This window comes from Maniola jurtina, chromosome 9, assembly GCF_905333055.1.
Source record: "Maniola jurtina chromosome 9, ilManJurt1.1, whole genome shotgun sequence".
NCBI lineage: Eukaryota > Metazoa > Arthropoda > Insecta > Lepidoptera > Nymphalidae > Maniola > Maniola jurtina.
In genome coordinates, this window is record NC_060037.1 from 7,196,521 (window position 1) to 7,303,685 (window position 107,165).

The 107,165-nt window shown below is 36.5% G+C and overlaps 3 protein-coding genes and 2 long non-coding RNA genes across 7 annotated transcripts; 2 read left to right on the top strand and 3 right to left on the bottom strand.

The window, feature by feature from the left end:
* Window positions 1-13,074: 13,074 nt before the first annotated feature.
* Window positions 13,075-101,889, top strand: LOC123867944 (BAI1-associated protein 3). 3 transcript variants are annotated; one of them, XM_045910269.1, is made up of 25 exons: window positions 13,075-13,261; window positions 24,355-24,687; window positions 32,362-32,566; window positions 44,688-44,880; window positions 46,863-47,082; window positions 54,001-54,226; window positions 55,422-55,600; window positions 57,312-57,490; window positions 61,465-61,703; window positions 63,028-63,240; window positions 63,894-63,977; window positions 72,228-72,392; window positions 73,024-73,075; window positions 73,993-74,089; window positions 75,416-75,548; window positions 78,502-78,584; window positions 79,532-79,595; window positions 88,394-88,554; window positions 92,607-92,697; window positions 95,523-95,685; window positions 98,025-98,250; window positions 98,652-98,817; window positions 100,317-100,476; window positions 100,726-100,960; window positions 101,787-101,889. In XM_045910269.1, the coding sequence occupies exons 2-25, from the start codon at window positions 24,534-24,536 to the stop codon at window positions 101,879-101,881; spliced, it is 3,783 nt and encodes a 1,260-aa protein (XP_045766225.1). In that variant the 5' UTR covers window positions 13,075-13,261; window positions 24,355-24,533; the 3' UTR covers window positions 101,882-101,889. The 3 variants fall into 3 exon arrangements, with proteins under 3 accessions (XP_045766225.1, XP_045766226.1, XP_045766227.1); XM_045910270.1 differs by having other exon boundaries at window positions 57,312-57,475; XM_045910271.1 differs by lacking the exons at window positions 13,075-13,261; window positions 24,355-24,687 and having other exon boundaries at window positions 32,340-32,566.
* On the top strand, window positions 25,886-26,640 carry LOC123867976. Its single transcript, XM_045910312.1, has one exon. It carries the CDS (start codon window positions 25,912-25,914, stop codon window positions 26,512-26,514), a length of 603 nt encoding a protein of 200 aa, XP_045766268.1. The 5' UTR covers window positions 25,886-25,911; the 3' UTR covers window positions 26,515-26,640.
* Window positions 30,094-31,071, bottom strand: LOC123867977. Its single transcript, XM_045910313.1, has one exon. The coding sequence runs from the start codon at window positions 30,822-30,824 to the stop codon at window positions 30,222-30,224; it is 603 nt and encodes a 200-aa protein (XP_045766269.1). The 5' UTR covers window positions 30,825-31,071; the 3' UTR covers window positions 30,094-30,221.
* LOC123868004 lies at window positions 58,071-76,460 on the bottom strand. The gene is made up of 3 exons (XR_006796547.1): window positions 76,442-76,460; window positions 72,021-72,023; window positions 58,071-58,185 (listed from the first exon to the last, which is right to left on the bottom strand). It is a non-coding gene; the product is annotated as an uncharacterized LOC123868004 (long non-coding RNA).
* Window positions 96,110-106,842, bottom strand: LOC123868006. Its single transcript, XR_006796549.1, has 3 exons — window positions 106,588-106,842; window positions 100,978-100,993; window positions 96,110-96,121 (listed from the first exon to the last, which is right to left on the bottom strand). It is a non-coding gene; the product is annotated as an uncharacterized LOC123868006 (long non-coding RNA).
* Between the last annotated feature and the right edge of the window lie 323 nt (window positions 106,843-107,165).

Consider the following 107,165-nt stretch of genomic DNA (forward strand, 5'->3'; position numbering starts at 1 on the left):
ACGGAGTTCCACAAACAAGGGTTTAAAGATCGAGGACGCTAATCGTATTACAGTGAAATTGATCTGATTTAGTGCAAGAAGCGAAGTAAACTCGTTTCTTGAATCTATCTAACACATCTATCTTACTTTTAAAAACGCACAAAACTCTGAAAACTTAGAGGATCGAACCCCCGAACTCTCGAAAAGAAGGCCGACGTTTAAATAGCACTAGGCTATCACGGCTTAGCCAGTTTTTAACCCCCGACCCAAAAAGAGGGGTGTTATAAGTTTGACGTGTGTATCTGTGTATCTGTGTATCTGTCTGTGGCCTCGTAGCGCCTAAACGAATGAACCGATTTTATTTAAACAATTAAAATATATCACTTGTTTTAACGGTGAAAAAATGACATTAAGAAATCTGAATGCCTCTCCATAATGTTCTCAAACGTGTGAAGTCTGCTAATCCACACTGGACTACTGGACACGTGGCAAACAATGGTGAAAAATTCTGAGGGTAGACCCCCGTGCTCAGTAGTGCACTGAAGTTGGGTTGATCATGATGATGGTGATGATTGCACATCTTGTAAGATATGTACTGCATTGCTCATAAACAAATTGTAGGCGAATTTTTTGCGCTACTGTGCAAAAGTGGCAAATGCTTTTATGCTTAACTAGAGGATGCCCGCGACATCGTCCGCGTGGATTTAGGTTTTTAAAGATCCCGTGGGAACTGTTTGATTTTCCGGGATAAAAAGTTGAATATGCCAATTACAGGGATGCAAGCTACCTCGGTACCGAATTTCATACAAATCGGTTAAGCGGATGGGTTTTTGGGAATCCCGTGGGAACTCTGATTTTCCGGAATAAAAAGTAGCCTATGTCCGTCCCCGGGATATAAGCTAACCCTGTACCAAATTTCGTCAGAATTGGTTAACCTGTTGGGCCGTGAAAAGGTAGCAGACAGACAGACGCATTTATAATATTAGTATGGATTACGCAAGCCGACTAGTTTACCCAACAAATAAGAAAGAGTGCCGTGTTTTTTTTTTAATCCTTTATTTATAGGCTTTTACAAGAGTGCCGTGTTAGAGATTAAAATTTTATAATTTACCTACTGTCTACAGTAACGCAAAACAAGTAGTCCAATAAAGTTGCTACCTGACGTTTTGTACAGGTCATAAACTAACGATTAAATACGCAAGCCACCTGTTTTTGTGCAACGCGCAATCATACGCCTCCGAGAATTCAGATTGGTCATTGGACCACGTGTTTTACGCGCACTGTTACTGTGCTGTTATACCATCGATGGCTATTAGGTACTAAGTAGTTCACAAGTGTAAATTAAAAATTTATAACACCCCCGACAAGTGAAGATTACAGTAACTAGAAAAGCGCTGATAACTCTCAGACGGCTGATCCGATTTTCTTGGATTATAGCTAAGAACACTCTCGATCAAGCCACCTTTCAAACAAAAAAAAAACTAAATTAAAATCGGTTCATAAGTTTAGGAGCTACGATGCCACAGACAGATACACAGATACATACGTCAAACTTATAACACCCCTCTTTTTGGGTCGGGGGTTAAAAATGCAAATAATACCAGCTGTTGCAGTTGTGGCACACTAAAATATGATTGCCGAACAAACGAATAAACCTAATATAAATATGATTTCTCTGTTAGTGAACTCTGTATTTTTTTAGAGAAATAAATTCTTCTTTAACTTGAAACCTAAAATGTGACTGTGACAAACTATGTTGCTAAACAAAAATTAGCAAATTTTCTATTTTCCTGATGACTAGTAGGTATATTAAGGTAAGTAAGAGTTCTTTTTGAATGTTACATTTTCAACTATTAGTTCGAACAAAGGAAAAACTAAGAGTTAATAGAGTTCCTCAGATGGGTTTAAAGATCAAAGTGCGTTAATCGGATTAGGTACTATAATGAAATGGATCTCGTTTAGTGCAGTAAAATAAACTTGTATTAACGTTGCCTTAAATTCTTTTTGTTATTTCGTGTCAAAAAGTAGGTACATAAACCTTAAGAGGGTTACGGGCTCAGATTTATTATTAACTAGCTGATGCCCGCGACTTCGTTCGCGTGGATGTAGGTTTTTTAAAATTCCCGTAGGAACGCTTTGATTTTCCGGGATAAAAAGTAGCGTATGTACTAATCCAGAGTATAATTTATCTCCATTCTAAATTTCAGCCCAATCCGCCCAGTAGTTTTTGCGTGAAGGAGTAACAAACATACACACACACACACACACACACACATACAAACTTTCTCCTTTATAATATTAGTGTGATGGGAGTTTAAACAGTTTCTTTTAATTCGCGGATAATTAATTGATTCAGCGGACAGTTCCTTAAGCTCAGGATTCAGAGGTAATTCTATCTGATATTTATTTTTATATTATAGAAAAAGACCTTTAATTGGTTAAATAAGAAATATGTATATCAATAGTAGTACTACCACGTACTACTTCAAAAACAGTTTAAAGGTATGGAAATAAATTATGTGATGCGACGACTGTAAATGACTGACCGTGATTATGTTATCGTGAAATATAATTTACTTTTTATATGAAAAATCATTTCCATTTCGTTATCGAGCAGCCATGCTTTATTATATTATAGCGACCACTCAGCGCAGGAAGAGTGACATATTTGGCTTAAGAGAGTTACCCTATATCCTTTGAACCCAACAAAAGCCATATCCGTGATGGTTACCAAATTTTTTGTGAATGCGAGCTTTATAAACTTAATAAGCTCATTTATTTTTGAGTGCAGCATAGAAACCAAAGACATGAGACTAAAAAGTCATGCTCGGCATTTATAATATTGATGTTATTATTGTTGTAGTTTCGCATTGCATCGCGTCGCACCGCACCGCTAACTAAAGCTAAACAAACTATTATGCATAAAAATGAATAAAAATCTGTTTTAGAATGTACAAGTAAAGCCCCTTGATATTATGATACCCCACTTGGTATAGTTATTTACTCGTATCTTTGAAAATTGAAACACATTTTAATTTTTTTTTTGTGATGTAACCACAGTTTTCGGTTCTTTCCCTTTACTTGTGCTATGAGTATAAGACTTACCTACCTGCCAAATTTTATGATTCTAGGTCAACGGGAAGTACCCCATAGGTTTTCTTGATAAACACGACAGACGGATAGATAGACAGGCGGACAGACGGACAGATAGACAGACGGAGGTCCGGAACACTAATAAGTCCAAAATTCAGCAATTAGGCGCACATATTTAGAGTCTGGTCCGTAGGATTCTTCACATCTGGCAACTGACGACCGTGCGAAGTCGCGTCGCGAGTCTTCATCACGCGATGTGTGGCTTTGGAATATTACTCGTACACTAACTACCCATCTATCATAATTTTTCTCCCGTTTCACTCTTTTTAGTAACATTTTAAAAATATCTCGTCTCTTTTTATTTCAATACGAAAATAGATTAAATTAGCATTGGCTCTATCGAGGCAAATACCGTCGGATCATTTTCTCTCTTTGACTGCCCACGTAGCGATATTATAATTCGGTAAAGGTCTTCATGGAATTAGTCTTTCTTTGATAAAAAATATTGTTATTATATTTAAAGAATTCGTATAAAGTATCTACTTACCTACTTAATTATGACATTTTTAAATAATTTTCATGTTCATTGTTTTTTGAAGCAAAAAGTCCAACTAAAAAGGTACTTATGGCTCAGTACATAGGATGCGCCGTGCGCCGTGTATTTGGTTCTTATGCGTTCCATTTTTCTTTCGACATTAGTGGTCAGAAACTGTTCTTGGTTGTCTAGGTGGATACAAAGCTTGCGACGCACAGAAGGGTTTGAGCTTAGATTAAGGACTAATCCTTAAAAGCTGAGACACACCAAACGCGTATGCAGCACGTAAGCGTAGACGTAGCGCGTACCATGAGGTTGTAATGTATGGAACTATGAGATAAGGCATACCGCTTGCGTGACGTGAACGTTCGCGTAGACGTAATGCGTGCTGTCATGTCTATGGATTCACGTGCGTCACTACGCGCGTGGTCACGTGTACGTGCTTGGTGTGAATCGGCTCTTAATCTAAGGGTTAAAATACAAACTCGGGTAACTTTTAGTTAGGTATGTACTTAATGTATTTTTAAAGCTAGTTTGATCATAGGTAATTGCGGTATTACTAAACCATATTAGACGGATACATTAAAATTAAATTGTAATAGACTCATGTCGTCACATAGCTGTGCTCGAATCGGGTAGCGAACTACAAGACTTTGTCTTACTTTTAAAATTAAAGATAATTAACATTACATAAAAACAAAGTACGAGAAAATTTAATATTAAACCTGAGACATAGCTTATTATAATAGTTGAAAACGATTCAAAACACCATAACTTAATGATGTCTTTGGAAAACAAATAAAAGTTTATGACTAAACATAGTAAAAATGTGACTATTGTGAGACTTCTAGCGTACCTGCGTATTTTGTCCATAAGTACGTTAAATAGCACGGATAGGTACAAAGCTGTTCCTAAAAATATTAGCGGCCATCTGAATACAAGACAAATGACAAAATATGCTGTCCATTCATTAAGTAGCTTTGTCACTATAACTGCTGTCCATATCACACTTATGGGTGCCGGCAACAACCACGCACAACACAACACACTGTACAAATTAAATTTACTTATCTTCACTATCACTATGATTAAACTATCGTACATATGTTTAATGAAAAAACAGACTAGAATGACAATCACAAAGTCGATGTATATCTGAAAGCTCGTTAATATCGTTTTCGTGATCGGCGACGAATCAATAATCGATTTTTCTTTCATAAATTCAATTAAGAATATCACTCTCTTTACAAAGCGGGCAAGACTTAATTGCATTAACATTTGATTTCTGTAATTATTTCTCCATCGGGAAATCTTCAGAGCTGCGACTATTGATAGCAGTAACTCCGTAGCTGTCATAACAATTTCAAATATAATGAACGCTTCAAAGACTCTTGAAAATTGTGCTTCATTGTAATTTGATGCGCTTGAAGAAGAGTTGTAAAAGTCTTCTGCAACTTTTGTAACATTGTATGCTTCCGATGAATTTGAATTATATAGTTCAGTAGCAAATTTCACAACAGCACTCGTATCATTATCGTTTAAAATTTCCATTTTACTAACATTTGGTGTCACAGTACGTTTATGAATGGCCAATACACTTGAGAATTCGTTTGAAGCACTGATAAGATGGTGACAGTCTGACTCGGAACGCTAGTGTCTGTGTACTGTTCACCTTGTTGTGAAACAGGAAATTAATACTTTACAAGTATTATTCACCCGATTCCTCTTATTAGAATTTGTGGTTTAAGAACGTCATAATGTTGATCATTAAAAACCCACGGTGATAAAGGTAACAGGTAATATACCTAAACGTTTCAGCTATATTGTCATTAACAACAAACACGTCAGTGTGTCAGCTAAGTTCAAGACAAAAATTCTTGTAAGAACGGCGATTGGAGATTATGTTTTCCCGTCTCTTAGAAGAGTTACTGCATCCATAGGTACAGTAATTTTAGGTAACTATCGTAACTCTGGATAGTATAATTTAGATAGTTTTTATTGGGATTAGATTGTATAAATTACTGTAAATACCTAGTTATATTTAACAAATTTGTTAAATAGGGGAACCTTCGGGAAAATACTAACCAAACAAAGAATATCTACTGCGTCGGTAATTACGACTATGTAGTTACGTATAAGTAATGAGTAAATATTCGTAGGAGTCATACTGACACCAAAACTATTGTTTTGATATAACAAGAAGTAGAATAAATAATGAATAGTACATACGCAGTAAACTTGTAAATTATGGTTGACTGAAATCCGTCGTGGATTCGAGTTTCACAAAATGACCAAACTTTACAAACTTATTAAAGCTTCGTCGGATTGGAAAACGGATACAAAACATTGGTGGTCAACATGGCTGTATATTTTTTACATCATAAAAGTAATAAGTAGAAATCTTCGAATATAAACTAATTATTTATTATTATTCAAATCAAAATGAGAAAGGTAATATATCGATATTTTAAAAGGCATAAAAGCTGTGTCTCAAAATAAAGTATTCAACAACATACTGTACTCAATAGGTACTCTATCTTCTTCAGGACATTCATCAACCTACTCTAAGAGCAGTACAATAGTACTGATGCATGTCGACCTTTGTTTGTAGATCGATCAATACATTTAAAATATAGGTCAAGCTCATGTCACGGGCGAACCCAGGTAACTTGCTCCTGTAAAATATCAATCGTTTACTTTCAAAGCTTTCACAGAAAACTATGTACATAATTCTATGTTACTAAGCCCAAACTACGTTAAACCCTAGGATTTTACAGTATAACCTAGGATTTATCAAGCCCTAATGGTCTAATAATGGTAATGTCCAACTGGTCTGTGATAATAATCGTTAACTTTTAACTTATACTGGCATTCACGCGGTACTCTTTCCTCTTTTATTTTCCGGGACCAAAAGTAGTAGTCTTACTAGTAACGTGTCCTTACCCGGGATGCAGGCTATTTTTGTACCAAATTTCATAAAAATCAGTCAATCGGATGGGCCGTGCAAAGCTAGCAGACAGGCAGACACCCTTCCGTATTTATAATATTAGTATGGATTACTATGGATAAGGATTACTTAAATGGAGAGGAAAGGGGAATATTAGTCATTTAACATGGCTATTTGCATTAAAGCTGAAAAAAAATTGTAACCACACCTTTCTTTACGGAACGACGCGTAATTCGAGGATAATAGTTTAATGTGGACTATAGGGAAATTCTGAATCCCAAAGCAAACAGGAAAGTTGTTTGCTCGAACGTTTTTTTATTTTTACAATATTATTTCAACATTTTTTGGATATACCTGCCTGCGTTATTGGAGGAAAACGAAGGATAGTTACCTATATCACATTTTTTGAGATTTGTGTTTCATATTATACCTACGTATATAATATACTTTTTATGCATCATATAAAAACTACAATTTCACGTGAGCGAAATCAAGAGAAAAATCTAGCAAGATAATAAACCAGATCGTTGAATCTAAACTCTAATACCAAAGCAGTGGTATCAATATTACAATTTATTAGATTTACGTCGCATCGGTAGTTCACTTTGGCATCGTCTGGTTACGGTTAGTCAGTCGACAGGAAGCGATGCCACGACGGTTAACGAAGCGGTGGTCATCACTAGATACACTCATTTCCGGTCGATGCGATCGATAAATAATTACTGTACCGTAATACTTGTATAAGGGTGGTTTTAGACTTGTTTTTCTGCACTTATTATGCTCAGTTTGGTATAAGCACTACCTTCCGCGCTTGAATAAATCTAACGTGCTCATTCCAACATGGATTCCAATGAAGAAACGGCTCGCGTGTGTACGAGCTTACTGCAGTTTACGCTCTTTGAAGACGCAGATGTGACAAAAGAGCGATTACACTCGCGTGCAAAAATGTGTTGATCATTGATTCTCTAAGCTGAATTAATTTCAAACTAGCCAATGCCCGCGACTTCGCCCGCGTGGATTTAGTTTTTTCGAAATCCCGTGGGTACTCTTTGATTTTCTGGAATAAAAAGTAGCATATGTGCTAATCCAGGATATCATCTATCTCCATTTCAAATTTCAGCTAAGTCCGTCCAGTAGTTTTTGCGCGAAGGAGTAACAAGACACACATACACACATAAACACATACACACAAACTTTCGCCTTTATATAATATTAATGTGAAAAAATCCTGAACCCGCAGAATTTGAGACGCACCGTAATAATTGAGAGTGCTATTTGCAAAAATCTATGGAGCGTACAGAAGTTGTGAGGCGTGGAGAGGATTTAGGAGGCCAACCCGATATTTAATATTATACAACTTTCGAGTGAGGATAGGAGTGGGATATATGAAACATTCATATTTATACTAAATTGATACCTACGTACACTAAATATTATTTATAACCTATTGGTTAAACTACTATTAAACCTCAAGTTTCTTACTTTCTTTTAGCTTAGGATGAGCAAAGATTTCAACGTAAGTTTACAAATAGGTATACCTCCATCATAAACAAGTCAAACAAGTTAATCTATCAAAGTTCTATTCTAAGTCGAAAAGGAAATCCCTACTTTACCGTCCGGTCCCAAGATGAGTGTGTTGGATCGAGCATTGTTTATTACAAATCTCCCTTTTGCCACCTTTTGCCTTCCATCCTCCATGTTGACTGTTGACTATCGATAGCGTGAACTGTGTTATCGACCTCTCTAGCCCCTGTCGTATATGGCCATTACAAGTTTCGGCCGTTTGGGACTAAAAGGTTCGGTTGAGTTATTTTTTACAGCAAAATCGTATCAAAAACTGAGTTTATGCTTCTGTAGTTTATTTTTTATGATTCATTCAGAGAGTGAAAATTTTAGGTGCTGTAACAACAATTTTAGGTGGAAACAAATCCTTAGTATCGCATTGTTGGTTTATCGCATAATATGTTTAAGCTGTAACATACGCACTTCACTCGCGTCAACACGTGCAATACACGCACCACACTCGTGCAACACACGTGCACCACAAGCGTAACACTCGTGCAACACACTAATCACACACGCATCACACATGCGTAACACACAACTCACGCGCAGAACCATCCACGCGCCATACACGCGTAACACACGCGCCACACACGAGCAACAACATACGCACCGCACTCCCGCAACACACGTGTCACATTTGCGCAACACACGTGCCACATTCTCGCAACACAGGCGCTACATACGAGTAACACACGCACCACATACGCGTAACACACGCACCACACACGCGCAACACACGCACCACAAACGCGCTACACAAGCGCAAAACTCGTACATTATACGCGCAACACTCACGCAACACACGCGCTACTCACGCACCACACAGCTAAACATGCGCCCCACGCGCCACCCACACGCAGCACACGCGACTTACACAAAGTAAAAATACTCATTGTATTTTATGCTAAGTATTGTCCCTGCAAATCGTAACTGTCACGTGACAGTTAAGTAGGTTTAGTTCTAATGCATTATACATTTTTTAATTTCTATATCCGGAAAACTCGAAGAATCTGAAATAATTCAATTTTTCGCATAAAACACGAACATGTACGATGTTCAAAACATGTTTACGACTTTCCGCGTTATCACTCGGCGAGATAAAATACCTATGTTATTATTCAATATTGGGCTTTATCGCCAACTTGTAATAAAGCTTAACGAGTTTTAGTTAAAGGACGTGAGTGTTTATAGCTCTCCGTCGGTGACTCTATTGACGTCAATAGTATGAATGCTTCGCACTTAACAATTTGAGTTTATTACATGGATTCCCCTGCTCTGGTTTTACGTACCTAAGTACGTAACTAATTTCTTCTTCATGTAGGTACATGAAGAAGAAATTAGTCACCAAAGGCACATAATGCACGACAGCAAAGTGGATGATGTACAGAAGTATAACTCCACAAAGACGTTTAAATAAATAGACTCCTGTAACTACACAATAAAGTGCAATTCAGCTCGCACAGCGTTGCGGCTTAAAATTTAATGTAGGTACACCTGTACATATTTCTATTGCTTAAACTCTTATTTCTCTCTCTTTCTTTTATAAGAGACAAGTTACGCGTGACCCTAGGAATAAACTTAGCTTATTACTAAGCAGAACTGTGGAATATCGCCGTCAAAGGGCGGGCACCGTAGGTATAATATATGTTTCGCGGGTCACGTGGTGAAATAAACCCGGCCTGAAAGAATGTATTAGCACAGTATAAAGAGAAACACCGTTATGCGAAGCCTTTGATTTCGTGGTGAACGACCACGACGATCCTTCAACATAAGGCCCTAACTACGTAGGCCAATTCGGGTTGCCTCTTCGTCCCGCACGATTGCTCTGTCTAGGCGGCTTCGTCGAACTTCTGTATGTCTGTAAAGGCACAGCCTTAATTTCACCCACGAGACTACAAATTCTATAATTATTTTTATAATGCTGACAATATTAAAGCGCAGGCAACCTTAGCTGCAATGTTCTGTTTTACTTTCTTTTGTCAAAAACTTAAAAACTTAATCAAAAAATATTAGAATACACCTATTTTTACAAAGCAAAATGTTTTTCCACTGTTATACCACCAAAAGGATATATGTATCACGGCTGATACAGTACCAAATATCATATCCTAATTGTGTGGTGTTGGCGAGTACCCGCGAACGCGTATGCGATTGAAAGACAATCAAATGAATTGTATGAACCACATCACATCACACTTGTGAACATCTTGTTAGTTGCAGCTACGTTGTACTTTTCTCGTTAACAGTTGAAGACAGTCTGATCAACATTAATTAATTAAGGTTGACGCCGAGTTCTCACTTCTTAACAGTGGCAAGATATAAAGTTATTGATCAATTAACAGCTCTTAATTAATCAATGTGTACCTACTAATGATCTTTTAAGAAAGTACAGCTACACAAATTGCTTTGCTACCGATTTTTTATTTGATTTGAGTAGGTATGGCTGAGACGTCAGCCTTCTATTCGAAGGGTCGGGGTTTGATCCGGGCGGGCACGTATTCTAACTTTTCGGAGTTATGTGGATTTAAGCAATTTAATATCACTTGCTTTAATGATGAAGGAAAACATCGTGAGGAAACCTGCATGCCTGAAAGTTCTCCATGATGTTTTCACAGGTGTGTGAGGTCTACTAATCCACACTTGACCAGCGTGGTGGACCCAAACCCTTCTCATTTCAGTAAGCTGGTGATGATGGTTGCCTACCTACTCGTTCTCAAATCAAACCAAAAATCGCTTACTCATCTAAATAGGTACCTAGGTACCTAGTAATTACTTAGACAAGTACGCGTTTTCCGCGCTAAGTTGGTCTGACAGGCGGGTCGCGAGAAATCAATAGATTCTTCGTAAAGTTTTTACACCCTACTTTATATACCGTTTGTTGTATCTTAGTAGCTCGCTTGAGTATGAGATACGTGAGCTGTCGTATAAACAGGCAATATATGGAACTTGCTGAAAAAACAAATGTTTTGGAACATCTTGTTCTGAATATCTTTACAACATAAAGATGTATTATGTATAAAATAAGTATCTATTAAGTCACCTCAAAGAATTATTGAATAGTGACGATTACAGTCTCATTAAAAAACTGCGTATTTATATTAGGTACAAAGGACCCTTTTTAATTGAAACCCGCTGTAATGGTAAGTAAACGATGTTGCAAGAGATTCGCACCAATAACACATACCTATAAAGAGGCCTTTTATCCTAACAACTTGAAATTAATAGTAAGTAGGTACCTAGAAGTTTTTTATCTTGGCGAACGAGAATGGCGAACTTTTCTAATCACTCTTTAAATGGCCACCCATTTAGGAACAAATTACTCAAAGAACTCGAGTAGCTGAAAGTAACGTTTAAAGACCATCTGTTCGGGTAATAACAAACATTACGGACAGTTTCAATTTATATAATTATTGGGTAGGTAGGTGTCTACCTTTATTGACACCAAGTAGTTGTTAGCCTGAAGAGTGACAGAATTTTTGGAAGAGCCTAGGTATGATAGAGCCTAGAGCATATAGACCTATGAGAAAGATGTAGCAGATTATAACTTGATGAACTACTTATAAGTTGATGAAAAACTTGTACTAACTGACTGACTGATTTAGCACACCCTACGCCATTGGGGTCCCAAGGTGCAGGAATGGCGACGTCGCACCGGAAAGCGCAGCCTTGGAAGACTCCTCACTAGGTGGACGAACGAAATCAGGCGAGTCTCAGGGAGTCACTGGATTCTGGAGGCGCAGAACGTGGCGTATGGAAGTCCCTCCAAGAGGCCTATGCCCAGCGCCTATTGGTTGTTGTTGATGATGATGATGACCCTAAGCCGCTCTAGTTAGAAATTGACATTGACGGTACCAGGTTCCTTTTATGAAGCAGGTGCCCACTAAGAAAGGATTCTTGGGAATTCCACCCCTAAGGGATTAGATAGAGAGTGAAAGGGTCCGACGGGTCCGCTAGTAATATTATGACTGCGAATTTCTAAAGTTCCATTTCTTTCATTTCAGTGACTTTTCAGTGATGCCTACATTTTCAAGCAAATGAACAGAAAACTATAATTTCATACCTAATAGTAATTCTTTCTTTATTTTATTATATAAAAAGAATAAATCAGAGAAATATAATGTACTTACCAACCTATTTGAATAACGGTCTTAGTTCGTCAAAGTTCCAGCACACTGCAACATGACTTCAACATGCAACTTGCATCTTGAAACATTGACATGCCTTTGGTAAGTTAAATACGTACTCACTCGTTTAAGTCCATGTAAACATGAATATTATATTTCGTTGAAGTGAGCAATATGTAGAGTTACATTCAAATGGACCTCTAAATTAAGTAGTTGGCGTTATATAAACTGTACCGATTTTTTTTTATAAATTCGAACTCCAAAACAAATATAATCTACTACACTACAAGCACAGTAGCTACAAGCGCAACTTAACATAATATTGTTAACATCTTATAAATATACCTATGTAGATATAAGTATTGTATATTTAAAAAATCTTCACAAATACCGGTAAATATAAGTTTTCAGCCTGAATTATGAAATATAATATAGCCTACTAAATGATGCCTTTGACCTCGTGGATTTAAGTTTTAAAACATCCTGTGGAAATTCTTAGGTTTTACGGAATTAAACGCTGCCTATGCTGCAAGCTATCTCTTTACCAAACATGTAAACCTGCTTAACGGATAGGCTGAGAAAAGCTAGCAGATAGATAGATACACTTTCGCATTTATAATATTATATATATAGTAAGTATACATATAATAGGTATATGGAAGTATGGATATTAGTATGGATTTCTAGTAGTATATCTTCTAAAACACTAACGCTCGATCGTGATTAAGCGTGGGATCACCTGTCGCGTACATGATCAACAGGAAGAGATCCGGGCGAGGTTGGAAGGGACACGCAGTTCGCGGGGAAGGCAGTCGCCGCCCAACCGCCCTAGCGCTAGCCGTCCCGCGCCCTGCGTCACGCGCGTCCCGACTACCGCGCTGATAACACACCTTTATCATTCCTATATCATTTTCATAATAAAATATACCAATTAAGATGATGTGAATGCTTTATCGGCTTGCAAGTCGCGTAACGTGAAGAGACGCCGCGCCGCGCCGTCATCTTGCCCGGGGCGAGGTAAGTTTTCAAAATATATTTAAATATATTCTGGAATGGCAGTGGATTGGAATTTCTTAGCGACACTTTTTAAATTGGTTTTGCAATATCTTTATTGCTTCATTTTTTATACAATCAGCTTATTTTCGCGATGAAAATGATACTCGGGTCTCGTAGACACGCAAGGCTGTTTGTTTACTTGAAGATAAAAACGGTTGCTTCTATCAATGTGCAACGTTCACACGCAAATTATCTATTGAACAACAGCTAATCAATAAAAACTAATTAAATAGATAGATGATAAAATATTAATAGATCTAGGTTTGTAAGTAACGAATCACTGAATATAATACATATATGAGCCTTATAAATAAATAAATAAATGATCACTTATTTGCAAGAAAGTTGGTATACCTGGTATAACAAATGATACAGGATACATACTGACGTGTCTGACGTGCTCTCCTTATTAAATACATACTATATTTTAGTAACGCTCCTATCAAATAAAAAGATTTTTAAACGCTTTATTTGTAAACAAGATGATGCCGGAGACTTCGCCCGCGTGGATATAGGTTTTTTGAAAATCCCGCGATAACAAATGATCAGTTTTCGGCCATTTCTGTGACCATTATTTATTTATTGAAACATATTTACTGTTAAAAAAATTACAAAGAGTAAGAATAAAGGATACACTTAAAAACAAAGGGCGATCTTACCACTAAAGTAATCTCTTCCAGGTAACCATCACACTTCACATCACACTATCACACTAATATTATAAAGGAGAAAGTTTGTATGTGTGTGTGTGTGTGTGTGTGTATGTTTGTTACTCCTTCATGCAAAAACTACTGGACGGATTGGGCTGAAATTTAGAAAGGAGATAGATTATACCCTGGATTAACACATAGGCTGCTTTTTATCCCGGAAAATCAAAGAGTTCCCACGGGAATTTTAAAAAATCTACATCCATGCGAACGAAGTCGCGGGCATCAGCTAGTAGACCATAAGGTAACCCATAATATAAAATTTCTTTATATTATACTTAGTGCATTTAAATAACAAATACTGAAAACAACGATTTATACAATAGATTGTAAGCTGTGATCAAAACAAACGAACATTTTTTGGTTTTTCTTTCACGGTTTATTGCGATTCAATGAATTTAAAAAAATCATAAAGTTGATAGGTACTTTATGTCAAGTAGCTTTGAAATCGTTTGAGTAGTTCAAGCCTAAAGAATACATAAGTTTTGACATTATATTTTGTATTATTTATTACGGATAGCCTAGCGATAAAGGATGGACCATCGAAGGATAGAAGATCTCCCGTTGGTCCCTCCTCGCACCCTTTTCACACCCCAAAGCTCGCTCGCCTCTCTTAGCTTTTCACAAATAGTCCTGGAATATATCAACATACTTCTCATGAATTCTCATTCAATAGCATAACATTCTATCAAACAGAAAATTTCATAGCATTTATTTGCCTATTGTTGCAAAATATCTAAAATTTTTCATTTCAGAAAATCATTTGAGATATTGGACAAAAATTAAATTTGTTTTCTAGTAAGTAGTACGGATACATTTTTCCGTAATTTGGAATAAATGTCCATCTTCGGAAAATTCCAATATTTGTGCCAAACATTATGGGTCAGCCGAAAAAAGAGAACAGAAAACTGCACGTCACAATAGATTTTATATAGATGACGTCACATTACAACAGGAAATAAAACAATTACCTAGGGGTATTCAGGTATCCACAGTATAGCATATTACTGCTACTTGTGATTTGATTTGCAGTGTGAAAACCTTTTATTGTTGTTTTCCCTGTAGGTAGGTATGTAGTAACTACATATTTAGGGTTCCGGACCTCAAAAGGAAAAACGGAACCCTTATAGGATCACTTTGTTGTCTGTCTGTCTGTCCGTCCGTCCGTCCGTCGTGTCTGTCAAGAATGTCTGTTGACCTAGAATCATGAAATTTGGCAGGTAGGTAGGTCTTATAGCACAAGTAAAGGAATAAATCTGTAAACCCTGAATTTGGGGTTACATCACAGAAAAAAAAATGTGTTTTAATTTTCAAAGATAACTATACCAAATGGGGTATCATATGAAAGAACTTTACTTGTACATTCTAAAACAGATTTTTATATATTTTTAAGCATAATAGTTTTTGATTTATCGTGCAAAATGTCGGAAAAATACCCGAGTATGGAACCCTCGGTGCGCGAGTTGACTCACACTTGGCCGGTTTTTTGGTACATAATTAATAATAAATCCATACTAATATTTGTTTGCATTTAGTATGGCCTGTCTGTCTGCTAGCTGTTCACGGCTCATCCGTTTGACCGATTTTGACGATACAGAGATAGCTTGCATCTCGGGGAAGGATATGCATAGGCAACTACTTTTTATCCCGGAAAATAAGAAATACCTTGTATCCCGGAGAGGAGACTAATAAGGCTACTTTTATCCCAGAAAATCGAGATTTCCAACATCTAGTAAATAAATAAGTACAGTACTCACTGTGACATAATAGCATATTATGATAACATTATGAGTTTAAGTATGTTTGGGCGCAGTCGTAAGGTTCCGTGCGTTCAGCCGAAATTAATATGGATTAGCTCTCCGTTTGTGACATTCGGTATTGACCAATGACCACACACCTATGTATATTGGTGTCGTGATTGCTTCGGCGTACATGTTAAGCCATGGGTATGCCTAGGCTATTATCAAATGAAATTACAGGGTGGTACGCTAGTGGTTCGTGATAGACAGTTTGCACGAGAGAATATTACTATTGTGCCAAATACGCAACGTTGATTTAATTGGATAACCGAATTATGTATTGAAATTGTTATTGTGAGCATACAATTGCCTAGACAACTCCAATTACAACAATACAGGACCTAAACAGAGTTCACGACCTAAACAATGATAGTACAACTGGTATAAATCAGTCGCTTTTTTGAGCTGTCGTTTCTAATGTTGCCGCAATGATCGCCTACTTCTTCTTAAGAGGCCTCTTAAGAAATTTTCGGCGATGATTAATTTTGTCCATTCAATCATTTAAAATAATATAAATGCGAAAGGGTTTGGTGGTTTGTACGTCAATCACGCTGCAACGAAGTAACGGATCGACGTGATTTTGTTGCCTAGTGGGCGACATAGGCCTTTTCTTTTCCTCGTGTATTAATTTCTTGCTCACAAAGCAATTGCTGAGGATATCAGCTATACAAATCTATTAAAGCTTTAGTTTCCTAGAATAAGGGCGCCTGTAGCGGCTCCTAGCACATTAAATGACGCCACTAAAACTTCGTCGAAAAAAACATGTCTTATATCCAAAATAAACCTTTAATAACATTGTTAAATTAAAGTAAAAAAATTCTGAGAGCATATTTAAAAAAACAAATTATTCCCGTATTCGCGCTTAAATTTTTTATGATATCTAATTAAAAATAAGTTGTGACCTCTCACCGGTATCCTAGAAAACTAGAGAATATATTAACAGTAACATTTCAGGCAATGATCCTTTTAAAAGTCCTAAAGGTAGGTGCGGTACAATTCAGCATCAAAAGCTTTGGATTTTATACCTACCATAAAGTACCCATCGATTCTCACTCAATGTGACAATTTAAGCTTCCTGACACGTTTAATGGCCCAAACTTTATCAAAATCTTATTGGCATTAACTAGACCCCCTCGAAAACGTGACTCCGTCAGAAAAGGGTTGCCAATTACCATATATTTTAAAACTTTACTCTTGCATAAAAAGTTTATTACGTAACGTTCAACATGGCTCGGCACAGCTTTGAATTTCTGCTGTTACTGACAACTTGTCAGTTTTTAAAGTCACGTCGAGACAGTAAAATTCTGGTTTAGCGTAAAATATTCTTCTTGAAAAATAATGTAACTTGTGTAACATATAATAATAAATTATAAGAAAAGCGTAACTGAATGATTTCTGTACCTATACAATTATTATATTTATTAAATAAATCTTTTTTAATGGGTTCAAATCGATAAACAACGTATTGTTATCGGTATAGATAAAGACTAAAATACTTTATAGTAAATTTTCATCACCTGTGGCATTGTGCAATGAGCCTACTGAGTGGATTTGAACACTACTTTGCAATATCTAATACCTTATCATGTAGGATAGTTTTATCTCGAAAAAATAAAATAGAATTATTGTAAGATATGGAATTAAAAAAACTTATTATTTAAAACTTAAAATTATTATACTTATGTAAAACTTAAAATTATGGAATTAAATGGCTAGTCAGACTCGCGCACCGAGGGTCCCGTACTCGGGTAATTTTTCCGACATTTTGCACAATAAATCAAAAACTATTATGTATAAAAATGAATAAAAATCTGTTTTAGAATATACAGGTAAAGCCCTTTCATATGATACCCCATTTGATATAGTTATCTTACTTTGAAAATGGAAACACATTTAATTTTTTTTTAATGATGTTACCACAAATTCACGGTTATCGGATTTATTCCTTTACTTGTGCTATAAGACCTACCTACCTGCCAAATTTCATGATTCTAAGTCAGCGGGAAGTACCCTATAGGTTTTCTTGACAGACACGACGGACGGACGGACGGACAGACAGACAGACAGACAACAAAGTGATCCTATAAGGGTTCTGTTTTTCCTTTTAAGGTACAGAACCCTAAAAATATTGATATTGCTCCATCTCGAATGGTGGTACAGTAATAGCGTTTCATTGTCCACGTTTACAAGTTTACAGTTTCCGTCGTCGTCTTTGTCGGTATTCATACCGCTTTAACCATTAACAAGATATGTATTAAAGTTCAAAACTAAAACCTGACTACTCCTCTTAGTAAATGCTGAAATATATAGAAATACTAGCCGATGCCCGCGACTTCGCCCGCGTGGATTTAGGTTTTTCGAAATCCTGTGGGAACTCTTTGATTTTCCGGGATAAAAAGTAGCTTATGTGCTAATCCAGGATATTATCTATCTCCATTCCAAATTCACACACACACACACACACACACACACACACACACACACACACACACACACACACAAACTTTCGCCTTTATAATATTAGTGTGATTATTTTCTTGTCGCTTGGTTTATTTTAATATTGTACTTTGTATATTTATGAACTTTGTCTTTCATTTGACTTCCCACTCGATCCAATAGTAAATAAAAACATCCGAGACCACGCCTTTTTTTTGGATGTAACATCCACCATATTAATGTTATGCTTATAAAATGTAGCATTTATCACCTAGGCCATAATAAAAAAAAGCTTGACACCTTATTCATCAAAATCTGCTTAGTAGTTTAGACGTTGCGGTGGAACATAGACAAGCACAAACTTACATGCCTACATACATACATAGATTGCTAAAATAACGTAAATCATAATGCTTCCTTTTAACTTTTTGCATAAATCCTTGTTCAAAACATTAGGTCATTCATCTTTAAGTGCTGATAAATAAATCATAATAATCGCCTCATACATACAATTAGCAAAATGTTCGTACGTCGTCGGAATTTATTATTACCAGATAAAGTTAGGCACGATAACGTTCAATATAAGTTATAAAACGATAGCAAAAGCTAATAAGTAATGATAGCTAATAACTAGAAAGCATATTTTCAGGGCTAAGTACCTATGTGTAATCTGGACGCAAATGTACTCAAGCCTGTATGTTTCCATCACCTAATATGTTTACCTATTGAACATCACGGGGCGGCAGACAGACAATTACGATGGGTTTGCTGAGCTTGACCAATTAGGAAAACTGGTCCAATAAGTACTTACAGGCTGTAAACACAAACGTATATTAAACGAACATACCGTTTGTAAACAAAATGGACTCCCTTTTTAACCCCCGACCCAAAAAGAGGGGTGTTATAAGTTTGACGTATGTATCTGTGTATGTGTCTGTGGCATCATAGCTCCTAAACCAATGAACCGATTTTAGTTTAGTTTTTTGTTTGAAAGGTGGCTTGATCGAGAGTTTTCCTAGCTATAATCCAACAAAATCGGAAAGTTATCAGCTCTTTTCTAGGTACTGTAACCTTCACTTGTCGGGGGTATTATAAATTTTTAATTTACACTTGTACAAAATGCCGTAATATTTTTTACACGACTGTCCAAAAAAGGAGTAAGTATAATATTTTCAGAGTTCATGTATACTATGTGAGTTTCTTTATTCCACCATAACTCCTAAATGCTTGAATAGGTTTTGATGTATGGGATGATTTGGATATTGTGTTAGAATACATCGATGGTTAGAACCCTAACATCATCCCGAGTGAATCTATCTGGCTATATTTTTTTGAAACAAATCAATAAGGCGGCCGGTACCATTCTTAAATATTAAAAATCATGTTAAAACATAAGAACGCTAGAAAAAAGAAGACAGGTGATAGTGCTAAAGACTACTGATAAGATACCACCAAAAAAATGAAAATGAAATTTAAAAATCCCTTATTTTTTAAAGTCCGCAATGTATTGCAAATAAAACATCTGATTAGGCTAGAGGTCAACGAACGTTGCGTTTAAAGCATAGTCAGTGCCGCGGAGTCAATTCTGTGTCGCATCGTAGGTGTGACATTGGTGCCGAATTTTGCACGCTATTCATTGCGGGTTTGAAAAATACTAAATCACCAAGACTACAAGTACCTATAAGGCAAATGGCAATTAGTATTGGATTGTATGTAGGTAAGTAGGTAATGATAATAATAATAGCGCTAAGGTTTCGCTAGCATAAGTATGTTATTATTTAGCAAATTCGCCGAGCGGAAACGGACGTTTCAACTAATTCTGCATAGTACATAAAAGGAAAACTGACTGACTGACGTATCAAATATTAGCTCAACCTATTGGGTCTAGAAGCTCAAGATTTTGCCTGTAGATTTTCTTGTCTCACGGGATCTTTAGAGAACATAATTTAACCATCTGGAATGGCTGGAGAAATATCTAAAAAGATAACAAAAAATAAAACATACAACATACCTTTACCTACAATAAAAGTTGGTAGGTAAGCTGCTTAATTAAAGCACGCAATTAATTTTCAAGCGGGAATGTCCTTTCATTTTAAGGGTTTCCGGGTCTCCTTTTGTGAGTCTATATCTACATCTACAATCTACATATACATCTACATTATATATAAACAAATGAATATTTTAAAATATAATGTAGGTATGTAGGTATATAAATATAAATACCCTTTTATCTGATGATGTTAGAGGATTTTTCTTTGACAGGAGTTTAGGAGAATTACATGCATGCATGTGTACAATGCATTCTCCACGGAATGCGTCAGACATTATCTCTTTTCAGGGGTTGAGCTTATCAGCTTATACCATAGCTATATGTACTCGTATGTGGAGAGTAAGTATAAATTTTTGGCTAGTTTTTTTTACGAGAACTTCTTTTTGTAAACTTTTATGATTTTTTAAACAAATTGCGTGGCCAAATACCATATAATTGCCGCATGCTTGCATTGAAAATACGCGATTTATCATTTTAAAGAACTGATTAAAATTTTAAAAATTGTCTTGTAGTTGTTGATGGATTCGTAAACTAAAAAATAGGTGGTAGGTGAACAATATGAAAAAAATCATATATTTACCAAGTCCGAGTGGAAAGCCTTAATTGAATGGAATGCTTTAGTCTTTGTCACAAATTTTATGTTTTTAATCATAGTAAAAGAAAATTTCTTGAATTTACACAATGAATTTTCTTGATTGACGCTACGGTATTGAATATATGTTGTTATATAAGTTATAAAATTCTGTATAGTTGACCCACTCTGACTTTGCACGGGCAGCCTACTCCTCCACGCAAAACTACTGGATGGATTTGGCTGAAATTTAGAATGGAAACGCTTATACCCTGACTAAATATTCTACATTTTATCCCGGAAAATCAAAGAGTTCCCACGGGATTAAAAACCTACATCCACGCGGACGAAGTCCCGGGTATCATCTATTTTAATATAAAGATATTATTGGATGTCTTTTGCTTGTGTACCTACCTACGAGTATAACGCTAGCTGAGTACAAAAAAATTGTAAAAATTTTTCAGTCGCTAACAAAGATATCGTCCGCGAAGGGCGATTTTTAACCCCTGACCCAAAAAGAGGGATGTTACAAGTTTGACGTGTGTATCTATGTATCTGTCTGTGGCATCGTAGCTCCTAAACTAATGAACCGATTTTGATTTAGTTTTTTTGTTTGAAAGGCGGCTTGATCGAGAGTGTTCTTAGCTATAATCCAAGAAAATCGGGTCAGCCGTTCGAAAGTTATTAGCTCTTTTCTAGTTATTGTAACCTTCACTTGTCGGGGGTGTTATAAATTTTTAATTTACACTTGTTTATTTTTTACACCGGCACAGCCGCAAAAACGTCACGATACAGTAGCGACAAATGCGTCGGCCACGATTCTGGCAAAGCCATTGTAGAAGTAAACAATGTCTCAATTTGCAGAAAATAACTAAGGGCAAATCCATTAAGCCTTACGCCTGTGTTCCCGGTTAATCTTGGCTTCTCACGCTTACAATATTGGGAGATGGACGGACGGACAAGGCGGTTTGATTAGCCTGGCTTTGTTGATATACCCTTGCCCTTATGAACCTAGGTTAGGTTATATTAAAATATAGGCACGATTCCTCCTTAATACCATTGATGTTATACCAACTACTGAGTTCACTTTAACTAATTGCTCAAAGCATAGACATTACATACCCAAAAATATTTAATTAATTTTTATCATCACATCACATCACACTAATATTATAAAGGCGAAAGTTTGTATGTGTGTGTGTGTATGTGTGTGTGTGTGTGTGTGTATGTTTGTTATTCCTTCACGCTAAAACTACTGGACGGATTGGGCTGAAATTTAGAATGGAGATAGATTATACTCTGGATTAGCACATAGGCTACTTTTTATCCCGGAAAATCAAAGAGTTCCCACGGGATTTTTAAAAAACTACATCCACGCGAAATAAGTCGCGGCCATCAGCTAGTTATTTATAAAGCTCATAAACCCGTGGCAAGATCAAAATGTAATAAGTACCTATTAACAAAATCTTTATCTTTGTCCCAAGAAAGAAACGCATTAAAAGAATGAGTCTGTACCTATACCCATAAATATAAAAGGAAAAGCTGGCAGACTGACTGATCTAACAACGTACAGCTCAAACTACTGGACGGATAGAGCTGAAATTTAGCGGGCAGGCAGTTGTTACGACTTCGACATCCGCTAAGAAAGGATTTTTGAAAATTTAATCCCTAAAGGGGTAAAAAAAGGGGTTGAAATTTGTGTAGTCCACGCGGATGAAGTCGCGGGCTTATGCTAGTTCTCTAATAAGTTAAGAGGGGTCTCTACGTCACTCGCTTCATACAAACGTAGTTCCAATTTCATTTGAATATTAAGCAACCAAAGTTCATGAAATTTTGCAGACATATTCTAGAAACTAATATCTATGTCTGTGGTTTTCCAGATTTCTGTTAAAATATTCAATTTCAAAGTTACGCGGTCTTAAAAATTCACATACAAATCTTTGAGCCCCTGTAAGTTTAAACTACATATATTTTTAGAAAAATCTAAAACACCACAGACACAGATATTAGTTTCTAGAATATGTCTGCAAAATTTCATGGACTTTGGTTTCTTAATATTCAAATGAAATTGGAACTACGATTGTATGAAGCGAGTGACGGAGAGAGCTCTGTTAATAACCATAACTTGAGTAGTAGTATGTAGTAGGTAATCCATCACTTTCCTCGCGGTCCGTCTTTTTATACAACTCTTCACTGCTGTTCCTAAGTACCTATATAGTTAGTTCATTTATCACAATCACAGTCAACTTGTTTGTGTCAAATTCAGCTTCCAATCATAGCAAACTGACGTCCGAAATTAGTAAATAATCAATCCTATCTTTAATCTGTCGATAGATCGATAGCATCGTTGTTATTGGTCAAAAATTGTATTACATTTTTTTAACAAAAAAAAAACAACGTCGCTAAGTACTAACTTATCGATAACGGATCGATATAAAAAATTAGACTTTATACTTTGACGTAAGATTTTTTACACCTTTATTACCTGTTATATCCCAAAGCCACCATGATCCAAACTTTATAGTCACTGATCGTTCATCCTTATATTGGGAAACTTTCAGCTTTTAAAATAAAGGTCTGACTCACGCTGGCTCTTAGACCATAAGTTCAGTTATTGTGGACGTCTATCGGTTGACTATTACGAGTATGATGATGATGAAGCATTTTATATTTTGAACGAATTGTAACTGACTCGGTCGTTCAATACCGCATGTATTGAACAGGATCAGGTCAGAATCGACTGGACCAGCTTCTACTCTATATCAATTGTCTTTTTTCATCAGAAAACAAAATAAGCGCGTCCTTTCAAAATATTCTTAGATTTATTTTTGTAACAGCTGCCCACGCAAAGAGCGCGTATACTCGTAACTTAATTGACATTTCGTTTTTATAAGGACTGATTACTGTGAGCCTGTGACCTTCGCAGCCGTTGTGACAATAATAAAACAAATGGAATAAGTTTTTGTCCTTACTGTTGTCGAGTAAATATCAGCCACTGGTTCAGGTACCTATCATTTTTACTTTAGAAAAAACGTAAAGAGCAAATCAATCAAGGATGTTGTTATTTGAAAATCTAGTGAACTTATCATGCTGCCGTCAACCATGGATTTAGATTTCTAAAAATCATATAGGAGCTCTTTGATTTTCCGGGATAAGTGCCTATGTGAGTCTTTGGGATGTTTCTGTACTATCATCTATTTCGAGGAGGCCTCAACTTTGTCCACGTGGATTTACGTTTTTAAAAATAATCCCTGAGTCGTACAAGAAATAACACTTTACTGTACTTTCTAAGTAGGTACCTGCCAAATTTCATGATTATAGGTCAATGGAAAGTATATCCTATAGGTTTATTTGATTCCCTTGATGGGGCTTGATAGTCAGACAGACAACGTAGTGATCCTATAAGGGTTTCTTTTTCTCTGGAGACAGGGAACCCTAAAAATAAGCCTCAACTCAACAACAACCAATAATATATTTTCATTTTGTTTCAGATATAATTGCCGAACACATCAAAAACGTTTAAAGAAACATTGAAATGTGTTTTATATTTATATTTTTTTCCAATTTTCGTGGCTAAAAATATACTTGTGCGTTTCTGAACTTCCTTCTCCTTGTGTTGAGGCGTAAAGTTAATAATTGTGACAAATGTGCGAAGTGTAGTAGAAGAAAGATGAGCTTTTTTACGTCATTGGGGCAGTATGTGGCTGGGATGGCTGACAGCGTGGCCGGGCTGGCGTTGTCGCCTCGCCGCGTTCCACCACCTCGCCATCGCTCTGCTGACGAGTCCCAGCAGCAGCCGCAGCCTTCCACAGCTACTATGAGAGGTAATGAACTAAGAACAGCTTTTGTATGTCATTCGGGCAGAATGTGGCTGGGCTGACCGACAGCATGGTCTGATTGGCGCTATTGCTGCGCCTCGCTACGTCGCCATCGCTCTGCTGAAAAGTCTCACAGCAACCGCAGCTTTTCACAGCAAGTTTGAGAGGTAATTAAAAAATTAGGTGTGATGACTTTTCTGCTTTCTGGTGAGCATTGTGTCTTTTATTTATGAATTAGCAACTTCTACATCAACTGAGACCTATACTGACTGGTCTGGTGGTTACATTGTCAGGTAAATCATCTCTTACATCTGATAACAATCATTACATTCGAAGAGTTGAAATAGTTCTAAACCTCTTTTAGGTTTTATCGGTGAGATAGTGGAACTTCCAAAACATGTAGGAACTTACTCATTTTAGATCGAAAGCCCAGATACCAATTTTCATGCAAAAAAATTCAATAAATTGAAGAACGACGGATTTTCATACAAACTTTGATTCACTGTTTAACCTCCTTGGAGGTGTTATTATCAAAAGCCGTGCAAAACGGATTTTTTACTTTTTAATCGAAAGCTAAAATACCAAGTTTCATTTACATAACTTGAAAAATGAGAGACTTTCATACAAACTCTCATCATTTGTTTAACACCTGAGGGGTAGAATTTCCAAAGATCCGTTTTTAGTGGGTGCCTACGTCGTTTAAAAAGGAATCTACTGTAAAAATGTCGTTTCTAACCACAACGGCTAAGGCTGTGCGTTGATAGATCAGTCAGTCAGTCAGTCAGGGCCAGTCGTTTTGTATGGATAACAATTTTTTGACAGTGTGACAAGATCATTAAAAGTATTTACCTATACATATTCCTAATCATTATTCATACTAAATATGTATAAAATAAGAAGTTGAAATACCTAACCAATAATCCTATAATATCATATCCTCACTTTATTGTAATGGCATTTAATTTGGGATCTTATCTAACTTATAAGTAAGTTCTAGGTACCAACTGCTGCTGATTATTATCGCTTTTTATTCACATCGGCGGGCGGGGGCAGGAACAATAATGACACTAAGAGCTTCCCCGTGGCCTTGCCAGTGTAAATATCAGCGACTTTCTTACACCGGTTATGAAGCTAGATCGCTCCTATTAGTCTCGAGCTAACTAGGTATATATACAAGGGCTTACTACATGTTGGCATCAGTTGTTTGATATCCGAATAACAGAGACCAAGATGTTCAAGTTTGTAGTGTTGTGTGCTTTCCTCGCTGCGGCGTCAGCTACCCCCGGAGCGGTGCTCACATCGCTGCCATACGCCGCGCCAGCAGTGGTTCCCGCGCCGGCGCTCTACTCCAGCTACCCTAGCAGCTACTACAGCTACTCACCATCCGTCGTGTCTGCTGCTGCTTTGCCTTACTCCGCACCTTTCGGATACCCTCATCTCATCAAGAAACGCTCTCTTGCTCCTCTAGCTGTAAGCAGCTACATCGCACCTTCCGCATACTTGGGATCTGCTCCTCTGGTCAACTCCTGGACTGGTGCCTACTCGCCTTACGCTGGAACCTACGCCAGTCCCCTGGCCACCACTTACTCGTCACCCCTGTACACCACCGCACATCTGATCAAGAAGAGGTCCGCACCGCTCATCGTGCCTTCAACTTACCTGGCATCTACCCCCTACGCTACTGCTCCCTATGCCGCTGCTCCCCTCGTGGCTTCAACCTACGGCGCCGTTGGCCCCTACGTGTCGACTCCCTACTACTCTGCCGGCCCTCTTGCCTACACGAACTTCATCAAGAAGCGATCTGCTCCTCTGGACGTCCCATCGGAGGAATAATTCATCTGATATGACAGACAATATCTAAACTTCAACAATGAAACCGCAGCGTAGCTTTAATGCGATTCTAAAAGATTTTACAACAACTACTGTACATTGTTGAATAAAAATTTGTAAATTTTGTAATTCCATTTTCTTTTATTTCACACAAGCTGATGCCCACGACTTCATCAGCGTGGATTTAAGTTTTTAAAAATCCTGTGGGAACTTTTTGAAAGGACTTATAGGACTTAAAGGACTTATAGGGCCCTATAACTGTTTCTAAAATTTAAACTAAGGGGTATCTCTGTACCTTTCGTCAAGATCGTCAGACATGTAGATATACTCGTTGGTAGGTAGTAGGTACTATCATATTATGTGTGGTTAAATAGGGATAAACAGTTGTTCCGAACGGTTCCCCACAGGCTGGATCAATCCCCTTGAGTTTAGCCTGTGCTTAAGTTTTGAAATATTTTGAATTAAAAAAAAAATACGATTCTTTACGTTGCGTAAAAAAACGTTAATTAATGAATTATATGTTGATTGTTCTTAGCAGACTTATAATTTGATAGCACCCGCAACTTCATCCTTGTGGATGAAGTTGCGGGTGGGACGGATGGACGAAAGCTATCAGATACACAGACAGCCACACACTTTCGCATTTATAATATTAGTTAGTACCTACGTATTATTTAGTATTTAGTACATGAAAACCTACAATACTATTTTGTTATACCTAATTATCCCTCGACCCAAAAAGAGGGGTGTTATAAGTTTGACGTGTGTATCTGTGTATCTGTCTGTGGCATCGTAGCTCCTAAACTAATAAACCGATTTTAATTTAGTTTTTTTGTTTGAAAGGTGGCTTGGTCGAGAGTGTTCTTAGCTATAATCCAAGAAAATCGGTTTAGCCGTTTGAAAGTTATCAGCTCTTTTCTATAACAATATTCTATGACAAATAGTGCAACGGATGGGGGTCGAACCGCCGACCTTTCGGAATTCAGTCTGCTCCTCAACCTATTTTATAATTATTTAGAGCTATTTTGAAACTATTTTGAATTTGAATTTTGAATTTGAAAATTTATTTTGAAAATTTTAATTGGAGGAAACATTTATTTTATCGATATACTAGCTAATACGCGAGGTGCAATAATTGATCCCGAAAAACAATACGATTCGTTCGGGATAGGGAATGAAAATTTTTGTCAATTTTTCCTACAGATACAAAATAACAGTTACTTTTTGTGGCGATTCTAAGCGCCCCACTAAGCGTACTGAGAATTTGTGGTGTCTTCTATACTAATATTATAAGTGCGAAAGTGTCTGTCTGTCTGTCTACTACCTTTTCACGGCCCAACAGTTTAACTAATTCTGACGAAATTTGGTACGGATATAGGCTTCTTTTTATCCCGGAAAATCAAAGAGTTTCCACGGATTCCTAAGGACCCGTCCGCTTACCCGATTTGTATGAAATTTGGGACCGAGTTAGCTTACGTCCCTGTAATTGACATGGGGATCATTTTATCCCGGAAAATCAAACAGTTCCCACGGGATCTTTAAAAATCTAAATCCACGCGGACGAAGTCGCGGGCATCCTCTAGTAACTAATATTTGATTCCGAATACGCTCACACAATACTGCTGTTATAGGCGGCAAAATGACGATTATCAAGTTGTTTCAAAAACAGGGTCGGCAATAGCGTGCTAGAGCATAGCAGGTTAGGCAGCTTTGCTTTGTCCTAGATTTTTCATTCATAATTTTATTGCAGACAGTGCATTTATGAAATGTCTGCTATTTATTTTGGGTAAACGATCAAAGTTCTGGTTCAGAGAAGAATAAGATAAGTAGTATGCGCCATTATCAAACTTCAGCCACCCCTTATGAACTCCAATACCACTCACGTATTGGATTGTTCAGCCAGAGTAAAGTGTCTTGCGGGATACCATCTTGTCGTCCACACGCACGCATACTAGTTCGTGCAGGTAAGCTCACAGGTAGACGGAGCGTGTTGCCGTAGACCTGTAATAATTCATGGAAGTACTCTAACCTAAGGTATAGTGTTCAGCAAACAACTTGAGCATAGATGTGATTGGCTGGCATATGGCGGGAGCACGCGATTAGTTGATCAGTCGGCGCGAGTGCACGCGATTGGTTAATACGTCGACTTTCGCTTCCCGAGTTTCGCTTCCTAGAGTTTAAGAAAAACTTTTATTCTTATAATTTCACTACTAACGTGAAACTAGTCTTAGCTTTGATAGACCTTTTTCAATTGGTGGAAAAACTGGCGATTCAATTAAATAGGATTCTAATCAGCCTTTGGAATAAAAAACATTGTAAGTTTGATTTTCTATCTATATAATATGATTTATTTAAATGTATGTACAATTTAAGTACTTCTCTAGCGACCAAAATTAATAAAAAATAATCAATCTGTAATCCGTTGGTAAGTTAGCTAGCAATTGTTATTTGTCAAAAGTTGCAATGATGTTTTTAACAAATAACAACGTTGCTAAGTAACTTACTTGTAATCGATAGATTACAGAGAGATTGATTATTATTATTAACTTTGTCCGTACTCCGTAGGTACTATAACAAAGCAACGGCAACGCATTTTGGAAGCGATAAGTACTTATGTGGTACGCGGTATGTAAGGCGTTAATCATTTCGTGCGAATGCAGTAGTGTGCTAAAGGCATAACTACACAATACTCTTTGATACTTTCAGTAGATAGTATCTACAATATGAAATTTAGAACAAAACGAAGGTATAATTTAAGGAAATAGGTATTCTTACCTCACTTCTTCTTCGCTTCGCTTCTCAATATATTTACACTAATATAATTTTTGTTCGACAAAACATTCTTAGTTAAAAAATCGGTGAAATCCACGACAGGCAAACTAAAAACCTTAATAGGCTCGCAACTCCTACGGTCCGTCTCAGGAAAGTGGAAAAGTAATTTGTGGGAATGAGTGTCATATTTTATTTATAATAAAATTCCACAGTCAATTTTAGACTTGCCTTTACACAAGTTTAAAAAATGTATTAAAAGTATGCTCCTGAAAAAGCTTATTATATAATCGAAGATTATGTAAATGACAATAAAGCTTGGATTTAACTCGCTCCGGCAATACACGGCGCTGCAATTGCTTGTATACAGTATGGCATATTATTGTTTATTGAATACTTGAAAAGAGCAACCGCCGAGTTTCTTGCTGGTTCTTCTCGGTAGGAACGGCATTCCAAACCAGTGGTAGATTATTTTGACGATTCAAAAGCACTTGTAAAAGTTTAATTGAATAAAAATTCTTTAAATTTGTATTTGAATAAAATACTAAAAAAAAATGAAATGGCGGCTTACAAAATTTTATTAGGTTTTGAGGCAGCCTTTTTCAAAACTGGAAGGCATATTTTTTATGAAAAAAGTAATTGAAATCTGTTCCCACATAAACCTACCATTGAACTGATTTTGTATCCTAGAGACGGACAGGTTTCTTTGATCCTGGAAAATCAGAAAGATCCCATGGGGTTTTTTAACGTAAATGTAAATCCACGCTGATGAAGTCGTGGGCATCAGCTTGTGTGAAATAAAAGAAAACGGAATTACAAAATTTACAAATTTTATTTCAACAATGCACAGTTAAGTTGTTGTAAAATCTTTCAGAATCGCATTAAAGCTACGCTGCGGTTTCATTGTTGAAGTTTCGATATTGTCTGATATATCAGATGAATTATTCCTCCGAGGGGACGTCCAGAGGAGCAGACCGCTTCTTGATGAAGTTCGTGTAGGCAAGAGGACCGGCAGAGTAGTAGGGAGTCGACACGTAGGGGCCAACGGCGCCGTAGGTTGAAGCCACGAGGGGAGCAGCGGCATAGGGAGCAGTAGCGTAGGGGGTAGATGCCAGGTAAGTTGAAGGCACGATGAGCGGTGCGGACCTCTTCTTGATCAGATGTGCGGTGGTGTACAGGGGTGACGAGTAAGTGGTGGCCAGGGGACTGGCGTAGGTTCCAGCGTAAGGCGAGTAGGCACCAGTCCAGGAGTTGACCAGAGGAGCAGATCCCAAGTATGCGGAAGGTGCGATGTAGCTGCTTACAGCTAGAGGAGCAAGAGAGCGTTTCTTGATGAGATGAGGGTATCCGAAAGGTGCGGAGTAAGGCAAAGCAGCAGCAGACACGACGGATGGTGAGTAGCTGTAGTAGCTGCTAGGGTAGCTGGAGTAGAGCGCCGGCGCGGGAACCACTGCTGGCGCGGCGTATGGCAGCGATGTGAGCACCGCTCCGGGGGTAGCTGACGCCGCAGCGAGGAAAGCACACAACACTACAAACTTGAACATCTTGGTTTTCAGATGGGGACCGACTGATGATAGAACAAACTAGGTATCGTATTTATAGAAAACAATCAAGAAAGCTATGGATAATCTCGTTCGCTAAACCGGTAATTTAAAGGTTATTCAGGATGCTGATATTTAATTTTCACAAGGTCGCCAAGATGTCTGGACCAGAAGGAACATCGAGAGTTAATCATGTCTTTGATTTTTTATTTGGTCGATATATTTAGTAGGCAAGTAATTAATATGATATGAAGTATTTATTTTTTAAGTAAGCAACATGTATGAAGACGATTTCCATAGTATGATGGTTGATGTAGAACCATAACATTCTTAACGTTACTGTAACTTGGATTAATATTAGAGTGAAAAATATTTTTTTTTAGTTTGATTAAATATCCATACTACTCGTAACATTGTAAATGTAAAGTGTGTCTATCTGTCTGTCTGTGAGCTTTACGGCTAATACATTTAACCGATTTTGACGAAATTCGGTACAGAAATAGCTTTCTAGATAGATCTGGGACACGTAATTTTAGGCTACTTTTTATCCCTTTGCTTTATTTAAAACCAAATAGTTGGTTCCCGGAGATTTTAAAAAAGCTTAAATCCACGCGGACGAAAGCGCGGATATCATCTCGTTAGTAATATAATAATCTCTTTACACAGTTTTATACAGAAAAAAAAAAAAACTAGTACAATGAACCTAAAACTAAAAGCCTTAAAAAATATATTATTAAAAGGAGTCCCTTTATGCAAGGTTCCGAAGATACTGGCAGCATTCCCCCTTTGAATATCTAGATTAATTCTTTGTCCGAGGTAGCTGCCAGCTCTTCGGTCTCCTGTGATGTCGACTTACCTTTTTTGATAATCTCTACGAGTTTACTTTTTTACAGTAGATATGATCTATAATTTTAAGTTTCTTAATACATAGTTATTATAAAGTCCCCGTGGCGCTGAGTTCGTGTTTGTTCAGGCTAATCCCAGGCCGCTTGGTCGACGGCGCTTAGAACCTGTAAAACAATGTATAGTGGAATAGTTCCTCTCTAACTATGTGTGTGAAGCAGGAACGGGTCACTAGTTAGAGTTTTTAAGGTTCCGTACCTTAAAAGGAAACCCGGAAGCCTTATAGGATCACTTTGTTTTCTGTCTGTCTGTCTGTCCGTCCGTCCGTCGTTGTGTCTGTCAAGAAAACCTATTGGGTACTTCCCGTTGATCAAGAATCATGAAATTTGGCAGGTAGGTAAGTCTTATAGCGCAAGTAAAGGAATAAATCTGAAAACCATGAATTTATGGTTACATTAAAAAAAATTAAAATGTGTTCCAATTTTCAAAGTTAACTATACCAAATGGGGTATCATATGAAAGGGCTTTACCTGTACATTCTAAAACAGATTTTTATTTATTTTTATGCATAATAGTTTTTGATTTATCGTGCAAAATGGAAAAAATATCCGAGTACGGAACCCTCAGTGGGCGAGTCTGACTCGCACTTGGGCGGTTTTTTTTTAAAAGTACATATTATAAGGTATTTGTATTACAGGATTTCCCCGCGTGCTGCCTACTGAGGGTGCTTCCGCCCTTAACGCTCGTCGACGCACCCTGGACTGCCTTGCCCCTGCGGCTACGCCACGTCGCGGCGGCTCCTTACGAGTGCCAAGACAGCCGCAACTACAAGAAAAGCCGACTATGGCGTTTTGCAAAAGGCGCCTGTCTTGGCCAGAAGTTGATAACTCTGTGAATTCCGGGTAAGTTAAAAATATCCGGCTACAAGCGTAAATTAAAAATTTATAACACCCCCGACAAGTGAAGGTTAGAGTAACTAGAAAAGAGCTGTTAACTTTCAAACGGCTGAACCGATTTCCTTGGATTATAGCTAAGAACACTCTCGTTTAAGCCACCTTTGAAAAAAAACTAAATTAAAATCGGTTCATTAATTTAGGAGCTACAATGGCACAGACAGATACATAGATACACACGTCAAACTTATAACACCCCTCTTTTTGGGTCAGGGGTTAAAAAACAACTGAATCACAGTGTAAATTGTAATGCAAATACACACAATATAAGTAGGTAGATACGCTCATAAATATTTGAACACGCTCCAGAGAGATCCCTGAAGTTTAAAGACCATCAAGACAAATAATGGTATCGGGGAAATCACAGCCCCTTGAGGCTGGAAGGAAGCATTTTGCCGTGTTCTGACGAGAATTTTAAATCATTGGAAGTCCCAACCATTATTATTTTGTTTTTATCTATGTAACAAGTGTAAATTAATAATTTATAACACCGGGGACAAGTGAAGGTCACAGTAATAACTAGAAAAGAGCTGATAACTTTCAAACGGCTGAACCAATTTTCTTGGATTATAGCTAAGAACACTCTCGATTAAGCCACCTTTCAAACAAAAAATAAATAAATTAAGATCGGTTCATTAGTTTAGGAGCTACGATGCCACAGCCAGATACACAGATACACAGATACACACGTCAAACTTATAACACCCCTCTTTTTGGGTCGGGGGTTAAAAAATCATACAGTTCTTACGGGATTTTTGAAAACCTTAAGGCTCAGCTTGTAGGTATATAAATCGTTTACAGGGTTTCAAACAATATACATTTGTCATTCAATTAACTGTAATCCTTATGTTTTACACAATGTAACGAAAATCGTTATTGTCGTAGCTAAAAACAACGTTCGAGTGGCAATAAAGCGAATATTTAATTTGGGTAATGGGTGTCCATGAACAAAATGAAATGCGTAACAGCAGGAGGTCTGTACTCTGTAGCTAGATGACTCAATTTATCAGCGGGGGATTCCAATTGGGTACAATATTTGATTAAAACTTCCAATGGGGATGATGCCTAGATCAAAAATAAATTATTTCTTAGTAATTATGAAAAAGACTGACTTCTAAAATTCCTAAAATCCACATTCGCTGCTAGTTTTTAGTTTGCTAACCATTTTAACTAATAACTCAAAATTTAAAAATCTCCCGACACAAAAACCTCTATAAGAAAACTAGAAAAGAGCTGATAACTTTCAAACGGCTGAACCGATTTTCTTCGATTATAGCTCTCTCGATCAAGCCACCTTTCAAACAAAAAAAAAACTAAATTAAAATCGGTTCATTCGTTTAGGGCTACGATGCCACATACAGATACACAGATACACTCGTCAACTTGTAACACCCCTCTTTTTGGGTCGGGGGTTAAAAAGTACGTTAAATTTCGTCAAATGTTATGACGTCACAATATCTGTGTATTTCATACTAGCTCCCATACTAAGCGAGCGTTTTGACGTTTAATAAAAAGTCACTGATTTGACTTGTAGTCATCATCCCTATTAAATGTAGTTTATTTTGGAAATGCTCACCTTCTTTAGATTATTTTTAAGGATGTGTTAAATGACTAATTTAGTGAACATGGATTCCGCACCCTCGGCTAGGTGGAGCGATAGCAAACTGAAAAATGGCTTCGATTGGATGCGAAAGCCCAAGGATAGGCAATGTTGGCGCTATGTACCTACAACAGTGGATACGTATTGGCTGTTGATGATGATGATGAAAGTTGTGATTTTGACTTCTCAAGTCTCAACAAATGTCGCGAATATCAGACAGTCTTTTAGTATATGAAAGCAAAATAAAGCCAATTTTTTATCGAAAATATAATAAAATGCGGAACAGTTAAATTCGTTTACAGCTTTTGTTTTTGCCTTCTATTGCGAAAAAGGCATTTGAATTCAGCGAGCGCTCAAAGTTTGTGAAAGCCTGCGTCGACGCTTCAATTATTAGATAAGGTCTTGGACAGACTGGCTTCGCTGTAAAAATGCGAGGTCGGAGTCTGTACTTTATTCTGTACTAGCTTGTGCCTGTGGCGTCGTCCGCGTGGACTACACAAATTTCAAATTCCTATTTTACCACCTTAGAGGTTGTTTTTTCAAAAAAAAATCTTTTTTACCGGATATCTACCTCATAATAGCAATCTGCATGCCCAGACAGATCCGTCCAGTAGTTTGGACTGTCGTTGATATCATTCAGTCAGAATCAGTCAGTTAGCTTTTCTTTTTTAACCCCCGACCCAAAAAGAGGGGTGTAATAAGTTTGACGTGTGTATCTGTGTATCTGTCAGTGGCATCGTAGCGCCTAAACGAATGAACCGATTTAAGTTTAGTTTTTTTTTTGTTTGAAAGGTGGCTTGATCGAGAGTGTTCTTAGCTATCATCCAAGACAATCGGTTCAGCCGTTTGAAAGTTATCAGCTTTTTTCTAGTTACTGTAATCTTCATTTGTCGGGGGTGTTATAAATTTTTAATTTACACTTGTATACAGGGTGGTCAAAAAGTCGTGGATCTAACCTCTCTTTCGCACTAATCATCCTTTCTATTTGCGTTGTTGGAATAAGGAAGAATGATTAGTGTGAAAGAGAGGCATAGTTTCGTTATCCTTTTGTTTCCTAGAAAAGATGAACTACTTGCAAGACGGGCGCTCTGGGTAGTTCTGGCACGTGGTGGTAGTGAAGTGTTTCTGTTCTTTTCACTAAGTGTGAGAAGCTCAGTGATGTTTTTAGCATTCCAACGTACAAAAAACTAGCAGTTTAACTAGCAGCATGATAATCTTCAATTTTTTTTTGAATTAAACTAATCTACTGAAATTTGCACCTTGATATGAAAGAACGATTATAATACCAGAATTACGAAACAAAGAGTAATGTGTTATACCTCATTTGAATTGGCATTAAATCAGCAAGTTTTTCTGATACAGGGTCACTTTTCCGTAGTACATTTTTTTTTCACAGTGCGCTTTTAAAGTGACATTTAATTTTTGGTAACGCTTTAAAAGTTTTGGGAAAAAATTAATTGCTCTTGTAATTTGGTAGCCAGAGCCTCAATAGAAGGTTTGTAGTGCTGATACATTATCTAGTAATGACACAACATCGTTTGTTTTATTGTTTTTTATCACATTTTTTTTAAATTAGTCTAATTGTAAGAGAATTTGGTATTTTGTTAAAAAACCCAAAAATATTCATAACTCTTAGGGCAATTTAAATAAGGCCATGCTGTAGAATTTTTTTTTGCTGGAAATGACCTCCTCTATCTCCCTATTGCGTTTGATCCACGACTTTTTGACCACCCTGTATATTTAGACTATGATATAATCAACTGCAATTTGTGATATAATCCATACGTAATATTATAAATGCGAAAGTGTGTCTGTCTGTCTGCTACCTTTTAACGGCCCAACAGTTTAACAGATTCTGACGAAATTTGGTACAGGGTTAGCCTATATCCCGGGAACGGACATAGTCTACTTTTTATCCCGGAAAATCAAAGAGTTCCCACGGGATGCCTAAAAACCTAAATCCACGCGGACGAAGTCGCGGGCATTCTCTAGTTAATAAACATTGTTGTATGAAGTTCTGTGATCGTAAGGAATCCTGCATACCTGAGAGTTCTCCATAATGTTTTTAAGAGGGCTCTCTCCGTCACTCGCTTCATACAATCGTATTTCCAATTTCATTTGAATATTAAGCAACCAAAGTCCATGAAATTTTGCAGACATATTCTAGAAACTAATATCTATGTCTGTGGTTTTCCAGATTTCTTTTAAAATATTCGGTTTCAAAGTTACGCGGTCTTAAAAAATATCATACAAATCTTTGAGCCCCTGTAATTTTAAAACTACATATTTTTAGAAAAATCTAAAACACCACAGACACAGATATTAGTTTTTAGAATATGTGTGCAAAATTTCATGGACTTTGGTTGCTTAATATTCAAATGAAATTGGAACTACGATTGTATGAAACGAGTGACGGAGAGAGCCCTGTTAAAGGTGTGTGAAGTCTGCCAAGCCGCACTTGGCCAGCGTGGTAGAGACTATGGGCAAGCCCTTCTCATTTTGAGAAGAGACTCGTGCTCAGCCATCGATGGATTGATGATGATATTGATGATACGAGTATATCCAGAAAAGCGACCATAAAAGCCGGACTGTTTGCTTTTACCCTAATTTAATTTCTATACAGAATGTGTGTCCTGTCGATAACACACTTTGTGATTGCTTCATATCCCTAACGGGAACAATTAGGGCGGTCGCTACAGGCGTATATCTTTCTCGGAAGAAACTCAATTATTACACCCTTGGTACCTCAATACAGTTTATTTATTCATTTAGGTAGCCTCTAAAGCGGTACGTCGTCGGTTAGCTAACGATATTATTGGGTTAGAGTTGAGCTTTAGTTTAAAGGTTGCGCTATTTACGTCATATGCAAGTTTAACATGGGTAATGCATTTATGCCACTACTAGTTGATCCGCGCGACTTCGTTTGCGTGGATATCTAGGTTTATAAAATCCTGAGGGAATTCATTGATTTTACAGGATAAAAAGTAGCATATGTGTTAATCCAGGGTATAATCTAACTCGATTCTAAATTTCAGACAAATCCGTCAAGTAGTTTTTGCGTGAAAGAGTAACAAATATACACATATACAGACAAACTTTCGCCTTTATAATATTAGTGTTATGGAAGTATGGATTCTGTGGTATGGTGCTCGTGCGTACGTCATAATGTGAGGAGAGCCGTGCAAGGTCGTGCAACAGGTCGTTTCACGACCTACTTATGTATCATGTAAACTATAAAGGCTTGGACAAACACAACGCGTGATAGCGATGCAGGACGGCAGCAGCCTGCAGAACTTGAAATTGCATTGTTACATACAAATAGAAAGACGAGCAAATATGGCGAGTCCTTTCTGAATGTACCTACGCGTGACTTTATATAAATTAAAGGATGGAAAAGACCACTACCAATATTATTAGACTGTTTAGAGATAAGCATTTTTAAATGTAGGTACTTAGCTTAAGTTATTAAAACTGTAAATACAATTTTGGTACATGAAAAGTAAATATAAATATATATTATATGTGTATTATTATATTAACAAGTAGTCCAATCTGAACACGAGGCATAATACTCGTATGTCTCTGTATTGTGTGTATAGAACAACAGATCGTAGCCGGGCTTACGTACTCGTACCTATTAAATCCTTAGTCCATCACCTGTGCAAATTTATATACTACAACTTCAGATTGGACTACTGTTTTGCTATAATAATAATATCGTACCTGCTGTACAGTGTACCTACCCCATTTTTGAATGTGGAATGTGGATCTTAGAAAACCTCCATCCAAATCGGACCATCCATTTAAACGCTTCGACGACGGGACGTCACATATCGATTACAGTCATACAGACAGACAGGCACACTGTATTAGTTAGGGCGTATCTACGAGTTTTTAAATATACCTACTTAGTCATTGTTACAAAATAAATAAACACCTGTTATTTTCTTTTTTACTTCAATGGAACTTGTTCATTTCAGCTAAAAAATACACAAAAACCTTTTATCTGACTTTGCCTTGTACACGTCTTTCGAGGAAAATGACACGCGTTATTCATTTCTCTTCTCTACCTTTTACGCCTGAATAAAAAGCTACCTACTTTTGTTCAGATCCCCAAGTACCTACACTGACTTCTACTAATACAATTAGCAATTAGTACTCTGAACTTGAGATTGCCGGCCTATTTTTTTTTTGATGCAACTTGATTTTTGCTATTTTGCCGCTGATAGCAGCAGTGAGCGTCATCTGAGCATGCCCTTAACTAAATGTTACTGATGAGATATCTATCAATGTAGTGTTAACACGAAGACTATTTGACACAAAGTACCAATTTCAACTCCCGAACGCTCGGTGGCACAAAAAATAACTATGATTTTGTATGGCTCACCATTTCCAGCGTAAACAATGATCATGTCTATTTCAATGCTTTCCTTTACGTTCACGAAAACTTTTCCTTTCAACCCCAAGCCACGTCGAGAAAAATTATCATCATAAACAGAATGACTGACGTGGGAAAATGTACGACGCTCTTCAACTATTGTTTTTCTTCTTTAAAAGGGACCTATTGCTCTGGATTTCAAGTGTTTTCTCAAAAAGAATTTCAAGTTTCTGCGCGTTGATAGGTCAGTCAGAGATAGTCTTTTTTAAACGCGTAGATAAGGGATAGGACTAGTAGTATATTGCTCAAATGCTTTGTATCGAGGTCGTATATTTATCGATAGATTAAGTCATATCGTGCCCAGCACTACCGGTGGATGCCACTGGAGTGCTGTGCATTGATAGATCAGTCAGTCACTCGACCGAGTGACTGACCAGTCAGGATAAATCATTTTATGTATAGATAGAAGATATTTGTATTAAAGTAGTATGTATATTTTATCGATGGATACACAACACTATCATATATAAAGCTTATCAAAGGGTAACATAAACAGAAGAACCAATTAAGCGTGAAGGACAGGTGCGGTGTATTTGAGCATCCATCATGCGTGATGTGAGCCACTGGGATGGGGTAGGCTGTGTGTACAGATAATGTAGTATCTATAATTGGAACATTTTTTTTAAATCAGTCAAGTGCGAGATGTACTAGCACACGTAGGGTTCCGTAGGTAACTATCAATTATACAACTACCTAGCTAAAATAACTAGGGTACAAGAAACACCACTTTTAATGTTTATAATTTTCATGGCAGACATTTTATTACAAAGTATTTGTTGTTACAGCGGCAATAGAAAGACATATTCTGAAAATTTCAACTCTCTACCTATAACGGTTGACGAGATACAGCCCACTGACAGACAGACGGATGGACAGCGGAGGCTTAGAAATAGGGTCCCGTTCGGTTACGGAACCCTAACAAGACTGAAATCGTGACAAAATTTTATTTTTTACAATTTCTGAACTAAAGTCTAAATGTAATGTAAAAAATCGCTTTCATAATGCGCCCTTTACAAAAAGATAGCACAAGAATTAGACCTGTCAATTTAGTTTAGTTTACAGATCGTGTATACTGTATAGGTAATACGTACAACAGAATCCTAAAGAAAACTAAAACGCAAAGCTAAGCCCATCTTTCATGACATTCAGACAGTACTATTTCATATAAATGAAATTTTAAATTCGAGTCAAAATTGACAGGGAATTGAAGACCAAAAAAATAAGGCTCCAATTCACATTGGTTCAATGTACTATAGGCGGCAAGTGCTGGACCATGCGAAACACAGTAAAAAGTTCCTTGATGTGGAAGCGCCGCGGCGTTTGCAAATTAAACCAAAGTCCTTTGATGTTCGCATGAGAACCCACAAAAGAGTGCTAACGAATATTTAATGTACCTACTTTATGTTCGACCAGTGCATTGGCCGAGTTCATTGGTTCAATGTGTGCTAGGCTCTTTAAGGTCAAGCTTTGTGCCTTTCGTTGAATCGGTCCAGTAATTGAGGCATAAAGAAGTTACAAACAGGCGCACTTTTGAATTTATAATATTTTATAGAAATATGGATGGTAACTCGATTGTATGTAAGAGAATAGCAAAATAATTTCATATGACTCGCCCGAAGGACAGACGGGACGTTCTGCTTGGATATCGATCATCTACGTCATAATACATAAATATGATAGGGTTACTGATGAGTCGTCGTCGTGCAATGCATAGTAGCACATACTATGTAGGTACACAGATATGATATGAAATCTGTGAATGAATATTTACTATGCATTACATAGTTTTTTTTTCTCCTAGCAACCCCCTGATAGGTATCTATGCATACTTTGAAAATTGATGATAGGTACCCGCTTTCTTCTTTATGTCATCGCTCCATCGTCGTACACTACGCTTCCCAGTATGCGGTTTCCAATCCAGAACTCGTCTGCCCCATAGGCCATCAGTTCTGCTAGAGAGATGGCCTGCCCACTGCCACTTCAGCTAGATAATCCTTTGAGCTAAATCGGTCGCTTTTGTTCTGCTGCGAATTTTCATTCCGGATTTTATTCCATGTTTTACGACACTTTCCCACTCCATACGTCATTGCATGTAGGGCATACTCACAAAAGACTGCTGTCGACGATTCGAAGACTTGACTCTATATCCATAATTCCATATTCCATAATAATATTCCTCACGGGATCTTTAAATCCATGCGGACGAAGTCGCGGGCATCCTCTAGTACTGAAATAATTTCAAAAAGCTTTTTCTTATTCAATAAATAGCTCTATATTTAACATGTTCTTAAATCCTACCTCTTCAGATAGTTTTCAATATTTATTTTTCATTGCCACTGCCCGATAATCCTATAAGAGCTATCCATATTTGTTTGTAGAAACGGAAAACAACTAACAAATAGGTAACATGTTTGTGTAGGGAACAAAGAACTTTGGCACGGTACTTTGGCATTTTAGCTACATAAAGGACAATAATTATTATTTATTCTCAATGTGAACAGGAACCTAGTCATGAGACTCTGATAGGTAGGTAATTAATGGATCAAAAAAGGAACAAAACTCTAGCAACTTATAATATGTAGGTGCTCTAAAGTTTTTGTAACACTAGTATAGCAAATGTCAGGCAAGCGTTGCAATGCGTCTTTGTCATTGACTTATGATAGTAGGTCTTTTTATAAACAACTTTCGGGCCACCTCTTGTACATTGATACTACTTGTGGGAACCCTTCCCGTAAGTTCCAACTACAACTGTACAAAGTTTTAACTCAATCGAATGAGTGGTATAAGAATGCATACAGGTCAAACAAAGAAACATTAGTTTTTAGGGTTCCGTTTTTACTTTTGAGGTACGGAACCCTAAAAACTAATGTTCCGTACCTCAAATGGAAAAACGGAACCCTTATCGGATTACTTCGTTGTCTGTCTGTCTATCTGTCCGTGTCTGTCAAGAAAACCTATAGGGTACTTCCCGTTGGCCTAGAATCATGAAATTTGGTTGGAAAGTAGGTCTTATAGCACGAGTAAAGGAATAAATCCGAAAACTGTGAATTTGTGGTTACATCACAGAATAAAAAATTAGAATGTGTTTCTATTTTTAAAATAAGATAACTATACTAAGTGGGGTATGAAGTAAAAGAGCTTTACCTGTATATTCTACAAGTGTAAATTAAAAATTTATAACACCCCCGACGATCCAAAGTATCTGAGTTTTCCAAAACATCATTTTCAAATAAATAATTATGTATTTAGGCAACGTCCATCTTGACAGCTTGACATTTGTCTATTGACATAATATTATGAACCTAACGGTTATCTAACCTTCTTTTCTACAAGAAAACTAGAAAAGAGCTGATAACTCTTAAACGGCTGAACCAATTTTTTTAGATTATAGCTAAGAACATTCTCGATCAAGCCACCTTTCAAACAAAAAAAACTAAATTAAAATCGGTTCATTCGTTTAGGCGCTACGATGCCACAGACAGATACACAGATACACAGACACACAGATACACACGTCAAACTTATAACACCCCTCTTTTTGGGTCGGGGGTTAAAAACAGATTTTTATTTATTTTTAGGCATAATATTTTTTGATAGAATGGTATAACTAACTTATTCTTGTCGACGTGATGTTTATTTCAGTTCATGTTTAAGCTGATTAGAAATGAATACAAACTTAAATGAGATTTAAACGAATTTAAGTACTTAAGTGTATTAATGATTTGCGGTCAGCTCATTGGTCAGGGGAACGAAGGTGAAACTGATGACTCACTTTTTCTTTAACGGTTCACCTACTTATTATACGAGTAGATTTATACGGATAGCGGTGGTACCCTAGTGGTTAATGACATCGACCTCCCGCTCGGAGGTCCGAGGTTCGATCCCGGGCATTACCTCTAACTTTACTAATATGCAGAGCAATTAAATATCACCCGCTTTAACGATGAAGGAAAACATCCTGAGGAAACCTTCATGCCGAGAGTTCTCCATAATGGTGTCAAGTGTGCAGGCTGCCAATCCACACACTCCTGGAAATAAAAATAAATGTATTTCATTATGAGTTTATTTATTTCATATAGGACTTGTACCACTTTTGATATGTCAAGACTCTACTACCGGTTCGGAAAGCTGAATACCAGCACGATGGACTATGACTTAAAGTTTTAAACCCTTCTCATGCTGAGAGGAGACCCGTGCTCAGTAGTGGACCGGCGCGCGCGGCGATGGGATTTGATTTTGATGATGAACTGAGAAGTCTTCTTAACATATCACGAGTATGCAGAACTTTACTGAAACTGTACTAACTAATTCAGTTAGTTCAGTTAGTTAGCCGAAGACTTCGTCTACGTGGATTTAGTTTTTTAAAATTAGGAAACTCTCTAATTTTCCGGGATTAAAAGTAGTCTATGTTACTTAACAGGTCTTTAACTTATACTCTTGCAAAAATCACGCCGATCCGTTGCTACGCTGCGACGTGATTCGAGGACAAACTAGTAAGCCAACAAACAGCCAACAAGTAGGTTTAAAAAAAAAAAAAACTAACTAACAACTATTTTGCATTTATAATATGGGTAGTGACAAACTGCCTTTTCTACGAAATAACAATAATTGGCCCCTGGATAAATTGAAACCCTTGTATTTACGCTATACGAGTTTTGTACGAATAATGCGTATGGTCTGATTTCCCGGAATTCGCGTAAAATTTGTAATACAGATAAGGCTCACGTAGACCAGAGATAATATTACCACATACTACCTATCGATTTAACAAAAATTTAATTTTTAACAAAATCAATCCCTTTTGTCTGGAAGCATTCTGGAAGTCAATGTTCCGAGCTTGGTTGTTCTATTGTTTTAAGAAATATTTCGTTGTATGATTTATACGATTATTTAACCAGCGAAGGGTGCAAACGGGACCTATTAAAAGCCTCTACTGTCCATCCGTCTGTCCATCCTTTTTTGATAAGAATTCTTTTTTTTCTCTGAAGAGACATAACCCTAAAAAATCAAAAGTACATAGTCTTATATCTTACTAGCTGATGCCCGCAGCTTCGCCCACGTGGATTGGTCAGATCCCCTGCAGCATCAGGATTGAGGAGTTGGACTCCAAATTTTTTATGAAACAATGTCGCAAAGTTCCTCTATCGATTAAAAAAGAAATGACGCAAATCGGTTCAGAAATCTCGGAGATTTCGGTGTACATAGGTAGAAAAACACAACTCCCTTTTTGAAAGTCGGTTAAAAAAGTAGCCTATGTTACTCCCTGGTCAATTCTCTACTTGTCGGTGAAAATCCCGTCAAAATCGGTTCAGCCGTTCCCAAGATTAGCCTTTTCAAACAGACAGACAGACAGACAGACAGACAAAAATTTTAAAAACGTGTGATTCAGTTATAGTATCGTTCAAATAACCATATGACCTTAATATGCGGTAGTTATTTCGAAATTACAGACAGACACTCCAATTTTATTTATTAGTATAGATACTATATGGTACGAAACCTTTCGAGTGCGAGTCTGACTCGGACTTGACCGGTTTTATTTGATAGTTTTCCTGAGTAGTCCACTAAGAAGCTAATACGAAATCAGTAGTAAGTATTAGTAACTTAACAAAATCAGAGTAGTTTAGCTATTTCGAGGGAACCGATAAACTTATGATCAAACACAAACAAGAGGGTTATGAGTTCTGAGAGTTAACAGTGTAGGTACGTGACGCTGCTAACTCTCAGTCCCATCTCAGTCATTACCTCGCAAACAAGTGCTTTGAAATTTATAACACCCTCGACAAGTGAAGGTTACAGTAACTAGAAAAGAGCCGATAACTTTCAAACGGCTGAACCGATTTTCTTGAATTATAGCTAAGAGCACTCTCGATCAAGCCACCTTTCAAACAATAAAAACCTAAAATAAAATCGGTTCATTAGTTAAGGAGCTACGATGCCACATATACACACGTCAAAATTATAACACCCCTCTTTTTAGGTCGGCGGTTAATAAAACGTCACCGTCATAACATATTAAACATTCCTCACAGGGTTCAAGATACTGACGGATCCTACTTCGAGAGCTTCACGGCTCTTTCCTGGCGTCAAGAGAACAGACGGTTGGCGGCTTTGCGACTAGCTGAGGCCAGGGCTGAGAGACCTCCCCCAGCTCCTCAGGACCTCGGGCTGCCGACCGCGTCCGCACAGCTGTCCCATAAAGAACATGAACACTTGTACAATGAGGTAAATCTTTTTTTTTAAATAGAATGTAACCAAGGAACAAAACCGTAATTTGCTATAATATACCTAATCAGAGTGAAACGTAGTATTGAGTATGGTTTGGAGGATTTGTGTGGTGTTCATCGTATACATCGATGGTGGTGTTGCGTGGTGGTGGTGCATCTTGCTTGCTCGGTGGCTTGCTTTTCCTGTATGTTTAACAGTGGGAGGGCAGCTGGTTCGTTGTACCAAACAGATTTGTGTATGTTTTGACGGATTATAGCAAATTAATACTTGTTGTCCCTTGTTAGCATGGACTTCTGCAAAGTAGCGCCTGCTTGTATCCAACATTAATAAAGTACCTAGGTGTACCTATTACTTATTAACCGACTTCGAAAAAAGGAGGAGGTTCTCAATTCGTCGGAATCTTTTTTTTTTAATTATAAGTAATAGGTATTAGGTACTAACCACATTCCTCCTACACCAATTATATTAACCATCTTTTTTAATTTATGGTTCTTCAAACCACTACCTACTTAGTTCTATAGACTCGTACAATACAATATGGCCTATGGATAACAAAACAGACAAATTGAATATACTTAGGTAGAGCTACAGTTCGTAACGGCCTTAGAACACGCGAAGTTATTCTTCCACTTGAGCATTCCTTCACGTCGACCCTGTTTCATTACCGAGTCCATCCTGAATACTTACGTAGACGTAAGTACTTTGTCTTGGTAACGGTTTGTTTACTTTCTTTGTAAGTATTTAAAATTCTATGTTAAAACCTCATGTGGTATAATATACATTTTTTACGATTTTTAGGGTTCCGTACCCCAAAAGGGAAAACGGAACCCTTATAGGATCACTTTGTTGTCAGTCTGTTTGTCCGTCCGTCCGTCCGTCCGTCCGTCGTGTCTGTCAAGAAAACCTATAGGGTACTTCCCGTTAAATTATTCCCGGTAGATAGGTCTTATAGCACAAGTACAGGAATAAATCTGAAAACCGCGAGTTTGTGGTTACATCATTAAAAAAAATTAAAACAACTCGAAGAATGTTTGTGTACTTTTAAAGTATCATGGACCCAATGATTTACATACAAATCTTTGAGTCTCTAAATGCACGGGTATTTAGAACCAGTACCACAAAACCACAGTCGATTTTACCACAAAAATAACAATTAATTAACTTATCTGTTAATCTGTTGTTGCCGATGCGTCGTCATAGCCACCCAACTTGGAAGAGATCAAAGATTATTTTGTAGCCGATCAACTAAGTTGATCATCGGATAGGATTCAAATTCGAATACCTAGTAATTGATGTGAAATAGACTAGATATATTATGTATTATAATCTTATCAGTTATCTAAATGGTCAATTTGGGAGTATAAGTTTCAGCTAAAGTTGGTTAAGAACTTAATCCGTTGCAAGTATTGAGCGCTAAACGGCATTGACACTTTGTCTGACTAGTTTTTGCGCTTAGGTTGAGAGATTACAACATTTAAAAGATAAATCTTATGTTTATCACTACTTTACTACTTATAAAGTTATTAATAGAACAAGGTTCCTACGCCAAATTTATTTGTTTGTCATCTATTCGCGCTAATCTCAGAAACTACTTACGTGCCTACTGTGATTTTTACACTTACGGTTATCATCAATAGAATTTTTCGAGAAGGTTTGGGTCAGGCCCCGTCGGTGGGGCAGAACGATACAAATTCCATTTTTACTTGATACATGATTTTCATAATTATGTACGAAACCCTAAAACAGCGAGACCCAACTCGCACTTGGCGAGTTTTTAATGAGAACAAAAATATTTATTCTAAAATAAAACTTAAAACCTGTCTAAAAAGACTAAAATAAGGTCCAGGTCAGGAAATAAGGTCTTTTATTTTTTGGACCGCTTTTGAAACACTTAGTACAAATCTTGTATCTCACATCGCTGGAACTTATTATCAATATATTTGTATGCCGAACTTTGAGTGATAAAGTATTATTTACAGGTGTTGTACTGCATCGAGAATGCAGTAGGTGCACCAGCTCCAGACGGGCAATTCGCCTCGTACAAAGATGAGATGATCGAGTACGCCCGTCGCGCGTTCAGAGTGCCCCCCGATGTGCACATGCGCGCCCTGCGAGCTGCGGGAAGCGAGCGACCGCCGACGGTGGTGCTCGGCTGCGCGGTCATTGAAGCGGATGGACTGGAAGCCAAAGATGCTAACGGTAAAATAAGATCTTTTCTTAAATCAAATTTATTTTTAACCCCCGACCCAAAAAGAGGGGTGTTATAAGTTTGACGTGTGTATCCGTGTATCTGTGTGTGGCATCGTAGCTCCTAAACGAATGAACCGATTTTAATTTAGTTTTTTTTTTTGTTTGAAAGGTGGCTTGATCGAGAGTGTTCTTAGCTATAATCAAAGAAAATCAGTTCAGCCGTTTGAAAGTTATCAGCTCTTTTCTAGTTTTCTTATAGAGGTTTTTGTGTCGGGGGGTTTTTTAAATTTTGAGTTATATGGGAGATTGGACTCAAAGTGAACATGTCACGCCTGTAGAATTAAACCGTATACAAAATCGTCTTAAAAATATACTTGCTTGCATAGCATTTTTGCTTTCTCGGATGTTGGGAAGGCAAGAATGCTATTCTATATTCCTGTGTATAGGAGATTTATATTTTGTACAAAATCCGACCTTTCAGCTTCGTTCCGGACACATTCAGCCATTATATTATATGCAGTACATCCTCCACTATATCGCAAAACAAGTAATCCACTTTGAAGTTGTAATATAGCGGTTTACGCTCAAAGACTTGAGGATATAGGTAGGTACATTTGGCCTCAGAATTCGAGTAGCAATTCTGTGAAATTATTCCATCGAAAACCTGTCGCTTTCATGACTTTTTTCTATAAACAAACATATTTGACATTTATTTTTTATCCATTGAAGATTTGCTACGAAATATTATTTTTATATCGCTCAGTAAAGCAGCCATGTAGAACCAAACCAATGTCAAATGAGTTTAATGGTTACTATTAGGTGATGACACTGAGTGGTGGCAAGTGATGATGCAGCCTAAGATATAGTGCGCTTGCCTAGAAGATGCGTATTCACTCATGACTTGAAGGTACCCATATTATAATTAGCGGGGAGAACTGATGCTGGAAGGGCGTTACAACTTGCAAGTCCTTGTGCCCAACAACGTATACACTGTAGGTATATATTTATGTTGTTAGGTAAAAACTAGTAGGCAAGTAGTACAACGACAAAGTCATGGTCGTTCATATAACAAGGTTCTCGTATAGGTATGTACTATAATTATTATTTTTTCACCCGACCATCTAGTTAGTCTCTTTGTCCGAACACTTTACATATTAACATTCATTGACATCTTATAGGTATATAGATATACATATCTACATACATGAGGTACCTATAGTTTACATTACATTAATCTCAATCTCATTAATCAAAATAAGGTGATTCTTTCGTTTTAACAGAGGACCTGGTAGGTACTAATCCGTAATAAAGGTATGATGTGGGAGAATTTACATACCTACTCGTAAATTATGCTTTTCTCGCGAGATGTTCTAAACAATGCTGAAAACGACATCACTCAAAATTATTCTAATGATGCCGTTTATAGCAGGCAAACAAAACGTGATTACAATTCTGAGCAAAATCTTCTTTATTTAATCTGGTCGTTTTTGGCCCACTTAATATAAATCTAAACTCATTTTCAAGCAAAATGGTCTAAAACTGTGCTAAAATTGAGTGTAAAATTTGTTAACAGCTTAAAACGGTACTAAAAGTGGCTAAAACTGAGTTCAAAGTTCATGATTTCGATCAAAATGGCACAATTGCTTACAGTAAATTAATGTTCAACAGATTTCATTCGGTTTTTTGCTCTTCCTGTAAAATTTTATTTTTTGTGCAGTTACCTACACCGTTTTCTGTTCGCCAGCTCCTCAATCTTATGTATTATCACAATCCAAAATGTATTATTATAGCTACAGTGGACTTGAAATAATTCGGATTTACTTATACAAATTAAAATTTAAGTAAGGATATTAATTTAATTTACTCGACCTGCTTCCGACTGCAAATATCAGTCGTTAATTTTGCAATTTTGCTTATTACTGGCAATTCCTTAAAAGTCTGAAAGATAATAAATAAATTGTCTTATTTTATTACACGTGTAGTGTAACCGAATAACAAATATTTTTTTATTTGTTTCCAAAAAAAAAATGAAGGTTTTTAGGGTTCCGTACCTGAAAAGGAAAAACGGAACCCTTATAGGATCTTGTCTATCTGTCTGTCTGTCCGTTGTGTCTGTCAAGAAACCTATAGGGTACTTCTTCCCGTTGTCCTAGAATCATGAAATTTGGCAGGTAGGTAGGTCTTATAGCACAAATACAGGAATAAATCTGAAAACCGCGAATTTGTGGTTACATCATTTAAAAAAATGTTAAAATGTGTTTCAAAATTCAAAGTAAGATAACTGTACCAAGTGGGGTATCATATGAAAGGGCTTTACCTGTACATTCTTAAACAGATTTTTATTTATTTATATGCATTATGATTTATCGTGCAAAATGTTGGAAAAAATACCCGAGTACGGAACTCTCAGTGCGCGAGTCTGACTCGCACTTGGCCGGTATTTTAGTTCATGAGGCTGTAAGTTTTAATTTGATGAATACCTACTTCTTGCCTTATAATCATATCGGATTAAGATAAATTTTTACGCATATTTTTCCAAAAAACGCATTATACCTACAGTACATTGGCCGATTGAATTGAGTCACCATACACGTGCATACAAGGGGCATTAGGTATGCACTAGGACTTAGGGAGGTATCGCCTATTATAAGTCTATACCTAACAGAATAATAAAAAGCATAAAAGAATCCGTTTCATAAATTCTAAATATATCCCTTTATCACCAAGTAATATGCCAGACGCTTGGTAACGCGATTTATTTGGTTGGAAAATCGTTTAACATTTTCCACAGTAACTAGCCTACGCCATAGATAACACAGCTTGCTACGCCACTATTTTGACTCGCGTAAACATAAAAGAACCTGTCAGTTATACGTCTTCAACAATAAAATGTCTTTGCCGAAGGTATAGGGTAGGTCTGTATAGAATTACTTGGAAAAAGGCGGTATCTACCCCACCTGGAATTGATACATAAAGCCCGAAAGGTTATTGAGAGAGTCCTTACTGAAAGTAAAATTTTGGTAAAGTTGTTTGCTTATCAACAACAATAAATAATGGTGAATTAGTCATCCAAATATATTATTTACAATATTATCCATATATTAATTAATATAGTTAACACGAAAGTGTGTCTGTCAGTCATATCAAATTAAATCAAAAAATTCGATGTAGGAACCCTACATAAATAGTGTCTCTTTTCCTACGTCTATGATTCGATCGCTGTTCCGGTTCCGAATGCAGTCTCTTACCTTTTCACCGATTTTGTCGAAAGGTAGGTACTGTACCTACAGATGATAGATTGCATATAATGGGAGACGCGCTTAGGCTACTTTTTAACCCCGGAACATCAAAGAATTCCTACGGGATTTATAAAAACCTGTAGATATCGAAGTCGACGAAGTCATGGGTATCATCTAGTGTCTTCTAGTAATTAATATTTTTCTTTATTTTTGTACTATGGGGGAGTGTGAAGAAAGCTCTACTTTACTCTGTGATTAATATTCAATTTTTATTAATTTTCACAATAGGTATCTCAAATACATAAACAAAAAAACGTGCGCTTTTTCTGTGCCGCTATTCTAGTAAAAACTATGCATACAAAAACCTTTATTGGAATACTCTATTTTCGTATCAAATCCTATGCTTCGCACTTTCCGTGATATAAAAACTTTCATAGTTATTTTGTTTGGAAAAATCCTTTAGCCACAGCTATAACTGCTCTTAGTAATATAATTTAATTTTAAGGTTATTTGCTGTATCAAAGATCTCAGGAAAACGACCAGTTTTAGAAATAATAATCTTAAATTCATATTTTAGAGAATATTTTAGAATCAATCTATCCATAATCTTTCAATAAGTTAGGTTTAGGTTAGCATATTAACCAATATTGTTATTTGTCAAAAAATACCATAATTAAGTACCTTGGTACCTCTAGTCCGTACAAAATCACGCGCTATTCTAACTCTAGGGTCAACTGTCATCTCAAAAGTACGGTTGACTAAAATCGAACTTTTGATATGATATTTGAAAATTAAAAAGGCGCGTGAAAACTCATATTTTACGCATTGTACCTACCATTTTTACCACCATACGCGGACAGAAAGACAGATGGACATACGGACGGACGGACATAGGAGACTTAGTAATTTTTCTTCAATTATATGTCTTTCATTATACATCAGCTTTAGGTCTTATAATGGTATATTCTTCCCCTACATCTACCATTATCACTTGTAGTGGTCTGATAGGATTTTATGCCTAATACAACTCGAAATGTCCACGAGAGCCCTCTAACACAATAGTGTAGCACGTACATTGTTAGCGAGATGAATGCTGCCCCCGACAAAATAATACCTATCCTTCCAGTGTCTCTAAGAGTAAAATATTGTATTTTATGAGTCATTTATTCTGTTATACGTACTCTATAAAATATAAATTCTGTACAGTTATTGTTGTTCTTGTATAAAATGTCTTGTTATACGAGTAGGGACCTACTTAGAACATTTATACCATGAAACTGATAGAACTCAAAAAACTAGATCGTTTTGTTTTACATAATTCTTTCTTTAAAACAATAGTGATAGTCCCCAGGTACATTTTCAATTCAAAATGACGCGCATGTCTGAAATAGGTAGGTAGGTACCTACTGTTTCTAAATATGGATGGGTATGTTACGGTTAATGCTAGTGTTATGAGAAAAGCTAATGATCACTTAATTTAAGTTTAGCCAGCTGAACTTAATTATACTTTCCTTAGATATTTTCATTACCAACTTGAGCTAACAAAATATTATTGATATATGTATTTTGTTAGTCATGAGTCATGACTGACTAATCTATCAATGCACATAGAAACTTGAAATTGTCGCTGCGCATGAAAATTACGCTATGTGGAAAATCACAAGTTTTCTGGAGACTCTTTTGTACTTAAATTTTTTGAAAAAATATGCTTTACTTTTAGATCAAAATCACATACATGATAGCCAAAAAGAGTATCTCTTGAACTAGCACACATGGTAATGAACGGGTTTCTACATGTACTACACACACCTTTTAAAAAAAAAATTATATCAAAAACGAAAATCCTTCAAAAATACATGGCGTAGATAGTTAATTTTATTATGTAGGTACTCCCTAAAACTGATCTTTGGAAATTCCATCCCTAAATGATTAAAATATAAGGGATGAAAGTCTATATGAAAGTCCGTAATTTTTCAATACAAGTTATTTGATTTGGGCTTTAGGTTTAAAATGAAGAAGCTCGTATTTCAGGATTTATGGAAATTACCTCAAGGATTTTTTAAAATTCCACTCGAGCGAAACCAGACCGGGGAGCTAGTGTACTTATAAAATAAAATCAGTAGGTACCAATCATGTTTTCATTAAAGCAATAGTTAATTAAACTTTGCTCTAATACTTACCAATAATACTATGCTTACGTAGGTAGGTAAAATCACCCGAAGCCTTGCCGAAATCTGAATGTATTTGAATGTTACAATGTGTAGGAGCTATTAAAATGGTAAATTGAAATTTCATTAGATAAATAATAATATGTATTCGATTTTATTATTGTTTAAACTATTATGACTAAGTTAAATACCTACATATACAGGGTGTTTGGTAATTAGTATATAAAGACGACACGTACCCATGCTATTTTGATCTTCTGATAAATACAATGCTGAAGTATAATGACGAAATAAAATCAAATTTATCAGATCAAAGTAGCATGGGTACGTGTCGTCATTATATACTAATTACCAAACACCCTGTATAATAGGCACCTTCTTATTGTATTCATACCAGGGTCGGTATATTAAAATCCTAAGAATTAAAAAGAGTGAAACTTTACGTATGCTCACTTTTATAAAATAAAATATTTTTAGTATAACTTAATAGGCACATAGTTACTTAGGTATGTATAGGCACCTAGATACTAGTTCACAGTTTCCGTAACAATGTTACACAAAGTTATATTAATTGTATGTGTGTAACAGGATTTGTATAATCTCGGTTAGTTTAGTACAAAGTGAAAGTGTCAAAGTGAAGTTGAAATCGAATTTCTGGTACAAAACTTTGTTCTTCCGACAGAATATGTAAGTTACGTTCGCAAGCAAATACTAAGCACTACAATTTTAACTCGCTCTTTTGAACGCCAAGGATTTGGTGCTAGTAACTAGCAGTTACTTGCTATAATATTTATGTTTATTCGCTAAAGCTAGTTAGCTCTACATGCAATACATAGTTAGGTAGGTACGTTCCCTGCCGTATCGTTATTTTAGTTCAAATTCTAAAGGATTCTATACTTAGATGCAGTAAATTGCAATATTCATGACGCGTTGTTAACACACAATTTGTACCTATTCGCTTCTGTACGATAACCGCGTAGAATACTCCCTAGTTATTAAAAGACAGGTAGGTATCTGTATACAAGAGCTAGGCTTACTAGTACTAGTAAGTTAAGGTCAGACATAGATCCATGTGGCTTCATGTTTACCAAAAAAATCGCTCGGTGAAGTTTTCTAGTGCATTACATACGGATAAATTAGCAGATTTCTGAACTTTACATAATTAAGAGCACCTTTTAACTGGATCATTAATTTGAGGATCGGCCTATTTCGGGTATGTTTGATCAAGCAAAGTGACATCTTCGAGTCTATTTTGAATGATTTGCACTTGTCCGTCTATCTATTCGTCCGTCTGTTAGAGCTTTATAACTTCTGAGCATAATTACCAACTTCAAATTTTCAAATTTTTATTTGGTTGGTTGAAAGAGGTTGAAATATCGACAAATAACCAAAACTAATTGTCGTTATAATTATATGCCTACCCGTAGTGCTCATACTGTATTTTTTTTATCAAAACTAAAAAAATAAGTACCTATAAAGTCTCGTGCTGTTATTTATTTCGTTTTATTACTTTTGCGTAGGGTTTAGTGATCCCTATTGCATGCTGGGCATCCAGCCAGCTTCGTTGCCCGCCTCGCCCCGCGCCTCGGAGGACGAAGGGCGCAAGCACGGCTTCCGGCTAAGCTTCAAGCGTCGTGATGGACGGCAACAACGGGACAGCTTGGGCAGGCTGCCCGCTCGCTACATTCGCGCCACCAGTGTCCGGCCACATACACTATCGCCGAAATGGAATGAGACCTTCAAATTGTAAGTGCATAAAGCGGAGTTTTATATACCTAAAGCCTGCAGGTGTATAGTAGAATTACATTTTTATTTTATAGCGCGACAGGCTTGCTTTTGACGACATACAATAAGTTTTCCTAGCGCGCTTGCCATCGTCAGAGTGAACTGAGCCATCGTTCTCCATACAGACCTAGTTTGGTTCTTATTTTAATATTTACCAACCAAACTCAATGTTTTATAGGAACGAATTCAAAATTACAAGGCTCCAAAGATTTAAATGTTCTTAAATCTATATGTAAAACACAGTGTCAGTTTTATTTTCCGTTATGCTCGGTGGGGTGTGTTTTCCAGCGTACTTTTATTGTATTGAATATGTCATTTTCAGTAACTTATTAACTTTGACGAAAACATATAAAGTAAGTATATAATATATCATTATTATAATATGCCCGACCCACGTCTTCGCCACTCGACACTTCTGTCTACTCTACATTATTTCCATTCTGAACAGTGCTGTGATTGATCAAAAAGCAACAATGCATTGAACTTTAAAGGTCTAAATCAAGTCTGAGCTAAATATAATAAAATATTTATCTGCAAAATAAACCAAAATAACGTTCGGTGGGTTGAAAAAACCAGGGCTATGAATTCATTAACGTTTCCAATTTTGTAGCGACATTATTATTTTACCAAAGGTAGGTTTTTTTTTGCAATAAGAATTCATATTATTTAAACACGACTGCCCGAAAAAGCAATGTAACGTTTTCAGGGTTCATGTAATGTAAGTTTCTTTATCCCACCATAACTTCTAAATGCTTCTAACAGATTTGGATGTGTGGGGTATCGTTAGAGTCCTCACACTGCTGTAAATGTTTTGAAAATTCAATCAAATTAAATATGACGGCTCTATGGCGCCATTTTCAAATGTGAAAATTTAAACTTTTCCTTTTAGTTCGTTTTTTGGCACGGTAGTCGTATGTTTTAATTTTTAAAATTGTTGTATGTCGGTCTATCTGTCTGTCTGTCTGTCCGTCTGTTCGTCTGTTAACTCGAAAACTCATACTCACGAAAAAGTTAATTAACTTACTAAATCACATTAACTTGCAATGTTCTACATAAAAGTGCTAGGTACGTATATCTTGTACTATGGTATGTATCCCTAACCGTAATCCTGAAAGTTGATAGCAACTACAGTTAACCATTTATTCTTCTTTACCAGTGACATCGATGATATCTCTTCGGATGTATTACACCTGGACATCTGGGACCATGATGATGAAAGTTCGGTGCTAGATGCAGTGTCTCGTCTGAACGAAGTACGCGGAGTACGAGGCTTGGGTCGATTCTTCAAGCAAGTCTGCCAAAGCGCAAGACAAGGCAGCCAAGATGACTTTCTTGGTAAATTGTTTCAAATATTTTTGCGATTTATGGTGCGGCTGGACCTCTTTCATTGAACATAGTGATAGGAGGTTCTGTGGGAGAATAATGAGGGCTACCAGATTATTTTACATAGGTGCCTAGGTAGGTACCTAACGCGTAGTTGAGGCGTAGCTATGCCTCAAATAACGTTTATCGATTATTATTATTAGCTGATACTATTGATAGGTATATATCTATCGATAACAAGGCTCAAAGTGCTTTTCGTGAGGCCGAGGAAAGCTAAATGTGGTCAAAATCGGTCACCCATCCAGTTACCGATTTGAGTCAAAGTCGCTTAACTAGCGCAATAGCTTAATATGCGCCGTCGAAACTAGTCCACACCATAACAACCAACTAAGTTGTATCAATATGTACCTTATTATTTAGTTTATAAATACATACGTGATACTATTTATCTATTGACCTCCTACATAATATTTGTGGAAAAATCTGAGTATCTTTATTCATTACATACAAAATATTATGTTATGGCAACTACGCCTATGGTAACTATGGGCTAGTTATTTAACATTTTACTAAAGCATAATGCAGTAAATAAAAAAAAAAATCGTAGCTTTTCGTAGTGTACAAGCAGACTAATCCGTACGCAATTAAAATTCGTTGACTTTAAATTTCAATTTCATGCAAAAATAGAGTAAACAAAGTTAGCGAGTAATATTCAAATGAGTTAATAAACTTTTTTAAGCGCAGCGCGATAAACTTTACTTTGAGGTAATTTAAACAGAGTTTTTGAAAACAAAGAGACCATAAAATAAGTAGATTATAATAACAAAGATAAATTCACGTAAGGATTAAAGGAACGATGCAACGACGGATCGCAGGACAACAAAGAGCCAGTAAAACTGAAAAGAAAATACTTGAAAATTTTAAAGTTGTGACACGTTTTATAAGTGACGTTTTTAATGTCTGTTTGTCTACTTGTAACTTTTCCACGACTCATCCGCTCAACCTATTTTGACAATATTTGGTACAGATAAATATAGATTGCATCCTTAAATTGGACATAGATTAGTTTTTATGCCGAGGAATCAAAAAGTTTCCACGGGATTTTATTTAAATCCACGCCGACGATATCGTTGGTATAATCTACTATAATATGATCTATCTACACGAACAAATACGTGAAAATATTTCATCCCTTCAATTTTCCATATAAATATGAATTGAAATAAAATATACGAAATACAATAACAAAATTAATGAGGTGCATTCATTGAAATTTGAGAACTAAGGCAAGTAAATTATCGGCGAATCGGCTAGATTACCAGGGCAGGAAATACGCTACTTCGTAGGAAGCTCATTAAATTTCATAATAAAAAAACTAGTTGATGCCTGCTACTTCATCCACGCGGACTTAGGTTTTTAAGCATTCTGTGGGAACTTACTGATTTTTTGGTACAAAAATATAGCCTAGGTATAATTTAATCTCCCGGGATGCAAGGTATTTCTGTACCAAACCTCAAAATCGTTTAAATTGGATGGGCCGTGAAAAGCGAGTTCACCATTTTCAGCAGATCAAACTTATTTTCAAAAGTTCTAAATATTGCGATCTTTCTGAAAATCATTTTCATTTTTCAGCTCGCTTATTAATAAAAGAAGCTTTACAGTACTTTTTCGTTAAAGTTGAATATAGTATTGCGATATGATTTGATTTTTTTTTTTGCAAAAGGTTGTGTCAATATCCCGTTGCGTGAAATCCCATCTACGGGAGTGGAAGCGTGGTATAAGCTGGAAGCTCGATCTCAACGGTCCTCAGTGCAGGGCCGCATCCGGCTCAGACTTTGGCTGTCAGCTCGTGAAGCCGGCCGACATGATGATGACAACTGGCAGCAGGTAAGAAGGTTTCAGGTAAGGACCTCATTTTCTTCTTATTAGCACTTTCACTTTTTTTAATTACTTGTGCCCTATGAAATAGATGCCTAGTGTTTTTATATCATCATCACTCCAATCCATTCCATCAATCCATCAGACCAATCCATCGCTGACTCATTATGTATTGAGAACGGGTCTTTTCTCAAAATTAGAAGGATTTGGCCATAATCTACCACCGCGCTTATCAAGTGCGGATTGGAAAACTTCGCACACCTTGAAAAATATTATAGAAAACTCTTAGGTATGCAGGTTTTCTCACGATGTTTTCATTCGCTGTTAAATCAAATGCTTTAATTACTTAATAACTCTGAAAATAACCCCGGACCCCTTACTAGAACGCCAATGTCTTAACCACTTATTATGGGTTTTCTTCTTCATTAAACAACTAATTATTATGAGTACTTAATTAACTGCAGAGTTTCATTTACGCATATTGTTTGCTTTGAGCATTGGCATGCTATTCGTGAATATTTGCGCGCTAAATTGCTTTGTTAAAATATTAGGAGCTTGCGAACAAAATGGTGAAAAATGAAAGAAATGGCACTTTGGGTCAAAATACTGTTTTTCTTTAATCCGGGCTTTTTAGGCCCACTGAATACAAAACTGAATTCATCAAGTAAAACGGCCTAAAACTGTATTAAAACTGAGTCCAAAGTTCGTTATTTCGATCACTGAATGCAGACTTGGACATATTTCCAACCAAAACGGCCTAAAACTGTGCTAAAACTAAGTCCAAAATTCGTGATTACAATCAAAACGGTTACAATATCATAGTAAAGTTTAACAGCTTGCATATTGTTTTTTACTCTTCCAGTAAAATTTTAATTCATGCAACACCGGTTTATTGGCCAGCTCCTCATGTTATTTTCATGTGGATATAAGATAAAACATCATGCCAGTAGTACGACTCCTTGCATTTTATGAGCCATCATTTTGAAAAGCATTCCTTTCATAATATCCTCGTGTTTTATGAAAGAATAGTTATTACCAGGCCTATATTGCTGATCCGTTGAACTACTACGGAACGTAAAACTTTTATTAGCTTTTCGCCTAAGAGCCATTAGTGCACATTCATGTCCTCGTAACGATGGTAATAGCTGCCTTGTTTACGTCCACTGCCAATCAATGATGTTATAATAATTAATAGGTATCCAACCGGCAATAAATTTTATAAACGTTTACAATTGTCGATTATCATGTTATTCACTAGAAAATTGACTTACCTACCTAATTGATCACCCTTTATTAGCCAGAGATATATTTTATCGATAGATAGACCCGACAAAGTGCAATCAATCTTTTGACTTGTAAGTAGGTACTACGCATGAAATGCATCTCTCTTAGTTTTTTTAGTATTTTTGTAACTATTATTACACTTCGGGAACGCAATACAAGGCATCTTGCAATCTTTTAATGGCAAAACAATTAAAAGACACTGGTAGTTGATAGCGTGCGTCCTAATACATTTCTACTGTCGAAAGAGTAAGTTAATTTTTTATATGTGGACGTTTTTAGTGTGCATATCATTAAATAGTGATTTAACACTAATGCAAAATCTAAATACTAAATCTAATATATAACAGGAAAAGCTTACTGACTGACTGATCTATCCACGCACAGCTCTAACTACTAGGCGGATCGAGCTGGGCATGCAGATGGCTATTATATGACGTAGACATCCGCTAAGAAAGGATTTTTGAAAATTAAACCCCGAAGGGGATCAAATAGGGATTTAATTTAGTGTAGTCCACGCGGATGCTAGTATATATTATAAAAGGAAAAGGTTACTGACTGACTGATCGATTTATCCACATAACGCACAGCTCAAACCACTGAATGGATCGGGCTGAAATATGGCAGCTCTTGTAACTGAGGCATTCGCTAAGAAATGATTTTTTAAAAATACAACCCCTAAGGGGATAAAATAGGTGTTTGAAATGTATATGAAAATCTATATACTTTTTAAGTTATATCCTCATAACTTAGTAGGTATTTTCGGTATGTTAGGTGGAAAATAAAGGATAGCCATAAGGAAATTAGGAAATTCCAAAGGAAGGGAAGAGAAAATTTAAACGGACTTTCGTGATCTAGGCTACACGGGATTCATAAAAGCCTAATTTCACGCGGGCGTAGTTACAAGCTAGTAAGTAAGTAATAATGGCTCTTGTAGTAAACCGTGGAAAGAATAATCAAATGACAACATCATTAAAATGTTGCATTTGAAAAACTGTGCTAATTTAAATGGAATTGGCCTGAATGCTTGCTTGAATTTTATTAAAGATATCTCGATTCTAGCCCTCGGCAGTACGATAACGTATTCACTGATTGAACTTCTTTACCTCCACGTAATAAGTGAGTCAGCGAGTGAAGCAGAATTGCGATTACACGATAAATTCAATTCATTGCTCCGGGGTCCTTCATTCTTGACTTAATGCCTCCACATTTTTTCGCTCCACAATTTTTACATTTCAATTTCAGTTTTTAGCCTCTCTCCACTTATTCCATTCCAATGTTTTTCTTTGCCAATATTAGTACTGACAACTCCACGGAAAAGGTTATTGAATTTTCCTTTTTAGTGTTGTTTCTCGTTTTACCCATTTCAATTAGTATTGATAACAGAAGTGCTTTTGTTGGTGCCTTAAGAAATTCAGTACTGTTCCTGAAACAGGATTATATTTATTTTGACTTGTTTTTTCATTACAATGATTTCACTGGTGTCTTTCTACGAAAAGTGATTCTCACAATCGTTAGCTACAATTTAACTAGGAATATTATGATCAAGATCAATGACGCCAATATTTCATATTTCAAAAGTGGTTTTTCACAGAAATTGATTTTCCTATTTTCGTACTTATACTATAACCATTGCTACATTAATTCAAATAGATGTTCTTCTCTTTATTATACGCAACGATACGGAATAAGCGGAATTAAATGTAATAATTTTCGTTAGATTTTGCTAAGTAATTTTTCATAAGATTTGTACAAGTGTTACATAATATAAAAAGGCTTTTCACTTGAGTTTTCCCGTGCTACTTGTGAAATGGTCAATCTCTATTACACAGACAACATAGGTACATGTAAAATCTTAATAATCTAGACTCAGCGGTTTGAGATAAGTTTCCATGTTTATAAGTGAGTCAGTCTGTTTTCCTTTTATAAGTGTAGATTTCCAAAAATAGATATGTAGGTACAGTTAATAATTGCGTTAATAGGCCAGGCACAGGTGGATAGACATGTAGTGATGCGCGATCGGCTCAACGTGCAATCGATTTCAAATTCAAAGGTAGGTAATTGCTCCACACCTACGACAGGTGATATTCCCTACGTCTAGCTTTTCATACGAGGCGCTTTATCGTTGCATGACGCGATGATTGCATCGCTACTCGCTAGGCAATTAGCAGAAACTCTGTGACGGACGATATTTGTCACGTTTGTTGATAACAGCCATTGACTAAAATTAGATCAATTGTCTTTTATTAGAAATGCTACCGCTTTTTGTTTAGTTTATTTAGTTTAAAAAAGTTATTAACACGACTGTCCTAAAAACGAATGAAGTGTTTTCAAGGTTTATATAGTATACTATATGAACTCACATAGTACATAAGTATGTGTATTTTTATTCCATCATAACTTCTAAATGCCTAAATAGATTGGGATGATATATCGTTAGAATCCTTATATCATCCCGAGGACACTGGCTATAAATTTTGAAAAAAAATGAGTAGGTATGGCCACTTTATGAACCATTTTTAAAAGTGAATTTTTTCACTTTTTAGTTCGTTTTTTGGCATGGCAGTCGTGTTTTTAATTTTTTTACTTTCATGTTTATACTATAAGTCCAAAAAGATGGACTAAGATGTACTTTGCTGATGCATTTTTAATTAGTATCCTAATGTTGTTAGCAAATTTACGGATGTTTATAGATTTAAAAAACTCTTTGTGTGAAGGTACGGCAACACGAGCGCCTCTTCGGCGTACTATTAGCTCACGAGGTGGACATGGCGTTGAGCGGCGCGGCAAGCGGGGCGGAAAGCGAGAGCGGAGAGTGGGAAGGCGAGTTATGTGTCGCAGCACAAACTTTGCTACATCAACATGCTGTGCAGGGAGATATGAGTTTACTGCAAGCAGCTATTGCAAGATTTGCAGCTGCTTGCAAACTGAACAGCGAAGTCCCTTTAGACCCCAAGTATGTAGATTTTGAAGTAGAATTATGTATCGCTAAGTATCTACTCATATTAGGCATCACTATCACTGCTTATATTATTAATGCGAAAGTGTTTTAGATTATTGGTTTGTCCTTCAATCATGTCACAACGGAGCAACGGACCGACGTGATTTTTTCCATGGATATAGTGGAGGATTGGATTTAGGACCTGGAAAACGACATAGGCTAATTTACATCCCGGAAAATTAAAGAGTTCTCATGGAATTTTTGTTGTTGTTTTAGTCAGAGTTGCATAAAAATCGCGCCAGTACTTACCTATGTAGATTGCAGGCAGCCTGTGCTAAGTAGTCTTCATTTTTTTTTAATACGAATGTATGGGATTTGCCTGTCTTAAGTTTTACTACATCTTTATATTTAACACGCAACTGATTCGACCATCCTTCGCAAGTAGGTAGATATAATATAGCCTTAAGATGTACCTAGATGAAACTTTCTTCAAAAACACTCGACTTACGGTTGAAATGTTGAGTAAAACCCCTTCAGTACTTTAGAGATTAGCGCTTTCAAACAGATCGATGCGAGGCCGACAGTCTTGAAGTACATTTAAGAAGGTACATACCTATATTATGTCTTAGAACTCCAATAATAATTTAAATGTGCCTAAAATATTAACATAGATTGATAAAATCAATGACTTTTGAGCTCAATTATTTACTAGTGCAATTTTTGCATAAAAATCAAACTCCATAGCACAACAATATTTATGACAATACTAAATGATGCCCGAGATTTCGTCCACGTAAGTTTCTGTCTTTTAAAAATCCCGTGGGATCCCCTTGATATTTGGGGATAAAAAGTTCAGCAAGCTATAATATTCTGTACTAGGATTTTTTGATTCTGTGGGAACTCTTTTTATTTTCCGGCACAAAAGTAATCTATATCCTTCCTCAAACTGAAAGCTCTGTGCCTTTCGACAAAATGGTTAAACGGATGGACCGTGAAAAGCTAGCAAACAGACACACTTTCGTATTTGTAATATTAGTAAGGACATTAAAAGCCGTTAATTTTTAACCCCCGACCCAAAACTTCGACATGTGTATCTGTGTATCTGTCTGTGGCATCGTAGCTCCTAAACTAATGAACCGATTTTAAATTTGTTCATTTAGTTTTGAAAGGTGGCTTGATCGAGAGTGTTCTTAGCTATAATCCAAGAAAATCGGTTCAGCCGTTTGAAAGTTATCAGCTCTTTTCTAGTTACTGTAACCTTCACTTGTCGGGGGTGTTATAATTTTTTAATTTACACTTGTATATAATTTAAATACAAAGTCAAAGTTTTCATACTCAGGTACATGCATAAGCTACTGATAGAGTTGGAGCGGGAATGGTGTTCGAGTATGAGCTTGAGTAGCAGCGGCAGCGGCGAGGCGGGCGCGGGAACTACGCGCGACGAGGAACGTTGGCTCTCTGGGTGTTTCTGCGAATTCGTTGAACGAGCTCTGCATCAGTTGCGGCTGCATAGGGATTTGTATCCTGTGCTTCATCATTTGAGCCTAAACAGGTTAGTCCCAGATTGTTTCATACATTACACAGATAAATCAAAATTTATTAATTTTATGTAGGACAGCTAGTATCTCTTATTACTACATCTGTGACTCTACCACCGCGTGGTTTGGAATGTAAATTCTACAGAGAAAAATCGGCAAGAAATTCAACCACCAGAATATGAAACCATACACTATACAATCTTACTATTAAAAGCGCAGCTAGTTACTTCGAGGCGAATTGGTCATTCAGAAAAATAAACGAATACTAACACTGAAGGAGCACTTATTCTCTCAGTCGAATGTCAGATGTGTAACAAAAATGTAGCTAGATATTATATTATAGATACCTATGCTAAATAGAAAAAGTAGAATGAAAAACAAAACTGGGAACGTATTGTTATATAAATAATATTAATAATATTCTTCATACGTACAATTAATACAGACAAGAAAAATATCTGAATAAATTTTGATAAATTTATTCTAAAAAAGTTATACACTACCAGTTATTTCGCTTCCGCGGTTACTTTTACACAAGGTTTATTCAAACTCAGAATTCCATTTTGTAATTTAATAATTTTAAGTCTTCAAAATTTACTTTAAAATTTTAACTTTCTAAAAGTAGGGATGAGGAGTTTATATTATTATGAACGTAGTAATTTTGCAGGTTGGAGTTCCTTCTGCGCTGTCTTAATCAAGTGTCGCAGATGAAAGCATTTTGGCGATGTTGTCCCTTTAATAACGAAATCAGGTTTGTTACATTTTATTGTGTATAACTAACCCCCGACCCAAAAAAAGGCGTGTTACAAGTTTGACGTGTGTATCTGTGTATCTTTCTGTAGCATCGTAGCTCCTAAACTAATGAACCGATTTTAATTTAATTTTTTTTTTGTTTGAAAGATGGCTTGATCGAGAGTGTTCTTAGCTATAATCCAAGAAAATCGGTTCAGCCGTTTGAAAGTTATCAGCTCTTTTCTAGTTACTGTAACCTTCACTTGTTGGGGGTGTTATAAATTTTTAATTTACACTTGTTTGCATCTACAGTAGAAAACATCTACTTTTCAACTATATGAAGCAGAAGTGATATAAATTCATGTCGTCATGGGCCCTATACTCCCCTACGGGTAAATAGTTAGTTCGCAATATAGAGTTTACACGGTAGTTGTTTTTCATACGCAATTTACACGGGAGTAGGAAACTTTTGCAAACTGTACTTAGGATCATGTTTTTACATTAAAATGAATGTTGAAAGATAATGTTTACAACCTTTTTCATAAAAACTGCGAGCCAGCAACCTTGATACCTAAACTAATCCCGTTCAAAGGTTCTAGTTCATTCGAATAACTATTTTTTGGCAACGGACTTAGATTAACAACAGTTGCGGAGATTAGATCTAGCCCTAGCGTAGTCGGGGATTTTCTTATCTATCTTCATTGTTCTTTTCCTTTAAATAATTGCACTTAGACAACAGTCTTACCCTTAAGGCCCTAACGCACGCTACTTTTATCAGAAGTACAAATTACAGTTGCCTTGAGAAACAAAAAAAAACTTTGTTAGTTTAGGAACTAAGGAATAAGGGCGTTTGTGCACTCATTTGATTCATATTTCGAATGAGTTGGCTTTTTGTCTTATTTATTTAGGCTCTTTGCCATTATAATAGGTGATAGTTATATTGTCACATTTTCATTTATTTAACCTAGCCTTAACTAAACTAGAAATCTGGATGTGTTTATACAGGAAACAGGGAAAACCGTCACTTTTGTTCTTTAAGATTGCTTTAAGAGGAAAACCTATGCGAATGACATTGACGATTTCCCCTTCAAACTAGCAATTTTGACATGTCATGACCCTCTATTGACAATTAATCAAGCAGACATTTCAATCTGCGAAATTTACGCGGACTTTTAGTATTTTGACGTAGGAGGGTAAAAGATCCAGTAAATGAACGAATAAGGACTACCCTGACTTTGACCTAAAATTAAGATATATGAGAATCGTTCTATATATAATTTTTATATATTTTTTTATCTGTGTCTATACACAGTAGGTATACACTCTTAAATTATTTAAATATCAAAAACGCAAAAAAATGCGTGGTATTAATTATTATAAATTATTTTATTTAACAAAAGGATAAATTGCCAGTAAATGAACTGGGAATTTCAGTGAATGAACGAACTCTATCTAGTGCATAAACTCTCGATTCCTATTAATAAATTCTTAAGTATATTTTCGCCTTGGAATTTAAAAAAAAATGTCAGATTTTCAGTTTTTGACTTATTGTATATTTTTTTCTACATTTTGCGCGATAAATCAAAAACTATTTTACATAATAATAATAAATAAAACTTGTTTTAGAATGTATAATAGAGCCCTTTCATATGATATTATCCCCTTTGGTATAGTTATCTTAGTTTGTAAGTCACCTAAATTTTCTGGAAAACAGTCCAAATGACTACAGAGAAAATGAAACTTAACGCCCTTGTTGCATCCAAGTCGCTGGAAGTGCAACATCAGCTACTGAATGTGTTAAGAGTAGTGAGAATAATATACCGTAACACAAGTGTCTGATGTTATCAGATTTGTTCCTTTGAGCCGAGAAGCCACATGTTCTGATGCTTTTTAGACAATCTAAGATCTCTCATTAAGTGATCCAAATAATTTTGATTGAATGGTCTAAGTTGAGATGTAAAAAAGTCACTACATCGTCACTACCTTCTGAAAGTTCTTGAAATGGTAGATTAGAGGTACTGGGTTGGGGCTGAGGTACAGATTTATCACCAGAAGTCAGAATCGTTCAAATTGCAGACTGCAAGTTACAATAGAGCCGCTTGGAACAATTTTTTTTGCTGTTTCTTCTGGTAATATTCACAACGCAGAAATAATAATCATCATGGTGTTTAGATGGTTTGCGCCAAATTATAAAATTTTTTTTTAGTAAAAGTAGTTAAATATTCTTATTTGCTCATAAACGCAACGAGGAAATACAGCTTCCACATATAAAAATTGGAGTCCAGGCCTTGCTGTTAGCTGCTAATGGGTTCTCAAAGTAGCCCGAGTATGCTTGTTTTACTGGGCACAAAAGGAAAGAATGAAAGGAGCTTACCCAGTACATCTTAAAAGATCCGTTATAGATACATGCATCCTGCCATGCCTTACCTATGCCAGCCAAACATGGGTCCAGACAAAGAATATAAAAAGAAATAGTGACTTGCTAAAGGGCGATGGCAAGGTGCATAAATTAAGCAAAAAATATTCAAAGTGAGAATTGAAGCAGAAGAAAAAAGACAAAGCCTACAGACACCTTGAGACATGCCCTAAAACTGAAATGCAAATGGTCATATTGTATCGATTTTTACAGATGAAAGAAGGACAGGTAGGTAGACCGAAGACGCGTTGGTCTAATGCTATTGTGCAAATCGCGAGAGAAAATTAGCTTGATAGTACCAAAGACAGAGAGAAATGGGGATTCCCAAGAGGGATCCATATCCAAGAAAGCAGAATACCAGAATAAATATAAAAAAAATTCAAAAGAAAAATAAAACCGACTTCAAAATCACAAACACTAAAAAGTAAAAAATAATTTAAGTTATTGTGGTTTTTGAAGTCGGTTTTATTTTTATTTTGAAAATTTTTTATTTCAAAATTTTTAGTGGCCCCACTGTACTATAATAATATGCCATGCCCAGCTAAAACCCTACTGTTTACTAAGCAATTACACTGATCGCGAGCAATTTGCTCTTATCCATTGAGGAGTTCTGTTCTCCATCTCAGAAGATATTCATCAGAACTTCATCAAATTTATATGGGACCACCTGCAAAGTATACCTAGCTTTTCAAAAAAAAAAAAAAATCCAGATCGGTCCAGGCGTCTTTGAGCAATCGGTGAACATACATTAAAAAAAAATTGAATTTGCTCTTATCCATTGAGGAGTTCTGTTCTCCATCTTCAAAGATATTCATCAGATCTTTACCAAATTTATATGGGACCACTTGCAAAGTATACCCTATCAAACAAAAAAAAAATCCAAATCGGTCCAGGCGTCTTTGAGTAATCGGGGAACATACATAAAAAAAAAGATACCAACGAATTCAGAACCTCTTCCTTTTTTTAAAGTCGGTTAAAAATATACTAAGATTTACTAACATGGTGTTATACCATAGAGTAGCAAACAGAGGCAAAGCTTCTAAGAAGCGAGCAAAATTTATAACTATTTTGGTAGGGCTGGCACTGGAGGATACAATTTAATTAACAATAGTTATTTGTTCAACAAGATGGTAAAGTTTGTTTTTGTTGTGATTGCCTAGTTTAAATATCGATCTTTAAATATCGATCGATAGATCTAAATATCGATTTTGAACGAAATCAGTCAATTTAGAAAGAATTATAAATGGTGCCAACTTTTTAAAATTTTGGTTACAGGTTCCTATTTTGTGATCCCAGGGAGCTCTAAATATCGATTTTGAACAAAATCGGTCAATTAACAAAGAATTTCAAAATGGCGTCGACTTTTTTAAATTTTGGTAACAGTTTCTTATTTTGTGATCCCAGGGAGCTCTAAATATCGATTTTGAACGAAATCGGTCAATTAACAAAGAATTTCAAAATGGCGTCGACTTTTTTAAATTTTGGTAACAGTTTCTTATTTTGTGATCGCAGGGAGCTCTAAATATCGATTTTGAACGAAATCGGTCAATTAACAAAGAATTTCAAAATGGCGTCGACTTTTTTAAATTTTGATAACAGTTTCTTATTTTGTGATCCCAGGGAGCTCTAAATATCGATTTTGAACGAAATCGGTCAATTAACAAAGAATTTCAAAATGGCGTCGACTTTTTTAAATTTTGGTAACAGTTTCTTATTTTGTGATCGCAGGGAGCTCTAAATATCGATTTTGAACGAAATCGGTCAATTAACAAAGAATTTCAAAATGGCGTCGACTTTTTTAAATTTTGGTAACAGTTTCTTATTTCGTGATCCCAGGGAGCTCTAAATATCGATTTTGAACGAAATCGGTCAATTAACAAAGAATTTCAAAATGGCGTCGACTTTTTTACATTTTGGTAACAGTTTCTTATTTCGTGATCCCAGGGAGCTCTAAATATCGATTTTGAACGAAATCGGTCAATTAACAAAGAATTTCAAAATGGCGTCGACTTTTTTAAATTTTGGTAACAGTTTCTTATTTCGTGATCCCAGGGAGCTCTAAATATCGATTTTGAACGAAATCGGTCAATTTACAAAGAATTTCAAAATGGCGTCGACTTTTTTAAATTTTGGTAACAGTTTCTTATTTTGTGATCCCAGGGAGCTCTAAATATCGATTTTGAACGAAATCGGTCAATTAACAAAGAATTTCAAAATGGCGTCGATTTTTTTAAATTTGGTAACAATATCCTGTTTTGTGATCCTAGGGATCCTCAGATATTGATTTTGAACAAAATCTATGACAGTTCAAGAAAATAGATTTTAAACACTATTTAAATTATTATCATTAACATTAAATTAAATGAAAACACGACGCGCGACGTGTACTGCAGCCCCTGAGCTTGAGCACAGGCCGAGCCGTTATAAACCGATTTCTCTCCGTACGCGACGTAGCGCCTGTGCTCACGCACACACGCGCCTCAAGCTTGTAGTAGTGTACCTATCGTAGCGCGCTTGTATGAAGCTTTGACTCTGTTCGCTACTCATGTGGTTATACAACGCAATACCACACTAACAAACACTCGTACAAACATACAGACAAGTATATACTCACACACACTCACACACACACATGGACGCACGCACACGCACTTTTGAACGGTTTGAACGGAACACGGTTTTGAAATTGAAATTGAAAAAAGTGTAAGAATTTGTAAGAAAATATTTAAAAAAGGTATATCAGCCGGTTTTTATTCCAGCTCTTAATACATGTAAAAACGTCCAATCTGTTCATTTACTTGAGCCTTTACCCTAGTACCTAATTATATCGACCGCCCCATATCAAAACAAAGTAAATGTCATTTTTCCGAAAATCGTTTTATGTCATAAGCCTAACTTTCATAGTATGTCCCGTTGTATTGTAAGGACACCCACATTAAAGTAAAATTAAAAGCTAGTAAGTCGCTTTGACCATTTTAAAACATAGTAAGTCTATGAACTGGCTAGGTTTTTTATAGATTAATGCGCCTTACTAAGTTTTTCAAAGGAATTAGATTAAATAAAATAAATATCACCCATTATCTAAATACCATGTCAAAACAGTAAATACTTAATGATGCATTAAAACTTAAAAGTAAGATAGGAAAAGTCAATGACCTCTACATGTCAACTGTTAAATATGGCTTGCAAGGGAAATACTTTGCATACTTACATAATGTTTTTAAGGTTCCATATCTCAAAAGGAAACACGGGACCCTTATAGGATCACTTTGTTGTCTGTCTTTCTGTCCGTCTGTCCGTCTGTCCGTCTGTCGTGTCTGTCAAGAAAACCGATAGGGTATTTCCCGTTAACCTAGAATTATGGGCAGGTAGATAGGTCTCAACTCTCATAGCCCAAGTAAAGGAATAAATCCGAGAACAAATTTCGTGATTCTAGATCAACGGGAAGTACTGTATAGGTTTTCTTGACGGACGGACGGACAAATGGACAGACAACAAAGTGATCCTTTAAGAGCTCCGTTTTTCATTTTGAGGTACGGAACCCTAAAAAAGAAAGTGATGCACATCTAATGAATAAATGTGTAGGCCAGTCTTCACACTAAAATATTTAAACCCCTTTAATTTAAAAACTGTCATAGCCTAGTAGTTAGAACGTCCGCCTCCTAATCGAAGGTCGGGGGTTCGATCCTGGAATCACGCACTACTAACTTTTCAGTTATGTGCGTTTTAAGCAATTTAATATTGTATATCAAATCTTTGAAAAGAGCAACCGCCGAGTTTCTTGTTGAAGACTACGGCCTAAACTTCTCTTGAATTTAAACCACTTACTAGGTTTTGATCTGAGAAAGAAATTTGACATTAATTGACAAAATTGAGAGACCTAAGCTTGTATAAGAACACAGAAGTGTCATTATTCGTGTTCACTTTGCCTAACGTCTCTCGGAGAGCAGAGAGAGATTTAAACTGTTTCTTATAATCACTGGCCATATTTCAAATGCGAAAGTGTGTTTGTTGGTTTAATATTCAATCACGCTGCAACGGAGCAACCAGTCGACGTGGTTTTTTGCATGGATACATTTAAAGACCTTGAGAGTGACATCTCTCTCCGCATCGTATTCTTTATTGCTGAGGGTTGTGACCTCTTTCCATTATTCCTACATCTAATGGTAGGTTTTCTTGGGATAATAATGCGGTGGGTTCAAAGAGCCTACGGAACTCGACTAGAAAAACGAGATTTTGACTCTTAGTTTTAACGGTTATGAATTAGTTATTATTATCAGTGATAAAATTGATTAGGGCTGCCAGGTAAAATGACATTTATCTCGGAAAATCAAAGAGTGTCCACGAGATTTTTTCCAAGTTTGCGCTACTAAGTACATATATTATGAAGAGGAAAGGTTTGTTTGTTTGTTATCGATAAACTCTGAAACTACTGAACTACTTGCACTAAAGACATAATCATCAACATCAACCGACAGACGTCCACAGTGAACATAGGTCTTTAATAGGGTCTTCCACATGCTACGGGTTTGCGCCGCCTGAATCTTTGCGCTTGCGCTTGACGACAATCATGCTTTAAAGAAAGCAATGATGAGGTCCAAGTTGGAGCACGCTTACCTAGAAGATGCCTATTCACTCTTGGCTTGCAGGTATCTAAGGTATATATGGCAGGAAACACGGCCGCCGAAATGGCGTTCCAACCTTTAGGCTCTCCCCATTGCCCGCAGCATGAATCTGAGCTTTCTTATGAGACCCATGGTTATATTATGTACATATAATATCTCATAAGAAAGCTCTAACACACAATCCAGCTAAGTAAGTCCAATTTCGAAAAAAGCTAGCTAGCCGACAAATCTAACTCAGGCAGCCTTCGGGAACCTTCGAGATGTCTCTGTCCAAAATTCCTCAATGCTTGAAGAACAGTCTTTGAATAGTGCATATTGTCAGTGATGAAATATGGATCCGAAATATAGGTATTTTTTTTGTACACAGGAAATGCCTGACGCATACCCCTCCGTCATGTGGGGCTTGCACCAAACTTGCACTACTACGAAATCCATTTCGGAACACGGCACCCGGAACGAGGCGCGCTATCTCCTAACATAGGTATAATACCTATTTAGAACACTTACTATCTGTCATCATAATCTATGACAACCTCCGAGTATTTACCTGGTAAAACCGTAACTTTAGAATAAAATTTAGTATATAAGCAGGCTTCATTTAGAAATGAAAAAATCCCTATTTTATTTTTCAACGATTATAAACACAACTTTCATTCAAAAATAATAAGCTTAAATTCATTTTAAATAATATTTTGCGACGAAATGACGCGCACAGTCCTTCCGCCATGACAGTCCAGTGGACACTAAATTCCATAGAGCGCCTGCAAGAAAATAAATAGCACAGGAAGTTTTTTGGTTAGTTTTAGATTATTTAAGAAACGAAAAACATTTAGTATAAAACTAACAGTTAAAATTGATTGCAAAACCTAAACATATCATTTTCTGGAGGTTGGCTTCAAAGTATCAAGATGTTAAAGAAAACTTTTACAGAACAAGTTGCGAACAGCAATGTTTTCAACTTGGTTTTTTTTTTTATTGGGATAATGTATACAAAATAAAAAGAGGCCCTTATAATCTTCACAAACTGAAGTTTTTAATTGCATGTATTTAATAGCTGTTAATGCTTTAGAAAAATAAACAATTTACTTCAAAGTACAGCATTTTTGCGATTTGTCAAATAGCAATTACCTATGTGGCTGCGTTTCACTGTTCAACTGTTTTTACCTTTAATATGTCTCTAAAATCATATTAATTACTTGTATATTTTAAACAATAGTCGTTCTCGTAGGAGCGAAATAGTCGGCGCACTACGCAAGGGATCAGCAGAATGGTACGAAGCTCTTTGCGCTCAAGACACAGACTCGGAACGCGGGGAAGACCTGGTAAACCTCATCACATTGGTACAGATAGATCTGCAACAAGGACTCACTTATTATCACCCACTCTTTGAAACGTAAGTGCAGTAGATATCTATGACCCCTACGTATAACCCCATACGTGGTAGATACGTGATTTGCATGCCTTGCTTTCATGAACTTCAGGCCACCTTATGCTACAGTTCAGTTTACAAAAATAAGTCTAAGTTGGCAAACTATCTTATAAAATACCAACTCATGACCGCGACTTCGTCCGACTACACAAATGTCAAATCCCTATTTTACCCACTATTTTCAAAAATCTTCTAAGTGGATGTCTACGTCATAATAGGCTATCTGTTCAAATTCAAATTCAAAATATTTTTATTCAATTAAACTTTTACAAGTGCTTTTGAATCGTCAAAATAATCTACCACGGGTTGGGAATGCCGTTCCTACCGAGAAGAACCAGCAAGAAACTGTAGACCAAACAGTCCGATCCACTTGTAGTTTGAGCTGTGCGTTGATAGATCAATCAGTCAGTCACCTTTTCCTTTTATATACGCGTATTTAGATATCACATGTTAATTAAACCTTCATACCTTTCATTACTTTACGTTAAGTAGAAGCACGTATTTGAAACTTTGAAGCGCTCTCCTGTAAAATTTGTCACTTGTAGTAATTCGCAGGGACCGATATCAATTTATTGAAGGAGCTCTTTTGTTGCAGAACCAACAACGTCCCATATTTCAGCGTGGTATTCACACAAATCGACAAAATGGTAAGTTATCTAGCTACTCATAATACCTACTTTTGCGTATAAGTAGGTATGAGTAAGGAAAACTTAATTTAAATTACACCCGTCTTTACAATTCATTTATGTACCAGCAAGTACTCTTATTTGCATTTGGTTCCATACCCGTCAAGTGTTCTTTCCCAAGCTGAATAATAAACGACTATCCGTTGCATTTGTATTTATTATTCCTTGTGCAATAGTCTCTTCTGATTTTTCATAAATATCATCATCAATATAGCTAAGAAAGGAGAAAAAAGTGAGATGTTTTGAATATTTTGGTTTCCTTACAATGTTTTCCTTCGCCGTTAACGCACGTAACACCAAAAAGTTAGAGGTGCGTGCCGGGGATCGAACCCACGACCTCTCGATTAGGAGGCGGACGTCTTAACACTAGGGTGCCTGATATTTAATTGAACTATTATTTGGGTTCCATACCTCTATCTGTCAGTCTGTCTGTCTGTCCGTCCGTCCGTCCGTCCGTTGTGTCTGTCAAGAAAACCTATAGGGTACTTCCCGACCTAAAAGGCAGGTAGGTAGATCTTATAGCACAAGTAAAGGAATAAATCCGAAAACCGTGAATTTGTGGTTACATCATTAAAAAAAAATTAAAATACGTTTCAATTTTCAAAGTAAGATAAATATACCAAGTGGGGTATCATATGAAAAGGCTTTACCCTTTACATTCCAAAACAGAGTTTTATTTATTTTTATACATAATGTTTTTTGATTTATATTAATATCCGAGTACGGAACCCTCGGTGCGCGAGTCTGACTCATCTAGCCGGTTTTTTTTGTTTTTTTATTATAGTATTTTTATTAGTAAGTTGCACCGTAGTCCGTACCGTACGTTTAATTATATCATTTCAAAGGGGCTTTGTTGTGGACAACTATGTTTGTCGTAGGTGTCAGAGGACGTGAAACAGTGTGTGGAGCACTGGGTGGCGGAAGGGTGGTGCGGGGTCGCTGAAGAGGAGATATTTGACGAGCACGGGAACGGAAGTAAGCATCCGCCTTATTGTAATTTTATGTTATACTCTGTTGTTAAACTTATTATATTTGTCAAAGCGCTAATAACATTTTCTTCATTATTACGGTTATGATAATAGTAAATATCTCTTTATTATGACTATAATATAACTACACGCACTAGCGCAATGTGTTAAATGTGTTAGTGATATTTTTGTAATCAAAATAAGACATGAAGACAAACAAACACTTTTTTTGCTAACAAAGTGACGTGCAACATGGGAGCGACAGCACTCCCCATAATGCATGACTGCACAACGCATACCTTATGGAAGGACGTATTTGAGGATAATACAAAAATACAAAAATTATTTTTAACCCCCGACCCAAAAAGAGGGATGTTATAAGTTTGACGTGTGTATATGTGTGGCATCGTAGCTCTTAAACTAATTAGTTTTTTTTTGTTTAAAAGGTGGCTTGATCGAGATTCGAGAGTATTCTTAGCTTAATAATCAAAGGAAATCGGTTTAGCCGTTTGAAAGTTATCAGCTCTTTTCTAGTTACTGTAACCTTCACTTGTCGGGGGTGTTATAAATTTTTAATTACACTTGTTTATCTCAGTAAATCAAAAAGTTGCCACGGGATTTTAAAGACATAAATCCACGCGTATGAAGTCGCAGTCCGTGGGCATCAGCTAGTAGGTACTTACTTAGGTCATAACGTAATAAATACCATTTCACTTTTGGTGGACAGAAACGTTAACAGAATCACTGACATTTACCTTATTAGAGAATTACATATCAAGATTGCCAGTTCGCTATCTTAGCTTTTGAAAGCGAAATTAGATGTCAAGTTTCAGTAAGAGATAGCAAGATTGAATGGTGAAAACATAAGTCAAAATCGGTACTATTAATTAATTGCTTTCAAAACTTCCAATAGCAAAAGTTTACGATAGTAATTTGTGTCGGGGGTAGAGGAATTGAAACAAGAGTTAGAGACGGTCACAATGAATTAATTTTAAGATTCCATTATCGGGATTCGGCAAATGATTCGTGGTATCGCGATTTGTTTAACTAGAATATAGATCTTTCAAAAATCTCGCGGGAACTTTTTGGTTTTCCTGGATATATCTAATACACCACAGGGAGAATATTCGCTGGTACAGAATGTCGCGTCGCGATTGGCTGATTTGCTAAACTTCGCCAAACATTCGCCGTATCCCGAACAGTGTGGCCATTTCATTTGCCGAATGCCGAACTATCGTCAAAGCCCGAACTCAAATCATTTGCCAAATTCTGATAGTGGCGCCGTACCATAAAAGGTACCTAGTATACGATTTATTAAGAAAAATTATTTCAGTTTGTGTAGTGTCAGCCAAAACCCTGCCGTTTGAGGTGTTGGCGGCAGTGCGAGAACTTTGCTCGGCAGCGTCGCCTTCGTCATCTCTGCACGCAGCTCACGATCCACCACCACAGCTATTGGAGGCTTATCAGTAAGTCTTAAGTTACACTATTGGATACCTATCCTGACGTTAACTTTTTTTTAACAATATCGGCATGCACTTGCCGACAATCATGGTGAACGCATTGATGAGGTCTAGGATCGAGTATAAAGATATTGTACCACCTACTTACTCATGCTATCACACTAATATTATAAAGAAGAAAGTTTGTATGTGTGTGTGTGTGTATGTTTGTTACCCCTTCACGCAAAAACTACTGGACGGATTGGGCTGAAATTTAGAATGGAGATAGATTATACCCTGGATTAGCACATAGGCTACTTTTTATCCCGGAAAATCAAAGAGTTCCCATGGGAATTTTAAAAAACCTACATCCACGCGAACGAAGTCGCGGGTATCAGTTAGTAGCTAATACGTGTCACAACGTCGGAAGGCCATCCTACACCATAATAAAAACGTTTCTTGAGAATATAATGATAACAACGCTCACGGTTTCTTGCTGTTCTGTGGTACAAAAGGCGTAAAGGGGAATTAAGTATTTTTTTTTCTATTGATTTCATAACGAATAAGCATTATATTCTGTACAACTTAACAATAAATTCGAGCTCGTTTCGCTCGCAGTGCAGCTGGTTTTATTCTAATATTATTTTCTTTCTCTCAAAAATGGTTAAATCTCCCAAAAAATCAATAGAGAACGGGACTCATTAAATAGACGGGCTTAGTCCGCCTCTGATTTAAGGCCTGATGTGAATAGTAATAGATTGTTACAATTTCAAATTAACGTTGTGGTTTATTTTATGATTTTCTTTACGAGCTGAATAAGAAAAAAAGGGAGGATAAAACGGTCGTCTATTTCTAAAGCCATTTACATAATCCTTAAAATTGCCAATTCTTACGAAGTTCTATCTCGTTGTGAAAAAAACCTAATTTTCAAAAGCATTCGGCCGCGAACTAGCTTTCGGGTATATTATGATACCAATGGCTTCGCGAATCATAAATTAATTTATATTGATGTTAGATGATGTCGTATTCGATCAGAATGTACTTAATTATTATTCATGATTTATACTTTCATGGTGTTCCACCTAAGCGCTAATACCAACCACCCTATGGGTACATGTAGAATACTTGCTAAGGACCTCAAAATAATTTTCACACTGACACCTAAGACTAACACACATATCGTATGCAAGCCTACTTACTATTTTTAACCCCCGACCCAAAAAGAGGGGTGTTATAAGTTTCGCATCGTAGCTCCTAAACTAATGAAGCGATTTTAATTTAGTTTTTTTTTATTTGAAAGGAAGCTTGATCGAGAGTGTTCTTAGCTATAATCCAAGAAAATCGGTTCACCCGTTTGAAAGTTATCAGCTCTTTTCTAGTTACTGTAACCTTCACTTGTCGGGGGTGTTATAAATTTTTAATTTACACTTGTTAACATTAGTATAACAGGCTAGGTATCTATTCAAATTAAAATAAACCTTATTTCCCGTAGACTTTAAAATCTTTTTTGTACCCTAAAAAGAACAAAAAGCCTCTATTAACTGAGAGCCTGGTTTACCATTCGTTTCACGTACCTACATTTGCGACCAATTCATGATGTTTCTCTAAAAGAAAGCTTACTTTTAAGTGCGATTTGTGGAATAAAAGATTATTAAGATATGTTGGCCTGTATTGGGCGATAAAATCCGAATTTATTCGAAACTGTGTTAATAAAAACAAGTAGTAAGTAATCTTTTTCGTAATAGTTGAGAAAAGGTACGAAAACGCATAAGAAGTATGCAAAATTATGGACTGTGTGTGATGGACGGACAGACAGGCAGACAGACAGTCAATTACTGTTTTGAGCTTCATATCCATAATAATGCTTTTACAATATACAGAAATCTTCCATTTACAGTTATTACTGTAGTAGTTTTATTACAGTAGAGTCTTGATTAATTATATTTATTTAGGTGTAGATATGTGAAATAAAGATGTTTGAATTTGATGGAAACACTTCTTCAAGAAGCAATCTTCTTCTCCGAACAGGGCGCGTTTGCTACACTCGGAGCTTTTAATTATCACTATTACATCATCTTACAAATTCAACAATTACTGACATTCATAAAGTACCCATGGTACCCATATTTAGGGTTCCGTTCCTCAAAAGGAAAAATGGAACCCTTATAGGATCACTTTGTTGTCTGTCTGTCTGTCCGTCCGTCCGTCCGTCCGTCGTGTCTGTCAAGAAAACTTATAGAGTACTTCCCGTTGACCTAGAATCATGAAATTTGGTAGCTTTGTAGGTCTTATAGCACAAGTACAGAAATAAATCTGAAAACCGCGAATTTGTGGTTACATAATTAAAAAAAAATTAAAATGTGTTTTAATTTTCAAACTAAGACAACTATACCAAATGGGGTATCATATGAAAGGGATTTACTTGTACATTCTAAAACAGATTTTTATTTATTTTTATATATAATACTTTTTGACTTATCGTGCAAAATGTTCGAAAAAACACGTACGGAACCCTCAGTGCGCGAGTCTGACTATATTACCTATAGATTCTACACAACAGTAAACACATAAAGAGATAAAGTCTGAAAGATCGACACTCGATTAGCCGTAAAACCGTGAAATGGCTGTAAGGCTGCAATGGTCCGTCCAATCCATGCCTCATCTGATAAGTCGCATTCACCGTAACCCACGACCGTAACATGCCGTAGCCATTAAAGTGATTGCATTTCATGTGCATTGTAGTCGTCAGCCTTTAACTTTTTTAAGCATCAATGATGATGTCGCTTTTTAACCAATTTAAAAAAGGAACGAGGTTCTCGATTCGACTGTATGTTTTTTGTATGTTTGTTACGTGATTACTCCGCCACATATGTACCTGACAGCTGTCAGCAGATTGTATCTCGTGAACCGTAATAGGTAGAAAAGTTCCTCTAATGTTGAGGAGTGTGGCTAATTGTAATTGATTAATCTACTTTGACAGATGGTTTGAACCACTGATTGACCGATGGCTTGCTGTAACCAAAACCATGGCCTTACAACGGGTGCGAGCGGCGGTAGAATTGGGTGAGTATATTAACACAAAGTTGATAATTCCCGCAACGCAAACTGTAAGAAGACAGAGTTCAAATACGTGTTTCAGTGGCGAACTCTCTCCTGTAAAATTTGAGAGTTCCTGTAGTAAAATCTCAAACATAATCAGTAATTTAGATTAAGCTTAGGCCCCGTATAGAATTAAGAGTGAAAAATATACAAATAGAATATTTGTATATATATGTAATATTTGATTCTGTAATTTTAAGGATTTTTTGTGTTCGGTTCGTTCGCGCTTATATTTCAATGTTTAATTATTGTTACTGGAGAACAAATCCCCGCAGAATAAATATATTTAATCTGCTATATTCTCGTCGTTCTCTGAACGGGGGCCTTATTTCGTGATGTCGCCCCAGGTCTCCGATGTCCGCTGCTAATGTATTTGGCCTCTTTTTCCTAAATGGAAGAAAAACATTAAAACAGTAGGCAAGAATTAATGAAGGTGGGGAAACTGATATTGTCTAGAAACCTTCAATTTGGGCGCGACTGTGAATAATAATATGCGTCGAGAATGAAAGGGCATAATTATTGTTGTGAGGCGAAAGGCGAAGGTTCACACCCCGACTCGGGCCACCATTTAGATAGGCATCGGATTCTAAACGGTGGCGTAACACGAACACCTTTATTGGTCCGGGGACAAATAAGAGAATGCTTTCCGAATGTTTGCGTTGCGGTTGGACTGAATTTCACAGGAATTGTATTTTATTAGGTGTAAGGTTATAATTTTACAGGGGTTTTAATTAGATTAGAGCGTAAAGATTTGTACGATAGTAAAAATATGTTTATGGGAAAAATATGGTTTATCCATTGAATGCTATACATTTACAATTATGGGATTTACTGCCATGGTTTTAAAAAGCTGTTTGTTTTTTCATGCCCGGTGTTACGATACCACCTATAACTTTTTACGATTGTTTTAGATCGCTCCGTCGAGGGAGAACATATTGTAAAACATAGCACTTCTTCCGTTGATACTGCTGCATGGTAAGTATATTTGTGTTTGTGTGTGTATTTTTAAATTACCATAAAAATTTAACAGGCAATACAGGAAAAGTTAATTTTTTTTAATGCGCATTTTGTGTGCCTGTGATATTTTTTGTTTTATTCAACAAAGTTATTAAAGTCTGTTTTGTTTTTAAAATATGGTCACTTGTGTGGACGCCCTATACCTACCTACTTACGGTACGAATAACGAAATGTTAAGTCAATGCCGCGCGTCACTTTATATATTTATTCTAACAATATTTTGACAAAATTGCTATTTAAATGGATATTTTACGACATTCGATATATATTTTTTAAACTTCATAATTGACTAAGCAGTTTTTTAGTGGTATTTGAAAGTTAGTAAGTTTGAAAATAGTAGCAAAGAAGTAGCTGTCGAGTACAAACTCATCTGGTGGTTATTGACGACAGGCGGAAGTTCCGTATTTCAGATTTATGACACAATTCGTCAATATTACGGTCTCGTAACAAACATTACGGGTATCTTTCAGAACTTTTACGACTTCCATTTTATATCCATTGTCATCAATGTTAATGTAGCTTGTTGCTCCCCTACTACAGAGATATGGCAAGCAAATTAAGCATTGCTTAAAATTAGACTATGATACCCTTAGTCACTACTTAATTATAGCACAAAGGAAAAAAGAAAAATATTATTTTTTAAAAATGGCAAGCATAAAATAATTACACAGTTTTGGTGGACCAACAGCTAAAAATATATTGACAAAATGTCTTTATATTTTAATCAAAAGTTTACATTTTAAATTGAATTTCAAAATTTTAAAACAAGTAATCAACATAATTTAAATTGAATATTTCCAATATTTCAATTATTTCAGAAAGCTCTTTCTTTTTGTTTTTGCTTATTTAGGTAACATTTTAGAAACCTAAACAGCAAATGATATTTTGAGCGATAACCAACTTTTATAATGCCCTAAAAGCTTTTTAAAAGCTTTTACAAATAATTTTAACGTTTAGTTAACAAAATTATACCTACCTGTCTGGTTGCGCCAGTTAAAAATAAATACAAATTTAATTAAATTACGCGGTGCCTTCCTAAATTCCACTTTCCATACACCCTGAAAGCACTGAAGGACCAAAAGGCGAGAAGCCAGAGCTGCCTCAGTGGACAAAATTAGAAAAAAAGCTACAACGATGGCGCCACTTACACACTTCGAAAAAGCAAGGAAGCAATGTGTCGTGCTCGTAACATAAAATAATAATTTTAACGTATTCCCGACTTTTTATTTCTATATGATTGTGCCAAAATATCAGTGAAGTGATCCGCGACGTGCATTCGGAGAGGAAGAGGCAACGGCGCCGTTAGCAGTCCAGAAGATAGACAGACCAGAGGTTAGTGCTGTTCCCTTCTTCCAGAAAATTCCTATCTCTTTTTTATAGCACCGCGTCACTTTTTTGATTTTAATATTACAGTCCACTACTATCACAATATCATAAAATAACATAACGTAACTGGCGCAATCATATAAGTGGTTACCTTCGGCCGGATGTAAGTGGTGACTTCTCCGGAATATTTCAGCATATTTCGTTTATTAGAATACTTTTTAGGCTCTAATAAATGATATTTTATAATATTTACATGTAATATTCATTGAGAATATATGTATTTTACTATTTTAGTTAAAAAGAAAAAACGTGGCAATTGCGTCATCTTTCTTCTTTACCTAAAATACTGGCATAAACAGCTTATAGCATTGAGCTAGCTATTTCCCCAGTTAGGCATACTGTTTATTTACGTGTATTTATGTATATTTTGATAAATACATAGCTTATTTGTATAATATTAACAATTAAAATAAAACTTGAATACCTTCATACTTACCGTCTATTTTACGACAACTTGAAAAAGTTATTGCGAGTTACTTGACTCTTAAGTTCTATCGCATAAGATCGAGATTCGTTTGAACTAGACGCGTGTCGATCAGATTGCCACGGGTCGGGCGGCGCGGACGGCTGCATCATCGCGCGCGCTCCGGCGCTCGCTCGCCGATTACGTTAACTACGCATTAACTGACTTTGCTTGTTTATTTTCGTATTTTAATAATTTACCTATACATTTTGTGATTTTGTTTACATATTAATTACCTACGCGTTATAAAAATGCCGCCTAAAGTTGATGCTAAATCGAAAGAAGATTCAAGTGAGGGTGAAGATATTCAAGATGCTAAATTGACTATTTTACTTGCTAAACGTGAAGCTACATTTGGAATTATGCAAAATATCTTCGAATTGTCTCGTGATGACGACATTCATACTAATGACGAAAAACGAGAACATTTTCTCGATGAATCGTCACAGATTGATTCGTTGCGCGAAAGATTCGAGTCCATCGTGGACAATTGTAATTCTCGTTTATTGCAATTAAATCCTGAAGCAACTCCTAATTATCACTGTCTGTATGCTTTTGAGACTTTGTATAGTAGGGTCAAACGGATTCTGTCAAAATGGTCAACTTCCGATTCGACACCGGAAACAAATTATAATGTGAGTCCCGCGCTTCTAAAGGCCAAGCCAAAGCTGGCTCCCATATCGATATTAGATTTCGATGGTGACATAAAATCCTTTCAGATGTTCTATACGACCTTCAAGTCAGTAGTAGATAATAATCCATTACTCACCGATGCCGAAAAGCTATTTTATCTATTACCGAAGCTGAAGGGAAAGGCAAAAAGCGCGATCGCGGGAATTTCTCCGTGTGCTGAAAATTATCAGTTAATTTTACAGACGCTTATCAATCGCTTCGATGATAAACGAATGTTAACTTCCGCATATTTGCATGAATTATTTCGTTATAAAGGTTTTCAAATTCCCTCTGCAGCTAACTTTGAATCTTTCATAGACCAGTTCGCTGGCGCAGTGAGCGCTTTAAAAAACTTAAAATTAGATAATTTGGCTGATCTCATTATATTGCATATAGCTACACAAAAGATAGACACTGAGACAGTACGTGCGTTTGAAACAAAGTGCGGAAAGAAAATACCTAGCTTCGACGATTTTGTGGAATTTATCACGACTCGCGCGAAGGTATTCGAACGTACTAATAAAAATACAACAAACGTTTCGGATACACGTCAAAATAAAAATATAAAACAGACAAGCCACGGGTCTTCTGGCAGTGCGCCGAAGTACCAGGCTTATGTAAGCACAGTTGATAAGCCTACCTCGTCTAAATGTCTATGTAAAAATATATCGCATACGTTTTTATATAAATGTGCCGATTTTAATAAATTATCAACCCCTCAGGAACGTTTTAAGTGCGTTAAGGATAAAAATGCCTGTGTAAATTGTTTGTCTGTCTTACATAAAGTAGGTCAATGCGGGGTCCCCCCTCATTGTTCCTGTGGATTATCGCATAATAAAAGACTTCACTTTCAACGTCGCGAAGAAAATAGTCACGCGTCAAGCATAGACGGAGCTGTGACGTCATCGTCACCGCCTATACCTAACAAATCGTCGCTCGTAGCAAGTGAACGCACCGACGTAGCTCCAAGTGCTACGGACGTAGGCGCTTCTACAAGCGCTACGCATTCGTACAGTAGTCAAATATCGAATCGTGTAGGAGATAAGCGATCTACTGTCCTATTAGCTACAGCACAAGTTGCAGTTTATGATAGCAACGGTAAGCGACATATAATTCGTGTTTTATTAGACAGCGCTTCTCAAGCAGATTTTATATCTCGAGAATGTTGCGAGCGTCTAGGCTTTCAATGGTCAAAAACAGAACCTACTATTGTTAAAGGATTCGGTGGAATAGAAAAGGTTATTCAATCCAATTCAGTTAATTTTAAATTTTACTCTCGCTTCAATGACGACGTTAGCTTCAATATTTCGCCACTCGTCGTTGACAAAGTGACAGATAAATTGCCTACGGCTGTGGTAGATACGTCGGTCCTATCACACCTTAAGGGTATCCCGTTTGCTGACGAAAGTTTCGGCGTACCTGATAAAATAGATGCTTTAATAGGAGCTTCCCTATTCCCGCATTTGCTTCTGCCCGACGACGTCCATACGTCACGTCGCGACTCGTCGATGCCAGTCGCACTGCGCACGGTCTTAGGTCTCGTGCTCATGGGCAATGCGCCTACGATATCTACCGTGAATACATACTCGGCCTTGACATGTTGTTTCGTTCAAGAGCCTCCCGCTATTGACTCTATAGTTAGGCGTTTCTGGGAACTCGAAGAGCTTCCTTCCGCTTCGGTTCAACATCCCGACGATGCTGAATGCGAAGACTTTTATACTTCGACTACTATCCGTGATCCCGTCACTGGCAGATACGTTGTCGGCCTGCCATTTAAAGAGGATGTATGTTCGCTAGGGAATTCTATGGACGTAGCTAAAAAACGTTTCGCTTGCCTCGAAAGAAAGCTCGAAGCTTCACCTAAATTGAGGTCAGCGTATGATGACGTCATAAAAAATTATCTCGCGAAAGATTATATATCTCCCGCGCCTTCGTATGATTCTCAAGATCCTGTTCCTATCTATGTGATGCCCCATACAGGAATCCTAAGGGAAGACAAATCGACGAAATTGAGAATGGTCGTAGATGCTTCATGTCCTTCCAGCTCCGGTCAGGCATTGAACCATCTGCTACATTCCGGCCCTAACCTACAGGGTGATCTATTTAAAATAATTTTAAATTTTCGTCTACATGAGATAGCAATGACAGCCGATTGTCGCGAGCAATTTCTACAAATAATTATGCGCGAAGCTGATCGTCGCTATCAATGCTTCTTATATCGCTTTAGACCACAAGACCCTCTCGTGCTATATCAATTCAATCGTGTCTGTTTTGGCCTCACTTCGAGTCCATACCATGCACTGCGCACGGTACGACAGCTCGTCGAAGATGATGGCGCGAAATATCCGCTAGCGAGTAGCATTGTGCTACCGGCGCTATACATGGATGACGTTGCTTTCTCGCTTCCTTGCGAGCGTGAAGCAGTCACTGCGTCACAACAGATGATTGACTTGTTCAAAGGCGCACAGTGGGATTTAATCAAGTGGAATAGCAATTCTCGTGAAGTTTTAAATCATATTCCAGCTTCGCACAAACTTCCTACTGAAGTGGAGTTTGATAAAACCGTGCACCATAAGATACTTGGTTTGCATTGGTCTACCGAAAATGACTCGTTTTATTTCAAAATTTCCGTACCCGACGATGTGACATGCACTAAGCGCTCCATCTTGTCGACTGTTGCCCGTCTGTGGGACATAATGGGCTTCGTTGCTCCCACAGTCGTGTATGCCAAAATATTAATTAAAATGCTTTGGCAATTAAACCTTGATTGGGACACTGTAGCTCCACCACACATCATTAAGATGTGGAGACAGTTTTGCGATGAGCTACCAGCCCTGAATAAACTTCACATACCACGTCATGTGGGCGTGACCGAAGGCTGTGAAATAACTCTTTTGGGACTGTCAGATGCTAGCCTCGAAGCTTACGGTGCTGTAGTTTATTTGCACGTGAGTTCACCTTCTGGCAACACTGTGCGTCTTGTTTGCGCGAAAAGTAAAGTTTCGCCGACAAAACCACATTCGATCGCGCGTCTCGAGCTACTAGGTGGCGTCTTACTATCGAAATTGCTTCGTACTGTACATGACAATTATGCTGAGCGCGTCCCAATCAAAGCTTCGTATGCATTTCTCGACTCAAAAGTCGCCTTGTATTGGATCAAGAGTTCTCCGCATAGATGGCAGACTTTCGTCGCGAATCGCGTGGTTAAAATAACAGAGAATATCTCACCTGATAACTTTTATCACTGCGCTGGCACTGAGAACTCAGCTGATATTTTATCCAGGGGTGTCACTCCTGAGAAACTTGTCTCAGACCCTCTGTGGCTCCATGGTCCGCCGTGGGCCTCGCTGCACCCGTCTCAGTGGCCGCTCAAGACTCTTGATGGGCAATGTATAGATGACTTACCCGAGCGAAAAATTCTGACACATCCTGTGTGTACGTCTGTAAGGCAATGCGCTTTATATGAGCTTGCCCTCCGTACTTCCTCGTGGAGTAAACTTCTACGTATAATCGTATATATTTATAGGTGTTTAAAGTTACTTCCACGTCGTAGTACTACAACAATAACTGCTGAAGACTTAGATTTTGCAGAGAATAGGATGCTTCGCGTTCTGCAAAATCAATATTTTGCTAACGAATATTTTAAAATTCAAAATAACGCACCATGCTCGCCGGCGTTTAATCGCCTGCGACCATTTATCGATAATGGTTTGATCCGTGTCGGTGGTCGTCTTGTCAATTCGGGACTCGACTTTGAAAAAATACACCCGGTCGTATTGCCTCGCAATGACCATGTGGTAAACATGATCATCGATTATTACCACATTAAACATCTACATGCTGGACCAGAACTTCTAATGGCTTTACTTCGGCAGAAATTCTGGATTTTGTCAGCACGCCGAATTATAAGGCAGAGAGTCCACAAATGTAATACTTGCTTTCGCGCCAAGCCGCGTCCGACATATCCATTAATGGCGGATCTTCCTGATATCCGTACGCGTCCCGCGTTAAAGGCTTTTACTTTCACAGGCTGTGATTATGCGGGTCCTATACCATACGTTCCGGTACGCCGCCGTGGCGTACACAGCGAAAAAGCATATATAGTTCTATTTACATGTCTCACTACGAGATCTACACATATTGAGGTCGCTACCTCACTTAACACTCCCAGCTTTCTTGCTGCATTTAAAAAATTTCTCTCGAGACGTGGGCCTATTCAGGTGCTTTATAGCGACCGAGGTACGAATTTCCAAGGTGCTGCTTCGTACCTTCGTGATCTATATAAGTTTCTTAGAGATGATTATTATCCAAAGTTAGAACAAGAATGCGCCGAGAGTCGCATAACTTGGAAGTTCATATGTCCCAATAGCCCGCACCAAGGGGGTGCGTGGGAGAGTATGGTAAAGGTAACAAAATCGATTTTGTTTAGAGTCATAGGACAACAGCTCCTTTCCTATGAGGAACTGTGTACTGTACTCACACAAGTCGAATGTCTACTTAATTCGCGTCCGCTGACGGTACTCAGCTCTGATCCCGCGGAGCCTTCAGCTCTTACGCCAAGTCACTTTCTACATACTGCGCCCCTGCTTTCCTTACCTGCGCCTGATGTCAATTCAGATAAAATGAACTTACTTGACAGGCACTCGTTAATGGATAAAATGGTCCAATCCTTTTGGAATCGTTGGAGGATGGAGTATCTACATAGTCTACAGGTTAGACAAAAATGGAATACTCCTTCCGCTCCAATCACACCAGGAACTGTCGTTGTAGTCATAAACGATAACGTACCGCCCCTGGCTTGGCCTCTAGCAGTAGTGGAGAAAGTGCACCCCGCGAAAGATGGCATAATACGCGTAGCGACCGTGAAAATTTCTGGGAGAACTTATCTCCGTCCGGTTGTTCGATTATGCCCTCTTCCAACGCAGTAAGCATTATATAAAGCTTCAAGTTTAGATAGTAAATTAGCTTATAATTTTATACCATATCCTATATATATTAAATACTAACATTCTTAATGTAACTTAACTCGATATAATATTTCATGTCCCCTTAGACTAATTTATACGCAATGTGCGTTCCTCATAGAGCCCTATTCGCTCTACTTCTTGTTAAAGGTGACCCTTTAAAGGGGGGTGGATGGTTGCGCCAGTTAAAAATAAATACAAATTTAATTAAATTACGCGGTGCCTTCCTAAATTCCACTTTCCATACACCCTGAAAGCACTGAAGGACCAAAAGGCGAGAAGCCAGAGCTGCCTCAGTGGACAAAATTAGAAAAAAAGCTACAACGATGGCGCCACTTACACACTTCGAAAAAGCAAGGAAGCAATGTGTCGTGCTCGTAACATAAAATAATAATTTTAACGTATTCCCGACTTTTTATTTCTATATGATTGTGCCAAAATATCAGTGAAGTGATCCGCGACGTGCATTCGGAGAGGAAGAGGCAACGGCGCCGTTAGCAGTCCAGAAGATAGACAGACCAGAGGTTAGTGCTGTTCCCTTCTTCCAGAAAATTCCTATCTCTTTTTTATAGCACCGCGTCACTTTTTTGATTTTAATATTACAGTCCACTACTATCACAATATCATAAAATAACATAACGTAACTGGCGCAATCACTGTCTATAATAATTTGCTAATTCATTTTGTTGTATAGTCTCTCAACGGTAATTTCAAATAAACAGTGGTTTAAATAGCCCCAAGGGATGTGTTCAAAACGAAATGTAATATAGGCATCGATGTATATAGGCTGACATGATTACACGTGCAAGAAACTTATTCGGAAACTGAACATTAACAGAATTTCATGGTTATTTTGAAGTTTTAAATTAGTATGAGGTTACACCAAGTCTCCGTTAAGAGGGATAGAATGTAAGCTTCTCAATTTACCGTCTAATTACTACTTTGTTGAATAGAAGCCCAGCTAAAATTTCACATCTCTGTCTATGAGCGAATTTACAGCTCTGTTACATTGACGCCTTCGAGCTAGTAGGTACATGCATCGCCACAGTGTAATGTGGTGTAGTGTCCGCTATTAGGCACTATCAGTAGGCACCGGTTCAGCATTTTTTATGGCTTAGACAGACATAGTGTGACAGCAGCGACGTGCTTCGGCCAAGTGTCAAAGCTACGGTTTCCTAAAAAAGAGGTATCGTCACATAGCGACCGTAATATAGCGTCGAGTGACGTCTTTGAGAGGTCTATGGAACTCTAACAAGAGTATTTTTGCGCAGTTTGTATCACATGCGAATGGTATGGCGAGCCATTGGTGGTGCTGAAGAAGGCACGGTAGGCGGAGGGCTAAGGCTTTTAGAAGCAGCCTGCGCAACTGCTTTGCACTACGCTGATCTGGTACACGGCGCGCTCGCAGATCAGGGGTACTACGAGAACCATGGTAAGTTATACCACAGATTACTAACTATCGCTACGTAAAGAAGGGACACTCACGCCCCTTGCCAAATAGTCGCCGTATGTCACGTGCCGTATTGGTACGTAATGGCACCTACTGGCATTGCCGCGCTGGCGACACTTAAGTTCTCATCTTCTTGTTTTGCGAGCAAGAAGCATCGATCTTGCTTACGTACAGCGTTGTCCTTGTCCCGCTTGTTTGGTTTCACTCACACATACACACACAAAACGTTAAGTTGTTCTTATCATTATCATGACACCGTTGGATGAGTCCTATGTTATAGCTTAAAATTAAAACGCACACTTACTTGTATAATTTACATTTCCATTTTTCATGAAAATTGTTTCATATCCTTTTTATCGATGGCAATTTAATCTCTTTATACTTTATAGAGAGAGCTTTTATGCACTAGTTCCAGCGATATTTTTACAAAATTGGAAAACATTGTTGCAAACAACATTTCTTCGTACACCGCTCTTGAAGACGTAATTGATGAGACAGTAACTTTACTAAACTTTAGTTATAAACGACATTGTGTCTATCGGTTTTATTACTTTTAAAAGTTACATGTAATAAACCAAGAACTGTTCAAACTAAATAATTTCTTTCTGTCGTAGAAACCTGTTCGATTCATAATGCTATAAGGCGCGATTCTTGGATGAATCATGTTTTATTTAGCACTGAAATAATAAATACATACAATATAAATGCGTTCGAAGAGTTGTACGGTACAAAATGACAGTGATTTTTTGTGTTTATTCGTAACATTGGGTTAAAATTGACACTTATTGTGTCAAATGGTCTTCGTATGAAGATTTTGTGGACAGATGTCTTAGCACTATATTGAATTCGGAGTAGGTTCACATGACGCTCACTGCAGCTATCAGTGCAGCGCCAAAATGATGGAAATAAAGCTGGTTCAAGCAATCGCAGGTCCAGTGTACCTACTTATAATAAATAGCGCAGATCAGTGTATTTAGATACTTTAACGGAAAATTATTGATGTTTTGCCGTTGCTTTGCGTCAATTTCATTTTTTGTAATCATTTTAAAAAGTCAGTTCAGTATTTTAGTTAAATAGATACATTTAAAACTAGAACTATCAATTTATTATCATTAAGAGGGGTCTCTCCGTCACTCGCTCCATACAAACGTAGTTCCAATTTCATTTGAATATTAAGCAACCAAAGTCCATGAAATTTTGCAGACATATTCTAGAAACTAATATCTATGCCTGTGGTTTTCCAGATTTCTGTTAAAATATTCGGTTTCAAAGTTACGCGGTTTTAAAAATTCATATACAAATCTTTGAGCTCCTGTAATTTTGAGACTACATATTTTTAGAAAAATCTAAAACACCACAGGCACAGATATTAGTTTCTAGAATATGTCTGCAAAATTTCATGGACTTTGGTTGCTTAATATTCAAATGAAATTGGAACTACGATTGTATGGAGTAAGTGACGGAGAGAGCCCTGTTAATACAGGAAAATCGCAAATTATTTAACTTAAACATTTCTTTCCAATAAGTTTTTCAAATTGAGAACTAAAATGATTTTCCTTTTTTTCTTATTATCGACGCTCACTTTAGCGGTTAGCGCCCTTGAAACAAGAGTTTCAGTGGAGCATTCTCGTTACCACTTTTAACAATCCACGCGCTCTTCAATATAGTTAACAACAATAGAATTGGGTTCTATGTTGAAATATAAAATCTATTTTTCTTCTTATATTCGAAATATTAATTTATGATTATAATGGGTGGGGGAATAATTTATTGTCTTAAAAAGAACGTGACCTAACTTAAAAATTTTGCCTAGCCTGCGCTTGGAAACACATAGTTAACTGTGCTATTTATTACTCCAATATTCTAGTACAGGGACTATAATTATAATATGAAAGACTATAAAATAAGCCCTCCATCATGCAACAACTTACGTAGGTATCTATCCTCTCTTTTAAAATAGTCTAAACTAGTCTTACCAGCTACCCCAACAAAATATATACTAGCTAGTAATAAACTACGGCAGACCATTGCAGTCGTGCCTACCTCCATCAATCATTTTACTTAACGAGTACAAAAAATCGGTCAAGAGCAAGTCGGACTAGTACACGAAGGGTCCCGTAGTTACCATCGTTACAAGATATAACACTATGTCCTTTAAGATTTTTTCAATTTGCGTGTCGGCCATTTTATAAATCGCCATCATGGTTTTTTATTATTTATTGTCATAGCGGCAATAGATATACACACTCCGTGAAAATAAGGAATCTCTGACTATTACGGTTCATGAGATTCAGCCCGCTGACAGATAGACAAAGAGACGGACGGACAGTGGAGGCTTAGTAATAGAGTCGCGGTGGGACCCATCGGATATGGAACCCTAAAAACCTACTTTTTTAGGTTTTTACTACGAAACTGCTGGCAATAAATCAAAATTCCTTGAATGGCGTCGCTTTCCTACCCCAGGTGTGACTTATATACGCTAGCAGATTTAATATGTGCGATGAGAAAGCAAAACTTTTCTTTTGCTTGGATATTAGTATACTTAACAATCTCTACGTGTAAAATCTTGCGTAAGTAATTCAATTAAGATTTGATTTAAACATGGAAAGTTGAAATTGAATTTTTCGTACATCCACTTTTTAAAGCTTTTTTTTTACTTGTACTTTTTTTATACGTTTTTTAACTTGTCTGCTGCTGCTAGCAAGTGATGATGTAGCTTAAGATGTAGCGCAAGCCTAGAAGATGCCTATTTACTATTGACCCGAAGGTACTCATATCAAAATTGGAGGGGAAAACTGATGCCGGTAATAAATTAAACGTGCCCTTACAAAGCAGCAGTTCGGAAAATTCATTTTAGTGACCACTTCAAAGGCACTCCAATTATTGCTTTGGTTACAATAAATTGGTAACATCATTATCATTAATTAATATTGTATTATCTCGGACTGGATAGATTTTTTCCTACTTTGCTAGTTCACTCTCAATATGCCCTGACGAAATTTTAGACTATCGTTTTATTTGCGCGTTTTGCACTAGTTTTGGTATACGCACAATACACGCGCACTAGATTTTGACTTTCAATAAAACGAACGCACGTGTATGCGCACATCCCGACGTGTTCGCTCGAACTCGTGGGTCAGTCAGTAAGTATCGTCACAGTTTTACGATAGTATATCGTAAATCTGTGGTATTGTAGTACTATCACAGATTTATGATCTGTGGTATTATGGATTGTCGTCGCTCGCAACTCGCGCGTAGCCGAATCTGTAGATACTCTCGTACGAGATGCGCGTGTGAGAAAAGGTGCGTGTATACGTGCTTACAAAAACGAGCTTAAATGCGCAAAAAAACACTAATCTGAAATTGCTCCTATACCTCCCAGTTTTAGTAACTCCCAATTAAGCAATCCTGACCGCTAAAGGTCACTCTAGTACTTACTGTGTTCTCATGAGGCGTGAGTAGGAACCGTTCATTAGTGACCTCTTCAAAACGCTCCAACCACTTCAAAACACTTCTCGTGTTGTGAAATCGTTCGCAGCCATTGACCTCTGCAAATACAAGTACGCTGGACATGCGATTGCCGACATGTTTTTGAAGCAACGAGATTTTCGCCAATTTGGCGCTGATAGCAGCAGTGAACGCTGTGTGAGCGTACTCGGAACTAAATGTTAATGATGAGACATCTGTCAACATCGTATCACTACGAAGACCATTTGCACATATTTTTTTTTCTAATTTTAAGTCCCGGTACGCTCGGTGAAGCGCTTTGAATCGACGCAAAAAATAATTAGGGCGGATTCTTCACATTTAAAATTTTATGAAATACCATATGGTATTCGCACCATAAAAATGTACGCACAAATTACGAAAATAACAAAAAAACTTAAAATGGGTTTTCTATTTATATGGATTTGTATGGGTTTTTTGATAGCCTCAATTTCTATGTAACATGAAAAATATTCCGAGCCACAAAATGTGAGTAATTCTTTTATTGAAAATAGCGGACGCAAGTGTAATACAAACAAATATTACAGGGCAGAACAAAACGACCGAGGAGATATGCACGATTGTGAACAACCTGGAGTATGTGCGCCGCTCTCTCGCTGAATACGACGACGATCACATGTAAGTCCACTAGTCTTTAAACCGAGCTACATACCTAAGAATTCAAACAACTGCTCTACTCGAAAAACTACATCATCGAGTCCTACGTAACTTCTACGTAAATAATTTCACCCTCACACATTACCCTCACATATTAACACCCTCCTCATATAGGATATAACCAGAACGCTTGCAAAAAACGAAGACAGGTGATAGTTTTGATAAGATACCATAAAAAAAAACAACGAAAAAAATGAAAAAAATGATACATTTTTTAAAAGTTCATAATATATTGCAAAAAAAAACCATCTGACTGACGCTAGACTACCGTAAACAGGTCACTCGAAGTCAATGCAGCGTCGTAGGTGGGGCATTGACCCGAGTTTTGCATGCTATACAATCTCCTCAAATCGCATCAAAAAACTCCGCATTTTAAATCCTTCCTCGGGTCCTAAGGATCTATCCTACCTTAAATCTTATTCACGGCCCGCCGCCGTATGAAGTGGGATGGGACTATAGACACTGTAACCTACACTAATTCAGTACAACCAAATAACATGCCCACTGAGGTATGCAATAGGCTGCTGGATACATGAACCGATTAGCCTTAATTTCGCATCACTTGAAGAGCAAAAGTTCACGCTTGGCAGAATTAGCAACGATTGAGTCGCTCGCAGCTCTACATTTTCTCTGCCACCCCAGTGAGCTCGGCACGAGACGTTTGTAGAAAATACTTTTATGAAAAGTGACACTTTGCTCTGTAACATGCACGGAAGGTTATGTCTAAGGTTATCTTTTATTGGTTTTGAGCTTGAGTTTCACCTTCTAAAAATAAATACCTACTTGCTGGGAAATATTAATATCAAGCTATCAGGCTACTTAATCTAAATAGATATATAAAAGTCCTGACTTCAATTCACATTGTGGTTTTGACTCTTCCGAACCTATATTGTGGAGAATCGGGAGGGTCCGGTCCATTTGATACTCATAAAATAATATGAACAAGAATTATTACATAAATAGCGGATACCCGGCGTATGCTAACTACGCTTAAAAAATCATCGCATTATTGCCTTTCTAATGAAACTGGTTTGGGGCACATCGTTTGGATGGTCTCAAAATCTATAACAGACATAGGTAGAAACATTTTGTGTTTTTAAATTAAAACAACCTCTACTTTTCTTACGTGCCAACAAATTATAAAATACAACCCGGCTTTGTGATAGAAAGACACAAATTAAATTGCTTGGTGTTAGTTATTATTAATTAGGTGTAATAGTAACATAGATATAAGCCTCAATAGCTCAACGGTTATAGGAGCGGACCGAAAACCGAAAGGTCGGAGGTTCAAACCCCACCCGTTGCACTATTGTCGTACCCACTCCTAGCGCAAGCTTAACGCTTAGTTGGAGGGGAAAAGGGGAATGTTAGTCATGATTAAAATGACTAATATTCTTTTTTAAAACAAAAAAAAAGATATACAACGGATTAGTAACGGAAACCTATTGGAACTTTATTTCAAGGAAGTATTACTTCCTTGAAATAAAGTTCCGATAGGTAGTAGGTACCTGCGTGGTTAATAATATTTTATGAAGCCATTTTCATAATAAAGGGAAGCGAGGTAGAGTTATTACCTATTTTATGGATAAAATTACTCTTTGTCGTAGGACAGTGGGGAATGTGTGCATGAGAATAGACAATAGGATAAATATCCGAGAAAATATTTCTAAAGGCACTCATATTAGGGCGGGAGAAAAATGTAACCTTTTCCACCCTTAGGTACTCTCTTTAGACGTTTTCTCGGAATCAATACCAATACCGAAAACTATATAACAGACAGTGGATTTTTGTTAAGGTCCATGAGACGGGTCTGCCCGCGAAATTAAAATTTAATCTGGTTTTTCGCAATTTGTAAATTAATACGACAAAGTAGGCTTATGGCATTTTAATTCCGACAGTGGCAGTAACATCTTCATAGGATTACATAAAAATCTTTACTTGAAAGTGTTCAGTTTAAAAAATTAGTCAAAATAATGAGTTTGACATGAGTTACTCACAAATTAGTCGATGCTTTAACTAATTTCTTAAACTGGACCCTTTCAAGCAAAGATTTTTATTTAAACCTGTGAGGATGATACTGCCATTGGCGGAATCAAAGTGCCATAAGCCTAATTTGTCGTATTAGTTTACAAATTGCGAAAAACCAAAATTTGAATTTCGTGGGCAGACCCGTCTCATGCACCTTAAGGTAGAGTTTCTGGTACGCGACAGCGACGCTCGACAGCGACATGCGACTCCTAGTGTCGCGCGATTGCGAAATGTTCTCATTGCCGTCGCTTACCACAAAGCTCTCCGTATCTTTCTACAAAGCAATACTTACTAGGCGATACTTGTGCAATGAAAGTGTTGCCTATCACGTCACGGTCGCGTACCACAAATTCTACCTTAACAGATACCAAGAAAAATTCTGTTGCTCGACCCTAGAGATTGGATTTTCTTATATCATTTTTCTTTGTGTCAACCAAAAAAAATATTTATTTTGTATGTTACTAATGTAAAAATAGGTACTTATAAAGTAATTTAGTCGCGCAAGGTATTCAAATCTTCATCTGTCATCTTTATCTATCATTGAGTCGGTAAAAGTTCAATGACCAAGATCAATGGGCTATGTTATATGTACCTACTCTACATATTGGGGCAGTCTTAGTCATGAGTTGTTTATAGAGGGGTGCCGCGTGGAGATTTCTGATTTTCTACGGGTTTAGAGCATTAAGTTGTGCGGGAAGATAAAAAATAAAACAATAGTTGTAAATGCACCGTGTTTTAATTTATTATTCTCTCATTAGTGCAAACGATGAAAACGCGCGGCAACTAGTGCGCGGAGCTCTCGGAACGCTGGATTCTCGATCAACGCGCGCCGCGGCGCCGCTCGCGGCTCGTGCACGCCCACCTTTACGAAAAGCTGTCTTCCACCTCGCTTGGTCTCCCGATACTCTGCCTACGCCTCAGGTATTCCTACCAATATTTTTTTTTACTGTAGCGTTAAAGTGTTAAAGTACTTGCACCGTTAGATTATTTTTTTTTTTTTTAACTTTTTGCATCGACGATTAAGGTACATCGTTGTATACTTAGGCATAATTTACGCGCTACATTTCGATCTTCAGTAAAACCGAACGCACGTACACGCGGTAAATAGGTACGCGTGTACGAAATACGTGCTACGAAGTACGAAAAACGCTAATCTGTAACCGCTCTAGTCAACGTCTAACGAGAGAAACGGTTTTAAGACAAGTCCCTTGTGTGATGTAACGCATAAGTTTAACAACCTTAATCTTTAGGCAAATTATGAAGGTCTCGAGACGTGCCCAGGAACTTTGACGTGTTCAAATAACTTACCTACCCACGATTAAAACGAGTTTGTTTTATCATCATCTTAATAATTATCCTTTGCTGATAGGGTGATTACAAACTACGAACGAAGCCTCCCTCCACACCAGACTAGAAATGATCTAGAAATATTATATTTTCAAATTGCCCCTGCTGGAAATCGAACCCTGGACCTTGCGCTTACAAGACCACAACACACGAGTAGATATTATGTGACCACAGCGCGCACCATTTAGAATAGAATAGATTTTTATTCAAATTGCGCCAGGGATCTCGTCTCTTTCTCGTCAATATAATTATACCTACTCGATAAGGACTACAAAATTTAACTAATGACGATTATATTATTTAAAATTAGAGCCTCAATAGCTCAACCGGTAAAGGAGTGGACTGAAAATCGAAAGATCGACGGTTCAAACCCCGCCCGTTGCACTATTGTCGTACCTACTCCTAGCACAAGCCTGACGCGTAGTTGGAGAGGAAAGGGGAATATTAGTCATTTAACATGGCTAATATTCTTTTATTAAAAAAAATTATACCTACTTATATATTCCTCATTTTTATGACCTATATATTCCTCATTTTCCATACATTCTGTTATGATTATGGTTATTAAACTCCACGTTCTGTATCAGTGAACAGATATTATTATCCTGAAGCCTTTATCCCCGTGCCATTTTAACTTTATAAAACTAATAACCCGCGCATGAAGCACTTCAGGTTATTTTTTATTCGATTTTATTGAGTTTGCCGGGCTATTGGGTATATGTACCTACTGCGAAAATTAATGCATTAGGACGATCGATTATCTATAGGTAGATGTAGTAGATAGTCATGTATGAGATGAAATTCTACTTAAGATACTATTAAATTTGTTTTTGCATACTACCTCGTATGGAAAACTGTACAAATATAAATACATCCTAAGATTGTTTTTTTTAATGTGTGTCCTCTATTTTTTTCACCGACATGGTGGTCGGAAACTCGACGATTGAGGATTTTAAAATATTATATCACCTATTTTAGAGAAATCAATCTAAACAATTGAACTTCTTATTTAATTTAATGAACTTCTTAATTTTTTAAAGTCGGTCTTTAACAAGAATTTATGAAATTATAAAATACTTCAAGCACTCTTACAGAATCTAATAATAAAATATTTTATTTATTTATTGGCTATTACAAATGAAAGTATCTGCAACTACACTTGAATTTGAAGTTGAACAAATCTATGTTCAATTTCTGTGAGCAGGACGTGTTTTGAAAGCTTTATTCCTTTGCCAATACTTTATACCACTTAAAAAGTTGGCCATAGTCTACCATGATGCACTGGCCAAGTGCGGATTAGTAGACTTCACACACCTTTGTGAACATTATGGAGAACTCTCAAACATGCAGGTTTCCTCACGATATTTTCTTCACCGTTAAAGCAAGTGATATTTAATTACTTAAAACGCACATAACTCGTAAAAGTTAGTAAAACGTGCCCGGGATCGAAACCCCAAACTTTGATGAGGAGGCGAAAGTCCTAACCACTAAGCTATCACAGCTATACAATAGAACTAGCGTGCTGATATTGATACTAAATTAATGAATGATTTTGCATTATAACACAAATGAGCGTTATCTAACCATAGGTAATTTGATTATATCACACATTTATTTATTTTACGATTGGTAACTGCAGTAAGTGAATACTCAAATTCCCATTACAATTAAACGAACCATTAGAATTAGAAGCAGGTAGCGTAGCGAACCTACGATAAAGACGTAGCGACTACGTAGCATCAGCGCTACATCATTTAGTCGTATTTTTTTCTATAAAATGAACAGTTAATTCTTCCAATCCTTTGCTTATATTAATCTGATATTATAATTGATGAGTTTTCAAATAATCTACGATTTGATACATAATATTTAATTATTTATTATATACGTAATGGTTTTGTTTTATCGTGCAGGCAATAACTCCGCTCCTAGAATACCTGGATCAACATCTATCATCTTTAAATACGTGGTTATTACCACGAGTCTTCATTCGAGCTCTCGCCGGTTGTTGGAGTGCTGTTCTCAAGGAGGTCTCCGCACAGGCTGATGCGGGAGGGGCTGAGAAGCCAAGAGTCTATCACCATAGGCTCAGAGAAGCCCTAGACCTTTTGGTTGAATTCTTCCATGCTGAGGGAAAAGGTATTATAATCTAGATGACTACATACATGTAATTAATTTTTTTAGCAAACACTTTTAAAGCTCAAACAGTCATCACAAAGCAATCATAGCAAAACATCACATCATATTATAAACGTAATAATTGATTAACGTTTCGATAAGACTAAGACTGGCTAAGATCTAAGAGCGTACTTACTTTGGTTTTGCTCTAACTTGAGATAGAAATGTTTTACCATTGCATTTTCTTCCGGCGCTTCTTCTGCTTGAGGCATTTGGCTGTAATGCTCAAGTGTAGGAAGTGTTGAGATAGCAATCCTTGGTTTAACATGTAATGTGTAGCATAATTTACATTAAAAAAAATTATAAAAATTATATTGTAAATATTATATTGATTGAGAAGCTACTGTAAGAATACCTTTTAGGTCTGCCGATGTCAGATGTTCACAACGCCGAATGGACAAGGGTCGAACAAAGGATGCAATACCACCAGGCTCCGACCGAAGAACTCTTAGAACTGTGGCTAGCTGATAGATTAGTTGAACAAACACGGACTCCTTTACCATCACCATATGGATCCATATTAGTTAGGTGAGTTCTATGGCTTGTATTCTTCTATGACTTTATTTTAACACTAGTTGAAACGCAGGGCTTAACTCCGGTAAAATATTATATACCTATATAGCTTACGCTATTTCTGGATAAAGTAGCTTTCTAACGGTAAAAGAATTATCAAAATCGGTTCAGTATTTTCAGAGTTATCGATTATTTACAAACAAACAAACTAATCTTTCTTCTTTAAACTATTAGTATTGATTTATGACCACTAGCTGAAATAATTTTGGTAGGTACCTACCTAAAACGTTCATTTATTAAATAATTAGGATCAAACACCAAACTGTAATTAAGTAGTAAATTGTCTTTATATAGCTACTTTACATTGCCTTATATTACTATCTTTGTATAGTTAAAAGTTTAAAAAGTCCAACTACATAACGTTTAAAAAGAACTACGGAATATAAGAACAGTTTTAAAACAAACATTTTAAAAAATGTAGCACAATCATTCTCTATTGTTATAGACACCAAAAAATATTTTCAAACTGAAATTTCAAAACTGCAGTTGAAATCACTGTTACAAAATTCAACGTTTCAACCAACAATTGTTGTCCGAACTGAACGTACACTTTATATTTTACACGTGTTATATCATCTTTTGTGTTGTCGGAAAACTTCTAATGAAAAATCTCATACAATAAAAAGAAAAGTACTGACTCACTCACTGACTGACCTAAACTCTTGGACCTTAAAAGCTGAAATTTTGCACAGAGATCCCCTTTATAATGTAGACAAGGAATGAAGCAGGATTTTTCGAAACTCCCACGAGAGCAAATAGGTGCGTGCGGGCGTTGCAGTAACATAAAAAACTTTTAGGGTTAGTTTTATACCTACGGGCTACGGAAATTCTTGAGTTGCTTATTCCCAATTTTGTTTTTCGAAGAAATTCTTCTACAATATTGTTCTATATTGTTGACTAGCTTTTGCCTGCGACTTCCTCCGCGTGGAATTAGGTTCTTAAAAATCCCATGTAGCCTAGAATCACTTCCTTTATAAACTTGTCTGTCAAAATTCCTTTAAATTATTCCTTGGCTTCCTCTTAGAATTACCTAAAATCCTGAAATATATAGTTTCTTTATTTCTATTGGAAAGCCCATTATAACAATGACGGACTTTCATAAAAACTTTCCTCCCTAATTCCCTAACTTTCCGGGGGTTTCCGAAAAGCGTGAAACATAAATATTCCTCGTTTTTTAGCCGAACAAACTTAACAAGAATGAACAATATTTATAGATAAACATAGCTTCAAAACTGACAGACTCAGTTTAAAATCCTTTCTTAGCTGATGCCTACGCCATAATAACTATCTGTAAGCCTTTCAGCTCGATTTTTCCAGTAATTTGAGCTGTGCGTTGATAGATCAATAAGTCAGTCACCTTTTCCTTTTACATAAGTTAAAAAAAAAAAAAAAAACAAATAAAATATAACAATCATCTTGTATTTATTAGTGCTTATTACGTATTTGTTTTGTAGAGTGTACTTCAATCACGACTCCCTGTGTGTCGAAGTGCTATCGGCTCGGGACGTGATTCCACTTGATCCCAACGGTTTAAGCGACCCGTTCGTAGTGTTGGAGCTGCTTCCCAAACGCCTCTTTCCTAAGACTCACGAACAAATCACGAACGTGCAAAAGGTTAGTATTGCTCATTTCTCTAATTAAAAGACTCCACTTATACATACATATAAATGTACAACTAGCGCTCTATTTCTTAAAAATGCAAAAATAAGTTTTTGAGTTATCGCCAAAAAACGTAAGCATTTTCAGACAAACCATACCCAGTTCTATAATGCCGACGATATTGTTAATATTAAAAAAAATTACATTTGAATATTTTCGGAAAATTAAGCCAACCTACATACCTACGTATAACATTTTACACAGAAAACACTGAACCCAATTTGGGACGAATGCTTCGAATTCGGCGTGTCATTGGATGCCTGCCGATCGCAGCAAGCAGCGTTGGCGCTCTCAGTATGGGACAAAGATGTGCTGACGGCAGATGATTTTGCCGGTGAAGCGTTTGTTTCACTCTCGCGAGTGCCAGGAGTCAACAGCCATGCTCCGCCCGATCCGTTGCGACCGATCGAATTGCCACTAATGCAGTTGCATGATAGAAGTAAGTCATACGACAACAGATAATTATTATGACCTTTACATGACCAAGTTCCACACGTTAGCAAAACCAACCATTCGTTAGTGATTCTAGCTAAAGTGAATTTTGAGTTTTAGTCTTTGGGTGTTTGGTGTCTTTAGGTACCTAGATAAACTAATATCTAAAATATCAATGTAGTTTAAAGAGGATGTGCTTTTTATGTGGTTGATCAGTCAAAAATATTCAATTAATTATTAATCAGAAATATTTTACTATTGAGACCCTAACCTAATGGCTTCTTTTTGTAACTGATAAGGGCAGTCATGTCAGTCATAAGTCGTCCGAGGACTTGCAAGCGACTGTAATTCATTGAGATATTTTGTCAAATAGATAATAATTATTTATCTACTTCAATCAGCATTCTATTGCACTTATCATATAAGTATACATACACAGAGATTGTACAAAAACGATTTCATTATTGTTCCTATTTATATTGCATACCTATTGCCTATTATTTATTCGATATCTACTTCAGGGAATCGTACCTAATAAAAACATCAATGCGCTTGATGGTGGCATTAAATATTTTAACACTGCAGTATTCCAACTAGAAAGTTTTGATTGAAAAACAATGGAAAGTTACGTAAAGGATGGGGACTTTTACTTTATCCTACAACTTGACTCTTAGGAAAGTTAAGGTTCTAGCAAAGCTTTTGGTACATGGATACTTACAAGTTTGTTAAATATATCAAATATTATGTTAGGTTAGTATTAGGCACCTGCTCATGCAATAATAATATTCTATTAGTTCTGTAACAAACTGTTAAATTTAAGTTGAATTTTACAGATCATCCAATACTGCAGATTTTGGAATCACGAACTACCGACAAACTGGCCATCGATTTTGTCAAGAAACAAAAATTACGTTTTGCCGAACAGTAATTTTGAACTAAAACTTGTTTCGTACTTTATTTTAAGGTGTATTTCTTTACTTCTAAGCACACGTCCATTTTGATCTTGACAATACCAGAAAAATATATTTTAAAGATTTCGATATATATAAATTACTTAGGTGTTACACTATTTATTTCGAACGAATATTGAATTATTAAAATTTTAAATAATGTTTAAGATGTTGCGACACATCAGTATTAATATAAATTGTACTACAAAGACTGTGTTATTCTTCTATTCATGAGAGAGTATTGTGTAAACTTTCAAAAGATCGTCTTTTACTACGTGTATAGCATGCACCTTTGGAGCTTATGTCCCTAGTTGGTAGAATCTAGTAGAAACTCCCGACCAAATACTTTAAGACTTGTTGTAACTATTATTTTTGTATACATACATTCTCTAGCGTGTACCTTAAATACTTCGTAGAAGCACAAAATGCACATTTTGTAAATATTATTTTACTTTAATAAACCCATACTGACGTTTAATTAATTTTAACGTTTGGTAATTATTAAGTTTATCACTAGGATATTATAAAACAATTTTTTCTGAAAAGCCTATATCTTTTTCCGCATATACCTTTGTGCCGTATTATTAAGCTTTAAGATGAGCTTTTCGTCCCTCACCAAACACGTATATCGTAAAATATTTACCTTGTCTGTGTGACGACTGATTTTCATCGTTAGTTTTAAAATTAATGTAATGATTATTATTTGAGGAGCCGGCGAATAAAACAATGTAATTGCGTGAAATAAAATTTTACAGGAATTTTTAAATTGAATGACAGCTTTTGAAACTTTAATGTAAATATACCGTTTTGATCGAAATCGCGAACTTTGGACTCAATTTTGGGTTTAAACTACTTTGCTTGGAAATAAGTGCAGATTTCTATTTAGTGTGCTAAAAACGCGGGTATGAAAAAAAAGTATTTTGATTAGAAGTGTAATTGCACCGTTTTGTTTTTCAGCTCTTCAATAATGACGATTTAAAATTTTATAAATGTACGTGACAAAATGATCATTGTGTATACAAGTTTATTATTATATAAATGGAGATGTATTGATGTTTATTAAATAAGATGTGAATAAAATATATCATGATATATTTAAGTGTATACAAATATTGTGTTTCATATGTTATTAAGTTGGCTTGGATATATTTGTCAAGAGAGTGTTATTATATTAAGTTTTCTATCTTTTTGCGAGCTTCAACTATATTTTTTGTATACAGGGTTAAAAATACTATGTACTATCTTTAAAGAGTAACTTCTCTATATTACTGAAGGAATTTTGTTACAATTTTTTACAAAGCTTTATTTTTTATCTTTATTTTTAGGGAGGTTTATCCTTTTAGATAATGTCAGTCATGGCCCCTGCACAAAAACACACAGAACACTAACGTAACATAGTTTTTTTACAAAACTCAATTTTTTTCATTAAAAAAAAAAAAGTTTTATTGTACTGACAGTTTTGAGCTCAGGTATTTTTAGTTGGCCGAAGCCACTGATGTTCGACCCTTTATTATTCTGAGGCCGAAGGCGATCATTGTCGGCTGTCTGTTCAGTAGATATCTATCAGTAGGAGTGTATCAGATCAATCATAATATAAAAGTTAAAGGGGTTATAGGTGTTTTTAAATTAGCCCTGTAGGTATAGGTGTTTTTTTTTTAAATCACGAAAATTAAATTTTTGCGATTTTATTTACCCGCTCACTATCGTATCATGATTTTTATTTCAATATTGTGTTGTGATGCGACACGCGCGCCATCTTTGGTACGTTGATGGTCTGTCTTGCAGGAAACGTTCCCGCAGCTTCCGGCAACAACTGCAGAAAGTTTCAACTCAATGGAATGAAACAATGAACAATGCATAGGTAACGAATAGAGACAGACAGACAAACATTATTTTTTTAAGCTACGTTGTTTTTATGAACAAATAAGAGCTACTTGCTAAAAATATATTAATTGAATTAATATGATAAACACAAGATGAACAACACAAAAAATATTTAATATATGACAAGTGTTTTTATTACTTCTATATGTTAGTATAAATATACTAAATAAATAATAAATAAAATAATTATTAGTGTTGCGATAAAACGCATGGTGTTTAGCTTTTTGATACTCGTATATATTTTTCTGCAAAGCATTTTAAAGTAGTGTTCAGACTTCAGACATAGGGCATTTGAATTGAGTACTATAGCTTTTTCAATGCAATTACGCCAACAGACTTAAAAAAAATATAATAATAAAAAACCAGAGAGTTGTTCATATTACTAGAGCTAGTAGAGTCGAGTTGAGATATATTTTGACTTTTGTCTTACCAAATTTACTAATAGGGATAATGCCTATGTCAAAAATAAATTATTTCTTAATGAAAATGGAGGGTCTTCCAGCATATCTGAAATCCACATTCTCTGTTAGTTTAAAATTTAATAACCGTTTTAATTATAATCGAGTAAAGTAAAAAAAGCACATCAAAAATTTACAACGCACATTTCATTTTTTGAATCGAACTATCGTATTAAGCGTGCTTTTTCATGTGTTTAGCAAAATCCGTATTGGACTAAATTATGATTGATGACTAAAAAGGACTAGTTGGCTATGTTCAGTGAATTGGCACTGGGCCTGCTTTTACTGTGTACTATGTATATAATATAGGTAATTATAATATGTGTATGTTAATATAACAAGAGTTAAAGAGAGAGATAATATGCAAGTCCTATTAACCAACAACAGAGCTGGTTCGGCTTGTGAAGCGGCTGAAAAAGCTGAAGATTGCAAATACAGGGGTCTAGGCTCCGAATATGATTTTGTCCCATTCGGTGTCGAGACCCTTGGCCCGCGGGGTCCTAGCGCTATAAGGCTTTTTAGGGAAATAGCAAAAAGGTTAGTCGACATCACAGGAGACCGAAGAGCTGGCAGCTACCTCGGACAAAGAATTAGTTTAGCCATTCAAAGAGACTTCTTTTTATCATTTTAGTTATTATATTATATTTTTTAAGGTTTTAGTTTTAGGTTCATTATTTTAATAAATTTCAAGTCCTATTTACCTAAAATATTTACTTTAGTATAACTTTTAAGCTGGCATAATGGTAATCATATAAGATGGGTGCATATTTATGACGGCTGATGTATGAAATTTGCTCCTCCAGTAATATGGCAACTCTTTGATAATAACCATATCTATCAGGCAAATGAATCATATCAAAATCTTTTGTTAAAAATATAACAAGACCATTCCAAAAGTCAATTATTACCTAAATTAGGCTATATACAAAATATATAAAAGTCTTTTACACGCATTTAAAATATATAGTAGTATATTTTGGATCATATTGCTACTTGCTTTCGATTTTGTATTGCTTATGTACACTTGTAGAAACTTCTTTTTCTAAGCAACAAAGTTATAACGAACGATCAAACTGAAACTAATGAATATTTTTCTAACAATAAATATACTCAGATTAACCAAAATATAAAAATAATATTAATGTTTATTTATAATAAGTACATTATTTTAAATTCGAACTTTAAACTTCCTATGTAAAAAAGGTATATCTGACGCGCCCGAACCAAGAAAGGGAAATTGTATAATATTAATACATTTTTGGAAATATTATATTGAATCAAAATATTGTATTTCTATCTAAGACGTCACAATATGGCGGATATAACTTACTTCCCTTTCTTAGTTTGGACGCGTTATACATTCTGTTTGCGTGTGGTCGATATAGGCGACTATTACTTAGATAATAACTAGCAATTATTTTGATCTTATATGTATGAACTATGTATATATGTTACTAAAAAGCAAGAACTACGAAGTCTTAATTAGTAAAAATCCCAACTGGTGTGAGATTTTTTTAATGTAAGATTTGAGATTCAAACTTGTTTTAGTTATTATTCGGACGATTACGCGTTATCTCTTAGGTAAAACCTAGGTTTTGCCGAGTGAATGATGGTAAAAGTCCGAAATTAACGATTATCGTGCGATTATCATAGACCAGCGGGGTTTTATTAGGCATGTCAAATGAGCTTGTTAGCTTTCATAATTCATAGCTCGGCATTTTACCATTAAGATTTGGTAATTCTTAGATTTTACTATAAAATCGTAGGATTTACCGTAGTCCAGGTTTTTACTGAACCTGACATAACATATATCTACAGATTTGCTCAAAGAATTTGTAGCGCAATCTGACGCCGCACTCTTTGTGCTGGACGTCCTCACGCAAGCTAACACCGAACTTTGGACCGAGAATCAGGCTGCCTATTCCACTGAAGCAAAGCGGAGTGGAGATATGTTCAATAGACCAATCCGTTTTTTGTTTCCCTGTATAATTTTCCACGGCTGATCCTTGAAGGCAAGATAGCCGGAAAAAGGGTACCTGGCCATCAAAGAAAGTTGTTTGAGTATCTACGAGTACGTATGTCGTATATCGGGTATATCTGGTCTACTTCCATACTCGGAAATTAAGAAAATTGCACAAGACTTGATGATAATCGTTAGATGTCGTGATAATTTTATCAAGTTAAATATCTCTCAATAACCTGATTTGTCTGGGTTTGGTTGGTAGAAACAGAAGTGTCCGCTTAGCTTCGTTTCACTAATTTTTTTTAAATTAAAATAAGCTTTTACGTATTAAGTTAAACGCAAAATTTTAACAAAAAATTATTAATATAATACTTTTTACGCGTCAAATGTTTCCAAACTTAAGTTATCCTGTCTCGACTACACGCAATGTTCCTTTTAAGTGTCCCTATAGAGCCGTGCTGTAGAGTGTCCAAGTGTCTATATATTGTGTTATTTATTGTGATTTATATAGGTACATATTATATGGCAATCGTTACGTACATGTTTCTAGCTTTAATAAAATATAGATTAATAAAAATTATTTGATTTGCTGTGGCCAATGAAATATATAACAGAACAATAAAATGCATATTTATGTGGTCATTTTGTTATTTTATAATCCCGTAAACAGTGTGAATACTACGAGATTTGTGTGCTTTTTTAGTCGGTACCTCCCTAAGTTTGATCTGTCTAACTTAAAAACTTACATAGATCGTATCATCCTGTATACATTGGCACATAAGTAGCTATATAGATTCTTTTTCTATAACCACAGGTTCGAATCCTAATCTAATAGTCATCTCGCGCTTTTAGGTAAAGAAAACCTAACATCCTTTCAACTTGATAAAAAGTCATTTGCACAAAGAAAAAAATCAGCTGATTTCCGTGACTTCACGGAATTTAGAATTTTAAAACTGT

Bases quoted from the DNA above. Each gene is read 5' to 3' on its own strand.
- LOC123867977 (XM_045910313.1), bottom strand. From the start codon at position 30,824: ATGTTCAAGTTTGTAGTGTTGTGTGCTTTCCTCGCTGCGGCGTCAGCT.
- LOC123867944 (XM_045910269.1), top strand. From the start codon at position 24,534: ATGAGCTTTTTTACGTCATTGGGGCAGTATGTGGCTGGGATGGCTGAC. The intron at 57,491-61,464 runs GTAAGGACCTCA...CTTTGTGTGAAG, and splicing joins AGCAGGTAAGAAGGTTTCAG to GTACGGCAACACGAGCGCCT. The intron at 61,704-63,027 runs GTATGTAGATTT...TTTCATACTCAG, and splicing joins GAAGTCCCTTTAGACCCCAA to GTACATGCATAAGCTACTGA.
- LOC123867976 (XM_045910312.1), top strand. From the start codon at position 25,912: ATGTTCAAGTTTGTAGTGTTGTGTGCTTTCCTCGCTGCGGCGTCAGCT.